Raw genomic sequence first — 136,334 nt, 5'->3', positions numbered from 1 at the left:
GAGGAAACCACTACCTCACCCACTGGTCAACATCCAGGGGGAGGATATAAAGACTGTGGACAGTTTCAAATACCTGGGTGTTCACCTCAACAGCAAACTGAACTGGACTCACAACACTGACGCCCTGTACAAAAAGGGACAGAGTCGCCTCCACCTCCTGAGGAGACTGAGATCCTTTGGAGTGAGCAGGCCTCTGCTTAAGACCTTCTATGACTCTGTTGTAGCCTCTGCTCTCCTTTATGCTGTCTTCTGTTGGGCCCCGGGCAGCACAGAGCGGGAGAGAAAGAGACTGAATAAAATGGTCAGGAAATCCAGCTCTGTCCTGGGCTGTCCTCTGGAGTCTCTGGAGGAGGTGGCTGAGAGGAGGGTGTTAGCCAAGTTCAAATCCATCATGAACAACTCTTCTCCCCCTCTGCACCGGACTGTAGTGGAGCTGAACAGCTCGTTCAGTGACAGGCTGAGGCACCCTCAGTGCAAGAAGGAATGATACCCCAGGTCATTCCTCCCTGCTGCTGTCAGACTGTACAATAACACTGTGAAATAACCACACGCAATAATATGTCCACAAATCATGTGCAATAACAACTTGTTTACAAATCCCAGCACTAATGTCACCTTACCACACCTAAACTCCATTTCACATAATGTAAATAAGATGCTCCTATCTCTTTTTCAATCCCAATCATGTTTACATATATGCATATGTACTTATATATGTACGTACATATATATATATATATATATATATATATATATATATGTTTGTGTATGTGTATACGTATGTGTGTACGGGTGTGCATATGTGTATGTGTGCATGTATGTGTATGTGTGTGTGTGTGTGTATATATATATATATATATATTGTACTGTTACAAGTAGTATTATTATTGCTTATCTTTGCACACGCTGTTGATGAACATTTTCCTCTACTTGCACCCATCTAGTATGTTTTTTAAGAGCTGGCGTAACATGTGAATTTCTAATCTATGAGATCAATAAAGTTTTTATCTTAACCAAATGCGGTGCACCAGGGTTCAATTGTACGCATGTGACAGAAAACAGTGATTTGTCGTGGTGCACTGTGAAATGTGACACCGCGTTACAATTTGTGTCAAAACTTGACAGTTTCTGTGTCAATTCATAACGGTACATGACAGTTTGGGCTCCAAGAATCATCACAGTAAGCACTACGAATGCTGTCACGCTTTATTAAGGATCACCACTAATCAAGACGTATTAACACGCTCAGTTGCGAACTCCATGACATTCGCCCTATTAACGTATCCCATAATCCCTTGCGTGCCAGAGAGTCGCTGCAGCCAAACAACATAGAGAATCCACATGATGACAATTGTAAATGAATATTATACTACAAAAATGTATTTTTTTATGCTTTTCATCCCATTAATAAGAGGCTGCATGCATGATACCCTGAAAACTTGCTAAAACAATTATAACGAATAATCTGTGTCTGCAACGCTTAATCTGCGTGGAATTTAATAAACGCAAACCGAATTTCAGACATATTATATATATTAGTCTGGAACAAAGAGGACAAACAGTGTTGTAAAGAACAATAATCAAAACGTTAAAGAGCAAACTTCACTTTCTTCCAGAACGACGTGATTAGGAAGCGAGCGTAGCTCACAGCAGCTCCCATTGAAAATAACGGATAGACAGTCTGTGATTCTCGCATGTTTACATAAAACACACGCAATAATGTCTATAAACCCAGAGAATATATTAATGAACGTTTTAGGCACAATATAAAAATAGTTTTAGGATGCGATGTTAATGGTGTTGTCCGTGTGGAGCGGTTAAAGTGCAGCGTGATCAGAGCGTCTCAATGCAGTTCTCAGTGTTACTGAGATCTCGCAGAGCGGCGACCTCTCCGAGGTTTTGCGGAATTTGAAACGTCAGTAGGGCGAATGAGGCGAAACAAGGGTGGTGCGTGACATTCATGGAAGATTTTTTTTTTTTTTTTTGACAGCCAAAAACATGCTTCACAAAAATCACAAATATCACGCACCAACACGCATTATTAAGAAAACTAATCAGATGCATTCAGTCACGTTAAGAATGTCAGGAATGTGCCATGAATGACAGAAAAATGACATTCGTAACGCATCCTGATTATGTGTAAATGCAGCATTAATTCTGCAGACAGCAGTAGATGTAGTAGACTTAAAATACTATGTAGCTATAACTTAAACCTGTTAAGTTTCTCTTTCTGAAAAAGCTTGGATACAATGAATAAAGAATCAACTTAAAAAGTTGTTTCAGTAGGTAACACCTGAATGAATTAAGTTGTTTGAACTTGTTTGTAAGTTAGAGTTGATCTAACTTAGTAATTTAAGTTACTAATTTACTAATTATCTTACTAATTTATTGGCTCCTCCCTTTTTGCTCAGGGTCACCACAGCAGATCTGATATTGATCTGCATCAGTGGTGGGCACAGTTCACTAATTGCTAATTAGCAAAGCTATCATTTAGCTTAGTGGAAAACCATCAGCAGACCAATTAGCTTCTGCAAAATGTAGTTCTGCTAATTTTCAGTCCACTAACATTTTTTTTTGCTGTTAAAGTGAGTAAATTTAATGGTCAAAAACATTTGTAAACCCTAAAATCATACATATTAGTTCATGCTTATGAACGCAGAGAGCTAGCTAACACTTCCGGTTCACAGGTCAAAGCACACAAGCGCTGTTAAGAAGGCAAGAATTTACACTGTGGACAAAAATGATATGTAAGCACCTCAAAAGTCAGTATTTTTATTTATTTATTTTTCATGCCTTTGTTTTGTGTTTGTGAATGCAATACAGCTGAGCTGTAGCTCCGTTAACAGTTTAGAAATATATAATATAGAAATAAACTGTGACTTCTATAATAGTGTGATTTACTGCGTTTGATAAAGATAGCCGCTGGTCTGCTCTGTGTCAGCCTGATCCCGTCAGATCTCAGAAGCTAAGCAGTGCAGTATCTGGCTAGTACTTGGATGGGAGACCTCTTCGGAACACTAACGGCTGTGTGTGTTTCTCCGGGTTAAACTGGAGTTGCGTCAGGAAGGACATCTGGTGTAAAACGTGTGCCACTTACCAATGTGGGTCTGAGTGTATCTGCTGTGGCGACCCCATCCCGAGATGGGAGCAGCCGAAATGACAACACACACTGCTTTTGATAAAAATTGTGACAGTGTTTGGGTTTTTATTTATTTATTTATTTATTTTTTGTGTGTTCGTTTTGTGTTTTGTGATCACCTTTGAATTTACCCAGCAGCCACTACAGCGCTTAAACTTGAAATTAGCTTATCAGTAGCCAACAGTGTACCGAGTCAATACTAAAAGTTAGTAGGTAGCGGTAACTTACTTTAAATTTTTTAGCAATTTATCAGTTTAACGTTATAAAAGTTAACTTTTCAGTTAGTGCTTTAATGGTTATCAAAGCTAACTAACCGAAAAGTTAGCTTCGATAACCATCTATTCATTTTGGGTCAAAATGCATAGAAAACCATTATCTAATGGATGGGAGTGTAAATAGCATCCAACTGTCATACGGTCGCCATTCAGTGTGCTCCTGTATCACACACTTAAATAGAATTTTCAGTTTTGCAAATGCCTTTTTTACAAATGAAAAAAAAATTACATATTTACAAATACAGATTTATTTGTAAAAAAAACAACAACAAAAAACAACACACGTTACAGTAACTTGTGTGTTTTTGCAACCAGTGATGAGGAGGCTCAATTTCCCATAATGCCTTTGGGCATCTGTGAGTTTTAATGCTCAAACATTCAGAATTAGTGCATTATTTTAAAACTAAAAGATATTTGTGATATTTTCACTTTGTAAAAATAACAGTTAACATTAGTATCAATAAACCATCCGGAATTACTTTGGTTTTTAAATAAAACCATAAGTCAAACCTGCTTTTCTGTTTATGCCTCTTGCCCAGCATTGTATGCTGTGAATGTAAATGACTTTTTTCTTTCTCTTTGTAGCAGCCAGCCAGTCAGGTTCCTTCAGGTCCATAGGGTTGAGTTCAGCTTCTCACAGCTCCCTGATTGCTGCAAAACACAACAGAGAGGAACTAACGGGTTTACAAACATTTTTTACTCTTTGGCTTTACTTACTATGCCAGCAAAAAAAAAAAAACGTTAGCGGACTAAAAGCTAGTGAAACTAAATTTAGTGGAAGCTAATTGGTCCGCTGATGGTTTTTGAAGTTATTTAAAAAGATAATCTGCTAACAAAAAAGTTAGCTTTGCTAATTAGAGGTTAGCGGAACTGTGCACACCACTGCCATTGATCTGCATGTGGATGTGGCAGAAGTTTAACACCACATGCCCTTCCTGCTGTACTGGGGGAACAGGTGGGCTTAAACCAGAAAACTTCTGTTTTGGAAGCAAGCGCATCAGCTGCATCGTAGTACAGCCAAGATTATACCCGGGGTTATAGACCCGGGGTGTAGGTGGTGGAGGGGATGAATGATGTTGAAAAAGCTCTTGACCTCCTGGTCACACCACACAGTGTTCACTTCAGTCTTCATCTTCTACTGAGTAACTCTTTTACTCCAGAGTAAACTGTTTGCATGTCAAGATTGTAAATGTTTAAGAGAGAAATAAATCATGTGCCCGAAAGCCGTCGGATACTTTTATCTTTTCAAAGGCACTTTGACACTCGGGTTGAGGAAAGTTAAAGTTTAAAAACAGATGTCCCGCTGACCTCTGCAGGACAAACCTGCACTGAATGTCCCTGTGGACGATTCATGCGTGGTTGTTGTGAGACTAATGATCACTGTAGCGTGTTGTCCGTGTTCACAATTTCCTCCATGTTGCAATTTCTCAAAGAACATACTGAGTTCTGATCACCTATTTGTTAACTACAAACTATGCATGAGTTTGATGACACGTTTAATTATGAGCATGAAAAAATATATGGAATATATGTTGGTATTGGGTATATTTTACCCCACAAAGCAGATAATAATAACAATAATAACAATAAATAATAATAATAATAATAATAATAATAATAATAATAATAATAATAATAATAATAATAATAATAATAATGTTCAGTGGGCAAAAATATATAAATAGAAAAAAATCAAATGCAAAGTACAAATTCAGTTTAAAACCTATAAATTATAAAAGTAAAAAGTAAAAACACGCTGCAAAATGTAAGAAGAAATGTGTCATTTAATCATTAAAAACTGATTTATCTCCATGAGCTCTGGCTCTCTCTCGGTGAGAAACAGTTTGAAGTGCTGCAGCGACATCTAGTGGTCCTAATGGAATTACAGCGCTGCACCTCATTCTGTTAATTCTTTCTTTCCATGCTGAATGGGAAAATTGGGCAAGATGGTTTTTTTGTTTTGTTTTGTTTTTACAGTTTTTCCTTTGCTTTTTCAGTTTTCTAGATATAAAATTACTTTTTTTCAGGAAACAAAGGACTTTTGGTGTAACAAAAATCATGCTGTAATTAGAAGTAATTAAAAGACTAAAAATTTATCTTACTTTTTGTTTATGTCATTTTACACCTTGTGTCAGCTGGCACATACATGCAAGAAATGGTGTCTAAAAATATATGTGTGATTGGTACATAAAAACATAACTTGAAAAGTGACCAAAAACTATACGGCGAGTCACATGGAAATGCCCAAAAGATGAAAGCACTTTTGAAAATAACTAAAAGGTGCTTAATATTGAGTAGTGTTCTTTAATTTACTTTCAAAATACATATGTATTTTTTTTTTCAATTTTTTAAAATTACTATTACGGAAATAAAGCATTTATTTGTGATGTAAATACTTTTCATCAGTGTTTCCAAAGCTTTGTTTTCTTTGTTTGCTTCATCCAGGCCAAAAGCTACAAAGTGAAAAAACAAACAAATGAAGCCTTTTTGGATGGCGGATTATAACAAATTCACGGAGGATAAAAAACATTTGCTTTAGGGTTCATGTCTAATTTCTTTCATGCAACACAAAACCCAGAATATGAGGCCTGTGATTCTGTGGTCCTGCAGTGCCGAGGTGGTTTTAGGAGCCTACAGCAAATCCAGATCTGGCACGGCTGTGCTGTGAGGAAAAGATTGTCCCGGCATGCAGACAGGATGTAAACTGGATCAGATTGTGGCGGATTCACTGAGGTATGAGAGAGTTCACAGAATAATCAGTTCCTCCTCTGGATGTTCTTTGAGTGGTTGACCTGCAGAATTTAGAGTCAGCACCAACCTACAAACAAGCGTCATGACTCTTATGGGGTCATTTGACAGTAATTGACTATTTTGGGTCCTGCATGATAGAATCCCCAAAGGTTATTTTTTTCTTCAGGTCTTTAATCTGTGTCAATGTGACATAGAAGGCATATACTTAAAAATGAACCCAAATAAAAACACCTCATATGATAAATTGAAATAGATGTTGACTGAAAAATGGCGACATGACATCCCTGACCCTCGGCTGAAAATTAAGTTGAGTTGTATTTAGGGATTTTTTACATTTTGTAAACAAAACTACCATTTTTAAGTTGAATAATAATGTTAATTCAAACTCCACTGCATTAAGTATGGAATTCCCCCATAAAGTAGTATTTTAAAAAAAAATTTCCCCATTGTTACCAAAGTCCTCTGAGGTGTCGTGTCAGTGCTGTTACCAAGCGATAGGTTTGCCATTGCTTAAAAAAGAACACCTTCCTCAGTTCCTCACTTGAAAATGCACTGAAAAAAGTGAAACACAGTGCACTTCATTCACAGTACGTATTTACATTGGTCTAATGGAAAATTGTGGTTTCCAGTTTAAATCTGCTAGAATCACTTTACAAAATCATAAATATACACTGTGAGAAACTAAAAAAAATTAGCTGTAACAAATTAAATCAATTTTTTAAGTTGATCCAAAGTAGCATTTTTTTTTCAGTGTGGCAGGCAGGAGGGTCTGTCTGATCTGCTGAAATTGGTCACTTTCAGATACTTTGAACAGTATGTTCAAAATGAATCCGTGATGTTACTGTGCTATTAGCTTTACTGACATAGGTATTGAAAAAAATTGCATGTCGGTGCATGGAGGCACAGAAATATGCACACGATAAGCACATGACTCATGCATGGCATGTGTTTTTCCAGGTTTTTGTCAGTGCTGTTACCATGAGTGTTGTTACGGTCCTCAAGGTAAAGCTATCTGCTAAAAGTACAAATTCATATTAAGTGCACCATTTAGTTATAGTTATTAGATAGATTAGATTAGTTATTAGATCTATCTTCATTCCGTTAATATAAATTGATGTATATATATATACTCAACAAAAATATAAACGCAACACTTTTGGTTTTGCTCCCATTTTGTATGAGATGAACTCAAAGATCTAAAAGTTTTTCCACATACACAATATCACCATTTCCCTCAAATATTGTTCAGAAACCAGTCGAAATCTGTGATAGTGAGCACTTCTCCTTTGCTGAGATAATCCATCCCACCTCACAGGTGTGCCATATCAAGATGCTGATTAGACACCATGATTAGTGCACAGGTGTGCCTTAGACTGCCCACAATAAAAGGCCACTCTGAAAGGTGCAGTTTTGTTTTATTGGGGGGGATACCAGTCAGTATCTGGTGTGACCACCATTTGCCTCATGCAGTGCAACACATCTCCTTTGCATCATCCATGAAGAGAACACCTCTCCAACGTGCCAAACACTAGCGAATGTGAGCATTTGCCCACTCAAGTCGGTTACGACGACGAACTGGAGTCAGGTCGAGACCCCGATGAGGACGATGAGCATGCAGATGAGCTTCCCTGAGACGGTTTCTGACAGTTTGTGCAGAAATTCTTTGGTTATGCAAACCGATTGTTCCAGCAGCTGTCCGAGTGGCTGGTCTCAGACGATCTTGGAGGTGAACATGCTGGATGTGGAGGTCCTGGGCTGGTGTGGTTACATGTGGTCTGCGGTTGTGAGGCTGGTTGGATGTACTGCCAAATTCTCTGAAACGCCTTTGGAGATGGCTTATGGTAGAGAAATGAACATTCAATACACGAGCAACAGCTCTGGTTGACATTCCTGCTGTCAGCATGCCAATTGCACGCTCCCTCAAATCTTGCAACATCTGTGGCATTGTGCTGTGTGATAAAACTGCACCTTTCAGAGTGGCCTTTTATTGTGGGCAGTCTAAGGCACACCTGTGCACTAATCATGGTGTCTAATCAGCATCTTGATATGGCACACCTGTGAGGTGGGATGGATTATATCAGCTCACTATCACAGATTTAGACTGGTTTGTGAACAATATTTGAGGGAAATGGTGATATTGTGTATGTGGAAAAAGTTTTAGATCTTTGAGTTCATCTCATACAAAATGGGAGCAAAACAAAAAGTGTTGCGTTTATATTTTTGTTGAGTATATATATATATATATATATATATATATATATATATATATATATATATATATATATATATATATATATATATATATATATATATATAAACTGAATTTTTATTTCTTCACCAGTTTAAGAGCCAACATAAAATTTCATTTGTAATTAATTTTCATAAAATGAAATAAATGTATCAGAGAATGTTCTGTTTTATTAAAGAAAGAAAGTAACCAAATTTCAGATGAATAAAAATTTGTTTTCTTGTACGTTTGCAACCTGTCAGATGATAATAAACAGAAGATATGGATAGTTCACTTACCAGATAATATTTAGTTTGGTGTGTCTCACATTCCTTATGCTCAATTAAGCTTTTCATTCATTTTGCCGCATTTTAAAAAATCAGGCCTAAGATTTTTTGCACAGTATTTTTTTAAATATTCAAGTGCATTTCATTTTTATTATATTCTTTTTTGTTATTTATTTAATTAATGTTGTTTGTAATTGAGTCTCATTTTGACTTCTAAGTCATAACACTGTAAGAGATGTGATGAATAACAAAACACTTTCTGTTTTGTTATTTTGCTCTTAAGTGTAGGAGGCCGTGATTGGCCGATCATGTTTACTGTTAAACAGACTCCTGATGAGATGCCACCTCCATCGCCAACAACAATACAGATTTATCACACTTGGTTTTAAGCCAACACACAACAGCAGACATGGTGTTCAGCTGAAGACCAAATAAAATGTGCAAAATATTGACAGAGAATGAAAAAAAAAATAGTCATGCAGCTTATTTTTTTCCCACAGTAAAATAAAATTTGCAATATGCAGAATTGTACTTTTTTTTTCTTTTTTTCCTAAAAGGCATTTCCAGATTTTTGGCTCCATCCACTGAGGAGAGGTGGAGCTTATACAGTCAGTGAGTCAGTCTTTAAGAATGTCCTTTATGACATAGTACCCTTCTGGTTTAAATTACTATCATGTGTGAATTGTGGGATTATGGACAGTACACCTGTAAACCCAGTGGAAACACAAATTAAAAATTCAACAGTGGCAGTTTCTACAAATATAGTTAAGTAAATCACATTTGTTCATGTGCCCACTTAATTGGAGTGTTATTTTATTTTTTTATTGTTGGTGATTTTTTTATGAAGATGGAAGACATTGTTCACATTGGAAAAGTGATTTTTATTCATGTTGATTAAATAGGTAAATCACTTGCTGTTATATTTATTAGAATTTTATTGTTAAACTACACTGAACCAAGTTGTTTGGAAGAACTGTCCCTTTTAAAATATATATTTTTACCTCCGCCACGGAGGTTATGTTTTCGGTTGCGTTTGTTTGTTTGTCTGTCTGTTTGTCTGTCTGTCTGTTTGTCAGCAGGATAACTCAAAAAGCTTTGAACGTATTTTAATGAAATTTTGTGGAGTGGTTGGAAATGACAAGAGGAACAAGTGATTAAATTTTAGTGGTGATCCGGATCATGATCCGGATCCAGGAATTTTTTAAAGGATTCTTCACCATTGCGAGATAGGGGGAATTTTGACATTCTAGTTTCTAACTCCACAAAACAAGGCAGAAAGGCTTGAAAAAATTAGGGTGTAACATAGTCAAATGTTCTATCAAACAACAAAGTTTGGTGATGATCGGATCCGGATTCCGGATCTGGTGATCCAGAATATGCAAAAATATAGGGAAAATAGTGTGAGTGTGAGGTGACAAATGAAGCTAGAGATGCACAACTAACACCAAATTGTAGCTGAATCTGTACTGATTCAGTAAGGTGTCATCAGATTTGATGTAGCTTCAAATGTTATGGAGCTAGATCCAGAAGAAAACCGCCATTACCGAAAAATCGTTTTTATACAATAACTTTTGAACTAATAAAGACATAAAAGTGATTCCAAGTTCTAGTGGTATGTTTTCATGGTCAAGGATGTCAAATATACAGAACAGAAAAGTGTATGTATCATAGTTTTGGTTGTAACACTGAATTGTTGACTAGATCACTGTGCCAACCCTTACCAAAAAATAGTACTGATAAGTATATAACAAGTAAACTAGAAGTATACTTGAAATATACTTGCATATACTACTTTTTGGTAAGGGAAGGAGGGAATCTCTTTAGTGTCAGTGACCCTATGGCCTTGGCGAAGGTTTGCACCCTCTGAGTGATTCTAGTCTGAAATTATATCATTTGTTGACTTGAACTGAATTTGTTGATTGAGCTGAATTTATTCCTAAATGACTGTAGTGTTTGAATAATGTTAGTTTCTGCTGATTTCACAGAATAAATACCAAGAATAATGTAATGGCTACGAATTTAAATCTTAACAACCACAATAATAACAGCAATAAATGATATGGAAAGACATTTTCAGACTCTTTATTAATCCACCACACACAATAAATGAAACAGATGCTGGAGATTGTCACACTGTAACAAATCCTGTGTTTAGCTCTTTGAATGTGGGCTGCAGTTTTCTCTTGGTTCTTGATATCTACCCCAGATTTCAAACATCTGTAGACGCCTGTCAGACACAGTGGAGCAGATAAGTATGAGTTTTTCTCCAGAAATGTCCACTTGGTGATACAAGCATCAGATTTGGCATGAATGTTCATCATAAATCAATGTTTGAGAAAAAAGGTATAGTTTGGACTATCTATGACTGATTGTTCTGGAGTGATGGGGTAAAAACAGCATAAATGGTGTCAAAGATCAAAGGTCAAAGGCCATAGGTATTAAAGGCACTGCGCTGCGGTGGTTTGAATCATATTTGTCTAATAGATTACAATTTGTTCATGTAAATGGGGAATCTTCTTCACAGACTAAATTTAATTATGGAGTTCCACAAGGTTCTGTGCTAGGACCAATTTTATTCACTTTATACATGCTTCCCTTAGGCAGTATTATTAGACGGTATTGCTTAAATTTTAATTGTTACGCAGATGATACCCAGCTTTATCTATCCATGAAGCCAGAGGACACACACCAATTAGCTAAACTGCAGGATTGTCTTACAGACATAAAGACATGGATGACCTCTAATTTCCTGCTTTTAAACTCAGATAAAACTGAAGTTATTGTACTTGGCCCCACAAATCTTAGAAACATGGTGTCTAACCAGATCCTTACTCTGGATGGCATTACCCTGACCTCTAGTAATACTGTGAGAAATCTTGGAGTCATTTTTGATCAGGATATGTCATTCAAAGCGCATATTAAACAAATATGTAGGACTGCTTTTTTGCATTTACGCAATATCTCTAAAATCAGAAAGGTCTTGTCTCAGAGTGATGCTGAAAAACTAATTCATGCATTTATTTCCTCTAGGCTGGACTATTGTAATTCATTATTATCAGGTTGTCCTAAAAGTTCCCTAAAAAGTCTTCAGTTAATTCAAAATGTTGCAGCTAGAGTACTAACGGGGACTAGAAGGAGAGAGCATATCTCACCCATATTGGCCTCTCTTCATTGGCTTCCTGTTAATTCTAGAATAGAATTTAAAATTCTTCTTCTTACTTATAAGGTTTTGAATAATCAGGTCCCATCTTATCTTAGGGACCTCGTAGTACCATATCACCCCAATAGAGCGCTTCGCTCTCAGACTGCAGGCTTACTTGTAGTTCCTAGGGTTTGTAAGAGTAGAATGGGAGGCAGAGCCTTCAGCTTTCAGGCTCCTCTCCTGTGGAACCAGCTCCCAATTCAGATCAGGGAGACAGACACCCTCTCTACTTTTAAGATTAGGCTTAAAACTTTCCTTTTTGCTAAAGCTTATAGTTAGGGCTGGATCAGGTGACCCTGAACCATCCCTTAGTTATGCTGCTATAGACGTAGACTGCTGGGGGGTTCCCATGATGCACTGTTTCTTTCTCTTTTTGCTCTGTATGCACCACTCTGCATTTAATCATTAGTGATCGATCTCTGCTCCCCTCCACAGCATGTCTTTTTCCTGGTTCTCTCCCTCAGCCCCAACCAGTCCCAGCAGAAGACTGCCCCTCCCTGAGCCTGGTTCTGCTGGAGGTTTCTTCCTGTTAAAAGGGAGTTTTTCCTTCCCACTGTAGCCAAGTGCTTGCTCACAGGGGGTCGTTTTGACCGTTGGGGTTTTACATAATTATTGTATGGCCTTGCCTTACAATATAAAGCGCCTTGGGGCAACTGTTTGTTGTGATTTGGCGCTATATAAAAAATTGATTGATTGATTGATTGAAAGGTCAGTTTGCGTTTGTACATTGGTCAAAAGTTAAAGATGCTCCAATTTTTCTAAAATGTGATGCAAATTATTGGTTAATAGGGTTTTAACAACGAATAGTTTGGACCTTCTGTCATGCTTAGTTGTCACGTTACAGGGTAACATATGTCACTTGTCATAGAATCCAATGTATGTTGACTATATTTGACATTTACTTTGCAGACCAAGCATTCAGTCTGTTCCATTTTTTAATCCTATTAATCCTACTGAACCAATAATTTGCACCACTTTTTACCAAAATTGGAGCCACTTTAACGTTTGACTCCTGCACAAACTGAAATTGACCTTTGTCACCACTTTTAATGTTTTTACCTCGTAATTCCATAACATTCAGTCATAGATAGTCCAAACTATACCTTTTTAGAATATTTATGATCAGACAAATGTATTATACTTTTCAATATGATTGGAGCATTTTTAAATTTTGACCCCTGTGTAATTCATTGACCCCTACCTGACCGCCATATTGGATTTTCAAGTGGCCAGCACTTTTTTCTCAAACACTGATTTATGAAGAACATTCATGCCAAATCTGATGCTTGTATCATCATGTGAAGGATTGTTTTAGTTATCTGCTGCACTAACAGTCAGGGTGCTTTGCTCAAAATTTTAATTTTTATTTTTCCTGGAAATAAACAAGTCTGTGAAAATGATCAAATCAGTGTTGCTCAGAGAGTTTGCGCCGCTTCTGTTCTGAAGCCAGTTTGCTACACCCATGTGAATTGCAGATTCTCCTTTAATTGATCTGTAGCTGCACATCTGAACAGAACTGTGTCTATGTTCACATTACCAACTGAAGAGAACAATTTGATTTAGGATTTTCTGCAGATGAGATTCATGTTTGTGACCTATACCTCATCTGACCTCTAGGATGTTGTCTGATTTCGTCTAATTGACAGCCACCTATAAATGGATAAAGGGGTGGAGCGAAGGCAGAACCAGGATCACCTGGGCAGGAAAAAAAGCAGTCTGAACTCACCCACTTATCTCAAAGTTGGGTGTGGCTTTTAAAAACCATGTCCGGCATTTAGCCTTGATCACCGTGGCACTAACATTGCTTAGCTATCAATACCTACGTTTTCCTTACATTGCAAAACATACACATTAAAGAATGTTAAATTTCTCCTAATCAAACACACTGGAGCACAGACTTAGATGGCACAATTAACCGCACAGTGTGCCGTATTATCTCAGATATTTGTATTAAAATCCCAGAAAGGAGGTAGCAGCCTGCCAGCAGCTGTCTGCCTGGACAACAAACACACTCACCTAGCTGTCACTAAAACTGAGCACACCCATAATTATGCATAAATTTATAGCTTGATCAATTTTAAACAGAAGAGTTATATAAAAATGCCATGTTTGTTTCTCCTGTAGAGTTGGATATTTTAACACTGGGGATTGACTCGTGGTCATTCACGGAACTGCAGGTTGATGCTTCATTTTTTTTTTTTTTTTTTTTGCACTGAAGGCTGTTTTAACAAGATATTGAATCAGATTTAATGTGCTCATACCGCTCAGAATAGATCACGTCCAGCACAAGCAGGTAAACAGAGCGGATTGTGTTCATTTCAAACAGTAATGTGAACGCAGCCATTACTCACTTCATTTCAACACACTCTGCCTTTAGTGTAGCTTCATACTTTTATGTAACAATTTCAAAACCAAATATAATGCATGGATTACGATAAGATCTCGAAACTTTACAGGGCCATCTGTTCCAAACAAAGACTATTATTATTATTATTATTATTATTATTATTATTAAATAGGGTGTACAATAGGACCCATTTAATGCTGAAAGTATTAAGAATGAAAACTGCTGCAGCCACATAAAGTTTGACTCTCATGGAAGCAGCTCATTTAATATCCTTCATTTTGGTTGTTTTACAATATTGTAGAAAACCTTCAGAGTTCAAAAGGCTAAAAGAGGCACCTGATCTGTTCCTTGAACACAGTATTCACAGTTTGACTAGTTGTCTGTGGATTGTTGGATCATGTTTCATCTGCCTTCGTCATAATATCATATAAAAAAAAAGATGACATCATCTTTACATCCTGCACACAGTTCAGGTTGCAGCTCGTGCTTTTGGATCTCCAGTAATGTGATGCAGCTCAACTCGCTCCTTTCAAGTCCTGAAGAGTCTTTGTGATGACGAGCAACAGCACCTTGAATGTTTGTCTCTTACACGGACAGCATCAGCCTGTGACTTCAGAAAAAACATGATGCTGAGTCTCCAGGTAAAAACTCACAATGTCCTCGCAAACAGTCACGTCCGCCCAACGGGACAAACAAAGAGGCCTTTGTCTGCCGCTCACGTGGTGAAACGCCGTCATGGTCTTCACCAAGATGATGCCACCTGCGTGCCTTCTGAAACAAACCTCCTCTCATAGCGGTCCAAGGGAGTCCTGGGACTCCTGTTCATTGGCCAGTATTGTGCGTCCATTGTCGCTGTAGCTCCTATTAGGCAAAAAAGACAATCTAAGAGAAGGAGAGAGAGACTATTACATACTGATATTAATAAGAGTGTTTTTTTTTTTTTTGGCCTTCCTTGGAAAGACGTGTGAACTAGAGCACTGAGCGCAAACACCAGTTTCCAATTCCACAAATTATTACCAATTGGAAAAAAAAATTTCAAGGTCAAAGCCCTGTTAGAAGTGGTTTTTCATAAGCTAAAATATAATGTAAAATATAGATCAAAAGGGCTTTTCAATATTAAACTCAAATATCCATTAAGTCCGCAGTACGGATCAGATGCAGATCAAAGTTAGTCTATTCATTGAGAGTGCCAGTTTGCATCTCATTGTCACAGATGAGAGTGATTGAGGCACTTCTGATTGAGATATAATGCAAATTCTAATCCTATTACATTTTTTCCACAAATCTGATTGTTAATCATGTGAGATTTCAGATCGTACGAGGTCTGTTAGAAAAGTATCCGACCTTATTATTTTTTTCAAAAACTATATGGATTTGAATCACGTGCGATTACATCAGACAAGCTTGAACCCTTGTGGGCATGCGAGAGTTTTTTCACACCTGTCGGTTGGATCATTCGCCTGTGGGCAGGCTTTGAGTGAGGAGTGGTTCACCCCTCCCATCTATTTTTCATTGTTTAGGAATGGCTCAGAGACTGCTGCTTTGTTTGATAAAAAATTTTTCAGAAACTGTGAGGCACATCCGAGTGGACACCATTCAAGAAATTCAGCTGCTTTTTGGTGAAAATTTTAAGGGCTGATGAGAGATTATGGAGTGTTACTGTCGCTTTAAGGACAACCCACGGAGCCGGAGGGCACGCCGCGCTCCGAGCCGCCGTCGTCAGCCTGTTTCGAGCTGAAAACTTCCAAATTTAAGCCTCTGTTGACCCAGGATGTCGTGAGAGAACAGAGAAGTTTCAGAAGAGGTCGGGATCAGCAGTTTATCCGGACATTCCACTGTTAAAGGAGATTTTTGTAATGAAAGACGTGCGGACAGATTGGCGCGTCGGCAGTCAGCCGCTCATGGCCCGGCGCCACAGAGAAACACCTCCATTGGAAGCGTTACGGGACAAGTTTGAACATGCCCAGCTGTTAAACAGTTTCTTGGATACTCACTCGACTGAAAACCATCGAAAGCCGCCTGAATTTTATGAATGGTTATCAACACGGAGGTTGATGGAAATGGAAATGATGGAAATAATAAACACCCACCCAACCCCTCCCCCAACACACACACACACACACACACACACACACACACACACACACACACACACACACACACACACACACACACACACACACACACACACACACACACTATTTTTTGGTTTCACCTTTGACACTGTGGTTGTGAGCACACGTTTACAAGAGTCGATGACTATAATGGACAGATGGAGAATGTCCACTTTCAAAATGATTATTTTCCTTCCTTCTCCAAACACCTATAAACTGCCATGACACGTGAATTTAGAAACTTTGTGAGTTAACTATAAAATAACTAGTTCACAGAAGCTTAGAGTTATTTACAGAGAAACGCTTACACCTGTCACCAATGACAACGAGTCATGTTTATATAAAAATAAACAAATAGTGTATCCACCTGGTTCCACAGGACTGGTACAGCCTCACGAGGATAAAACATGTTGTCACAAGACGGCTTTAGGAAATGGCGAGATATGAATTTAGCTCAGAGATAATCCCACTCAGTTATTGTACTCTGACACATGACCTGGAGATACATAACTGATACTGGAGGAGCTTTTCCATCATTTGGGAGTCATGGAAGCCACTGGACCTGAAGACCGTGTGAGATTTATTTTACGAGGTCTGTCCATAAAGTAACGGTCCTTTTTATTTTTTTTTTAAAACTATATGGATTTCATTCATATGTTTTTACGTCAGACATGCTTGAACCCTCGTGCGCATGCGTGAGTTTTTCCACGCCTGTCGGTGATGTCATTCGCCTGTGAGCACACCTTGGGAAGGAGTGGTCCCGCCCCCTCGTCGGATTTTCATAGTCTGGAAATGGTGGAATGAAAAGGACTTTTTTCCATCAGAATTTTTTCAGAAGCTGTTAGAGACTGGCACCTGGAAACCATTCGAAAAATTTATCTGGCTTTCGGTGAAAATTTTGCGGGCTTCACAGAGAATAAGGACTGTAACTACAGCTTAAGGACCCCTTTAAGGACGGTCGGTGCGCCGCGCTCCGAGCTGCGATGACGAGGCACAAACCACTGGATCATTTCTAAGCTGATGGCTCTGTGGATACGAGACCGTCGTGTGCTCTTTCTCTGGTTATCACAAGAGCTGCACATCAGCCATTTTCCGGCAGATTTCACTTTTAACAAGAGATTTTGTCATGGAAAGCCGTGCGGAGGCTTCGCGCGTCACGACCGATTCGCTTTGTAAGCAAGACAAAGGAACACCTTCATTTCGGAGTGTTAGAGGACAAGTTGGGACATGCCTATCTCGGCTTTCAGTGCTTACCAGTCGAGTGAGTATAAGAGAACTTGTGGAGAGCTGGACATGTCCCAACTTGTGATGATGATGATCCAGTGGTTTGTGCCTCGTCATCGCAGCGCGGCGCACCGACCGTCCTTAAAGCTGTCCTTAAACCTGTAGTAACAGACCTTATTCTCTGTGAAGCCTGTAAAATTTTCACCGAAAGCCAGATAAATTTTTCGAATGGTTTCCAGGTGCCAGTCTCTAACAGCTTCTGAAAAAATTCTGATGGAAAAAAAGTCCTTTTCATTCCGCCATTTCCAGACAATGAAAATCCGACGAGGGGGCGGGACCACTCCTTCCCAAGGCGTGCTCACAGGCGAATGACGTCACCGACAGGCGTGGAAAAACTCATGCATGCGCACAAGGTTTCAAGCATGTCTGACGTAAAAACATATGAATGAAATCCATATAGTTTAAAAAAAAAATAAAAAGGACCGTTACTTTATGGACAGACCTCGTATTTTACTGATTTATTTTTAAATAATAAGCCCCAAAGTTCCACTTGTTTTCAGAGTATTATTATTGTAGCAGCAGATAACTGAGAATATCAAGAGAATGGTTTTGAAGCAGAACCGTCACTCGAGATGTGCACCAGTGTTGGCAACCGAACGGTCCCCCCCTAAAAATCGGTCCGCCCTGCCTTCAATGCGCATGCATCATTTTGGAGTGTCAGCAGCGATTCACCCATTATCGCCTTGTTTCTGCTTAAAACTGCACTCCAGTCATCATCCATCTCAGCGACAGATATCTGAAGCTTTTGTACAACAATCATTTCCACATAAATTCAGCGTTATTTCATCATAAAAGACGGAGGAAGTGATAAGAGCGCCACAGCAGCACGCCTGAGTCTGACTCTCTGAGTCTGACTCTCTACACCTAAAGTGATCAAAGGGATTAATGTGATTATTAACCATCAGATGACAAAGTACAACCTATTATTCTAAAGTTAGCTTTAAGCAGAAACAAGGCCGTTTTAAGTAGCAACGAGGCAATAATCGGTGAATCGCTGCTGACACTCCGAAATGAGGCATGCACACTGAAGGCAGGGTGGGCCGATATTTGGGGGGGCATTCGGTCGGTTGTTACGGAGACTTTACATTCCTACTGACGACATCTTTATGAAAACATGAATCATTGCTGTTATCATTCAACAGAATGGGACTCCAGAATCAAAAGACAAGAGCATTTAAAAAAAGAAAATCTTGAAAAATGGGCATCATTTTACACGATGCATGGCTCATGTTTGAAAACAAGTGGCATTTTATATATATATATATATATATATACTATCTGACACACACGGAGTCCCACGTAAAGGGACGTCCATGGAGCAGAGGTGATGGGGGAAAGACAAACATGAATGTTCTCTAAGTTCTACTCGTCTGTTTTGTATGTTTTGTGTGCAGGGAGTCTGTTTACTGTCCAAACACTGCTCGATCCGTCTAAATCTGTCTCACAGTTGTAGATGAAATTCCCATCAGCCACCAGGGGATGGAACAGCGTCGGACAATACAATACAAGCCTAAAATATTGAGGAGGAAACTCAGGGAAATGGGCATCCGATGTAAAACTTGTGCCAAATCAACATATCCTGGAAGAAAAATGGGAGAAGCCAGAAAAAAGAAGAACTGCATTATTGTGTTACATGTATTTTTAATGTTTGACTTTTTTCTAACCCTGTCCCTGTGCATCAACAAAGTGGTGAGCAGAGCTTTGTTTTTACTGGCATGTGTGACTGTGGACAAGATAACTCAAAAACAGCTGGATGGATTTCCTTCAAACTTGTTGGCAATATTGCTCAGATTGCTGTCTAGAGGTGATCAGATTAGTTTGGTCAAAGGTCAAGGAAAACATGGTCTAAAAAATACTTTTTTCTGTATATCTCAACAATCAAAAAGCCTAGATGGATGAAGTTGATGAAATTTTTTTGTTTTTTGCACAGGTATTCATCTGGGTTCTACAACCCCTGGCAAAAATGATGGAATCACCGGCCTCGGAGGATATTCATTCAGTTGTTTAATTTTATAGAAAAAAGCAGATCACAGACATGACACAAAACTAAAGTCATTTCAAATGGCAACTTTCTGGCTTTAAGAAACACTATAAGAAATCAGGAAAAAAATTGTGGCAGTCAGTAACGGTTACTTTTTTAGACCAAGCAGAGGGAAAAAAATATGGACTCACTCAATTCTGAGGAAAAAATTATGGAATCATGAAAAACAAAAGAACGCTCCAACACATCACTAGTATTTTGTTGCACCACCTCTGGCTTTTATAACAGCTTGCAGTCTCTGAGGCATGGACTTAATGAGTGACAAACAGTACTCTTCATCAATCTGGCTCCAACTTTCTCTGATTGCTGTTGCCAGATCAGCTTTGCAGGTTGGAGCCTTGTCATGGACCATTTTCTTCAACTTCCACCAAAGATTCTCAATTGGATTAAGATCCGGACTATTTGCAGGCCATGACATTGACCCTATGTGTCTTTTTGCAAGGAATGTTTTCACAGTTTTTGCTCTATGGCAAGATGCATTATCATCTTGAAAAATGATTTCATCATCCCCAAACATCCTTTCAATTGATGGGATAAGAAAAGTGTCCAAAATATCAACGTAAACTTGTGCATTTATTGATGATGTAATGACAGCCATCTCCCCAGTGCCTTTACCTGACATGCAGCCCCATATCATCAATGACTGTGGAAATTTACATGTTCTCTTCAGGCAGTCATCTTTATAAATCTCATTGGAAAGGCACCAAACAAAAGTTCCAGCATCATCACCTTGCCCAATGCAGATTCGAGATTCATCACTGAATATGACTTTCATCCAGTCATCCACAGTCCACGATTGCTTTTCCTTAGCCCATTGTAACCTTGTTTTTTTTCTGTTTAGGTGTTAATGATGGCTTTCGTTTAGCTTTTCTGTATGTAAATCCCATTTCCTTTAGGCGGTTTCTTACAGTTCGGTCACAGACGTTGGCTCCAGTTTCCTCCCATTCGTTCCTCATTTGTTTTGTTGTGCATTTTCGATTTTTGAGACATATTGCTTTAAGTTTTCTGTCTTGACGCTTAGATGTCTTCCTTGGTTTACCAGTATGTTTGCCTTTAACAACCTTCCCATGTTGTTTGTATTTGGTCCAGAGTTTAGACACAGCTGAATGTAAACAACCAACATCTTTTGCAACATTGCGTGATGATTTACCCTCTTTTAAGAGTTTGATAATCCTCTCCTTTGTTTCGTGTTGGAGCCATGATTCATGTCAGTCCACTTGGTGCAACAGCTCTCCAAGGTGTGATCACTCCTTTTTATATGCAGACTAAGGAGCAGATCTGATTTGATGCAGGTGTTAGTTTTGGGGATGAAAATTTACAGGGTGATTCCATAATTTATTCCTCAGAATTGAGTGAGTCCATATTTTTTTTTCCCTCTGCTTGGTCTAAAAAAGTAACCGTTATTGACTGCCACAATTTTTTTCCTGATTTCTTATAGTGTTTCTTAAAGCCAGAAAGTTACCATTTGAAATGACTTTAGTTTTGTGTCATGTCTGTGATCTGCTTTTTTCTACAAAATTAAACAACTGAATGAACAACCTCTTAGGCCGGTGATTCCATAATTATTGCCAGGGGTTGTATGTGAATTGTGCCAGCCTGGATTTTACCAGCGTCCCATATGTTCTGCCTACAGTTCTCTTTTGTGAAAAGGGTTTGGGAGCCGTGCAGCGGAGTTCAAATTAGTTCTGATTTGATGGTTCAGAATGAAAACCTGAACTTGCTTGGCCATATATAGGATCATTTTAAGACCCCTGCATATTATCAGCACAAGCTTCATCTTCAGTTGGAGTAAATTAAGAGTTTGTGTGGGAAAAACTTGTGACTTTCGTGGCTTTTGTTTCAAACAAATCCCAAGACACTTAAACACCCGCCTGCAACAGCACTGTAATGATAATAATTACAGGTTTAGATTCTTTATTCATGCACTGCCTCTCGCAAATATTTCAGTCTTTGTATGGGTAAAGATCAACACCAGATGATACGTTCGTCAGGGCTTCGTCCTGCTTCCGAAACATCTGGAAGCACATTGCACTGAGTTCCATCCTGCAGGTGGAGACTGATGCACCTTTAAAATCAACAGGTACAGATCAAAATACCTCATTTGTGCATCTCATCGCTGCACATTGAGCCACCTTCAGGATCATCGTGCAGGATGTCCAAATCAGGTAAACACAAACGGCGCTATCTCTAAATCTGAGCACTGAGGCAGAGCAGATGATGTGTGATACTTAAAACACAGAGACTGTAAAAATATCAGCCTAATCAACTGAACGCAGCCTCGCCACTGCCTTTCACACCAACAGGTACAAAACCTTATCGCTAATATGTAAAGCTACAGTGTGTAAAATATAGTGTCATCTGCTGGTGAGCTTGCAAACTGCATTATGCGTCACCAGTCGCAACATTGTTTCCCTTCATGTTTTCACTTCTTTGGGGACGGGGATTCATGCTGCCTTGCCTTCTATTCTGACAAGTCATACGTGTGATCATCCATTTTATCAAGATAGAACGCAATGCCAAAATATTCTCTCCCACATGAACGTTGTTTTCTTTATAATTTGCAGTTGTTTAAGTAAGGATGAAACAACAAGAAGCCGTGCATTATATGGTTTGAATGCACAATGCGGAGTCTAAAACACACGACGCGAAGCGGAGTGGTGTTACTCCACGAAGTGCATTCAAACCGTATAATGCATGGCTTTGAGTTGTTTAATCCGCTTATACCATGGTCCCACACAGTGAGTTAACACACAAATATTTATTTAAGTTAACAGAACTTGATAAAAATGTGTGAGTATTTGGGACTATTTTATGCCAGTCTCAAGATACTTTGTCTCCGATGCGCGTACCGAGTCTGCGGGCTCACGCCGCAGCGGGCCACTCTCACCGCCTCCCTCTCTGCTGTGTGGAGCTGTGGCAAACTCTGGAAACAGGTCCAGAAACTACGCTCACTGTTTTGATATGGAGCGCTCCCAGCCCGCAAGGATAGAACCGTTCTCTTCTTTCCTGTCTTCAGTCTTGTCCAGTTTGTCCGATATTAAATCTTTACACTGTTGCTTTTGCTGTTCTTCTCGTTTGTTCTCATCCGCTTTCCATTCCTCAAATGTTTTATTTTGGCCAAAAATATTAAAATTCACTTGGAAATCCATGTTTTATCGTGTTTCTGTCATTCACCTGTCAAAACACAGCTGATCTGCGCCAACTGATTTGCGTGTTGCTATGGTGACGACCAGAGTGGAGTGATTATAACAGTGACTTAACTCTCCGAACTACGCGTGCGTATACACGAAAATAATGCATGCTAGTTAGACGTGGAATTGTCACTGACCATGGTATAATTATAATTAATTATTATTAATATCCTATTGTCTTATGTACAATTTGTGCATGTTCAATAAAGCCCCTCTATCAATCCATCACTCAAAAACAATATTTACGTTTTAACGGCGTCCGCATGAGGCCTTGCGTGTGCGTACACATGAGCTTTTGACAAGAGTGGAAGTTGTGCAAATCAAGGAATATTTGTAGATCACCCTCTGTGCATTTGCTGGTATTAATGAGACAATTTTAACTCCGAAAGAAGTTAGCTTTGAATTAGCAGAAGTTAGTGTGCACGCTAACACCGCAAACTGTCTTGCAAATTACTCTAGAGGTGTTATCAGGTAACAAAAACAGTGTTTTCAGTTTTAGAAGTGTTTATTTCTTGCTAGCTTTTACATAATATATGACAAATAGGATATAGTTACACACAAATGACAGTTTGGTAGCTAGCTACCAGCCTGTGATGTCACCATGCTAACAGAAGCAAAATGTCTTGTAAATAAGTTCAGAGGTGTTATTAGGTTCCAAAAACTTTTATAAAGCTTTTATCCAAAAGCTTTTATAGAATATATGAGAGACATGTTGTGACAAGCAGTTTTGGAGAGACCAGCCACTGACGTCATGGTGCAGCTACTCCAAACGGCTGTCACCTCCACCATTCAAAAACAAAACGGAACAGATTGAAACAGAATGTGACTTTTTAACCTCTTAATACATCTTAAAATAGGTCAAGGTTAGCCATCTTTGAACTTGTCCAAGGTCTGTGTCCCAAGAATGTTCCCTGTGAATTTGAAGACTGTGGCAGTAATAGAACTGGACTTATGCTGAGCACAGACAGATGGACAGACAGACAGATGGACGGACGGGCAGACGCAAAGCCTTCGCAATACCCAATGGCAATATTTGATGGCCATCGGGAAAAAAATGAGGGTTCTTAAATGTGTTACTCTGCACTCGCAACTGCTGATTCTGCTTTTCTTTTTTCTTCTAGTTGTCTGCAAAATGCAAAAGGCTGAGTAAGAATTTTCCTTTTGGGCTACGGTCTCAACATAGCGTTGCAACATGGTGACCCCCCATGAGGGGGCGCACTCCCATGTAACTAAGAGCCTTTAATGACATTGTGCATAGTTGTCACCATTTTTGCTGTTTCTACTCCATAACTCCAGAAAATTCCATCATAGATAGTCCAAACTATACCTTTTTGGAATCATTATGATCAGACAAGCAATGTGATATAGTTTTCAACATGATTGGAGTATTTTTAAAGTTTGACCTCTGTGTAATTCTTCTTTGACCCCTACCTGGCTACAGCTACCACCCTGGGATGGCTATCATATATTTTTGTGTAAGCCATGATGCACTGAGGTTGGGTTCTAATTGTCATTTCTTCCTCTTAAGTGGTACCGAAAACCTGCTTGGCCCATGGACTATTTGGGCTTCAACTTCAAAATGATTTGGGTTTTAGGTCTCATTTTGCAGTCCTCCTGCTCCCAGCTGATCTGTCCAACTTATCTGTAGTATTGCTGGAAACACTGACGCTTTACACTGGCCCACATTCCTGTGCATCAGAATTCATTTACATTCTCAATTAGCCAATAAAATCCTCCCTGGGATTGGAACTGTTCAAGAAATGCTTCAGTCTGTGTTTATTGTTCTGGTTTTTCATTTTTGTTTTTGTTTTTTTGGCGACCAGAGGAGCAGAGCAGGTCAGGGATGCAAAAAGTCTGATTATTTTACAGGATAAAAACTGAAAATATTATTTAAATAATTTAAACCCACAGGATATAAGATTGTGAGTGTTTGTGTGGGTGTCTGTGACCTCATTTGTCCAGATCAAAATCCTCAAAGGAGAGAAGGCCTCTCTGTGTGTATTCACAAAACAGTCATATTAAGAAAAAGTCACTTCTGAAAGTAGAAAAAACAGAAATTTAAAACCAGCAGTGACATGTTTCCAGCAGGATTCGGAATGTCAAACTATGACCTGTTGGTAAGGATGCAGTGTGTTCATCCATCGAGCTTCTTCCACTTATCCTGTTGAGCCACAAGGACCAAATCCTGCAGGACCCTGCGTGAGAGGTGAGCTACACCCGAATCAGGGTAACACAGACCGTTCTTGGGCATGTGTTTTACAGACTGACAACCCTTCACTTCCATGATTCATTTACAGTCACGGATATCTCGCATTGGCATGTTTAGGACTACAAGAGAAAAAAGGAAAACCTGGACAGTATCCACGCAAACACAAGAAGAACACACAAAGTCCACAAAAGAAGAAGCCTTGTGGAGGGAGGCGTGGCTGGAGATGGAGATGGCTGGAGCAGATAAGAGACGAGCAGTGAAATCATGTGCACAGTATCAGGATGTGGTTCAATCCCCGACCAGACAGGAAGATGGTGAAGGAACCAGATTTGTCTCACTCATTACTGTCACTGAGGTGTCTTTGGGCAAGGGAATTAATTCCCAGTTTTCTCCTGGGGTGCAGCAGCTGAGGCTTTGCATGGCAGCAGTGTAATACCGATGTGAAGCAGCGAGCGAGAGAAACAACGTTCACTTATCTCGAGTGAAACTGGAAAATAATCCAACCTGAAAAAGAAGCTGTGGTCACATTAACTAAAAGCAACAGCGACAAAGTGACAACTTGTCGTTCATTTTCAACAAGAGTTTGCATTTTACAGCATCAAGAAACAACGGTCATGCTTGCTAGGCGGGGCCAAAATTGACCAGGGTTCGCATTCATGAAGAATCTCTGAGAGAGCTCCCAACTTAGCCTAAAGATTCCTAGCAAGGAATCTGAGAGCAAGTCTGAGCACGGAGGAGACAGAAACTTTTATCATTGTGAGGAGGCGGGGTTAACCCTGTTGCTAGGTATGATACAGTCTTCAGAAGCTGTGACTGGTTGTCACAAGAAAGGAAAGAGGGGAAAAAACAAATGTGCTCTACGCTCCAAGTATGAATAGATAGTAAAATCAACCGATCATATAACCTGGACTACACTAAGAAATGTGTGATCATGAAAATAATTCAATGCCATGATGATGAAACTCAGTAAAATTAAATGAAGTGTTCCACAGCTTCAAAATGTTTGAATGGACCTCATTCTTCTGCCAATTACACTGGTCAACAATTTTTTTTTCTTGCACTGAAAAAAGTACCAACTTGTTGTTTCAATTGGTAACATCTAAATAAATTAAGTTGTTTGAACTTAAGTTAGTAAGTTAAATCAGCTCTAACTTACAAACTTAAGTTCAGACAACCTAATTCATTTAGATGTTACCAACTGAAACAGTTCACTTAAGTTGGTTCACTATTCTCTTTTTTCAGTGTGCACAGACTTTGAGAACTGTTGTAGGGTCATTTTGAGGTGCTGAATCCAAATCTGTGCTCAGATTTCCTCTATCACATCACATTCTTTTTGCAATCTACATGTTCCGTATTGATGGATTACGCAAAATTTGCTCATTCAATCATGTGTTTGATACCATTAATCATGCACAATAGCAGCTTCAAAAACAGTTTTTAAACCAGGTTTGCAAAATGTGCACAAGAGCCATAATATCGTTTATGGCGGCAAAGAGGTGTGGAAGACAGCAACTTTTGCTTCAATGTTTAGCTTATTGTTATGTTTACTCTTCCTGCTGCTAATTTGACTATTTAATGTATTTGATATAAATGGTGGATGCAGACTCAGATTCCTGTGATTGCAGGTGTCCTTATAAAAAGTGGTTTGTTTTGGCAGAATGACCAAAACAAGGAACAAAATTGATTTAAAAAAAGAAAAGAAAAAGAACTAGAAAGCCCAACTGGATAGAAGAGCAGTGCCTCCTGTTGGCACAGCTCGTGGAGGAGAATAAAAGAGTTTTAAGAGGGAAATTGGGTCCTGGATTAATGGCACAAGGGAATAGGCAGTCTTGGGAGGGCATTGCCCAACAAATCAATGCATCGTACCCTCTCCTTGTGCGCCCGAGCGACAAGTGCGAGACGTGCTGGTACATGCTGAAACCCAAAGCGAGAGCAGAGACTGCAGCACACAAGTTAAGTTCTTCTCAAACATGTGAGTGTTGTAGGCTACCATTTAGTCTACGGCTACTGACATCGAATGTTATAGTGGATCACCAGAGTGGTGGATCACAAGCTAAACAGCTGTCTCAGACCGCTCTCAGATAGTATTCTTGAATTGTGCGTTGAGCCTGGCCGTTTTGCCACGACGTCCAAAATCATATAGTCTGCACTGAAAAAAATCTGAGTGTTGATGCTATGATATCACTTTCTGCTGACATAAATGGCCTCGTCTTGTGATGGTGCAGTTCTGCAGATGCGAATCCCATCAATAACACCAACAACTCCAGGGAAACCCGCTACACCCATGAATGCCCTTTAATGGGCCTGCAACAAGTGAGCATCCAGTGGAAAACAAACAAATCACGCAACAATATGAGGCTGTGAAAGTGCCATAATGTTCTGTTGTGACAGACTCAAGTCATCTCTGCTACACTGTTGTATTTTTCCTGTAGCCAGGTATCATAATGTAGTGATGACCTTCATCTCAGGCGTTATTACGCTACTATGCTTGGTGGGAAAAGTAAACTCATTCCTGATGAGGTCGATAGCGTGTTATTGAATCACTGCCATTCAACATACAGAGAATATCTCTCCTTCCTCTCTGTCTTTCCGCTGTCTTTTCTGTTTAAGGTTTTTTTAAAGTCCTCCTTCCTCCTCTTCTTACCAAGAAAAATCTTAGAATTCCTCAAATTCTATGATTTTCCTTAGAATGACACTACTAAGAGCTACTTTTAGCCTTAGCATTCTTTGTGAATACGGGCCCAGAAGTCTATTTTATAAGAATACTGAGCAATGCAACACGCCAACTGCCAATGAGAGTGAAGAGGCAGCGGGACATCAGCTGGCAAACAAAATCACCCAATATGGCAGAAAACAAATCAAAACTACTTATTTCTGTATAAATCTGTTTCTCATAGACTTTGTAGAAGTCAGCAAGAAATAAACACTTATAAATCTAAAAACATTGTTTTTTTAAGTCAATTATCTTATGGAGATGTTCACATGCACGCCCCACAAATGCCCATAGATTGACTGACAAAGCTAACTGTGTGTCACCTTCATCTGTAGCTAATGTGACTGTAGCTTTAGCCTCCAAATTATGCAAACTTAAGTATCAACATTCTAAAAACACATGGCACAGCATGTGGGGATGAAGTAAGAGATGGACAGTTAAATGTTCTAAGAAATTAGGTTTTGGCAATGTTGGATTAAAACAGCAACAACAGCAAAATGCTAATATTTAGCAGGTAGTAGCCATGCTTCACCATGATTATTGGAATGGCAGTTCTCCTGAGATGCCAAAATCCAGTAGTGGTTTTCAATCATTCAATGGAAACACTGTCATTTTACATTTGTTTCTGACGATATTCTGAAATGAAAGTTTTGCATAAGGGTAAACCTGAGCTATGGTGAGAACACATTACTGAAACTGAGAAAGTGAACTTGTACCCCTAACAGAAAGAGCGGGAGCTCTCAGCTCAACAGGGATCTAATTTAATTTTCATGTGAACAAACAGCAGCATGCCTTTAGTTAACAGTGCCGCCATGTAGGTCTGCACCCTGGGAGTGAAACTTTTACGGCCCCCGACTTAGGTTCAAAATCGCCTTGCTGTGACTGGAGCGTCACACAGCAGTGTTGTACAAACTCAAGTTAATACGGTACAAGGAGAAGAAAATAAAGGAAGGAAGCAAAGTAAATGAACTTATGTAGAAGGAAATTAGAGTCTATACACCTCAGCTAAATCCATACAATGGGCCTCATGGATCAGCGTTGCGTACAGCGATATTTGAGCGTATATGGGGTGTACGCCAAAACGGCTGCGCTACTTGGCATTTATCAATGTGGTCGTTGGCGTACGCTGCGCTGAAAATATACACCAGGTCGAGAGGTGGCGTAAATTATACACCAAAATGAACCAGCGCTGGAATCCACATAAAAATGAACATGATAAACAGTGCCATCATACAAATCAATGCATATGTTAAATAAATAACACTTTCCTGATTATACTACATAATAATCAATACAAATCCCGCTGTTGTGGGATTGTTATGGAGCATGATCCATGGCCACAGCGCTGACAGGAAGGAAAGCGCTGCTCGCCTTTTTCTCCAGACTTCGAGCCTGGAGCCAGAGTAGCGCTGAGCTTAACTTCATGTGGTGTGATCGTTTTAGACTATGAAATTGATAATAACAACTGTAGTTTCGTCATTCCCTTAATTCGCCCGTGCTGCAACCAGGTTTTGTCGTCTCCATTCGGTTGTCACAATAAAATAAATACAGAAATACATTTAAAAAATAAAGAAATCTGACAGATTAGGCGTGTCTTATTAATTGAGCGAGCAAATATCCACATGTCAAGAATTACTGACGTGAAAAGAGAATACAGTGGCCCCTCGCTATAACGCCGTTCACCTTTCGTGGCCTCAGAGTCTCGTGGAGTATTTAGTCCAATTTAGCCTGCCTTTTTTTTTTACAGGGTTCTGCGTATCTGTTTATAAGAATCTTGTTACCCAGAAGGGAAAAGAGCCCCAACAACTACTCATAACTGTGTTTGTCACATGGAAACACACACCTGCTGCAGTGAGATGTGAGTGGGAAAAGGCGCAGCGTCAGGACGCAGAGGCCCGATCTGTGAAATACTGGTCAGTCACTATTAATAATTTCTTATGTGTCCGACCTCATTCGTTGATTGTTAAAATTAATTCGTTAGTTCTAAATGCCATCATAATTATTTATAGGAAAACGTTCTATTTTTATTTCTCAAACAAATGTTTGGGCCTGAAAGCAGTTTGGTATTATTTTCCTACTAAGGTTTGAACTTTGAGAGTGTTTACACACGAGAGAAAAGTGAGAAAATGTTCATGCCTGATTGAGAAAGTGTATAAACTGTGTAGTGAGGGGTTTTACAGCTTTGAAACGTCTATAATAATTGTAAAAAATAACGCTGACTACGTCACGGTTTCGCGTATTACGGGCTATTTTTTAGAACATAACTCCAGCGATTAATGAGGGACCACTGTAACACTTTATTGATTATATACTACAAAACAACTGATACGACGGCCGCTTTTGACGCTCTATTGGCACGCGTCGTGATTGGTGGAGTTCTTTTTCATTTCCGTCTTTCTGGCTTCTATGTCATAAAATGAGGGTGTGTCTGAAGCGGAGTCTGAATATTTATGGGCGTGTTTATTATAATTACGATCGTTTCCACCCGCCGCATTTATCAAGATCACGTCAGGCGTACGCTGGAAATGGGCAGGTGCGCACTGCTTGATACATGTCACGGCGACTTTGGTGTATTTCAGGTTTACACCGTAAATTTACGCCACAAGTGCACAACATTGATACATGAGGCCCACTGTGTGTACATATGTGTGTGTGTGTGTGAACACACACACAGATACCGGACAAAACCGTTGATTTGCTATAGAGACCTGGAACAACTGCTATGAGGCCCATATGTGGACGTCGCCCAACCTGCTCTCACGGCAAGTCGTGATTCAGCAGCACGAAATATACATTAAGCTATTGGTTCATGATAGGGCCTCATTTTCGTCACGGCAGCATGAATTCATTCTGTAATGGCTGCACGAAATTAAAAGTGATGCGGGGGGTGGGGGTTGGGGTGGTTATGGTTAGGGTTGGGGGAAGGAGCAGGATTAGGTTATTGTTAAGGTTAGGGTTGGGGGGTATGTCACAATGAGCCCATTAATAGATCAAGAGATGAAGCATGGGTGGCTCTGTTGTATGATAAAAAAGCCTGAACGCACCCCTCTCTTTAAGTCTGAACCAGCTAAGCTAACAGGCTGGCTCTGTTAGGGTGTTTATTAAGTCATATTTTTGGGGACTGTGCGATGGTTCTCATACTGATTTGCTGTGTTGTAGACATTAAAAGCTATAAGCCGTTTATTTTCTCAGTAATCATCCATTAAATGGACCTAATGAATCAAGCTACCAATAGCTACTAAATGTGCTAACATCATTAGCATACACCACTGAATAAGATGAGAGTCTCACTCAGTGTGAATATTCCAGCAGATCACTGGGATCAATCGCTGTCACTCAAAGCGACCATAATACATACATACATAAAGTTATGGCTTAAAACATCTTAAACTACGACATTTGAAAAAAATTCACCCCCCGTCCAGTCGACACGGACGAAGAAACTACCTACAGAGACCAGAACTGTTTTTTGTACCAGGATGTAAACATGTTTATTTCTGTTCTAAAGGTGAACATTTTAAGACAGACCTGAATGGGAATTTGCTCATTTTTGGAGTCAGCCTCATGAGGCCAGTCAAGGAACTGCAAGTTTTTCTCCTTCCGAGTGGAGCTTCATCGGATCCCATTGAAGTTTACTGCTCGACTAAAACCTACTTTTAAAAATTTCCACGACACCAACATGTCTTCAAATTGTTATAGCCCGAAACATGCACAGTGTAACCAAAGTGGGGTTTTTTTGGTGCCTCAAACCACATTACCTGTGACAGCACAACGTTGTCTATTTCAGTTGAAGCTACCACACAGCCCCAGTGTTCCTGTGGGAAAACATGCTTTATCTGCCTTGCTCATCAGCACTCTCATCACCACTTTCGTTCCAAAGAGATAAGAGTTAATCTGATTATTTAATGTCCTAGAAAGATGTTAGCGTGAAATTAAAGGAACACAAACCGCTCTGTCTCTCAGTGTCTCAAGGTCACATTACACAGCAGATGATAAATAGAAGAGCTGAGGGGTTTATTTTTAACTTTAAGTAAAAAAAAAATAATTCAGATTAGTGGACACATTTCTTTTGATTTCTGGCAGCACTACAGATACAGGAAGAAACTGTAGAGAATTTACATTTCATTTATTTATAAAGCACCAAAACACAACAAGGTTGTCTCAAGGCGCTTCACACAAGTAAGGTAAGGAAAAACTCCCTCTCAGGAAGAAACCTCAAGCAGACCAGACTCAAAGGGATGACCCTCTGCTTGGGCCATACTACAGACACAAATTACAAAACATTTCACAAAACAAATATACAGGAAACGTTGTTGGTGCACAGGACAGTTTTTTGGAACAGATACCACACCCATCTCTGGATGGAGCCGCACCTCAAACACAGAGAGAGAGAGAAAAAAAAAGAAGCAGAATCAAGTATCAGAAAGACAACAAATACAGTGTAATTTGTCAGCATTAAGCAACAAGAAAAACAGAAGAAATAGAAATAGAAAAAAGACATGTCTAATTTAGACAAGCTGACGGTGGAAATTAAAGAACTCCAAAAGTTGGTTAAAGAGAAGGACAAGATCATTAAGAAACTTGAACAACGTGTAGATGAACTTGAACAATTCACTAGAAAAGATGATGTTATAATATCTGGACTAGAAACTAAACATCGGACATATGCAAGGGTAGTGGATTCTGGTGGAGCCAATGGGGAGGATGCACCACCTGAAGAACGACAATCATTGGAACAACAAGTAACAAACTTTTTATATCAAAAAGGTGTTGTCATCCATCAAGACACGATATCAGACTGTTATACTATTCCATCTAAAGATAGAAAAAATAAACTATCTAACATTGTTGTACGATTTACAAGTAGAAAATATAAAAATGAATTATTAAGACAGGCAAACAATTTGAAAGGAACGAGTGTCTATATAAATGAGCATCTAACGAAAAAAAAAATGCAGATATTGCTAGGGAAGCAAGACTACTAAAAAAACAGAAGCACATTGTTGGTACATGGGTCTGGAATTGTAGGGTGTGGATTAGAGTAAAAGAAGGAACAAATGGTATACAAATCAAAACATGGAGGACCTTACGAAATACAGACCTGAATAGACAATCAAATATGACATCTGTTGGTAACTGGACCAACAAAAAATTAGATTAAACATGGAAATAGATGATAAAATATATGACATAGACACTAATATTGATGAAAGTATATTTGACTTAAAAACGATTGGTTGCGAGTATTATACGGAAGAACAGCTAAATAGTGAAAAAATTGCAGAAGATACCCTGTCACTCTTACATATAAACAGTCGAAGCTTGTATTGTAAAATGTCACAAATAAAAGATTATTTAAATCAGTTTAAAAATAAATTTAGTATTGTTGCAATCACTAAATCTTGGCTTAAAGATGATCTCATGGCTGATGTTCAAATGGAGGGATATGAGCTGTATTTTGTAAACAGAAGAGATAAAAAAGGTGGAGGTATTGCTCTGTACATAAAAACAGATTTGATATGTACAATTGTAGAAGAAACGACAATTATGGATGATGTCATAGAAATTGTAACAGTGGAACTTATACATGAAACATCTAAGAATATTCTAATTAGTTGTGTATACAGAGCACCTGACTCATGTGTTGTGAAATTTATAGATAAAATAATAGAGTTATTCCATCAAATTAAAAACAAAACGCTTTATATGTGTGGAGACTTTAACATTAACATAGAAAGCTCCAGTTGCCAAAGAATAAGTGATTTTGTGAATTCAATGTATAGTTTGGGGTTATTCCCCTTGATAACAAAACCAACCAGAATTACATCGCAAAGTGCAACGGTAATCGACAATATATTTACAAATAGAACAGATGAAATTATCAAGAATGGGATCTTGATGACAGATGTTAGCGATCTTTTACCAGTTTTTTCAATATTTAAATATAAAAATAGGTACAAGAAAAAAACTGTTATAAACTTTAAAAGAGATAAGTCAGTAAAAGCCTTAGAGGCATTAAAATATGACATATCCATATATATGACATATACAGGTGCTTTTTACAAAAGGCAAAAAAAGGAAACAGAACACAGATACAAAAAATATAAAAATAAACTATTGACAATAATTAGGAAACAAAAAAAAAGATTATTATAGTGAACAATTAAATAAGAGTAAAGATAATATGAGGGCAACATGGGGAATTATAAAAAGTGTGATTGAAAGTGATGGAGCGAAAGCAACTTTTCCAAATTACTTTGTCAAGGAAAATAAAGAAATATATGACATAAAAGAAGTTGCAAATGGGTTTAATGATTATTTTTCAAATGTAGGATCAAGTCTGGTGGGAAATAAACCAATAGCAGAAGATAAATTACATACACTTGTAAATACGGTCAATACTATTTTCCTGGACAGTGTGGAAAAAGATGAAATAAGAAATATTGTAAAAAACTGTGTAAGCAAAAGATCAACTGTGTTGTATGGCTGGGGGGCCTGGCTGCCTTTTTGTTTCTGTCTTTTGTTTTTCCTTCCAGGTGGCTTGCATTTGGGACTGAGTGGCTGTGTTGCTGAGGTTATCAGGACCTCACCCTGATCACCTGCGGCTCGTCAGGTGCATCTATATGGATTGGAACATGGTGGCATTTAAGACTGGAGTATACAGTGTGTATTTGCCAGAGACTCGACCTTGTGACCAGACGGGTGAGATCGTCGTCTCGGGAGCCATCTCATCATCAGTGGATGCAGAGAACGTCCAGGGTTTGATGCACGGTCTGTGAAAGAAGAGGGGGTGAGGTCTCACGCTCGTCAGCACACTTCCTGAGGTACGTTAGATTTTGTGACTAACATTTATACAGTCAGTAAATGTGGTGTCCCTCACACCTTTATTATATTGAGCTGTATGTTAGTCATGTATCGGCTTCCACTGCAGTGGAGTTTTGTGAACTGGATGTTCCATGCCTGCAGGTTGGGAAGCTGATTAGTAATCAAGCCAGGAAGTGTTTGCTGTTTGTACACCTTTAAGTGTTCTCTCTGTGTGTAGAGTGTGGACTCACATAATGGTTCCTTCTTTCACAGACTCGGTTTGTTGCGGCCACCTGGGGGGTGTCGCGGGGTCCTTGGGTCCGAACAGCTTCTGGCTCCGGACCGTTAGCGCTGCTGGGAGCGCACCACGCCAGACCGCACTTTCTGTTATTTTTGTATCACTGTTATGTATTAAATTCAGTTAGCCTTTGTACCGTGCTCTGCTTATTTCATACTGGGTCCTTCAAACGCTGGTCGGTTCTCTGAGCTGCGTCCGACACATAACAAACTGACCATGAAGATTTAGACATGGTGACTGTAAAAAGTATAATAGAAACTGTTATTGAACCATTTACTTACATTTGTAATCTGTCTCTGTCAACAGGGATTTTTCCAGATGAAATGAAAATTGCCAAGGTAGTCCTATTATATAAAAATGGAGACAAACATAATTTTTCTCATTACAGGCCAGTATCATTGCTTCCACAGTTTTCTAAAATTATGGAAAAAGTTTTTGTGACAAGGTTAGATAAATTCATTGAGAAACATCATGTTGTGTGGGTCGCTGAAGAGGAGGTACTGCTGGCCCACCACCACCAGTCGGCGCCCTGCTTGGAGTGCGGGCTTCAAGCATGAGAGGGCGCCGAGACAGAGAGTGACAGCTGTCACTCATTTACACCAGCTGTCACCAATCACCACCACCTCTACAAAAGCCGGATCATTACTCCACCTCCTCGCCGAGAAATCAACTACCGTCGAAGGTAATTCTTCTCTGCTGTTGTTATTCAGTGTATCTAAACTGTGATCTGTGTGCAGCCGCGTACCTGTGAAGTCTGTGGAAGACTGGATTAGCGGATAGTGAGAGGACGACGGTCTTCGTCTCTCACTCCATCCAGAAGGAAGACAAACAGGAGCTGCACGAGTGATAACGTATCTGGAGGTGGAGGTTCTCCCTCCCGAAGGAACTAGTTCCAAGGATTACTGGGTGTGTGGATACACACTCACCATAACTGTTTTGTCATCTTCTGCCAGCAGTACCAGGGTCTGCAACCGAAGACGGTGACCACCTGGGGACTCAGGACTTGGCGGCTCCGGTGTTCTTCAGGCTGTTGGTGGTGGAAGCTGTGTGGGTCCCGGCTCTCTGATCACCAGAGGTCTCCTATCTTCGAGCCTGCCCGCACGTCACCTTGTGTACAATTGGCATTATCTGTATCTGTATTTAGTTGTGCGATTCACAACATTAAATTGTTACTCTTTGTCTTATCCATTGTCCGTTCATTTGCGCCCCCTGTTGCGGGTCCGTGTTACGACCCTTTCTCAACAGGATTTCTCGGCCATTCGTCATGGATCCCGAGGGGCGTCAACCACAGCTTGAACAGCCAATGGGAGAACAAGGAGCGCAGGCGTCAGCAGGAGGCGTGGTAAGTGATCTGCAGCAAATCCTTACCGCTTTCACCGCTCAGTTAAATCTGGTAACCGAGCAGAATGCAGTCCTCAATCGGAGGGTGGAGGCTCTCACCGCCAGAGTGGAAGCGCGCGACTCGAGCGCTGCTGCAGTGACGCCTCCTGCTGGCTCTGGGCCACAGACAGACATTCCACTGGCCGTTCAACAAACCCCCCCACCATCCCCTGAAGCTTACATAAGCCCTCCAGAACCGTACGGAGGTTGTGTCGAAACGTGCGCAGACTTCTTAATGCAGTGTTCGCTCGTTTTTGCACAGCGTCCAGTTATGTACGCATCAGATGCCAGCCGGGTGTCTTATGTGATTAATTTGCTTCGAGGTGAGGCACGCGCTTGGGCTACGGCGCTTTGGGAACAGAATTCGTGGCTCCTGACGTCATACGCTGGGTTTGTACGGGAATTCAAACAGGTGTTTGATCATCCCAACAGAGGCGAGACCGCCTCGAGCGTGCTGCTGTCAATGAGACAGGGGCGCCGAAGCGCAGCTGATTATGCAGTCGACTTCCGCATCGCGGCTGCGAGGTCCGGCTGGAATAATGTTGCGCTCTGCGCCGCCTTCATAAGCGGACTGTCTCCAGTACTGAAGGAGTATTTACTGGCTAAGGACAAACCGTAAGACTTCGATGGGCTTGTCAGTTTGGTTATACGTTTAGACAACCGGTTGAATGAACACCGTCGGGAGCAGGCCGGGGGGCGTGGTCGGGCACAAGCCGTCCCTCTCTCCTCCGGGTCCGAAAGGGTGTCGTCTTCCCTACGTTCCACTGCCAGAGGGCTCCGTGTGGCAACAGCTCCCCCTGCTGACGAAGCTATGGACACAAGCAGGGCCAAATTAAAATCAAATATCAGACAAAGGAGGCTGGCCCGCGGGGAGTGTTTTTTCTGTGGCTCTTGTGAGCACATGTTAAAAGACTGCCCCAAACGATCAAACTCCAACGCCCATCCTTAGGAACTGGGTTAAGGGTGGGCCATAATATTTACACAGGGAAAACCCATAAATCAGCACGAATCCCAGTAACAATCCTGAGTGGGGATTTAACCCTTCACGCCCCAGCACTGGTAGACACGGGGTCAGAAGGGAATCTGCTGGACAGCAGATGGGCCAGGGCAGTAGGGCTTCCTCTGGTGGCCCTGCCTTCACCATTGAAGGTACGAGCACTAGATGGCACTCTACTCCCGTTAATTACACATCAGACACAGCCAGTAACCCTGGTTGTGTCTGGGAATCACAGGGAGGAGATTGTGTTTTATGTAACACCTTCTACCTCCCGAGTGATTCTGGGATTTCCATGGATGGCGAAGCACAATCCCCGGATTGATTGGCCGTCTGGGGTGGTGATGCAGTGGAGCGAAACCTGCCACCGGGAGTGTCTTGGATCCTCAGTTCCACCCGGAATTACAGCTAAAGAGGAGGTCAAAGTCCCCCCCCAATCTGACGGCGGTGCCCGAGGTGTACCACGATCTTGCTAACGTCTTCAGCAAAGATCTGGCACTCACTCTTCCCCCGCACCGACCGTACAATTGTGCCATCGATTTGATTCCGGGCGCTGAGTACCCGTCCATTAGATTGTACAACCTCTCACGTCCGGAACGCGAATCGATGGAGACCTACATCCGGGACTCCTTAGCCGCCGGGTTGATTCGGAACTCCACCTCCCCGATGGGTGCGGGTTTCTTTTTTGTGGGTAAAAAAGACGGCGGACTCCGTCCATGCATTGACTACAGAGGGCTGAACGAGATTACGGTTCGCAATCGATACCCGTTGCCCCTGTTGGATTCGGTGTTCACGCCCCTGCATGGAGCCAAAATGTTCACCAAACTTGATCTTAGGAATGCATACCACCTGGTTCGGATCCGGAAGGGAGACGAATGGAAGACGGCATTTAACACCCCGTTAGGTCATTTTGAGTACCTGGTCATGCCGTTCGGCCTCACTAATGCCCCCGCGACGTTCCAAGCATTGGTTAATGACGTCTTGCGGGACTTCCTGCACCGGTTTGTCTTCGTATATCTGGATGACATACTCATCTTTTCTCCAGACCCTGAGTCTCATGTCCAGCATGTACGTCAGGTCCTGCAGCGGTTACTAGAAAACCGGTTGTTTGTGAAGGGCGAGAAGTGTGAGTTCCACCGCACTTCTTTGTCCTTCCTGGGGTTCATCATCTCCTCCAACTCCGTCGCTCCGGATCCGGCCAAGGTTGCGGCGGTGAGAGATTGGCCCCAACCAACAAGCCGTAGGAAGCTGCAACAGTTCCTCGGCTTTGCAAATTTCTATCGGAGGTTCATTAAAGGTTACAGTCAGGTTGTTAGCCCCCTGACTGCCCTGACGTCCCCTTCACTTGGTCGGATCGGTGCGAAGCCACGTTTAGGGAGTTGAAACGCCGGTTTTCGTCTGCACCAGTTCTGGTGCAGCCTGATCCTACTCGCCAGTTCATAGTGGAGGTGGACGCCTCTGACTCAGGGATAGGAGCCGTTCTGTCCCAGAGTGGGGAGTCCAACAAGGTTCTCCATCCATGTGCCTACTTTTCCCGCAGGTTGACCCCCGCAGAACGCAACTATGACGTGGGCAATCGGGAACTCCTCGCGGTTAAGGAGGCTCTTGAAGAGTGGAGACACCTGTTGGAGGGAGCTACGGTGCCTTTCACAGTTTTCACGGACCATCGGAACCTGGAGTACATCCGGACCGCCAAGCGGCTGAACCCCAGGCAAGCCCGCTGGTCCCTGTTCTTTGGACGCTTTGACTTCCGGATCACCTACCGTCCAGGGACTAGAAACCAACGATCCGACGCACTGTCCCGGGTGCACGAAGAGGAAGCCAAGGCCGAGTTGTCAGACCCCATGGAGACCATCGTTCCCGAGTCCACTGTCGTGGCCACCCTCACATGGGACGTGGAGAAGACCGTCCGGGAGGCCCTGACCAGGAACCCGGACCCGGGGAACGGTCCTAAGAACAGACTTTACGTCCCACCAGAAGCCAGGGCTGCCGTCTTGGACTTCTGCCACGGATCCAAGCTCTCCTGTCATCCCGGAGTGCGTAGGACCGTGGCAGTAGTCCAGCAGCGCTTCTGGTGGGCGTCACTGGAAGCCGACGTCCAGGACTATGTCCAGGCCTGCACCACCTGTGCTAGGGGCAAGGCGGATCATCACAAGATCAGGGGCCTCCTCCAGCCCCTGCCTGTGCCTCATCGCCCCTGGTCTCACATCGGCCTGGACTTCGTCACGGGCCTCCCGCCGTCCCAGGGTAACACCGTCATCCTCACGATAGTGGACCGGTTCTCCAAGGCGGCCCACTTCGTGGCCCTCCCGAAGCTCCCGACGGCCCAGGAGACAGCAGACCTCCTGGTCCACCACGTCGTGCGTCTGCATGGGATACCATCGGACATCGTTTTGGATCGTGGTCCCCAGTTCTCCTCGCAGGTATGGAGGAGTTTTTGTGAGGAACTGGGGGCCACCGTGAGTCTCTCGTCCGGGTATCACCCACAGACGAATGGCCAGGCAGAGCGGGCGAACCAGGAATTGGAACAGGCTCTCCGCTGCGTAACCTCCGCGCATCCGGCTGCTTGGAGTGACCATCTGGCCTGGATCGAGTACGCCCACAATAGCCAGGTCTCATCTGCTACCGGCCTCTCCCCTTTCGAGGCGTGTTTGGGGTATCAGCCCCCATTGTTTCCACTTGTGGAGGGAGAGGTCGGGGTCCCCTCGGTCCAGGCCCACCTGCGAAGGTGCCGCCGGGTGTGGCGGACCGCCCGTTCTGCCCTGTTGCAGGCCCGGACGAGGGCTAAGGCCCATGCAGATCGCCTGCGTTCCCCGGCCCCTGCATACCAGCCTGGGCAGGAGATGTGGTTATCAACCAAGGACATCCCACTGCAGGTTGAATCACAAAAGCTCAAAGACCGGTTCATCGGACCATTCTCAATACTCAAGATCCTCAGTCCAGCCGCAGTGAAGCTGAAACTCCCAGCTTCACTGCGGATTCACCCAGTGTTTCATGTCTCAAGGATAAAACCATACCACGCCTCACCACTCTGCACTCCTGGACCCGTACCACCTCCTGCCCGTATCATCGACGGGGAGCCGGCATGGACTGTTCGTCGGCTCCTGGACGTCCGTCGGAAGGGCCAGGGTTTTCAATATCTGGTGGACTGGGAGGGGTACGGACCCGAAGAACGCTCCTGGGTGAAGAGGAGCTTCATCCTGGACCCGGCCCTCCTGGCCGATTTCTACCGCCGACACCCGGACAAGCCTGGTCGGGCGCCAGGAGGCGCCCGTTGAGGGGGGGGTCCTGTTGTGTGGGCCGCTGAAGAGGAGGTACTGCTGGCCCACCACCACCAGTCGGCGCCCTGCTTGGAGTGCGGGCTTCAAGCGTGAGAGGGCGCCGAGACAGAGAGTGACAGCTGTCACTCGTTTACACCAGCTGTCACCAATCACCACCACCTCTACAAAAGCCGGATCATTACTCCACCTCCTCGCCGAGAAATCAACTACCGTCGAAGGTAATTCTTCTCTGCTGTTGTTATTCAGTGTATCTAAAAAGTGATCTGTGTGCAGCCGTGTACCTGTGAAGTCTGTGGAAGACTGGATTAGCGGATAGTGAGAGGACAACGGTCTTCGTCTCTCACTCCATCCAGAAGGAAGACAAACAGGAGCTGCACGAGTGATAACGTATCTGGAGGTGGAGGTTCTCCCTCCCGAAGGAACTAGTTCCAAGGATTACTGGGTGTGTGGATACACACTCACCATAACTGTTTTGTCATCTTCTGCCAGCAGTACCAGGGTCTGCAACCGAAGACGGTGACCACCTGGGGACTCAGGACTTGGCGGCTCCGGTGTTCTTCAGGCCGTTGGTGGTGGAAGCTGTGTGGGTCCCGGCTCTCTGATCGCCAGAGGTCTCCTATCTTCGAGCCTGCCCGCACGTCACCTTGTGTACAATTGGCATTATCTGTATCTGTATTTAGTTGTGCGATTCACAACATTAAATTGTTACTCTTTGTCTTATCCATTGTCCGTTCATTTGCGCCCCCTGTTGCGGGTCCGTGTTACGACCCTTTCTCAACACATCATATTTTAAATAATGCTCAGTATGGATTCAGAACAAAACATTTGACAGCTATGGCAGTTATGGAATTAATAGAGAAAATATCAACAACAATAGAAAATAAGGATTATCTTGTAAGTATTTTTATCGACCTGAAAAAGGCTTTTGATGTTATCAACCACTCAAGATTGCTTTACAAGTTACAACAATATGGAATAAGAGGTATTGCACATCAGTGGGTAAAAAGCTACTTAGAAAATAGAAAACAGTTTGTTCAGATAAATAATACCAAATCAGAATTGTGTAACATTATTTATGGAGTACCACAAGGATTGGTACTTGGATCCAAACTGTTTATTTTGTATATTAATGATTTTGTGAATGTATCTAATGTGCTTGGCAGCATTTTATTTGCTGATGATACAACGCTGTTTTACTCTGGATCAGATATACAGGAAGTAGCACAAGTGATAAATACACAGTTGAAAAAAGTTAAATATTGGTTTGATATAAACAGATTGTCACTAAATATTAATAAGACAAATTTCATATTGTTTAATGACAGAGTGAAAAAAATAATGTGTCATTACAAATAGATGGAATGGATATACAAAGGGTAAAAGAAACGGAATTTTTAGGAGTCATGATTGATGAAGATCTTACATGGAAGTCACACATAAATTACATAAAAGGGAAAATAGCGAAAGCCATTGCTGTTTTGCATAAAGTAAAATATTCATTAAATAGTTATGGTTTATTAACATTGTACAATTCATTGAATGTTCCATATTTAACTTATTGTGCAGAAATCTGGGGATCAACATATACAACTTATACACAACCTTTATTTATTCTGCAGAAAAGAGCTTTAAAAGTGATTAGCAACAGTGGTTTTAGAGATTCATCTAATCCATTGTTCATTAAGTATAGGGTACTTAAATTTTATGATTTAGTCGATTTGAAAATATTACAAACAATGCACCAAGCTAATAAAAATACTTTACCAACAAACATTCAAAATATGTTTGAAAAAAGAGTAAGTAGTTATAAATTGAAAGGAATAGAAGTCTTTAAAAAACCAAGATACAGAACCAAAGTAAATGAACGGAGTATTGCAGTTAATGGTGTAAAATTATGGAATAATCTCAACAAAGAAATCAAAGAATTAAGGTTGCTTAAGTTATTTAAAAATCGTATTAAGCTAGATGTATTAAGTAAGTATGAAACTATGAAATAAGTCAGTGGGCTGTGAGAAAGCCAAAAAATGTAATCTGTTAATAATGTTTAAAATGTTTTAAGTTTAAAATGTAACCTGTCAGAGATGTAATCTACTAAATAATGGTCATAATTTTCATTCAGGTGATTGTGATGCTTTATTTCTGCTTTTCTGTTTTTTTTTTTTCTTTTAAATAAATGAAATAAATATTAAAGAAAGAAAGAAAGAAAGAAATACTAAGGTGATCACCGGCCACTAGCCCTAAGCTTCACTATAAAGTTGAGGCTGTGGCACGCTCCGTTTACTAATAAAATGAATTTATAAGAGTAAAAAGCATAGTAACATACTATGCCAGTATGCTAGACATACAAAAGGGAAAATAAGTGCACCTTAAGTCTGGACTTGAAAGTCTCTACAGAATCTGACTGTTTTATTGATGCAGGGAGATCATTCCACAGAACAGGGGCACGATAAGAGAAAGCTCTGTGACCCGCAGACTTTTTATTCACCCTAGGACACTAAGTAGTCCTGCACCTTGAGAACGCAAAGTCCGGGCTGGGACGTAGGGTTTAATTAGGTCAGCTAGGTAGGGAGGTGCCAGTCCATGAAGAATTTTATAGGCTAGTAGCAGAACCTTAAAATCTGATCTCACAGGGACAGGAAAGCAGTGAAGACATGCCAAAATGGGTGTAATGTGGTCAAACTTTCTGCTTCGTGTCGAAACTCTGGCAGCAGCATTTTGAACCAATTGGAGAGCCCTAATGCTGGACTGCGGTTAAACCAGAAAATAGAACATTGCAGTAGTCCAATCTAGAAGAGACAAACGCATGAATCAGGGTCTCAGCATCAGCCATATTTTGCAGGTGGAAGAAAGCAGTCCTCCGTAAGAGAATCCAACTTCATGAATCCCTGGATTGCTTGAGATTTTCTTTGACTGCAAATGCAACCGCGGTCTAAACAGAAGTTTAGAACAGACGTAAGCACAAAAGACCAACAAGACAAAAATGCATTAATAATACCATACTGACCCAAATATAAGATAGCTCCAATTATAAGATTAATTTTTTTGGGGGGGGGGAGCTCGTACTATATTCGAGCTGAATGTACTGAACATAACATGGGGCTGTTTTTGATCATATAAAATTACTGTACATATGTAGATTTGGTATCATAAAGAATCACCAATATACATTTTAATTTTCCCAGCAGTACCTTAACTGCAGTTACCAAGTGCTAAGAAGAAAATAAATTTTGTTTATTTCCCAAAATACTGGCTATATTGTCAAAGATGGAATTTAATCAGTCCGAGTTTTTAGGACTTAATCTGCCTTCTTTCAGAAAGTTAAAGCTGAAGTTAAATCTGAGATGGAATACCTGATCAGATGACTTTGAGTTGAGGATTACTTGATAGCGGGTTCCAGTTTCTATTTTAGTCTCATATTTCTTATTACATGTGCACAATTTTGGAGCATGGAAAATGAGAAAATGATCAGATAATCTCACATTCATATTTTTAATCCATTCCAAAACTCCATTCTGAAGTCAGTGTGTTTAATGTGTTTAATCCCAATTGCAAAGAACACGCTGTAGTTAGATATTTGTCTTAGACTTATTTGTTTGAGTTCTGGAACTGAGTTACAGCTGGGTGGGACTGGGACCATGTCAATGAAGCGTCTCATTCAATGTAAAGCACAGACCTGGAATATAATCCCAGTCTATATGAGGGTAGTCCTGCTCCTGTTTACACACATACACACACACACACACACACACACACACACACACACACACACACACACACACACACACACACACACACACACACACACACACACACACACACACACACACACACGATTGATTCTATCACTGCAGTGCTATGTACCTGAGAATACTGGTTTTGGTTTAATATAATTCAACTGAACTAAAAGTGAATGACATCCAAGAACAGAAAAAAGCTTGAGCGTTTTATCCTGCTTGTATAAAAGTTGATGAAGTTTTGGTAAATAAACAAAACAAAACAAACAAAAAACACACATGGATGTCCAAATATCTGTCTACCATACCAAAACACAGCCTTGTCAGTAACTGTAAGTATAACATAATAATAATAATAATAATAATAATAATAATAATAATACGAGCGAACTGTCGCACAGCGGCACGAAGCTCGCTCATGGTACAGGGAGTCCTAAACAGAAAGTGGCAAATTTTGAATCCATAGTAAAACAGGAAATGTTCAAATGTCAAACACTTCCTGGATTGACAGACGAGATCCCATGAAATCTCGTGGGAACTCAGTGGCAAGCTCATATTCAAACAGGAAGTGCCAATTTATCAGTCACAGTGAAACAGGAAATGTTGAACACTTCCTGGCATGGGTGGAGCTAAAGCGGAGGCTGGAGTTTCACTGGACTCCCCTGAAATCTGATTGGACACAGATGATTGACATGTCACAGCACCACACATCTGGTTGAAAGACCTGCATTGTCAAATCAGTGAGTCACATTGACTGCTAGGTTCCTCCTGTCCAGTAGTTTGTGCTGTGTACCACAAAAAGTTCTAATCCACCTTAGTAGAAGAAGAAAAATGTTTGATTCAGATTTGAAATGAACACGTCGTTTGAACCACGGACTTCTAATCACACCAAACTTATATTGGTGATTAAACGACCGTGTTTTATGCCGGAAATGAGGTCCAGGCTGATAAAAGCAGCATTTCTCCTTTAATTCGGGTTGCAGCTGGTTCATGCTCTGTTGGCTTAATGGTGCAGCAGATAACTGAATCAATTCTTCAAATGGTGATACAAGCATCACGTTCAGCACAAATACAGCTGGAGCAAAATTAATGGAGCAACTTTAACTTTTGACCCCTGTACAAACTGAAACTGACCTTTGTTACCATTCTTGCTGCTTTTACCTCACAACTCCATAACATTCAGTCACAAACTGTCCAAACTATACCTTTTTGGAATCTTTATGATCAGGCAAATAATATGGTGTAGTTTTCTATATGATTGGAGCATCTTTTAATTTTGACCCCTGTCTAATTCTTCAATTGACCCCTACCTGGCTGCCTATTCAAAATTCAAGTGGCCAATCAGTTTTTTTTAAAGAGTTTATGTCTATGGATTATTTGTGCCGAATTTGATGTTTGTATCACCATTTGCAGGATTCTACTCTAACAATTCTCTTATCTGCTGCACTATATATGAGATGTAAGATGCTGCTCCTCAGTGTTTCTCATTTGCCCTCAAAAGTATTGGAACACTTGGTATTTCACACATTTTAATTTGTGTATTTCATTTCAAATACATTTTTTTTTCTAATATTATGTTCCTTAACTCAAACTGAAAGCAAATCTCTACAACTTGATATAATTAACAATTAATTAAAATGTATAAAATCCAGCTTCCTGATGAAGTGGTGTAGAGGAGGATTTTCTTAAAAAGAAGACCTGAAAGTTCAGCTACAATTTGACAGAAAGTACATTTGAGATGAAAGCCTAGATTTGATGTTTTGGTGAAAGAAACTTTTGTATTTCTTCATAACTGATGTAAATAAAGTCCAAGACATATCCAGTGACTTGGAAATGTTCATGTTTCCATCCCCTGACTTATCTAAAGACAACTGGCAATAAAACTGATTATTATTTACGGGTATTATCAAGTTTTAGAGATTTGCTTTCAGTTTGAGTTTGAGGAAGATAATTTTAGAAATTTTTAGTCTTTATTTTTTTGTATTTCTTGTATTTAAAATGGCATAAACAAATTAAAATGTGTGACATTCTAATTGTTCCATACTTTTGGAGGGCCCAGTATCCTAACGTTATGATGAGTGCAAAATGAGTGTGGTATTATTACTGTTTTGTTTAAGAATGTTTAATTTTCACTGTTGCTGCACTTTGTGTCAAATCATAGTCATATCGCATATCATACTGATATGACAATATTGAGATATGATAATTTGGCCATATTGTACAGCCCTACTGTCAACTAGCTGAAAACTTTGAATATTAATTTACATCTACGTTTAAAAAAAATGCTTAAAGAGGCAGGGGGTTAAGAGGCCTGTAATTAGGGGGGGTCAGCTGAAAAGCAAAAAAGAAAAATGCTTAAAAAGGTGGGGAGTAATGGGGGGGCAGAGCCCCCCCCGCCAGGAGCTGAAAGGTTTTGCCATGCTAATGCTCCCCTGAAGCCTTTACTCAAAATAAAGTCTGAAGGACCTAAATGACATGGTGACATGCTGATAAGCTTCACTCGTTCATGTCCGCGACATATGCATAATAATAATAGTAATAATAATAAAAGAAGCAGAATGGAGAATATCAGCATTGATGGAATATGGCAGACTGGACAGCAAAGAGAAAAACACTTTTCTTCAAGCTGTCAGTCATTCTCCATTTTTCTGTTATAATGATGCTTTGACTACATCCATGTAAATTACATAAAGACTGACTCATGAGATTCAGATATTATGTTCTCTGTGTTGATTGATTACTATCGGTGCAAATTAGTCACAGATTAACTCATAATATTTGAGGATAATCCCCATGTATCTTTACCAGCAATGTAAAGTAAACACAGAATAATGTTATAATGTTAATAATGTGTGTCTCTAATTATGAACTGATTACAAATTGAGTGAGTGCCTTGATTGATGGATGGTCACGCCCCTTTAAGCATTATGAAACCTGACTTCTATTAGTATTTAGGCTATAACATCCAGGTCGGACTCTGATGAAGATGTGAGTTTCACATCAAAACGTTAGTCTCTTTTAGTATGTTTTCAGCACTTTATTAAACTTTGCAGCACCTACTTCTGTGTTGCACTGGCTGCTTTTCTCTTTTACAGAATAATATTATTCAAGTATAAGGACCTCTGTCTGTTGTTTACAAACTACGCAAACAAATAACCTATTAATCAAGAGATATTCAGGTATAATGTCACAGGTCTACAGCCAAAATGCTTATGAACTAAATATAGTCAAACCTCACTAATTTTGGGCCACTGAGAATGAAAATGATGTTTGAAATTGTTGATTGGCTCTAGTTTTTAAGATATGTTACTACTATTCTACTAAGGGTTAATACATAACCTTTTCTGCTAATAAGAGAACAGGTGAAATATTATTATATGAACAATCAGAAAAGCATGAAAAGACCTATGATTATAAATGATCATGAAATCTCTACTAACAACACAATATAATTATGTAGATGTAAAATGTAACAACTTAAATATCTTGGAAACAGTCGCCAATCAGCCATTTTTATTGACATATTAAAATTCAGCATGCACAAAATCCACAATAAATAGCACATTTTATTTCTGAAGCAGGCAACTTTTTAAAATTTGTTGACCAGTGTTACCTGCTTACCAGTTATGTAAACAACTGATCAACTAACTCGTGATATTCAAATATAATTATGTCTTATTGTTTAACAGCTATGTAAATTAATAACATATTTGGGTGATTCTTAGACTACGGGCACTTATTATGTCCTTTGATCATATTGTATGAAAAACAGAAAAAAGGGGAAATTTCACACTTTTCTAGTTATCTTTACAATGAAAGTGTGTTAAGAAATTTGTTCTCGTAGTCTATGATGACTTTTTCCACCTTTTTTCAGCATCATTATATGCAAATATTGCCGTTTTGTGCTTGTCCCACACCCAGACTTTTGATCTTCAATGATAAAAATGAATGGTAAAGAAACGTTTTTTCTAATGTTTTAAAATATCTCTGAATAAAATATCAGTAAAATAATCAAAACATAATTGGGGTATTCAATGTCATACAAATGTTGTGATTTTTTTAAACAAAATGTAGTTGTCCCACACTATTGCCATAATTTCCACCACAACACTGTAATGTCCCTTTAAACAGTTTGTATGAAAGATTGTTTGAGTAGTTTCTATGGAGCTAAACAGTGACATTAGAGCACATGTATATAGCGGCAAATCACAACAAACAGTTGCCCCAAGGTGCTTTATATTGTAAGGCAATGGTGTGGTGGAAATTACATTTACAAGGCCAATAGTGCCCGTAGTTAAAGAATCACCCATTTACTTGTGTGATATTCAGCTATAATTGTTTCTGTCTGTTCACCAGCTATATAAATTAATTACATTTATTCATGTGATATTTCATTATACAGATGTCTGTTTTACATTTTTGTAAAATAATTACATACAATTAGCTGATGTATTTAGCTCATGTTAACAATATCCTAGGTAAAAGGTTATAACAAGATAACTTCCCACAGATGGAGTTTTAGTCTCTCTCAGAACTACTTTATCCCTTTGCATTTATGTGAAATGTACATTTTACGATCCATAAAGCGTTTACAGCAACAAGCTACCAGACATCTACACGCACACACACTGTGTTTTTTTAGTGCTACTTGCTGCTAGATGAACAATAAAGTCATATTTAATGTTTGGCATGCACGGAGAGTGGACTGAGGCTCTAAGTAACCCCACAGTGTACAAACACAGCTGCCCACAAAACAATGTAACAGACATAAAATGAACTAAACTAAACTAAATTGCAACTTTAAGTGTCCCTCTGCTGGGACATTTCTCTGGATTTTATAGTAAAATCAGAACAAAAGAAACAAATGAAGAAACAAATCCTCAGAATACCTGAACCGGTTCCAAACACTGCAGTCACCCCCCCCCAAATTTAATATCATCCCTGCACAGTGCACATGCTCACTGACTCTGTCCATGTCAGATTCAGTCTGAGCTTTTATGTGGACTGCATGAGACATAAATCCATTTTTTCTCTCCCTTTTAAACAGACAGAAATGTCAAGTATGTGATTCACCCGAAGCAAAGTCAAAGTCAGTGGTTTAATATTAACTAAATTGTACTGTTGTGAAGTTGAATGTGTGCTGTACAATGATGTATTGTCCAGCAGAAGACTAAACTATTGCCTTGTGCACACACTTACATGCAAAACTGAACTAATCTTGAGGGAGCAATTTGAGCAACTTTTACCAAATTGTCTGTATAAGAAGCCAGATACGGCCAATAAGCTATTATGTGACCTTATATATCACTCACCTAATTTCCTTCTGCATGTAAAATTAGAAAAGGTGTGCACACTAACACATAATATTATCGTAATCCATCATTCTTACTGTCAAATTAAGATTTTTTTGTTTAAAATACAGAACGACTAAAAATTCTTGTGCATCAATCTTGAGTAGATTTTACAAAATGTTAAAATACAAAAGTGTTTTCATGCTAGTTTATTCCCAATTGTAGTATTAGTAATTACATGTAATATAACAAAACTTTAAATTATTCAAATTTTAAAGAAGATTTTGGCGTCTATTTGTGTAGAATGTTTTGTATCAAAATATACCATAAATTTTGGCAGAAAATCTGCAACAAATTGTTATAATTAATCATATGTTTCCCCACACAGGTGTAATTTGAATTGTGTTTGAAATGAGTGATAAATAGTGATACGGAACATGATTTTCTTAACCAAGTGAATCTGAATCAGGCGCAAACATCTTGAGTGAGGAATGTGAAGCATATTTGTTCAGGTTTGTTGTATTTGAGCAATCTATAAATCATCTTAATAATTTGGAGATAAAAAGAAAAATGTTGTGGGTTGTAGAATATTAACATCTGAAATGTGAGATTGAATGATTTGTTGCCATGGCAACAACTGGTGGGACAACAGCCCACATGTCCCTGCTGTTCTGTTCGCCCTGGTTACACCTGTTGTTAATCAGTTCAGTTTGTTCTTAAACCTCACATTGTAATTTTTCAGTGCCAGTCGTTTATTCCTGATCTTGCTTTCCATATGTTGGCTTATCACGCACTGTATCCTGCTCATCCTTCTTGTTCCACACTCCGTTTGTCTGCACTAAGTGCTCACCTGTTTGTAAGTGTTCCTCACGCTGTCAGTTTTTTGACAGTTGTCTTTTGGTTACACAACATTTTTTAGTCACTCAGTCTTTTGTAGTGTCTTTATCACTTTTTGGATTTTGGCATCACCTGCATTATAGCCTTTGAAGTATTTTGGATTTTATCACATTGGATTCTGGGTTCACTTGTATTATTACTGCCACGTTGGGGATCATTAAACACCTTCACTCTTGCACCTGTCTCTTTGTTGTCCGGCTGCCTGCGTTCTGGGGTCCAACCCCCGTGTTTAGTGGTTCCTACCATAACACACTGAGTACCTATGCACACAAAGTTACTCCCGCATTAGTCACGAAGTCAAAATGTATCCATCTCAAAACTGTCTTCTGTTGAAGAGTGTGACTTGCTTTTCATGGGTTTCATATTGTAGAGAATCAGAATCAGGCTTCTGCTCAGAGAACAGCAGGTCTTGATTACGGCAAAATGTACCCAGATGACCAATGTCACCTACTCTTGCAAAATATTACATCCAACTGTTCACTCTTTTATACTCAACTCAACTGGACCTTTATTTCTAAAGCACACTTTTAGTGACAGCGGTGACCAAACTCATTGTATTGTATGATGATGTATCTCAACAGCACACATTTTTGCAACGGGTTCAAAAATTTCCCATTTGCTCACATTATTCTACAGTTATTTTTACTAACTTACACACATCTGTTTCTGTCTGTTCACCAGCTATATATGGGTATCTGTTTAATTTTTGCTGCAGACATTCAAGCATCACAAATCGCCACCACCCTAAGACATCCCCATAGTAAATGAAGGTTTAGACAGCACTCTCCACCAACATCAAAACCACTTGGACAAAACAATCTAACAGTCCAACTAATCTGAATCCAGGTAAGGAAGACTTTTGCTTTTCTGGCCCAATAACTTCCTCAGGCAGTACATATAGTTTCTGTCCTAAGTGTAAGTAATTCTATACATGCATAATTTCTCTGACAACATTAAAGTTGTCACTAGCATGTAAACATCAATATACAGTGGTCCCTCGTTTATCGCGGGAGTTACGTTCTAAAAATAACTCGCAATAAGCGAAATCCACAAAGTAGTCAGCGCTATTTTTTGCAATTACGTAGCTTGTGTTAGAACTAGGTAAATTTTGTCCCAGGATCCTGGGTGACCAACTCCCCAACTAAGAACCAATGCAATGTCCATAACAAGTCTACCCTGGCTGACCGACCACTTTATTAAGTACACCTTGGTTGTACTGGGTTGGCTTCACCTTGAGGATTGCCTTAACTGACTGAATTCCTCATAGAATGCCTTCAGTAAAGTGGTGGAAACATTTCCACAGAAGCTTTGGTCCGCATTGACAGGACATCACACAGTTTCCACACCTTCACAGTGTTGATACACGACACAATGGCTCCATGCTTTCATGTCATTTATGTCAAATTCTGATGCTCACATCTGAATGTCACAGCAGCAAGACTCAGACCAGATATCAGACAGCTGTCACTCATCACCCCTGCCAGCTGTCACTCCCGGTTGGTTCTGCAATGCGGCAGCGCCCTCTCGTGCCCGAAGCCCGCACTTGGGGCAGGTCACACTCTGGTGGTGGGCCAGCAGTACCTCCTCTTCAGCGGCCCACACAACAGGACCCCCCCCTTGGGGGGGTGCCTCCTGGCGCCCGACCAGTCTTGTCGGGGGTGTCGGGTGTAGAAATCGGCCAGGAGGGCCGGGTCCAGGATGAAGCTCCTCTTCACCCAGGAGCGTTCTTCGGGTCCATACCCCTCCCAGTCCACCAAGTACTGGAACCCCCGGCCCTTCCGACAGACGTCCAGGAGCCGGCGCACCGTCTAAGCCAGCCCCCCATCGATGATCCGGGCAGGAGGCAGCGCCAGTCTGGACACATGGAAAACAGGGTGCATCCGCAGTGAAGCTGGGAGTTGGAGCTTCACTGTGGCCGGGTTGATGATCTTGAGGATCTTGAAGGGACCAATGAAGCGTTCCTTCAGTTTCGGGGAGTCCACTTGCAGGGGTATGTCCTTCGTTGATAGCCACACTTCCTGCCCGGGCTGGTATGCAGGGGCCAGGGAATGCTGGCGGTCTGCATGGGCCTTAGCCCTCATTTGGGCCTTCAACAGGGAAGAACGGGTGGTGCGCCACACCCGACGGCATCTCCGCAGGTGGGCCTGGACCAAAGTCACACCGACCTCTCCCTCCACCACGGGAAACGATGGGGGCTGGAACCCCAGACACACCTCAAACGGGGAGAGGCCGGTGGCAGAGGACACCTGGCTGTTATGCGCGTACTCGATCCAGGCCAGATGTTCACTCCAGGCTGTCGGGTGCACGGATGTCCCTGTTCCATTTCTTGGTTGACCCGTTCTGCCTGTCCGTTAGTCTGTGGGTGATACCCGGACGAGAGGCTCACAGTGGCCCCCAGTTCTCTGCAGAAACTCCTCCAGACTTGAGAGGAGAACTGGGTACCACGATCGGAGACGATGTCTGTAGGTATCCCATGCAGACGCACGACGTGGTGGACCAGAAGGTCTGCTGTCTCCTGGGCCGTAGGGAGCTTCAGGAGGGCCACGAAGTGGGCCGCCTTGGAGAAACGGTCCACTATCGTGAAGATGGCGGTCATGCCTTGGGATGGCGGGAGGCCCATGACAAAGTCCAGGCCGATGTGGGACCAGGGGCGATGAGGCACAGGTAACGGCTGGAGGAGTCCCTGTGCCCGTTGATGGTCAGCTTTGCCCCTGGCACAGGTGGTACAAGCCTGGACATAGTCCCGGACGTTGGCTTCCATGGACGCCTACCAGAAGCGCTGCCGGACCTCTGCCACAGTCCTTTGCACCCCTGGATGACAGGAGAGCTTGGAACCATGGCAGAAGTCCAGGACTGCAGCTCTGGCCTCTGGTGGGATGTAAAGGCGGTTCTTCAGTCCATTTCCTGGGTCCGGGTTCCATGCCAGGGCCTCCCGGACGGTCTTCTCCACATCCCAGGTGAGGGTGGCCACGATAGTTGACTCAGGAATGATGGATTCCGGCGGATCCGACAGCTCTGTTTTGACTTCGTCTTCGAGGACCCGGGACAGGGCATCCGATCTTTGGTTCTTGGTCCCGGGGAGATAGGTGATCCGGAAGTCAAAACGCCTGAAGAACAGTGACCAGCGGGCTTGCCTGGGGTTCAGCCGCTTGGCGGTCCTGATGTACTCCAGGTTCCGGTGGTCCGTGAAAACCGTAAATGGCACCGCAGCTCCCTCCAACAAATGTCTCCACTCCTCAAGGGCCTCTTTCACCGCAAGGAGTTCCTGATTGCCCACGTCATAGTTCCACTCCGCCGGGGTCAACCTGTGTGAAAAATAGGCACATGGGTGGAGAACCTTGTCGGACTCTCCGCTCTGGGACAACACGGCTCCTATCCCTGAGTCAGAGGCATCCACTTCAACCACGAACTGGTGGTTAGGATCGGGCTGCACCAGAACCGATGCAGTAGAGAACCGGCATTTCAACTCCCTGAATGCGGCCTCGCACCGATCCGACCAGGTGAAGGGGACTTTGGAGGAGGTCAGGGCTGTCAAGGGGCTAACCACCTGACTGTACCCCTTGATGAACCTCCGATAGAAGTTCGCAAAGCCGAGGAACTGTTGTAACTTCCTACAGCTTGTTGGTTGGGGCCAATCTCTCACCGCCGCAACCTTGGCCGGATCAGGGGCGACGGAGTTGGAGGAGATTATGAACCCCAGGAAGGACAAACAAGTGCGGTGAAACGCGCACTTCTTGCCCTTCACAAACAGCCAGTTCTCCAACAACCGCTGCAGGACCTGACGTACATGATGGACATGAGTCTCAGGATCCGGGGAAAAGATGAGTATATCGTCTAGATATACGAAGACGAATCGGTGCAGGAAGTCCCGCAAGACGTCATTTACCAAAGCTTGGAACGTCGCGGGGGCGTTAGTGAGGCCGAACGGCATGACCAGGTACTCAAAACCTAATGGGGTGTTAAATGCCGTCTTCTATTCGTCTCCCTTCTGGATCCGAACCAGGTGGTACGCATTCCTAAGATCCAACTTTGAGAAGATTTTGGCTCCATGCAGGGGCATGAACACTGAATCTAACAGGGGCAATGGGTATCGATTGCGAACCGTAATCTCGTTCAGCCCTCTGTAATCAATGCATGGACGGAGTCCGCCGTCTTTCTTACCCACAAAAAAGAAACAAGCACCCATCGGGGAGGTGGAATTTCGGATCAGCCCGGCAGCTAATGAGTCCCGGATGTAGGTCTCCATTGATTCGCGCTCTGGGCATGAGAGATTGTACAGCCTGCTGGACGGGTACTCAACGCCCGGGATCAAATCAATGGCGCAATCATACGGACGGTGCGGGGGAAGAGGAGTGCCAGATCTTTGCTGAAGACGTCAGCAAGATCGTGGTACTCCTCGGGCACCACCGTCAGATTGGGGGGGACTTTAACCTCCTCATTAGCCGTCACACCAGGGGGAACCGAGGATCCTAAACACTCCCGGGGGCAGGTTTCGCTCCACTGAGCCACAACCCCAGATGGCCAATCAATCCGGGGATTGTGTTTTATCATCCACGGGAAGCCCAAAATCACGCAGGAGGTAGAAGGAGTCACATAAAACTCAATCTCCTCCTGATGATTCCCAGACACTACCAGAGTTACTGGCAGTGTCTTGTGTGTGATTAAAGGGAGAAGGGTGCCATCTAGTGCCCGCTCCTTCAATGGTGAAGGGAGCGCCACTAGAGGGAGCCCTACTTCCCTTGCCCATCTGCTGTCCAGCAGATACCCTTCTGACCCCGTGTCCACCAGTGCTGGGGCCTGAAGGGTTAGATCCCCACACAGGATCGTAACTGGGAGACGTGCAGATAGGCGTGTACGTCCCACGTGAATGTTATGACCCACCCTTAGCCCAGTCTCTAAAGGCGAGTGTTGTCGTTTTGGCCGTTTGGGGCAGTTTTTCCGTATATGCTCCTTTGAGCTGCAGAGAAAACACTCCCCGCGGGCCAGCCTCCTCATTCTATCATCTGATCTCCCTTTGGCCCTACTCATCTCCCTAGCAACGTCAGCAGGGGAAGCTGTTGCCACACGGAGCGCTGAGGCTGTGGAGTGTGGGGAGGGCGGAACCTTTTTGGACCCGGAAGGGAGAGGGACGGCGCGTGCCCGGCCACGTCCTTCGTCTCGCTCCCGACGGCGTTGTTCTAACCGATTGTCTAATCGTATAACTAGATCAATAAGCCCGTCCAAATCCCGCGGCTCGTCCTTAGCCACCAGATGCTCCTTTAGGACCAGAGACAGTCCGTTTACAAAGGCGGCGCGGAGTGCAACAGTATTCCAGCCGGACCTCGCAGCCGCGATGCGGAAGTCGACTGCATACTCGGCTGCACTCCGACGCCCCTCTCTCATAGACATCAGCACCGTTGAAGCGGTCTCGCCTCTATGTGGGTGATCGAACACCAGTCTGAACTCCCTCACAAACTCAGTATACACTGTTAGGAGCTGTGAATTCTGCTCCCAAAGGGCCGTAGCCCAGGCGCGTGCCTCACCTCGAAGCAAATTAATCACATAAGCCACCCGGCTCGAGTCCGACGTGTACATGACGGGACGCTGTGCAAAGATGAGCGAACACTGCATTAAGAAGTCTGCGCACGTCTCTACACAACCTCCGTACGGTTCCAGGGGACTTATGTATGCTTCAGGGGACAGTGGGGGGGTTCGCTGAACGACCAGTGGAAGGTCTGTATGCGGCACCAGGACAGCAGGAGGAGGAGCTGCAGCCGCGCCCTGTGCACGCGCCTCCACCTCCACGGTGAGAGCCTCCATCTTGCGATTGAGTATATTGCTCTGCTCGGTCACTAAGTCCATCCGAGCAGTGAAGGCGGTTAAGATGCGCTGCAACTCACCTAACACACCTCCTGCTGGCGCCTGTGCACCCTGCTCTTCCATCGGTTGTTCAACGGATGGTTGACGCCCCTCGTAATCCATCACGGTGGCCGAGATATCCTGTTGGGAAAGTGTAGGGACACGGACCCACAACAGGGGGCGTAAATGAACCGGACAATGGATGAGCCAAAGAATAACAATTTACTGTTGTAAATGTGCACAACGGAATACAGACGGAAACAGAATTTAAATTACAGTCAATTACACAAAGGGGGCGTGTGGGCAGGCTCGAGGATAGGAGAGCACCATCCAGAGAAGAGCCGGGCCCCACATGATTTCCACTGCCACCGGATCTGGAAACACACAGGAGACACCAAGTCCTGATCTCCCCAGGTGGCCACCGTCTCCAGCTGTCGGATCGGTACTGCTGGCAGGAAGCAAAAACAGTTTATGGTGGGTGTGTGCACACCCAGCAAAACAGTCAGCAAACAGTTATTTTCCACTTGGAGGGAACACCTCCACCTCCAACTCTTAATCACAGTCACGCAGGAACAATAACATGCAGCGCCTGTATGACTACTTATCCGAGGAGCGAAGAGCGTCGTCTCCTCCCAGCTTCCAGCTGCGGACCAGTCAACAGGAACGCCTGCAAAATGTTCAGAACGATTGTACGGCACAAAACTACGGCTGAGTGTTTACCTTCCAGGTAGACTGATATCTCGGCAGTGAGGTGGAGATGCTGCCCGGCTTTTGTGGTGATGGCTGATGAGTGACAGCTGGCAGGGGTGATGAGTGACAGCTGTCACTCCCGGTTGGTTCTGCAATGCGGCAGCGCCCTCTCGTGCCCGAAGCCCGCACTTCGGGCAGGGTGCCCTCTGGTGGTGGTGGGCCAACAGTACCTCCTCTTCAGCAGCCCACACAACACAGACAACATTTTTCCCAATCTCGAATCATCCAATTTTGGTGTATCTGAGCCCACTGTAGTCTTAGTTTCCTGTTATTAGATAACGGGAGTGACACTTGGTGGATTACACATCCAGTGTTTTCAGAGATTCTCTTCTCCGTGCCTTGGTTCTTCTATTGGTGCCTTTCTATTAGCATGAATCAGTCTGGCCATTTTTATGACGCCCACCATCAACAAGGTATTTTCACCCAGACAACCGCCACTAATTGAAAGTTTCTTCATTGTTGGACCATTTCTCTGCTCACCATTAAATACATATTTCATAAAACACCAGGGAATCTCCAATATTTGTTACTTCATGGCACAGGGGGAAAAAAGGACAAAATATGCAGTTTATATAAAATCGGCTACAGATGCCTGGATTACATTAGGCCTCATCTAGCTGTGTCTCACCTGTTCCCAGAAAAAGTGTGTAATTACAATGTTTAATTACTATGTCTTTGTCCTGTGTGCCCGTGCTAATACTAACATCCACAACTAATGCTGGTACTTACTTACATATGGGTACCCTGCTAACTGTCTGCAGATTCTCTGAACTTCAGTGTCTTGTCCAAGAACACAAACAGATAGCATGAACAGGATTTGAACCCATGTCTACAGACTGGCAGGCCAGCTCCTCATCAACAAAGCTACCTGCTCCATAAAGTCTAGGAACAAAACATTAAACTAATGACTCCAGATTATGGTGTCTTGAAGTTGCTGGAGACACATTTTTGGCAATTCCGAAGTCTTAGCAGGAGAACAAAGGTCCAGGTCTTTGTCAACCTGATGGTTCCTGTCTTACTGCATGGTTGTGAGGCTCTGATGCTAACCAGTGACCTCAGGTCACGACTAGATGCCTGTGGTACTAGGTCTCTGGAGGATTCTTGGATACAGCTGGGATGACTTTGTGTCAAACCAGCAGGTATTTAGGGAGACTCGGGTGAGGAGGGTCGTTCATATTGTGAGTGAGACTCAGCTTCAACACTTTGAATATGTGGCGTGTTTCTTTGTGCCTGATCCAACATCCAGTTCCCTCAGCGTCAAGGACCCCAAAGCTGGGGAACAACCTGCAGGTTTCACCTGGGTGCAGCAGATAGATGGTTACTTTTGAGAGGTGGGGATGCATCAGCTGCCTGACGTGGGTGGTTGACATCCGAGACTCTAGAGTATTCCGTAATGTGGTGGAAACAGCGGCACACAGCAGCAACGCGTGCCCCCAGACTCGACTTTAATCCGGTGTCAAGCATACAGGAGTCGCTTTGGGGTGTTTCACTCACTGCTCTCTGTCAAGCAGGAAACAACTGTTTTGTTTTGGAAATTACTTCACATTATGAGGCCTGAAAAGTTGGAGAGTTCTGTTAAAGAACATCGAGCATAACCATTTACTATAAATGGTCAGTCAGTTGACGCGTGTCTGACTGAATTTCAGCAAATTTCCATCCTGCTGTAATCCGCATGACCGAATCTGTTTTGTGTCTAGGATGGATTTTAAGAGAGGACATCAGATTGGAGTTAACACTGTTTGCTTCTGTGTTTCCTACACACAGAAATCATCATCTCAGCGAGTGCTGGACGTTCTCTCGACAAAAACATGTGAACCCGAAGAGCAGACAGCAGCAGAGAACAATGAGGACATCACAAACTGCTGAGTGGAAATCAGGACGGAGCAACGGACAGTAACAGGAGAAAACAACCTCGCACCAGCGTGCAAGAAGTGCGTTTATGTCTGCACACTTCCAAGTCTCCCTTACATGCCTTTGTGCGTGCAGTTTTTGTCAGCTGTGTGTGTGTGTGTGTGTGTGTGTGTGTGTGTGTGTGTGTGTGTGTGTGTGTGTGTGCATTTGTCTTTGTTTCTGTCCAGTGGTGAAAACGCTTGTGCTAAAGTTAAACAGTGCAAACGCAACCAGCTCACCTCCTCCATCACAGTCTGCACAAACACAGCTGTCAGTTAAATCACTGCCATTAGCGTCACCAGAATCTCAGCACTGCCGAACTGTTCTTGTGAAATTACGTTATCCTTCAAACTCAAAATGAAGACACATTAGTAAAAATCCAATCCATCCTGATGTCCTACACTTTCATATGAAGCCTCTTCCCTCCCGTGTGGGTCAGAACCAAGCGTGGTCATCGATCACCGCCTGCGGAAATGTTTGCAAGTCAAGTATGATCATCATTATTCAACCCAGTAATCCCAGTGAATACCAGTAGATTTAGTTATCAGTGTGTGTTTTGTGGGAAAGCCTGGTGTTCCCAAGTGATCTCCCAGACAAATACTCATCAAGACCTACTCTGCTTCACTGATCTGACAGGATCAGGTGTGCACAGAGCGCATGGCCGCACCCCTGCTAGCTGCATTATGACATCACAAAGGTTTGATGCAGATAAAAGTCATAATTCTGTCTGCTGTCTGTCTGTTGAAGGAGATGACAGTTCTCCAGTTGCTAACAGCATGAAAAGCATCCAGTAAGTAACTTGTGACCACATTGTGTATACAATCAGACACATTAGGACTGGCGTGCCCAACTGGTTGACAGAGGTGTCAAATCCAGCTTCAGAAAGTAAAAACCCTCCCATGTGCTGGTTCTACTTGTGCACCTAAAACATAATAAAAATAATTAGCTCATCCACCTGCCTGAAGAGCTGAACTAATTACAATCAGCTGGTTTATTGGGAAGATGGAACAAATATGTGGCTGGACTATTACTTTCTGAAGCTGGATTTGACACCTCTGCTGGTTGATCACGGGTTGAGTTCCAGTCGATCGCATAATACTGGTGCTGTAACGGACAGTACTGCAGAAGGTGACAGCAATGCACCCATAAGGATGCCGGCTGCCATTAAACCCCATAGAAGAAGAAGGACTCTTCTTTTTCTATGGTGGAGGATGTGGAGGAGAAAAAAACGAAAACTTATTTTCATTCAGAGTGTGAGGAGAATTATACACCCCTGGCAAAAATTATGGAATCACCGGCCTCGGAGGATGTTCATTCAGTTGTTTAATTTTGTAGAAAAAAAGCAGATCACAGACATGACACAAAACTAAAGTCATTTCAAATGGAAACTTTCTGGCTTTAAGAAACACTATAAGAAATCAGAAAAAACAATTGTGGCAGTCAGTAACAGTTACTTTTTTAGACCAAGCAGAGGGAAAAAAAAATATGGAATCACTCAATTCTGAGGAATAAATTATGGAATCATGAAAAACAAAAGAACGCTCCAACACATCACTAGTATTTTGTTGCACCACCTCTGGCTTTTATAACAGCTTGCAGTCTCTGCGGCATGGACTTAATGAGTGACAAACAGTACTCTTCATCAATCTGGCTCCAACTTTCTCTGATTGCTGTTGCCAGATCAGCTTTGCAGGTTGGAGCCTTGTCATGGACCATTTTCTTCAACTTCCACCAAAGATTTTCAATTGGATTAAGATCCGGACTATTTGCAGGCCATGACATTGACCCTATGTGTCTTTTTGCAAGGAATGTTTTCACAGTTTTTGCTCTATGGCAAGATGCATTATCATCTTGAAAAATGATTTCATCATCCCCAAACATCCTTTCAATTGATGTGATAAGAAAAGTGTCCAAAATATCAACGTAAACTTGTGCATTTATTGATGATGTAATGACAGCCATCTCCCCAGTGCCTTTACCTGACATGCAGCCCCATATCATCAATGACTGTGGAAATTTACATGTTCTCTTCAGGCAGTCATCTTTATAAATCTCATTGGAACGGCACCAAACAAAAGTTCCAGCATCATCACCTTGCCCAATGCAGATTTGAGATTCATCACTGAATATGACTTTCATCCAGTCATCCACAGTCCACGATTGCTTTTCCTTAGCCCATTGTAACCTTGTTTTTTTTCTGTTTAGGTGTTAATGATGGCTTTCGTTTAGCTTTTCTCTATGTAAATCCCATTTCCTTTAGGCGGTTTCTTACAGTTCGGTCACAGATGTTGACTCCAGTTTCCTCCCATTCGTTCATTTGTTTTGTTGTGCATTTTCGATTTTTGAGACATACTGCTTTACGTTTTCTGTCTTGATGCTTTGATGTCTACCTTGGTCTACCAGTATGTTTGCCTTTAACAACCTTCCCATGTTGTTTGTATTTGGTCCAGAGTTTAGACACAGCTGACTGTGAACAACCAACATCTTTTGCAACATTGCGTGATGATTTACCCTCTTTTAAGAGTTTGATAATCCTCTCCTTGGTTTCAATTGACATCTCTCGTGTTGGAGTCATGATTCATGTCAGTCCACTTGGTGCAACAGCTCTCCAAGGTGTGATTACTCCTTTTTAGATGCAGACTAACGAGCAGATCTGATTTGATGCAGGTGTTAGTTTTGGGGATGAAAATTTACAGGGTGATTCCATAATTTTTTCCTCAGAATTGAGTGAGTCCATATTTTTTTCCCTCTGCTTGGTCTAAAAAAGTAACCGTTACTGACTGCCACAATTTTTTTTCTTGATTTCTTATAGTGTTTCTTAAAGCCAGAAAGTTGCCATTTGAAATTACTTTAGTTTTGTGTCATGTCTGTGATCTGCTTTTTTTCTACAAAATTAAACAATTGAATGAACATCCTCCGAGGCCGGTGATTCCATAATTATTGCCAGGGGTTGTATTTTCATTTATTCGAATGACAAATCCATCTGTCTATCTGCAATTTAAATGTGGCTTTACCAAAGAAAGGGAATTTGGAGTGGTATTTCAAGATGATTCACAAGAACTACGATGCAAACTTCCCGGCTAAATCACCTCTGCACACCCGAAAAGTCCAGGAATTGAAAAGTCGGCTAGTGGCACCACAGTTCATAAGTATGAAAGATATGATGGATGTGGCTAATAAGATTGCATGTTCTGTTCAGGCCAAGACAGAGGCAGTTATTCCATGTGCAGCTGGAGGAGACAGGTGCAGAACACACAGGTCTGCTGCACTCAGACGTTGGGTGACTCAGCAGAGCTAAATTTCTGGAATGGTTTTCTGAATTGTTGTCCGAAATTAAAGAATTTCTGAAACGTTCAAACGATGCTGAATATGCACAGCTTTTGGATTTAGCCTTTCTTAACAAGCTGACTGACAAACATCATCAACACGATTACCAACTTTAATCAGTGGTGGGCACAGTTAACCAAAAAGTTAACTTCAATAACCACTAATCCACCAACTGAAAAGTTAACTTTTATAACGCTAAACCGATAAAAAATTTGCGGACATTACAGCTAACCACTAAGTTTTAGTATTGACTTGGTACACTGTCAGCTACTGATAAGCTAGTTTGGAGTTTAAGCACTGCAAGTGTTGCTGGGTAAATTCAAGGGTAATCACAAACCAAAAACAAACAAAGAGGATGATTTACTTTCAACATGCATCGACTCAGGCCATAGGTAGGAGACATGAATCGCAAATCAAATCAAATCAAAATCAAATCAATTTTATTTATATAGCGCCAAATCACAACAAACAGTTGCCCCAAGGCACTTTATATTGTAAGGCAAAGCCATACAATAATTACGGAAAAACCCCAACGGTCAAAACGACCCCCTGTGAGCAAGCACTTGGCAACAGTGGGAAGGATAAACTCCCTTTTAACAGGAAGAAACCCCCAGCAGAACCAGGCTCAGGGAGGGGCAGTCTTCTGCTGGGACTGGTTGGGGCTGAGGGAGAGAACTGGGAAAAAGACATGCTGTGGAGGGGAGCAGAGATCAATCACTAATGATTAAATGCAGAGTGGTGCATACAGAGCAAACAGAGAAAGAAACACTCAGTGCATCATGCATCTATAGCAGCATAACTAAGGGATGGTTCAGGGTCACCCGATCCAGCCCTAACTATAAGCTTTAACAAAAAGGAAAGTTTTAAGCCTAATCTTAAAAGTAGAGAGGGTGTCTGTCTCCCTGATCCGAATTGGGAGCTGGTTCCACAGGAGAGGAGCCTGAAAGCTGAAGGCTCTGCCTCCCATTCTACTCTTACAAACCCTAGGAACTACAAGTAAGCCTGCAGTCTGAGAGCGAAGCGCTCTATTGGGGTGATATGGTACTATGAGGTCCCTAAGATAAGAAGGGACCTGACTATTCAAAACCTTATAAGTAAGAAGAAGAATTTTAAATTCTATTCTAGAATTAACAGGAAGCCAATGAAGAGAGGCCAATATGGGTGAGATATGCTCTCTCCTTCTAGTCCCCGTCAGTACTCTAGCTGCAGCATTTTGAATTAACTGAAGGCTTTTCAGGGAACTTTTAGGACAACCTGATAATAATGAATTACAATAGTCCAGCCTAGAGGAAATAAATGCATGAATTAGTTTTTCAGCATCACTCTGAGACAATACCTTTCTAATTTTAGAGATATTGCGTAAATGCAAAAAAGTAGTCTTACATATTTGTTTAATATGCGCTTTGAATGACATATCCTGATCAAAAATGACTCCAAGATTTCTCACAGTATTACTAGAGGTCAGGGTAATGCCATCCAGAGTAAGGATCTGGTTAGACACCATGTTTCTAAGATTTGTGGGGCCAAGTACAATAACTTCAGTTTTATCCGAGTTTAAAAGCAGGAAATTAGAGGTCATCCATGTCCTTATGTCTGTAAGACAATCCTGCAGTTTAGCTAATTGGTGTGTGTCCTCTGGCTTCATGGATAGATAAAGCTGGGTATCATCTGCGTAACAATGAAAATTTAAGCAATGCCGTCTAATAATACTGCCCAAGGGAAGCATGTATAAAGTGAATAAAATTGGTCCTAGCACAGAACCTTGTGGAACTCCATAATTAACCTTAGTCTGTGAAGAAGATTCCCCATTTACATGAACAAATTGTAATCTATTAGATAAATATGATTCAAACCACCACAGTGCAGTGCCTTTAATACCTATGGCATGCTCTAATCTCTGTAATAAAATTTTATGCTCAACAGTATCAAAAGCAGCACTGAGGTCTAACAGAACAAGCACAGAGATGAGTCCACTGTCTGAGGCCATAAGAAGATCTTTTGTAACCTTCACTAATGCTGTTTCTGTACTATGATGAATTCTAAAACCAAATCATTTTTCACTCATGGTTTCATTTAAAAACAACTAATTCCGAACAGTTCATTGACATTAATGGCAACTATCATTTTACAAAGGAAAAATATTTGCACATATCTTTTAAAGTAATGCCCTAATTCTGAAGGTTTGAGCATTAACAGACACACGTTAAAATGCATTACGGGAAACTAAAATGAATCTCCTCTCATCCCTTCCTCCCCCCTGTCAAAATGCTTAGAACACTGCCATCTACTGGATGGGAGTGTGAATAGACCAACTGTAATTTGTGTGTGGTATTCGCCCTATTGAGGTTTCAAATACTGCACAATCTCGCTAAATTTTGGAGAGTTCGCATTGAGACGGTCTGATAAGGCTGCAATTTAACTGATACACACAGACAACAGCATTAACATCGCAACATAAAACTCTTGTTATACGAGGTCTGTCAATAAAGTATCGTACCTTCTTATTTTTTCAAAAACTATATGGATTTCATTCACATGTTTTTACGTCAGACATACTTGAACCCTTGTGCGCATGCGTGAGTTTTTCCATGCCTGTCGGTGACGTCATTCGCCTGTGAGCACGCATTGGGAAGGAGTGGTCCCGCCCCCTCGTCGGATTTTCATTGTCTGGAAATGGCGGAATGAAAAGGACTTTTTTTCCATCAGAATTTTTTCAGAAGCTGTTAGAGACTGGCACCTGGAAACCATTCGAAAAATTTATCTGGCTTTCGGTGAAAATTTTACGGGCTTCACAGAGAATAAGGACTTTTACTACAGGTTTAAGGACCCCTTTAAGGACGGTCGGTGCACCGCGCTCCGAGCTGCGATGATGAGGCACAAACCACTAGATCATTTCTAAATGGATGGCTCTTTGGATACGAGACCGTCGTGACCATTTCCAGACAATGAAAATCCGACAAGGGGGCGGGACCACTCCTTCCCAAGGCATGCTCACAGGCGAATGACGTCACCGACAGGCGTGGAAAAACTCACGCATGCGCACGAGGGTTCAAGCATGTCTGACGTAAAAACATATGAATGAAATCCATATAGTTTTTGAAAAAAATAAAAAGGTACGATACTTTATTGACAGACCTCGTACTGTGCCTAAAACTCTTGTGAATATATAATCTGGGTTTATAGACATTGTTATTGTGTTTGTTTTATGTAAACCTGAGACACGCTCAGGTTGTTTTCTGTTATTTTCAATGGGACTCGCCTTGAGCCGTGATCACTTCCTGTTCATGTCATTCTGGTTGGAAAGAGAAGTTTGCTCGGCTTATTGTCCTTTACAACACTGTTTGTCCTATTTGTTCCAGAGTAATACGAGGTCTGTCAATAAAAGTATAGGTCCTTTTTATTTTTTTCAAAAACTATATGGATTTCATTCATATGTTTTACGTCAGACATGCTTGAACCCTTGTGCGCATGGGTGAGTTTTTCCACGCCTGTCGGTGACGTCATCCGCCTGTGAGCACTTCTTGTGAGAGGAGTCGTCCAGCCCCTCGTCGGAATTTCTTTGTCTGAGAAGTTGCTGAGAGACTGGCGCTTTGTTTGATCAAACTTTTTTCTAAACCTGTGAGGCACATCGAAGTGGACACGGTTCGAAAAATTAAGGTGGTTTTCGGTGAAAATTTTAACGGCTGATGAGAGATTTTGAGGTGATACTGTCGCTTTAAGGACTTCCCACGCAGTGGGACGTCGCGCAGCGCTCTCAGGCGCCGTCGTCAGCCTGTTTCAAGCTGAAAACCTCCACATTTCAGGCTCTATTGATCCAGAACGTCGTGAGAGAACAGAGAAGTTTCAGAAGAAGTCGGTTTCAGCATTTTATCCGGATATTCCACTGTTAAAGGAGATTTTTTTAATGAAAGACGTGCGGACGGATTGCAGCGTCGGCTCGCAGCCGCCGTGACGCTCCGCCACATGAAAAACACCTCTGTTGGAAGCCTTAAGGACAAGTTGGAACATGCCCAACTGTTAAACAATTTCTCAGATACTCACTCCACTGAAAGCCATCAAACGCCGCCTGGATTTTACAAATGGTTATCAACACCGAGGTGTTTTTCCTGTGCCGCCGCACCGCGCCGGCTGCGTCCGACGCTGCAATCCGTCCGCACGTCTTTCATTAAAAAATCTCCTTTAACAGTGGAATATCCAGATAAAATGCTGAAACTGACTTCTTCTGAAACTTCTCTGTTCTCTCACGATGTCCTGGATCAATAGAGCCTGAAATGTGGAGGTTTTCAGCTTGAAACAGGCTGACGACGGCGCCTGAGAGCGCTGCGTGACGTCCCACTGCGTAGGAAGTCCTTAAAGCGACAGTATCACCTCAAAATCTCTCATCAGCCGTTAAAATTTTCACCGAAAACCAGCTTAATTTTTCGAACCGTGTCCACTTCGATGTGCCTCACAGGTTTAGAAAAAATTTTGATCAAACAAAGCGCCAGTCTCTCAGCAACTTCTCAGACAAAGGAATTCCGACGAGGCACTGGACGACTCCTCCCACAAGGAGTGCTCACAGGCGAATGACGTCACCGACAGGCGTGGAAAAACTCACGCATGTGCACGAGGGTTCAAGCATGTCTGACGTAAAAACATATGAATGAAATCCATATAGTTTTTGACAAAAATAAAAAGGACCTATACTTTATTGACAGCCCTCGTATATAGATAAAATATCTGAAATTCGGTTTGCATTTATGAAGTTCCACACAGGTTAAATGTAGCAGACATGGAATATTTGGAATATTTGTTTTAGCAAGTTTTCAGGGTCTCATGCATGCAGCCTCTTATAAATGTTATGAAAGGCATAAAAAAAAATACAATTTGGTCATATAATGTTCATTTTAAATTGTCATCATGTGGTTTCTCAGTGTTATTTTGACTGCAGCAACTCTCTGGTGCGCTAGAGATTATTGGAGGTGAATTGTGTTACTTTAAAATGATATACTGTGGTGAAACTGAAATAAACAAAAAACATGCTAAGTTTTCACAAAAGTTGCTGTTGAATTAACAAAATTCTCATCATATCAACAAAACACATTTCTTTTGAGTGATTGAGATACTCACAACGTGAAATGGAATGGGAACACATCATTCACTAATATTTTCCTATGCATAAGACAGTGTCTGACACTCCGTGTAAAGTTACTGTAACTTGTGTGTTCGTTTTTACAATACAAGTGTAAAACTGCATTTGAGATTCACAAATATGTTTGTCTATTCACATTCCCATCCAGTAGATGGCAGTGTCTGAGTTGATGCATGTTGAAAGTAAATGAGATTTTTTCTTCTTCTTCTTCTTTGCAATAGCAGCCGGCAGCCAGTCCGCACCCCCTCTGTCGGGGGAGGACTGAGCTTCTCACAGCGGTCTGATTGTTGCAAAACACGTGACAGGAACTAACTTGTAAGATTTTAGGTTTTACAGATGTTTTTGACCGTTAAGCTTTACTCACCATGTCAGCCAAAAAAAACCCCTGAAAGTTAGCGGAACTAGCGGAAGCTAATTGGTCCGCTGATGGTTTTCAAAATTAGCTGAAAAGTTTATCCGCTAATGAAAAAGTTAGCTTCACTAATTAGCAGTTAGCAGAACTGAGCCCACCACTGACTTTAATTAGGCGTTGTATAATATCAGTTGTTTGTGGTTGTTGGGAAGGTGTCGTAGCACGGACCCACAACAGGGGGCGCAAATGAACGGACAATGAGTAAGCCAAAAGGTAACAATTTAATGTTGTGATATTACACAACGAAACGTGTCTTAATATTCACAGTCAATAAACACCAGGTGACGTGTGGGCAGGCTCGAAGATAGAAGACGCCCGACGAGAGAGAAGCCGCGTCCCACACGGCCTCCACCACCAACGGCCTGAAGAACACCGGAGCCGCCAAGTCCCAAGTCCCCAGGTGGCCTCTGTCTTCGGCTGTCGACCCTGGTACTGCTGGCAGAAAACAGAAAGATGATGTGTGAGTGTGAGTCCGCACACTCAGTAATTAACAGTCCAAACACAGTTGGGAGGAAGCACCTCCACCTCCAACCTAGGAACACACTAGCAGCTCCTGGAACCACTTATCTGGATGGAGTGAGAGGCGAAGACGTCGCTTCTCTCACTGACCGCCAACCCAGTTGAAAGGGCACCACAGGACAACGGCTGCAAACAGATCAGACGTAAGTCACAGTTTAAATTCAGCAGAGAAATTACCTTAGTACTGGTAGTCGATTTCTCGGCGGGGAGGTGGAGTTGCAGTCCGGCTTATATGGTGGTGTAGATGAGTGACAGCTGGAGTAATGAGTGACAGCTGTCACTTCCTCTGGGTCTGGCGCCCTCTCGTGCTTGGAGCCCGCACTCCAAGCAGGGCGCCCTCTGGTGGTAGTGGGCCAGCAGTACCTCCTCTTCAGCGGCCCACACAACAGTGGTGTTGTTACAGGCCAGTCCTCGGCCTACGTGTGCTTATTCTTTGCACCATGCACATTTACTTCTGCAATGCATTATTATTATTAATAGGGAGGGGTGTTATTTCAAAAAAATCTATAAATGTTTGCATGGAATATGGAAATATACATGGAATAAACCATAGTAGGATAAATTCTGGGTCATTTGGTTTCAAAAACCCATATGGATGGAGCCAGTGAAGATATCGTTTTCAAAAATCGCCAAAAATATCGACGAAAATGTCATATCTTGAGAACCGCTGCACCTAGAGACTTGAAATTTGGCTCCAAATGTTGCATGATCCCAAGTTTATATTCAACTTCTATAGTAACAACAAGCCAATCTGGTGTTTTTTAAGAGTAACTGACAAAAAAAAAACCTAATTTCAGTTACGATCAATTGTAACAAACAAAATCTATGTAGTTTTTATTTCAGGAACATCAGTTGAGTATAATCATCACATGTAAAGAATGACATGGCCACAATGAACTAATTATAAGCAACAGAGTGGTTTTCTACATCAGTGTTTTTCAACCTTTTTGAGCCACGGCACCCTTTTTATATTTACAAAATCCTGCGGCACACCACCAACCAAAATAATATTATAATGCTATTGCCTCTGGTTTTGCGCAAAACCCAATTATCGCAATAGAAAATCGATACAGAAAACTTCGCATTTCGAAAATCCTCAAGCATTTTGCACTCTGATCTCAAGTAGGGCTGTCACGATTAGGAATTTCTGGAGACGATTAATTGTCAGACAAATAATTGCGATTGACGAATATATTGTCTATTTTTTTTCTTTTTTCCCTTCTTTATATTCTACTATTGTAGTATAATTACACAACTCTGGAAGAACGTTTGGCTTCTGTGAGTGGAGAAACTGGGAATGGTGCAACATTTTTATTTTTATCTTCATTTTACATACAGTCCCAACTTTTTCTGATTTCTGGTTGTTTCTGTTGCATTTCTGAAATTGTTTCTCCTCATCAGTCACGTTTTGTGCTTAAACACTGCATTAAGCTCAAGACTGAACAAATAAATACCTTTGGAAAATAACAGCTGTTAAAGTTCAGAGTTCTCACCTGTTTTTTGTGATCTGTGCTTCTGAACATTGTTTTTTTTTGTGGCTCTCAGTTCATTCATATATTCTCATTTTTTAAATATGTTTTTAAATATATTTGACCGTTTATTTCATCTCATGATCTCATAAATTCAGCATACGACGCGCACATGGTGTGAACAGGACGGTAACGGCAGAATCACACCTTTAGAGAAAGTTCAGAGAGAAGTAAAGGCAGCTTCACGTTTCCGTTTTGTTAACGTTCACTTGGGTTAAAATCCTCTCTCTGCTCCGCGCTCGCTGCGCACTGAACGTGTCGCGCCTGCATTCAGGAATCTCTCTCACCCACCCCCTCCCTCCCTCACCCACCCCCTCCCTCGCAGTCTGCAGCCTGTTAACTCCGCGCGCGCGCACACACAGGCACAGACACACACACCGACAGCTCCGCGTTTTAGACGGCTTTTGAAGGAGACAGCACTGTTTTAATCGGCCGTCAGCCTCCTTGTTATTGTCCCGCCTTAAGACGAGAGCGAGGCTGCAGCACGTTTGACATCAGATTCTGAGTCGTTTTATGCTTTGTGGATAAAATAAATAATTCACGGTAATCGCGAATATGAAAAATAATCGCAAATATGAAAAATACTCACGGCACCCCTGACGATCGATCACGGCACCCCGGTTGAGAATCACTGTTCTACATCAACAGCACATATATGACACACACGTTACTTGAAATTTTCAGACACTCCATCCATATGGGTTTTTGGAACCAACTGACCCAAAAATTATACTGTTATGGTTTATTCCATGTATATTTCCATATTCCATGCAAAAATTTATAGACTTCAAAAATTTTTGAAATAACACCCTCCCTATTATTAAAAGTTTATCTTTGTGCAAGAAAACTGTGTTATTATATTGGTGCACAATAAATCACAGCTATGCTATGGCTTTCGATATGGACTGGTAGATCTCGATACACTGTCAACTTTAAAAGTAGATCTTGGTTCAAAAAAGGTTGGGCACCCCTACGTTAGGAAAAGCCGGGCCTCCACAGCACATATTCACGTGCAAGAAAATCTCGGAATAGAGAGCAAAATTAAAGATCTGTACTTATGTTTGTTTTTAAAATGTTTAAATTGTAACGTGATCGTCATTGTAACTGACACCAGAAGTCTGAACAGTTAACTGCAGTACTGTTATAACCTCGCAGTCACGCTGCAAACAACAACTCATTTCATACGTGCTGACTGACATGTTTACCTGTTATATAAGGAAGGCTTTTATTTTGAAATCATAACAGATTTTCACAAGCAGGATTCAAAGCCACCGCAGACTACTGTATGCCCCCAAATTCAGTTATGCTCATTAAATTCATTTTTACACAAATCTCAATCCAGGACATGTTTCTTTTACTGGCGAAATGTTCCATCTGGAGAACGTCACAGACAATGACACATTTATTTCTAGAAAAGGCACAAAATGTTCAACATCTCTTATTTAACCATTATGGTCCTGCATGTTTGTTTCAGTGGAAAAATGACTGCAGAATCCAAATAATGCAAACCATAGCTCAGTGGGTCAAGCAGGTTGTCCTCCAACTGAAAGTTCACAGGATCAAAACCCAGTTATTCTTCTCTGTGTTTTAAGTGTCCTTTAGCAAGGCACTGAACCACAAACTGAGTATGCGATTAAAGTCTGCATCTGGACCTGCAAATGACCCCGAGTCTGTAGAACACTTTCAACGAGGTTGGTGACGTGAATGAAAGTGATCACCTGGCTTGAAGCCACATGAAGGTGAGATCATGTGGTTCTAAACAAAAAAAACCCTCAGAGAATTATTTTCTGAGCTCATGAGTAAACTTTTAGCGCTTGTTTTATTTGTTTTGTCTACAAAATGACAGATAAATGGAGTTGCTGATCAGCCTTTGGGGCAGTCAACGGTAATGAGGGCACTACTTTGGCCTGTATTGTCAACAGGGGTGCCACCAGGGATTTTGGGCTCCATGAAAAGAAATCTTACTAGCCCCCCCCATATTATTTTGTCAGTATTATAATTGTATTAGGGGCCTCTCTGGGCCCCTGTCAGTCATGGATCCCTAGAATCCTTCTCCTTATTCTCCCCTTTTCAGCACCCCTGAGTGTCGAAGAGGGAGCGGAGTCAGAACGCAAAGCTTAGAAGAAGTCGATCTTCATTCCAACCACCATCTATGGTCATGAACTTCGGGCAGAGACTAATAGGCATGAGACACAAATGGCCACAATGAGTTTCCCTGGCAGCGTGGTGGGAGTCACCCTGAGATATACGGCAAGGAGTTCTTACATCCCCAGACAGGCAATGGAAAATTGATGTAGTTGGATTAACGACAGAAGTATCTGCTCTGTCACATGAGACTAGCTTCTTGAAAGACAAACCACATATGGAGAATGTGGTTCGAGATGTCCAACAGATAAAATAATCAACATCCTGATCTCTGACCATGATTACCCCCGTAGCAGAGTTCATCATAACCCAATGTACTCAGCGGACACGTTCTCACAGTTTGTAGGATGTGTTTTGCACAGAGACACAGTAACCAGTTGTCTGCCTGAAACCCTGATGACCAATTTCTTCTTTGATGGACATTTAATTGTGACAGCAGCTGGACAACAGTGACTAATGCATGCATGTTTAAGCGCATTACTCTCACCCACACACACCTCCTGGTTCTTCATTGCAAAATTAACGCAAGTCACACTCTGCACTCAAATATGCAATGATACAGCTGAGCCGTCAAGAAGTAAAATGGGTCCAAAATAGTTAATCAAGACACCCTGTGCAGAGTAGACAATGCTACAGTTTGTAGTCTGGTAGTGTAATATTTTACAAAAAATATGGTGATGTCACACAGCTATTTTGATTTTTCCATTTTTGTATGTATCAAAGCTTTATGTTTTGTTTTTTGTTGTTTTTTTTGTTTTTTTTTTACCAGAGACTTAAATAAAAATATACAGTATGCCACACCTCCCTCCTGTCTGACTGTCCAGACCCACTCTAAAAACTGTTGTTGTGTTCTACACAATTTTTTTTGATGAAACATTTTTACACTTAAAAATATTGAGGACATTAAAAAGCTGTGAAATCATTTAAATTATACTTGATGATCTCTGTAAATGTAAGTAAAAATATTAAGTATATCAGCCCTTTCCAAATATTCTGAATGAATTTAATATTCTGATACAAAATAAGTATATTTCAAAAATATAATTTGTTAACCAAATGCCAATGAAATAAACTCAAATAATAAATGTAAAGTTAAGATAACATTAACTGTTAAATTTCTAGGCATTTCATTTGGTATAGTCAACTCAATCAATAGAATGCTTTTCACAGATTTTATTAAGACAGTAAAGCGGTTTCTTACTGTGATATATACAAAGCCACTGAATTACGTTTTAGAGTGTGTGATGTCAAAATGATGACATATAAACTAAAAAGATGTCTGAAATTGATGTCAAATATACAAAAAGATGATATCCCAGAAATAATTTACCAAATGTGTTATTGTGTTTTCATTATTATCATTATTATTTTGGCTTTTTATTTATTCTCATGACTCATTAACTTTAATAGGGGAGAACTTTAACCTCTATACCATCACTTCCCCCAGCAGTCTTTTGTTTGAGTTGGCAATCCAGTGACGTCACAGATGAGAGTTGAACATATATTAAATTTGACCTGCTAGTCTGCTGGAGCAGCTGAACATAGTCCTCAGATCAGGTGGAAATGTTTTATTGAATTCTTCACTTCCCAGGGCTACATTTAAAATAAACAAAAGTGGGAGCAAAGGCAGCTGCAACCGGGTTGTGTTTTTACCTTGGTGCAATAGACGTGCCGTTGAACGACGCCACTGTACACTCCCTGTGGGTGTAGCCATATGTACAGCTCCCATGCCGAGCGTAGCGTTCATCCTCACAGCAGAGGATCATCAGAAATGCCCTCCGAAACGCTCGGTTCAGGAAGGCATACAGGACGGGGTTTAGCCCCGAGTTAATGTACCCGAGCCAGAGCCAGGCTGTCCACAGCTGCCAGGGCACGGAATAGTGGATAAAGGGATCCACCACGTTGGTGATGAAGAATGGTGCCCAGCACAGGCAGAAACACCCCATTATAACCGCCAGTGTTTTTGCCGCTTTCGTCTCAATGCGCATGCGACTCGTCACTATCGGAGCATGCTCAGAGTTGGACGAACCCGTCGTCGACCTGAGATGGAAATGTTCTGGATCTGAGGTAGTGGAGGATCTAATGGTGTTGACTACAGCTGACCCGGTGACAGGAGCACACCCAGCGCGCTGCAGCGTCTCGATCTGCCGTACGTGTGCCATAGCGGTGACGTAGATACGTTGATAGGCCAGAACCATGAGAGCCAATGGGATGTAGAAGGCCACTGCTGAGCAGATAAGCGCATACGGCCGATTCACTAGAAACACACAGCTCGTGTCGTTGGAGCCTCCTGCCATTGCGCGTCTCTCTTCAATCTGTTAAAGACAGACACAGAAAATAATGACACCATCATTAGTAAGAATTTCAATAACTCCAGTAGCCACTTTCTATAAATAAATTAATTTACGCATGTGACTGTAGGACCTTTGTGGCTGGGACGGCGGTGGGATCAAAACCCGGACTGCTCGCACTAAAGACCAGAACTCTACCAGGTCAGCCAAAGGGGAATTCCCCGTTAGCCAAGCTAGCGGGAACGTCTTTTCAATCCGGACTTCATCTTGCTACACACAGCAATGGCAGATACTTGACATTTCAATATGGGATTTTATTACAAAGGATTTGTCCATTAGTGTGATCTCTCATGTTACCATAAGCACTGGCACCAACGGTCCTCAGGGCCTACAGAGGACTTAGGCACCTTGACACTTGCACGAATGTCATCCCTGCACTGCCTCGCAATTCATCGTGCCAATGCACACCGTTTTGTGCCGCTGGATGCCGTGTTATATAAAATAATTATTACGTAGCAGATGAAGCATTTGCTCTCAGAAACTGGCTGATGAAATCATCTTTCATCACTTCTGGAATCACAGAGGAATTATCTACAGCTGCAGCTTTTCTTGTGTGTTTCATGATGTGGAGAACGCATTTGGAATCATTTCAAAGGTAATTATTTAATATATTTATTTTGTAATGGCTTGGTAAAACAGTTGCATTTTCATTCCTTCTTATGAGTTTGGTAATGTATCTGCAAAATTCTGTTTATTATAGATGTAACATCTTGTCATAATCATTCAGATGTGTTGTGCTGAGCTGTGCCATCGACTCGCAGTGACATACAGTGTTTTCAAATATACTGCGCAATGTTCAGACAGACGTCTAGTTCACAAAAATTAATGCGTGCCAGACATTTTAAACATTTCAAATTTTCTTTGCACACTTGCACGCAGCCAACGAGTTTACTGTCTGGCACACCAGATTGCGTGCCAATGTGGGGATCAAATTCGTGCAAGTGTCAAGGTACCTTTACTTCTTCAATACACTGATCGTCCAGCTCCTCTGCTAGTAAAGACTTTAATAGCTTTGAGCATTTTTGTTAAATAAGAGAGTAAAACAAGTGACTTGTACAGACAGCAATTCATGAAATTCAATATTGTATCATGTTTTGCCAAAACAACATACTTGTTCCAAATATTCTGCTATAAAAGGTAATGCCACTCAGTTAATCTGCTACAGTATCCCAGAGTTGAAAACACTCTACTCCCCCGCAGCTTAAGATGTGCAGAAAGAAATGCATGCGTACGCATATTTGTTCAGGAGTTTTGGGAGGAGAACAGACACACAGCAACAACCAAACCAAAGAGGATCATTCAATCATTTTCCATACTGAGGTCACAGTGGCAGCAGACTGAGCAGCTCATTCCACACTTTCCCATCCTTGGCTAAGTCCTCTCACTCTTCCTGTAGGATCCGGAGTTGTTCCCAAACCAGGTAGGAGATATAATTCATCCAGCATGAACTAAGTCTTCTCTAGTCATCTTCTCAGTTGGATGTGCCTGGAAGACATCCTGAGGAAGAAGACCAGGGGAAACCTCAGCTGGCTCCTTTCGTTGCGAAGGAGCAGGAGATACTCTGAGTCTCTTCAGGGATGTGAGCTTCTCATCCTGTCCCTGAGTGTGAACCCAGAAACCAGTAGTATCCATGACCTTATTCTTTCGGTCATGACCCATGACCACAGGTGAGGACAGGAACGTAAATCAAGTGGAGAACCTCGCCCAACACCAGCAGTGCCCCTGAAGCACAAATCACTGCACGACTGACCTGCAGTAAACCGAAGTACTGCATGCATCCGTATTCTGAAGTGGCAAATCTGCAGGGACTCACTTCACGCAACAACACTCAAAATGCAGATCCCAACAAGTATGAAGTGTTTCTGTTGACAGTGTTAGTGCAGAGATGAAAATAGAGCAGAAAGAAGTCAAGCTTCACATTTTGTCTGAGTCTTTAGATCTCTTTTCATTTCTAGCCCCCTTCAACCTCCGTTTCTCATCCAAATGAGGACTCACAATATCCTCAATGCCAATTTCGTTCCAGCTTTGCATGATGGGTAGGAAGGAGATGAAAGTGGGGATAATCCAGCAGCCACCGAGCATCCCAGCAACTCTGACTGGGGTCATCTTGTGTCTGTAGACCAGCGGCTGGCAGCAGATAGCATAATACCTGAAACAATACAAATACACAAACCTATTGTCCCGCAACAACCAATGGACATCTGTGAACAAATAACCATCAAAACTGACAGCTAGAACATTAGATAATGTATCTTACCCTCATGAGTGACTGCACTGATTTACAGAAAGTGTGTCTACCACATTTAAAGGTTCCAAGTTGAACATACAAACCTGTCCAGCGCGATACAGCAGAGGTGCAGGATGGATGCCGTAGTTAGCAGGACGTCCAGAGATGTTCGCACCAGGCAGAAAATCTCACCGTACCTCCACTGGCCAGTCGTCAGTTCGATCGCCGCAAATGGCATCACCACCACCGCAACAAGCAAGTCGGCAAACGCCAGTGACACAATGAAGTAGTTGGTCTTCTTCTTCCTAAGAGAAGGACAAGAAAGGGAAGGATTTAAAGAAACGTCTACTCCGAGGTCATAACTGCCACCAGCTCTGGATCAAGCCCATTTGATTTTACCGAAGATTTCTGTCCCTGCAGAGCGCCACCATGACCAGCAGGTTCCCAAACACCGTCATGATGATGATGATGGACAGAAAGATGGTGAGAAGAACCTTCTCCAGTGAGCTCAGGAACTCCTGCTGCTGCCCTTGTTGATTTCCAGTGTTTAGTCTGTCATCCAAAACACTGAACCAAAGACACAGAGTATGTTTGCATTGACAAGTTGATTGATTGATTGATTGAGTTTTATTTTTATAAAATCAATATAAACACAGAAAGATGAATATATCAATGATACATGGATGACACAATATGGTATAAGCGCTTATTTCCATTGTGGTCCTTGTGAGGCTAACACTTGACAACAAGTGGCCTCTGTGTGCGTCTGTGCATGCATGTGTGCGTCTGTATGTTTTCAATCACAGCAAAACCAGGGAGAGCTGACATTTGCTGTTTGGTATGCTTCTGTATTTTGGGTCAAGGATGAACGCTGCAAAAACAGAAAGTTGATAAGACTAATATTTTTTGAGAAATTAGCCATTTTAGCTAACCAGTAAACAAACTCCCATGCTGCAATGCACCATGGGAGTCTAGGTTTTGAGGTTTTAAATGTTATTGTGGTTCATGTTAGTTTAACAGTGTTGTTAATGTTATTGATTTATTGTGTTTTTTTTGCAGTTCAACTGCTTTAGTCAGTTTAGTTAAGTGTTATGCTACTGTTACCATGAGTGAGATAAGTGTCATGCTCCTGGTACCATAAGTGAAAAATGTAGTGCTTTTAATGTCTTCTGCCACAGGATGCATAAAAGACAAAAAGCTCTACATGTGTGCTTGAGTTCTTCTAAAAGCTGTTGAGGTCTAAAGTTCTGAAAACATTCTGGACTCACACACCATTCCAACTCATTATAGAAACGTTGCATAATTTATGACCAACCTTGAAAAATGTCAGCTACCTATTTTATAAACACTACCCAATCTAGAGTCCAAGGATCCCCATGGGCAACACACTAGTTTTATGTTTATTTATTTTTATTTGGGGGGGTCCACAAAAGCACCTACTGTATAGTTATTGAAGAGTTAAACACCGTGACCAAATCCTGTTCTCAGCACCATCCTATAGTTTTTTGTTCTAGAAATATTGAACAAGGAACTGTGATGTTTCCAGGAGTTTTGGACATTTTCCATCTAAATATCACACCCAAAATTAAAGACTTACTCCTCTTTAACATCTACTAAAGGAGTCATTTATACCAGCTAATAGAAAAAGTTTTTACATTCTTCAAGAAAATGTCTTCCTGTCAAGTTTAGACATTCTTAATAATTCTGATTTGTGTATGTAAACATGTTAATTCAGGTTATAGATTTTCCATAACAGTTATTTAAGCCAGCTCGTTTGCTTGTTGGGATGTAAACTCAAACTAGAGGAAGACATGGAATTATCAAAAACGTCATGCTGTTTGGCAACATTGATGTCTCCGTTATGACATAAAATAGACACTCTGTGGCAAAACCCATCTTTCCACAAAACAAAAAGAAAACCATTAAAAACAAGTGCAAACTGAAACTATTCTCGACACATTAAAGAGCCTGTTTGTGTTCCAGACAGGTTTGTATCCACCCCAATGGCTACCATTATTTTATACATATTAAATTTTCGATTTGGAATGCTGGAACTGTTGTCATAGCTAAACAAAAGTTAAGAGGGCCACAGACCTATCAATGAAATCCTCTCCTAGTTTGTCAAATGACAGAGAAAGACTTTAAAATTCAAATGTCTCTCAGAAACAACATCACTGAGAAGCAAAACATTATAGAGCCTTTCTTGTGTTTTTATTAGATTTATCTCGAGATCACTTGGTCACAGTACGCCATGCTTGGACTACATTTGCTCCCGAGAAGGAAAATGCAGACATTCAGATTTGAGAAATTACTATCATAAAACATAAAGAATATTAGTTCAGCAGCCAGAACACAGACTGAAAATGAGGTTACCTTTGTTCCTTTAATAGTAAAATGAGTTCCACTATAGATCTATGGGCCAATATCATCTTAACATTAAGAAGTAAGTAAAACTCTTAAATAATATCAGTATTGATTGAGCCATTGAGTAGATTCTGCACTCGTTCCAGCAGCAAAATGATCTTATAAATTAAAAGGTGTTATACTGCTTGACAGTTAATACAAGTTACTGGGTGTTTACACAGATTTCATAAAGTCTAAAAAGCCTCTTCTTAAATTCAGTGTCACAGAAGTGTTGGATAATTAGATTTTCTATCATGAAACACCCGTCCCACTTAACAATAGACACAACATTGCTAATTGCTGGATACACACAGCACAAGTTAAAGAAACGTTTATTCACTTTTTTTTAAATAATTAGTACTATTATTTAGCTCTAATTAATATTTTTAAAATGACAAGTCACTTACATAGTTACACACTTACACTGCATTTAGCGTCAGTTTATCTACAAACAGAGCTAATGTCAAGGGTAACTTTTTCCAAGCTAAAAATTTTAACAAAATTAATTTTAGCTGTAAATGAGAATGAACTGTGAGATTTTTTTTTTTTTTTTTTTTTTTTTTTTGGTGTTGTAGAAGATTAATTTACTGTAGAGGTGGTGCTGTGGCCATCACTGGTCATCTGCATGGAGATCAGCAGAGGAGAGTCTTCATCACCCCATGCTCCAGCCCTGGAAACACCAATAATAATCAATATGTTTCCACCAGACGTCATACGTGCATGACAGTCAACCACAGAATTGCTCTTCAAGGGCTTCTTTTGGCAAAGATCAAGGTCTTTGGAGTCAAATGTCAAAATATGATTTTTCACTCCAATGTCCACCATGCTTGGCACACATATGGAGGTGGATTCTGGAATTGCATCACAATTCTGGAATTGCATCACAATTCTGGAACTCCATCACAATTTATGAAAGGTACTGGAAATGCAGGACTGTCTCGCAAAAAGTGGGACATCTAGTCACTCTAAATGGATTCTAGAATTATTTTGGAAAGGTCAACCCGAGGCATGTCCAAGTTCACTTCTCTATCTAGAGGGCACATAAAGTGGACACACAAGGGTTGGACTTATCCTCTTGATTAGTCAAGGTCATGTTCTGGTTATAGCATAAATTCAGCCAAAACATCCGAATCCTGCTGACTTCATAATGTTAGGAACACAGAGTAAACTTACATCCAGAGACCACAGGGTGCCAGACGGTACATAAGGCTGAATAAATCCCGTAAGAAAACCCAACTTTCAAAATGATAAAGTCGGACGGCAAACCTTCTACAACTACATTGGATGTCAAATATTATTTATATAAATGTAATAAAGAGAACAATTACTGATTTTTAGTGAGTCTACAAAATCGTGTGCAAATCCACAAAACCTTTGACGTTATTCATTTTCATCATTCCCAGACTCCCTCAAGTTCAAAGAAACCAAACATTTGGACTGATGATTGCACAAAGACCACATTAGACGATTGCACATCATTTTAACGTGCACTGGTTCTATCAGGTTATTGTTTGCAGTCATTTTCAGACTAAAAACTTTCCCTTTACACTAGTCTATGAACAGCATGTTTGCACTGTGTTGGTTCTGATTCCATTAGTGATATTTGTATGTTCTCCAGACGTTCTCTCAGATGAACGACCTGCTCTGTTATTTCATTCATTTATTATTTTATTTTATTTACTTTTTTTTTAACTAATATGATTTTCTGAGGATAGAGTGTCCCACATGCTGTATGTCAAGCCCACTGGGGAATTTTTGTGACTTTTTTGGGGGGGCAATGCAGATAATCTTCACTTCACTTGTGTCCCATAATGGGAATCCTCCTTTATCCTTCTATTCTCCTGCCAAGGGCAATTAACAACAATCAGCAGAGGAACACCTCAGGGGCTGCTCAAGGTTCAGCATCCAAATGAAGGGCAATAAAGCAGAAAGAAATCAAATTCAAAACTATTCTGCATACTTGATTTCTGCTTTCACCTTTAAAAAATACATTAATGTTTCAATTTCCAGTATACATATAAAATCATATAATACACACAGATGACATAATATTTTCCGAGGCATGAATTACACATAGAAGTCTATTTAAAAATATAATTCTCAAAAAATTCTCAAAAATTCTTTCAAAACAATAAACACCATCATCTTGTAACGATCTTTTGCTGGAGTTAGCCACAGCAAATCTAAACTCTTGCTCAGCCACACTTTGACTGACATTGATGAACTTAGACGTACAAATGCGCCACTTTGTTTTGCTTGTGTGACCTGCTGATTTGATAATTTTCCTTATTTTCCTTACTTTTTTCTTTTAACTTTCTCACATGTTGCCTTTCCAAAGCTTGAAAGGTGTCCTAATTCGTCTTTTAGACAACGTTTTATTGATTACAGATTATCAACTAAAGTCTAGTAATGCATGCTGGCACGGCATGGTGCAGCATCCATGACACTGCTGAACCACCTTGGGACCTGGATGGCAATCACACAGGCAGACAACTGGTCCATTTCCATCTGCCTGCCCCAGCCAGGTGAAACGTGTGTTCCCTCTGTCTTCTGAGGCACCCATTTGCTGGATCATGCATAGAGAATCTCGCCACATGTCCAAAATATCATAGCTGAGGGTCCCTCACAATACAAGTTATACTCCTCCTCTGAGGATCCCTAAGTAACCACTCATGTGGTGCAAAGCCATTCCAGCAGTACCCAAGGATTCTAAGAAGAGACCTGGGACATGTTAAAATTGAACTCAAAACACAGACCTTAAACTATCCTGAGCATACAAAAGGAAAAGGACACAATATGAGCACAACTAAGAAGCACCATGGGAGGAACACACTAAGTGATGGAGGGAAAATTACCAGAAATACCTCAGAATAACTAAGAATGTGGACACAGCGCTTACTGTGGTCATATAGAGACGCAATCATGTTGCAAAAGTTCTTGTACCCTACACTTCCTCAGCACCCTGACAGAAAACCTCTAGGGACCTGGTTATACACCTTTTCCACAAAACACATACAGACTGGTTGGTCATACTCCCATAACCCATCTAATATCCTTGTGAGGGTAAAGAGCTGATCACCTTAACACAACCAGGATGGAACCCACATTGCTCCTCCTGAGTAAGCCTCCTCTCTTGTACCCTGGCATAGAGTTTCCCAGGGAGTATGAGAAGTGTGATTCCTCTATAACTGGAACACACTATCCAGTGCCCTTTTTGTAAGATGGGGACCCTTTGTTTTTAAAGATGGGGACCACCCCCGCATTGTCGGCATTACATCACACCTGTTCCCGGTGGGTGCTGGACTCCACCAGGGCTGCCCCTTGTCACCAATCTTGTTTGTGATGTTCATGGACAGGATTTCAAGGTGCAGTCAGGGACTGGAGGGTGTCCAGTTTAGTGACCTCAGAGTTGCAGCTCTGCTTTTTGCAGATGACGTGGTTCTGTTGGCTTCATCAGACAATGCCCTCCAATCCATACTGAACAAGTCTGAGGCTGAGGGTGAAGTGACTGGGATGAGAATCTGCACCTCCAAATCTGAGACCATGGTCCTCTGTCAGGAAAGGGTGGATTGTCCCCTCTGGGACAGTTATTGTTCCAAGTTGAGGAGTTTAAATATCTCAGGATCTTGTTCACGAGTGGGAGTAAATTTAAGTATGAGATTGATAGATGGTTTGTAGCGGCGCCTGATGTTTGACAGATTCTGTACCAAACAGTTGTAGTGAAGTAGTAGCTGAGCCAGAAGGTGAGACTCTCAATTTACCAACTGATTTACACTCTTGTCCTGACCTATGGTCATGAACTTTGGGTAATGAATGAAATAATACCGTCGTGGATACAGGAGGCAGAAATTAGATTTCTCCACTGGGCTTACACTCCTGGACAGGGTAAGAAGCTTGACTATCCGGGAGGAACTCAGAGTAGAGCCACTGCTTCTTTGCATTGAAAGGAGCCAGTTGTGGGTCGGGCATCTGGTGAGGATGCTCCCTGGTGGTCTCCTGGAGATGTGTTCCAGGCATGGCCAACTGGGAGGAGGCCTCAGGGAAAACCAAGGACACGCTGGAGGAATTATATTTCCCAGTTGTTTTGGGAACTCCTAGGAAACCCCCCAGAAAGAGCTACAGGACTTCACCAAGGATAGGGAAGTGTGGGATGAGCTGCTTGGTCTACTGCCACTGTGACCCAGATAAGCATCAGAAAATGAATGAATGAATGAGCGAATGAATGACTGACCTAACTTAGAATGACATAGTACACGAAGTACATAATGAAAACAAAATATCAGATGAAAGTAATGGAAGTTAAAAAGAAACAAACAAACAAACTTAAGACGTGCTACAGCTCCACTACTGAAGGCGTGATGGTGGACCAGAGATGACATGTGACAGAACGAGTAAAGGGTGAGCAGTTTTACCTCGAGCGGTTTACAGCAAAGTAACCTGAACTTGAGCAGGCGGAAACCTTTCACTGGTGCACCTGTAGACGCCTTATCAGGCTAAAGCACCGATTACAACATCACACCATTTTTTATGACAGCTGTCTGTTCTTATTGCACTCAAGGGTCAACATCAAGAGCCGATAGACTGTCAGCCGGCGAACAATACCCCCTTTCTGAATACAGATCACCATTAACAGTTTGTGACTTCATCCCAGTTCTGACGTACGCAAACTTAAGTGTGTTTTTTTAATACCGATCTCTCACCGTCATCCTCACATTCACAGCGCCGGGTTATGAAAATAAGACCTTTTATTCACTTGACCTCACTTTACCCCCTGATTTTCCATCCCAAGTGCTGAAAACTGAGAAGAATTTGAAATGAAAACATCTCACAAGAAATGCTGAGCGAGCTTAGTCGTCTATCAACGGCTTGACTTGCTTGTGTTAAATTTGGCAGAAAGATAACACCAGCCACTGTGTTATTTAACTCAACACAAACAGATTCCGCACACAGTAAATACAATCAAATGTCAAAATAACGAAGGAATTCACCAACAGACTGGTCGCCGTCTTTGTATTTTCACTGCAGCGCTCAACTTTCAGTAACACTCTGGAAACGCTTCTTCTAATCATCATTATTTTTATTCGCTGTCATTTCTCACCTTCGCACACAGAAATCATCCGTGGGTAATCACACCGACACTGCCCACTCTCCCACTCCATCCCCACTCACATGTTGGAGTCCGAGGAATAAGACAAGTGTTTGTGCAATCAGAATTTAAATGACAAAGAAGAAAGGCAACAGCAGAGAGGACAGGAAAGAGAGAAGACACATTTCAGACAGATTTTCTTGGAAAAGCTTGTGGTCCATTTTATGTCTGCTGCAGAAGTTATTGTGAAAGAAGGAGAAGGTTTGAGGGGGCAACATATTGGTTCCATTTGTTTGTGCTTGAAGCAGGAAGGAACATATTCTGATTGGTCCATTTGTGGGTAGCTCAATGGTATCAGAATAGAGAAACCATGTGGACTTGGGTTTGATTCTCAGTCACGATACTTGTGTCTTTAGACAAGACACTTCATCTGCTCTGTTCCAGCCCACTCAGCTGTAAATGGGTACCGGCCTTGACTTGGAAAATAACCACAGATGTATTGGCATTCCATACAGAGGAGAGTTGGAAACTTTCTGGACCAGATGAGCACGGACACCAATGGGCCTCGGAACCTACACTCACCGGCCACTTTATTAGGTACCGTACACTTTACTAGTACCAGGTTGGACCCCTCTCTGATTTCAGAACTGCCTTAATTTCTCATGGCATAGATTCAACAAGGTCTTGGAGACATTCCTCAGAGATGTTGGTCCATAATGACATGATGGCATCACGCAGGGAACTATTCAACCAGTCTGTCCATTCTCCTCCGACATCAACAAGGTATCTTCATCCACACAGCTCCTGCTCACTGGATATCTTCTCATTGTCGGATCATTTTCTGTAAAACCTAGAGACGGTTGTGATTGAAAATCCCAGTAGATCAGCAGTTTGTGAAATACTCAGACCAGCCTGTCTGGCACCAACAACCACGCTATATTCAAAGTCATTTAAATCCCCTTTCTTCCCCCTTCTGAAACTCGATTTGAACTTCACCAAGACGGCTTCACCACATCTATGAGTTGCTGCCATGTGACTGCCTGAATAGCTGTTGGTTTTAACAAGCCTTTGAACAGGTGTACCTAATACAGTGGCCGGTGAGTGTATCTAGAGCTTACTTGTGTGTGAGTTAAGTCAAGTGTGGGAGCATAAGCTGGTGCCACACAAAGCTGCCTTCACCACATCACAGAACCGCCCAGGTCCTACATGGCAACCATCAAGGCAGAGAACCAATCCTTCCCCACCTCTTGAAAGTAGCCATCTGTTTGCAGCAGTCAGACAAACCATGTCCACCCCCTTGGCCTTCTTCTACCACTGGGATCCCCAACACTGAGGCGTTTGATCACACACAGAGAAAGATGTTACATGGCCAAAATGTTGTAGCGGATGCTCCCTCACGATGCAATCAATACGGCTCACTTGACAAGGCCATTCCTGTGGTTCCCAGTGACCCACCAAAGAGACCTATTACCAAGTCACTGCTTAACATCAAAGCTTGGTGTTACATGCCCATTATCATTGCGCTACGTAGCGTCCACGTTGTCATTTCACAGTAGGCATGCTATATATTATTTGACTAGGTGTCAGTTGTGAGCTGTTAAATGAGGCTTGAGGTAAGGAAGGTTTCACTTAAGTAAATGCTAAGAAGCTCATTTAAGAGTCAAAGTCTTGATGGCTAAATGAGAGTTCGTCCTGCCATCATATTATTTTCCTCAACATAAATTTTTTCCATCTTCCATGAGATGCTGCAAGAGCAGACTCCAGATACTACGCACAGGAACTTCCCACTAGTCCTAGTATTAAGGAGAGCATGTTGAAGTTTTTTGATATATATGGTAGGCTATATGTTGCACTAAAGTAGGTTAAGTAATGTTACAAAAGTGTGAGAATTTAAAAAAACATTTAATTATGGTGAATTACCATTATTTGTTGATTTTCAATTCAACAGGTATAAACAACAGTACAATTATAGGTGATTAATAGTGTATGTCAACAGAATCATATGGTTTTTTTTTTTTTTGTAAATTGAAGAAAACTCAATCTGGTTTGTTAGCTATTTGAACATACTACATTTATTTGCTAACTTTGGGGGTTGTAATATACACCATCAAATAATATAAAGTGGTTAGGACCAGTGGACCATAGGACCAATGGACCATAGGACCAGTGGACCCCTCCCGTTACGCACATACACCATTGTATGTATTTTTCGGCTTTTCAGCTAACAGGTCATGACACCCGTAATCTCTGGTTTGCATCATTAAAAGTTGTTTTTGCATTAAAATAAATGGTAAATGGTAAATGGACTGCATTTATATAGCGCTTTTCCATCTGACGCTCAAGGCGCTTTACAATAATGCCTCACATTCACCCCGATAAGGTTAAGATTCTTCTTCTCATCACGGCTGGAATCATTCTGTGGAAAGATGGATATTTTTACCATTATTTTCTTCCAATTTCTGACAGTATAAAACAGAAAAAGCAGACCGCCTGCTAGTTTAACTCCGTAATGATCAGTCAAAAGCAAAATAACACCAGCCGGACTCTCTTTAAAGTCACACACTCGGTGGAATCTGAGGTGTTTTCATTCCTCAATTCAGTGTTCGCTGACAGCAGCAGCAGGAAACAAAGACATTTGAGAAGCTGTGAACTTGCAATGTTTACTCCAGAGCCAAATCCTTCTAGGCACCAATCAGAACTTTCAGAAATCAGACCCTTCTTCTATCTGGTCACAAAATTAAAATGTGATTTACATCTTCGGGACCTATAATTTAAAACTCTAAATACCTACTATTTATTATTCCAAACAATCTGGCAAGATAAACTACATCACTTTATAGGTTTCAGCTCCCAGGATGGGAAAAACCCTGTGGGATGGTGACATCATATGTCATAAAAACAGACATGCTGCTGATAAAGAAGGCTCGTGAACGTCTTGCAGCACCTGAGGGAAATCATTTCTGGAAAATCCTCTGTGTGCAACAGGACACACAGCAGCGAGCAACTCCGTTTAAAACGGAGTCTGCTTATAATGAACTTATGTCAAACCAGAGTCAAATGTTCCAGAAAGAAGTGACTGCAAATGAAATAAATGACAGCTTCTGCTCTACTTGTGGTCCAGCTCTGTTGATGTAATGATGCGTGAACGCGATAGAGAGTCTGATGGGTTTTAATTACCTAAAATATAACACAATGCTAAAATGCCCTCAGCCGTACGAGCCTTGTGTTCTTTATAATTTGCAGTTGTTTAATTATTAAGATCCTGTTGTCTTACATACAATTTGTTCATATAATGCCATAGGTATTAAAGGCACTGCGCTGCAGTGGTTTGAATCATATTTATCTAATAGATTACAATTTGTTCATGTAAATGGGGAATCTTCTTCACGGACTAAGGTTAATTATGGAGTTCCACAAAGTTCTGTGCTAGGACCGATTTTATTCACTTTATACATGCTTCCCTTAGGCAGTATTATTAGAAAGCATTGCTTAAATTTTCATTGTTATGCAGATGATACCCAGGTTTATCTATCCATGAAGTCAGAGGACACACACCAGTTAGTTAAACTGCAGGAATGTCTTTCAGAAATAAAGACATGGATGACCTCTAATTTCCTGCTTTTAAATTCAGATAAAACTGAAGTTATTGTACTTGGCCCCACAAATCTTAGAAACATGGTGAGAAATCTTGGAGTCATTTTTGATCAGGATATGTCCTTCAATGCGCATATTAAGCAAATATGTAGGACTGCTTTTTTGCATTTGCACAATATCTCTAAATTAGAAAGGAAAGCTAATTCATGCATTTATTTCTTCTAGGCTGGACTATTGTAATTCATTATTATCAGGTTGTCCTATAAGTTCCCTGAAAAGCTTTAAGTTAATTCAAAATGCTGCAGCTAGAGTACTGACGGGGACTAGAAGGGGAGAGCATATTTCACCCATATTGGCCTCTCTTCATTGGCTCCCTGTTAATTCCAGAATAGAATTTAAAATTATTCTTCTTACTTATAAGGATTTGATTAATCAGGTCCCATCTTATCTTAGGGACTTCATAGTACCATATCACCCCAATAGAGGGCTTCGCTCTCAGACTGCAGGCTTACTTGTAGTTCCTAGGGTTTGTAAGAGTAGAATGGGAGGCAGAGCCTTCAGCTTTCAGGCTCCTCTCCTGTGGAACCAGCTCCCAATTCAGATCAGGGAGACAGACACCCTCTCTACTTTTAAGATTAAGCTTAAAACTTTCCTTTTTGCTAAAGCTTATAGTTAGGGCTGGATCAGGTGACCCTGAACCATCCCTTAGTTATGCTGCTATAGACCTAGACTGCTGGGGGGTTTCCCATGATGCACCCAGTGTTTCTTTTTATTCACCTATTTTTGCTCTGTATGCACCACTCTGCATTTAATCATTAGTGATTGATCTCTGCTCTCAACCACAGCATGTCTTTTTCCTGATTCTCACCCCTCAGCCCCAACCAGTCCCAGCAGAAGACTGCCCCTCCCTGAGCCTGGTTCTGCTGGAGGTTTCTTCCTGTTAAAAGGGAGTTTTTCCTTCCCACTGTTGCCAAGTGCTTGCTCATAGGGGGTCGTTTTGACCGTTGGGGTTTTTCTGTAATTATTGTATGGCTTTTGCCTTACAATATAAAGGGCCTTGGGGGAACTGTTTGTTGTGATTTGGCGCTATATAAATAAAACTGATTTGATTTGATTTGATGTTCAATAAAGCCCCTCTGTTACTCAGTCAATCAAAAACATTATCATATACCTATAAATGATACGCCAATATGATTGCATAAAACACTAAAGAATAAAAAGCAATACACCCTTTTTGTGGATGGGTAATATTTTTCATACCACCCGAGTAATCAGCCAATCCGGACAGCAGAGCGCACCACAACGAAGAGGCGTGGTCAGAGGAAGTGTGAAATACTGGTGAGTCACTATTAATAATTTCTTACATGTCCAACCTCGTAGGTTTATCGTTAAAATTAAATTCGTTGTTCTAAAAGCCATCATAATTATTTATACGAAAACATTCTTTTTTTTCTACTAAGGTTTGAACTTTGAGTGTTTACACAGGAGAGAAAAGTGAGAAAATGTTAATACCTGTTTGAGAAAAGTGTATAAAGTGTGTAGTGAGGGGTTTTACAGCCTTAAAACATCTATAATAATTGTAAAAAATAAATGCTCACTACTTCGCGGATTTCGCCTATCGTGGGTTAATTTTTAAAACGTAACTCCCGCGATAAACGAGGGACCATTGTATATGATAAAATCGTTATCAAGTTGTTCACCAATGAATATGACTTTATAGACCCTTCAGAAAACCATACAACATTTATCATTTATAGGCCTCAGGGTATATGGTTTTCTTCAGGGTCTATAAAGCCATATTCATTGGTGAACAACTTGATAACTGATAATATTTACATTTTAACAGCGTCTGCAGGAGGCTTTGTGTGCGTGTGTGTACATGAAATTTTGACAAAAGCGGAAATTATGCAAATCAAGGAATATTTATAGATCACCCTCTGTGCATTTGCTGGTATTAATGAGACAAACTCTGTAGGAAGTATGCTTTGAGTTAGAGGAAGTTACTAACACTGCAAAATGTGTTATCAGGTTACAAAAAGAGCGTTTTCAGTTTTAGAAGTGTTTATTTCTCGCTAGAGGATATACGAGGTCTGTCAATAAAGTATAGGTCCTTTTTATTTTTTTCAAAAACTATATGGATTTCATTCATATGTTTTTACGTCAGACATGCTTGAACCCTCGTGCGCATGCGTGAGTTTTTCCACGCCTGTCGGTGACGTCATTTGCCTGTGAGCACTCCTTGTGGGAGGAGTCGTCCAGCCCCTCGTCGGAATTCCTTTGTCTGAGAAGTTGCTGAGAGACTGGCGCTTTGTTTGATCAAAATTTTTTCTAAACCTGTGAGACACATCGAAGTGGACACTGTTCGAAAAATTAAGCTGGTTTTCGGTGAAAATTTTAACGGCTGATGAGAGATTTTGAGGTGATACTGTCGCTTTAAGGACTTCCCACGGAGCAAGACGTCGTGCAGCGCTCCCAGGCGCCGTCGTCAGCCTGTTTCAAGCTGAAAACCTTCACATTTCAGGCTCTATTGATCCAGGACGTCGTGAGAGAACAGAGAAGTTTCAGAAGAAGTCGGTTTCAGCATTTTATCTGGATATTCCACTGTTAAAGGAGATTTTTTAATGAAAGACGTGGGGGCGGATTGCAGCGTCGGCTCGCAGCCGCTGCGACGCTCTGCCACAGGAAAAACACCTCTGTTGGAAGCCTTAAGGACAAGTTGGAACATGTCCAGCTGTTAAACAATTTCTCATATACTCACTCCACTGAAAGCCATCAAAAGCCGCCTGGATTTTACAAATGGTTATCAACACGGAGGTGTTTTTCCTGTGCCGCCGCGCCGCGTCGGCTGCATCCCGACGCGCGGACCCGTCCGCACGTCTTTCATTCAAAAAATCTCCTTTAACAGTGGAATATCCGGATAAAATGCTGAAACCGACTTCTTCTGAAACTTCTCTGTTCTCTCACGACGTCCTGGATCAATAAAGCCTGAAATGTGGAGGTTTTCAGCTTGAAACAGGCTGGACGACTCCTCCCACAAGGTGTGCTCACAGGCGAATGACGTCACCGACAGGTGTGGAAAAACTCACGCATGCGCACGAGGGTTCAAGCATGTCTGACGTAAAAAACATATGAATGAAATCCATATAGTTTTTGAAAAAAATCACAAGGACCTATACTTTATTGACAGACCTCGTATTTACACACAAACGAAACAGAGTTTTGCAGCTAGCTACCAGCCTTGCTAACGTCCACGAAATAAGTTCAGAGGTGTTATTAGGTTCCAAAAAACGGCATTTTCAGTTTTAGAAATTGTTGTTTCTCGCTAGCCTTTACATAATACATGAGAGACATGCATATAAAACAACAGATTCAAACAGAATGTGACTTTTTAACCTCTTAAAATACCTCTTAAATAGGTCAAGGTTAGCCATCTTTGAACTTGTCCAAGGTCTGTGTCCCAAGAATGTTCCCTGTTAATTTTGAAGACTGTATCTGTAATAGAACTGGACTTATGCTGATCTCGGACGGACGGACGGATGGACGGACGCCAGGTCTTCGCAATACCCGATAACCATATGTTGGCCTTGGGTAACAAACAGAGGTGAACAGAGGTGTGTTTTATATTCTAACTAACTGACAGCTAAAATATAGAAACAGTGAGTCTGATTCCAGAAGATATTTTGATTTCTGTCACTTCAGTTATGTCCTTCTGGTTTACCTCCGTCGATTGCAGTCAGTATTTTTAGTTTGATCTAATTAGATCAAACTTCGCGGCACTGATGTACTGTTGAACGCAGCTCGAAATAAGCCTGGGTTACAAACTAAGGCTGGATTGAAATGCGGTTTTCTGATGGCTCCAAAAAGATTTGTAAACTCTACTTTAATTGAAGTTCGTGGGTATAGGAGACCTTAACTGGAGTAACGATTTTGCTGTTGTCATGTATGATGTGTATGATTCATGGTTCAAATTAGTACAAATACTTGTAATTTTAATAATCATTTTAACTTTAAATTGTACAGAACTTTTTAATAATCGTCTTGAAAGTGCTTCATAAATAAAATCATCATCATCACCATCATAATAACAGCTCTATAGAATACAGTTCACCAAATCGAATTTTTTGATCTGAAGGTGGGTCACTCAAAGTATCTCAAAATTCACAATACCATTTCTAATTGCTGATTATTCAAAACATCAGATCTTTTTTTCATGTGTTCAACAGGCGACATTTCCGTCTTCTCAAAAGGAACCATTAAATCACACGCTTGGTTGCTGCACAGTTGACTGGCAAAAGATGCAGATGTGATAGGAGAAGCATCTTTTCCAGCTGAAGTGGCGTGGGTGAAGGTAATGGGTTGTGAGTGGGTAATTGAGCGTGTTGCGCTCGTCACAATAAGAGCATCAGCTCACTGGGTGGAGAATGCTTCTGTTTCCTGTTGTCTCTGCAGTGTAACCCTCATCCTATGCATGTATGACATGTAGAAGTACAGCTGTTTGTCCTGCTATAGTTCAGGCATGTCTCATTGTACATTATAAACAATCTTTGATGTTTTTGTCCAAAGCATTCTCATACAAAAACCCAAGTACCACTCTTTCTATTGGAGATGCTGTCAATCTCTTGCTCAGATCAAGCTTTTATTCAAAACAGCCATTACGCAACAACGCACGGTAAATTATCGGAGCATACAAAGTAATTTTTAGGCTGAAAATGTTTCCAGTCACTTGGCAGTGAGACCCAAAACAGAGAGTTCTTGGAGTTGAGCCAGTACACATTGAGTTTGCTAACAACCCAGGCCTGTATCCGCGAAGCAACTCAGAGCCCTCTCAAAGAGCTCCTAACTTAGCCTTAAAATTCCTGTCAAGGAATCCTAGCCGAGGAGAGATCCAAGAGGTGTCTAAGAGCAACTCTGAACAAGGAGGGGACAGAAACGCCTATCTTTGTGAGGAAGCGGGGTTGACCCCATTGTTAGGTATGACGGAGTCCTCTAAGAGCTGTGATTGGTTGTTACAGAAAGGGGAGGAGAAATAAAAAACAAATGCGCTCCATCCTCCTGGTCATGAATGGACAGTGAAATCATCCGATCATATAAACTGAACTGCATTAAGACGTGTAATCGTGAGGATATGAATGAATGAATGAATGAATGAATGAATTTATTCAGCACACACAGTCCAAAACAACAACAACAAAAACTTACAACGTAGAAAGAAAATGAATTAACAGTGTGCTTGAAAGGGTATACGCAGAAGCAAAGCTTATTAACGCCTATCCCTTTAACCAAAAATAAAATTATCTACTCCAAAAGGAGTGAGGGAAGTAAAAAACCCATCTATTCCCACTCCCACTTTCAACCACTTCATCTTAAAGGACACAATCCGAATGATACCGAACAAATTTACATTTACAAAGTAACATTTACAAATTTACATTTACAATTGGCAACACACAAAACTTATCCTTCTTCAGCTTTATAACTTCATAACTTTGTTATGATGATGAAACTCAGCAAAATTAAATTAATTGTTATATAGCTTGAAAATGTTTGAACCTACCTCATTCACATGCAGAATATCTATACATTAAAAGCGTGCGTGCGTGTGTGTGTGTTTATTTAGTACGTTCATTGTGAGCACATAATATAATTGTAAATATGTTAAAAATGTATGCATGACACAAGAAAGTGAAAACATTATTTTCCATTGTGGTCCATTTAAAAATCAAATGACAAAATAGATGCAATAATAAAAGAAAATAACAATATTAATAATACAGATAAAAATAACACTAATAATACTAAAGATAATGATAATATTAAGTGTGTATATGATATCAAGAACCTAAACAATTTATGAATATATTAAGACAGTAAATTAACATAAAATAATTACATAGATCAAGCGGGTAGTGTGTTACTGAGTCACTGTCATCCTACATACAGAGAATACCTCTGCTTCCTGTCTGTCTTTTCTGCCATCTCCTCTCTCAGGCGGCGTCATCAGCCTGTTTCAAGCTGAAAACCTCCACATTTCAGGCTCTATTGATCCAGGACGTCGTGAGAGAACAGAGACGTTTCAGAAGAAGTCGGTTTCAGCATTTTATCCGGATATTCCACTGTTCAATCAATCAATCAATTTTTTTATATAGCGCCAAATCACAACAAACAGTTGCCCCAAGGCGCTTTATATTGTAAGGCAAGGCCATACAATAATTATGTAAAACCCCAACGGTCAAAACGACCAAAACGATCAAAACGACTGTTAAAGGAGATTTTTTTAATGAAAGACGTGCGGACGGGTCCGCGCGTCGGGACGCAGCCGGCGCGGAGTGGCGGCACAGGAAAAATACCTCTGTGTTGATAACCATTTGTAAAATCCAGGCGGCTTTTGATGGCTTTCAGTGGAGTGAGTATATGAGAAATTGTTTAACAGCTGGACATGTTCCAACTTGTCCTTAAGGCTTCCAGCAGAGGTGTTTTTCCTGTGGCGGAGCGTCGCGGCGGCTGCGTCCCGACACGCGGACCCGTCCGCACGTCTTTCATTAAAAAAATCTCCTTTAACAGTGGAATATCCGGATAAAATGCTGAAACCAACTTCTTCTGAAACTTCTCTTTTCTCTCACAACGTCCTGGATCAATACAGCCTGAAATGTGGAGGTTTTCAGCTTGAAACAGGCTGATGACGCCGCCTGAGAGCGCTGTGCGACGTCTCGCACTGTGGGAAGTCCTTAAAGCGACAGTATCACCTCAAAATCTCTCATCAGCCGTTAAAATTTTCACTGAAAACCAGCTTAATTTTTCGAACCATGTCCACTTCGATGTGTCTCACAGGTTTAGAAAAAAGTTTGATCAAACAAAGCGCCAGTCTCTCAGCAACTTCTCAGACAAAGGAATTCCGACGAGGGGCTGGACGACTCCTCCCACAAGGAGTGCTCACAGGCGAATTACGTCACCGACAGGCGTGGAAAAACTCACGCATGCGCACGAGGGTTCAAGCATGTCTGATGTAAAAACATATGAATGAAATCCATATAGTTTTTGAAAAAAATAAAAAGGACCTATACTTTATGGACAGACCTCGTATATATATATATATACAGTGAGGCAATTTTCCCTCCTACAAAGAATGGAGAGGTCTGTAATTTATATTGTAGGTACACTTCAACTGTGAGAGACAGAATCTAAAAAAACAAACACAGAAAATCATATTGTATGATTTTTAAATAACTAATTTGCATTTTATTGCATGAAATAAGTATTTGATACAATAGAAAAACAGACCTTAATATTTGGTACAGAAACCTTTGTTTGCAGTTACAGAGGTCAGATGTTTCCTATAGTTCTTGACCAAGTTTCCAGACTGCAGCAGGGATTTTGGTCCACTCCTCCATACAAATCTTCTCTAGGTCTTTCAGAATTCGAGATTCAGCTCCTCCAAAGATTTTCTATTGGGTTCATATCTGGAGACTGGCTCGGCCACTCCAGGACCTTGAAATACTTCTTATGGAGCCCCTCCTTAGTTGTGTGTTTGGGGTCACTGTCATGCTGGACGACCCAGCCACGACCCATCTTCAATGCTCTTACTGAGGGAAGGACGTTGTTTGCCAAAATCTCATGATACATGACCCCATCCATCCTCCCTTCAATATGGTGCAGTTGTCCTGTCCCCTTTGCAGAAAAGCATCCCCAAAAATGATGTTTACAAATCCATGCTTCATGATTGGGACGGTGTTCTTGGGGTTGTTCTCATCCTCCAAACACGGCGTGCGGAGGTGATACCAAAAAGCTCTATTTTGGTCTCATCTGACCACATGACCTTCTCCCGTGCCTCCTCTGGATCATCCAGATGGTCACTGGTGAACTTTAAACGGGCCTGGACATGTGCTGGCTTGAGCAGGGGGACCTTGCTGCCCTGCAGGATTTTAAACCATGCCGTTGTGTTTAATGTAATCTTTGTGACTGTGGTCCCAGCTCTCTTCAGGTTATTGACCAGGTCCTCCTGTGTTGTTCTGGGCTTTCTCGGAATCATCCTTACCCCATGAGGCGAGATCTTGCATGGAGCCCCAGACCAAGAAAGATTGACAGTCATCTTGTGTTTCTTCCAGTTTCTAATAATTACACCAACAGTTGTTGTCTTCTCACCAAGCTGCTTGCCTGTTGTTCTGTAGTCCATCCCAGCCTTGTGCAGGTCTACAGTTTTGTCCCTGGTGTCCTTAGACAGCTCTTTGGTCTTGGCCATGTGGATAGGTTGGAGAGTGATTGACTGAGTGTGTGGACAGGTGTCTTTTATACAGGTAACAAGTTCAAACAGGTGCAATTAATACAGGCAAAGAGTGCAGAATAGGAAGACATCTTAAAGAAGAACTAACAGGTCTGTGAGAGCCAGACTTCTTGCTGGTTGGTAGGTGATCAAATACTTATTTCAAGCAATAAAATGCAAATTAAAGATTTAAAAATCATACAATGTGATTTACTGATTTATTTATTTTTAGATTCTGTCTCTGACAGTTGAAGTGTACCTACAATAAAAATTACAGACCTCTACATTCTTTGTAGGAGGGAAAACTTGCAAAATCAACAGTAAATCAAATACTTATTAGCCTCACTGTACATACAACAAAATTTGTCCTCTTTATTTAACCATCCTAATTACAGATAGACACAATCCAACCACTAGGAGCAGCCACAGTCTGACACCCGGGGACCAACTCCAGATGTAAAGACGCTGCCTTGGTCAGGGGCAGAGAAAGGAATAAACCCTAAATAAGCATTTTGTTTTATTGTGGGAGGAAACTGGAGTGCTGGTGTTCACATAAAATGGGTTACAGGTATAGAGTTACATATATGAAAGCTAAGGTTAGCATTAGGGTTCGTGCAGACTCCCTATACCACTAATGTAACACTGCCGTGTCTACATAGGGGCATGGTCACAACTTACAAAGATGGAAATAAGGATACAAAGTACCCAGATGTGCAATACAGAAGAAAGATGGTCCAAGTCTTGGTACTTCCTGTCTTTGTGTAAGGTTGTGAGATTTGGATGCTCAGCACTGATCTGAAGTCACCGTTGTAGGTCTTTGACTCAGTCTTTCCAGGGGTAGCCAGCGATGCTCCAGAGAGATCTACTACCAAACAGAAGGCTTATGTAGAAATACTACTTACACTGTATCTATGCAGCTATAGCATTATGGTTATGTGGCACTCTAGGGTTGATCCAGTGCGAATGTGCTTCAGTGCTGGAGACTTCAGCAACTGCAAAAGGTCAAGGAGATATGCCTGTGGTTACATGGACCAGCTGTCTATTTGACAGGTTACCGACCAGGACCCTGAGCGGTTCCATAGTATGGTAGATGCTGCAACAGCCGCCACTAATGCATGCTGGCCTTTGAATCTATGGGTTTTTGGCTGAAATACACTGACATTTGATAATCTGAGTTGGAGTTATCAATATCCTGATAAAGTAAGTCTCTTTGGCTGCTATCTTGTTTTTCTACACAAGTTTTACACCGGATGCCCTTCTTGATGCAACTCCACATTACATGGAGAAAAGTGGCAGGGGTGGGGTTTGAACCAGGAACCTTTCACACTGAAACCAAGCACATTAACCACTTGTCACCACCCCTGACAATATTCTGATAATAGTCAAATATTCAAACCAAGCTAATGACAAATTGTTACAGCAGGTGTGAAACAGAACATATCAACAATTACATCAGGAGAGCGCAGGGTTGCCCAAATCTGCTCCAGGAGGGCAACCACCCTGCATGTTTCTTCACTCTCCCTGCTCCATCCACATATGGTTAACTCTTGACAGGTGTGCTCAGCCAATGAGGAGTTGGGAAATACCGGAGTTAAATAATCGGGTAGTGAAAACATGTAGGACAGGTTCCCTCCAGGAACAGATTTGAACGTACTGATCTGGTTCTGGTATCATGGTTTAGAGTATAGCATACCCCACGGCTGGTATTTCATTTGTATGTGATGTTCCTGATAGTCTCAGTGATGATACTCGACTAATACCACCAAAACATAATATCCAACAAAGGCCCACAGCGTGTTTATGAAGGTTATCCCTGTGTTTGCTTGTACCGAAGGCAGCATATGTGCACATACTGACCAGCTTGAAACAACCTCACACACACACACACAAAGTGTAACTTTATATTTGGCTAAGATTAAGTTTGCATTTATGCCACAAAAATTCAGTTTTTGCGATATAAATAAAGATAAAATCTAAAAGAAAAAAAATTGTACTAGGAGATAAAAGTGTGAATATTCCAAGAAAATAACTGGGCTGTTATCAAAGTAAAGCCAAAACTTGAGAAGAAAAATATTGCAACTAACAAGCAACTTAAAGAAATTCATTTTTTCTCACACCATTTAACAATAATAATCTTTCTACAGTTTTGTGAATAGTTACTGTTGTGATTGTGACTACTGTTGTCTCAACGCTCTGAGGTCTAGGGGTATTTTCCCAATTTTTTTCATGCCTTCTGTAACTCTAAGGTAATTGTTTTTAGTATAATGCTCATGTGTTGCATATCAAAATGTTCAGAAGAATATCAGATTTCAGAGTATGTAGTACATATGGCAAATGGACTGCATTTATATAGCGCATTACCATCTGCATCAAAAGCTCAAAGCTGTTTACAATGATGCCTCACATTCACCCATTCACACAGAAACAAACACACACACACACACACACACACACACACACACACACACACACACACACACACACACACACACACACACACACACACACACACACAGATGTCAAGGTGCTGCCATGCAATGTGCTCACTATACAGCGGGAGCAACTAGGGGATTAAGGACCTTGCCCAAGGGCCCTTAATGATTTTCCTGTCTGGCTGGGTTTTGAGCTGAGGATGCTCTGGTCTGAAGCCCAACACTTAGCCACAACACCATCACCTTCCCATGTTCTAATCTAGACATATATGTCTAGAAGACTGCATGTCGAAATATTTTGGCTTACAAAAGTAGTGTAATACGAGGTCTGTCCATAAAATATCGTACCTTTTTATTTTTTTCAAAAACTATATGGATTTCATTCATATGTTTTTATGTCAGACACGCTTGAACCCTCGTGCGCATGCGTGAGTTTTTCCACGCCTGTCGGTGACGTCATTCGCCTGTGAGCACGCCTTGGGAAGGGGTGGTCCCGCCCCCTCATCGGATTTTCATTGTCTGGAAATGGCGGAATGAAAAGGACTTTTTTTCCATCAGAATTTTTTCAGAAGCTGTTAGAGACTGGCACCTGGAAACCATTCGAAAAATTTATCTGGCTTTCGGTGAAAATTTTATGGGCTTCACAGAGAATAAGGACTTTAACTACAGTTGGGACATGCCTATCTCGGCTTTCAATGCTTACCAGTCGAGTGAGTATAAGAGAAATTGTGGAGAGCTGGACATGTCCAAACTTGTCCTCTAACACTCTGAAACGGAGGTGTTCCTTTGTCTCGCTTCATCAGTGAATCGGTCGTGACGCGCAAAGCCTCCGCGCGGCTTTCCATGACAAAATCTCTTGTTAAAAGTGAAATCTGCCAGAAAATGGCTGATGTCCAGCTCTTGTGATAACCAGAGAAAGAGGACACAACGGTCTCATATCCACAGAGCAAATCCATTTAGAAATGATCCAGTGGTTTGTGCCTCGTTGTTGCAGCTCGGAGCGTGGCGCACCGACCGTCCTTAAAGGGGTCCTTAAAGCTGTAGTTAAAGTCCTTATTCTTTGTGAAGCCCGTAAAATTTTCACCGAAAGCCAGATACATTTTTCGAATGGTTTCCAGGTGCCAGTCTCTAACAGCTTCTGAAAAAATTCAGATGGAAAAAAGTCCTTTTCATTCCGCCATTTCCAGACAACGAAAATCCGATGAGAAGGCGGGACCACTCCTTCCACAAGGCGTGCTCACAGGCAAATGACGTCATCGACAGGCGTGGAAAAACTCACGCATGCACATGAGGGTTCAAGCATGTCTGACGTAAAAACATATGAATGAAATCCATATAGTTTTTGAAAAAAATAAAAAGGACCGTTACTTTATGGACAGACCTCGTATATGAAGGAAATTGCATATCAATGTAACTATACTCAGCAAAAATATAAACGCAACACTTTTGGTTTTTCTCCCATTTTGTATGAGATGAACTCAAAGATCTAAAACTTTTTCCACATACACAATATCATCATTTCCCTCAAATATTGTTCACAAACCAGTCGAAATCTGTGATAGTGAGCACTTCTCCTTTGCTGAGATAATCCATCCCACCTCACAGGTGTGCCATATCAAGATGCTGATTAGACACCATGATTAGTGCACAGGTGTGCCTTAGATTGCCCACAATAAAAGGCCACTCTGAAAGGTGCAGTTTTATCACACAGCACAATGCCACAGATGTCGCAAGATTTGAGGGCGCGTGCAATTGGCATGCTGACAGCAGGAATGTCAACCAGAGCTGTTGCTCGTGTATTGAATGTTCATTTCTCTACCATAAGCCGTCTCAAAAGGTGTTTCAGAGAATTTGACAGTACATCCAACCAGCCTCACAACCGCAGACCACGTGTAACCACACCAGCCCAGGACCTCCACATCCAGCATGTTCACCTCCAAGATTGTCTGAGACCAGCCACTCGGACAGCTGCTGAAACAATCGGTTTGCATAACCAAAGAATTTCTGCACAAACTGTCAGAAACCGTCTCAGGGAAGCTCATCTGCATGCTTGTTGTCCTCATCGGGGTCTCGACCTGACTCCAGTTCATAGTCGTAACCGACTTGAGTGGGCAAATGCTCACATTCGCTGGCGTTTGGCACGTTGGAGAGGTGTTCTCTTCACGGATGAATCCCGGTTCACACTGTCCAGGGCAGATGGCAGACAGCGTGTGTAGCATTGTGTGGGTGAGCGGTTTTCTGATGTCAATGTTGTGGATCGAGTGTCCCATGGTGGCGGTGGGGTTATGGTATGGGCAGGCGTCTGACATGGACGAAGCACACAGGTGCATTTTATTGATGGCATTCTGAATGCACAGAGATACCGTGACGAGATCCTGAGGCCCATTGTTGTGCCATACATCCAAGAACATCACCTCATGTTGCAGCAGGATAATGCACGGCCCCATGTTGCAAGGATCTGTACACAATTCTTGGAAGCTGAAAATGTCCCAGTTCTTGCATGGCCGGCATACTCACCGGACATGTCACCCATTGAGCATGTTTGGGATGCTCTGGACTGGCGTATACGACAGTGTGTACCAGTTACTGCCAATATCCAGCAACTTCGCATAGCCATTGAAGAGGAGTGGACCAACATTCCACAGGCCACAATTGACAACCTGATCAACTCTATGTGAAGGAGATGTGTTGCACTGCATGAGGCAAATGGTGGTCACACCAGACACTGACTGGTATCCCCCCCAATAAAACAAAACTGCACCTTTCAGAGTGGCCTTTTATTGTGGACAGTCTAAGGCACACCTGTGCACTAATCATGGTGTCTAATCAGCATCTTGATATGGCACACCTGTGAGGTGGGATGGATTATCTCAGCAAAGGAGAAGTGCTCACTATCACAGATTTCGACTGGTTTGTGAACAATATTTGAGGGAAATGGTGATATTGTGTATGTGGAAAAAGTTTTAGATCTTTGAGTTCATCTCATACAAAATGGGAGCAAAACCAAAAGTGTTGCGTTTATATTTTTGTTGAGTGTACGTAACCTGATTTTTAAAGCTAGAAACCCAAACACAACCAGTAATGCTCGGCCTTATACTTTACATTAAAGATTAAGATATTACTTCACATCCCACTTTAGTTAGGCAGAAAAGTTAAATTAACTAAACTTATTTTTATATCACTCAATTAAACTTAGTCCAGAACTATAGTAAAATTTAGGCCCAGAGCAATACCGATTTAAACACTCACACACACACACACACACACACACACACACACACACACACACACACACACACACACACACACACACACACACACACACACACACACACACACACACACACACACACACTCATCTTCAACCGCTTAGTCCAATTAAGGGTCACCGGGGGCTGGAGCCTACCCCAGCAGTCATAGGGCGTGAGTCGGGGTACACCCAGGACAGGACGCCAGTCTGTCACAGGGCCACAAACAGGCAAACAAACACATTCACACCCACTCGCACACCTACGGACAATTTAAAGATTCTAATCCACCTAACCCACATGTCTTTGGATGTGGGAGGAAACCGGAGCACCCGGAGGAAACCCACGCAAACACGGAGAGAACATGCAAACTCCATACAGAAAGGCCACAGGCGGGAAATAAACCCATGACCTTCTCGCTGTGAGGCAACAGTGCTAACCACTAAGCCACCGTGCTGCTCCAATTTACACATTTTAGTTAAAATGTATTATTATAAGTAGTAGCATGAACAGTGTCTTCAAAAGTGGACCTTTAATCAAGGGGTGTTGTGGAGGACACCCCCCCAACAACATCTTTCTGTCTGGATGTACCCCTGGTTTGCAGTCTAAGTAGGAACAATCAAGAATTTGTGTATTTGTGTGGAAAGCGTGACCTGACTGAGAGGTAAGAAGGTTTTATAAGCATATCTTACGTCATGCCATCCTCAGAAAGATTTCAGGCGTATTCTGGAAAAAGAAAAGTGTTTGTTGTTAACACGTCGAGGGTCTGCAGCTGTGTTTTTAGTTTAACCTCAATGAGGACACTGACAGAGACACTCCAAGCAGACATGGAAAGAAAAAAAAAAAAAAACTACATTTGTAAAACTCTGCTCTTTGCTCACAGTGCACTGAGAGACACTCAAACACTCCATCCCCCTCCCCATCTGTTGTGTGGGCCGCCAGAAGAGGAGGTACTGCTGGCCCACCACCAGAGGGCGCCCTGCCTGAAGTGCGGGCTTCAGGCACGAGAGGGTGCTGCCGCCACGGACACAACCGGGAGTGACAACTGTCACACATCAACTCATGACAGCTGTCACCCATCTTCATTTCATCAGGGGCGTCAACCATCTGTTGGACAGCCAATGGAAGAGCAGGGTGCACAGGCGTCGGCTGGAGGCATGATTGGTGAGTTGCAGCAATCCTCACCGCCTTTACCGCTCGGATGGACCTGATGACCGAGCAAAACATCATCCTTAATCGCAGGATGGAGGCTCTCACCGCGCAGGTGGAAGCGCGCGCTCAGGGCGCTGCTGCAGCTCCTCCTCCTGCCGACCCAGTGCCGAATACAGACGTTCCACTGGTCATTCAACGACCCCCCCCCACCATCCCCTGAAGCATACATAAGCCCCCCAGAGCCGTACAGAGGTTGTGTGGAGACGTGCGCGGACTTTCTTATGCAGTGTTCGCTCGTCTTTGCACAGCGTCCCGTGATGTACGCGTCTGATGCCAGTAAGGTGGCTTACGTGATTAATTTGCTTCAAGGTGAGGCACGCGCTTGGGCTACAGCGCTTTGGGAACAAGGTTCATGGCTCCTTGCCTCTTATACTGGGTTTGTGAGGGAGCTCAGAACTGTTTTTGATCACCCCAACAGAGGCGAAACCGCGTCTACCGTGCTGCTGTCAATGAGACAGGGGCGTCGGAGCGCAGCCGAATATGCAGTCGACTTCCGCATCACGGCTGCGAGATCTGGCTGGAATATGACTGCGCTCCGCGCCGCCTTCATAAACGGACTGTCTTCGGTCGCCAGTGAAGGTGCGAGCACTAGATGGCACTCTTCTCCCTTTTATCACACACAAGACACTACCTGTAACCCTGGTAGTGTCTGGGAATCACCGGGAGGAGATTGAGTTTTTTGTAACTACTTCTACCTCCCGCGTGATTTTGGGCTTCCCATGGATGATTAAACACAATCCCCGGATTGATTTGCCATCTGGGGTTGTGGCTCAGTGGAGCGAAACCTGCCACCAGAATTGTTTAGGATCCTCGGTTCCTCCCGGTGTAAACACTAATGAGGAGGTTAAAGTCCCTCCCAATCTGACGGCGGTGCCAGTTGAGTACCACGATCTTGCTGATGTCTTCAGCAAGGATCTGGCACTCACCCTTCCCCCGCACCGTCCGTACGACTGTGCCATTGATTTGGTCCCGGGCGTTGAGTTCCCGTCCAGCAGGCTGTACAATCTCTCACGTCCCGAGTGCGAATCAATGGAGACCTACATCCGGGACTCATTAGCTGCCGGGTTGATCCGGAATTCCACCTCCCCGATGGGTGCAGGTTTCTTTTTTGTGGGCAAGAAAGATGGCGGACTCCATCCATGCATTGATTACAGGGGGCTGAATGACATAACGGTTCGTAATCGATACCCTTTACCCCTGTTGGATTCAGTGTTCACGCCCCTGCATGGAGCCCAAATTTTCACCAAACTGGACCTCAGGAATGCGTACCACCTGGTTCGGATCCGGAAGGGAGACGAATGGAAGAAGGCATTCAACACCCCATTAGGTCATTTTGAGTACCTGGTCATGCCGTTCGGCCTCACTAAGGCCCCCGCGACGTTCCAAGCTTTGGTTAATGACGTCTTGCGGGACTTCCTGCACCGATTCGTCTTCGTATATCTGGATGACATACTCTTTTCCCCGGACCCTGAGACTCATGTCCAGCATGTACGTCAGGTCCTGCAGTGGTTGTTGGAGAACCGGCTGTTTGTGAAGGGTGAGAAGTGTGAGTTTCACCGCACCTCTTTATCCTTCCTGGGGTTCATCATCTCCTCCAACTCTGTCGCCCCTGATCCGGCCAAGGTTGCGGCGGTGAGAGATTGGCCACAAGCCGTAGGATGCTGCAACAGTTCCTCGGCTTTGCAAATTTCTACAGGAGGTTCATTAAGGGCTACAGTCAGGTAGTTAGCCCCCTGACAGCCCTGACCTCTCCAAAAGTCCCCTTCACCTGGTCTGATCGGAGCGAAGCCGGGTTCAAGGAGTTGAAACGCCGGTTCTCGTCTGCACCAGTTCTGGTGCAGCCCGACCCTAGCCGCCAGTTCGTGGTTGAAGTGGACGCCTCTGACTCAGGGATAGGAGCCGTGCTATCCCAGAGCGGAGAGACCGATAAGGTTCTTCACCCGTGTGCCTACTTTTCTCGCAGGTTGACCCCAGCTGAACGGAACTATGACGTCGGCAATCGAGAACTCCTTGCGGTGAAAGAGGCTCTTGAGGAGTGGAGACACCTGTTGGAGGGAGCGTCTGTGCAGTTCACGGTTTTCACTGACCATCGGAACCTGGAGTATATCAGGACCGCCAAGCGGCTGAACCCCAGGCAAGCCCGCTGGTCACTGTTCATGTGCGTTTGACTTCCGAATCACCTACCGCCCCGGGACCAAGAACCAGAGATCGGATGCCTTGTCCTGGGTGCATGAAGATGAGGTCAAGACTGAGCTGTCGGATCCACCGGAGCCCATCATTCCGGAGTCCACTATCGTGGCCACCCTCACCTGGGACGTGGAGAAGACCGTCCGGGAGGCCCTGGCACGGAGCCCGGACCCCGGAACTGGACCAAAGAACCGTTTATACATCCCACCAGAGGCCAGAGCTGCAGTCTTGGACTTCTGTCATGGGTCCAAGCTCTCCTGTCATCCAGGGGTGCGTAGGACCGTGGCAGTTGTCCGGCAGCGCTTCTGGTGGGCGTCCATGGAGGCCGACGTCCGGGAGTATGTCCAGGCCTGCACCACCTGTGCCAGGGGCAAGGCAGACCACTCCAAGACACAAGGGCTTCTGCAACCGCTTCCGGTGCCTCGTCGCCCCTGGTCTCACATTGGCCTGGACTTCGTCACGGGCCTCCCGCCGTCCCAGGGCATGACGACCATCTTCACGATAGTGAACCGTTTCTCCAAGGCGGCCCACTTCGTGACCCTCCCAAAGCTCCCTACGGCCCAGGAGACAGCAGACCTCCTGGTCCACCACGTCGTACGTCTGCATGGGATACCAACTGACATTGACTCGGACCGTGGTCCTCAGTTCTCCTCACAGGTTTGGAGGAGTTTCTGCAGAGAACTGGGGGCCAACGTGAGCCTCTCGTCCGGGTATCACCCTCAGACGAATGGACAGGCAGAGCGGGCCAACCAAGAACTTGAACAGGCCCTCCGCTGTGTTACATCCGCGCACCCGTCGGCCTGGAGTCACCATCTGGCCTGGATCGAGTATGCCCATAACAGCTAGGTGTCCTCTGCCACCGGCCTCTCCCCATTTGAGGTGTGTCTGGGGTACCAGCCCCCATTGTTCCCCGTGGTGGAGGGAGAGGTCGGTGTGCCCTCGGTCCAGGCCCACCTGCGAAGATGCCGTCAGGTGTGGCGCACCGCCCGTTCTGCCTTGTTGAAGGCCCGGACGAGGGCTAAGGCCCATGCAGACCGCCGGCGTTTCCCGGCCCCTGCTTACCAGCCCGGGCAGGAGGTGTGGCTTTCAACGAAGGACATCCCCCTCCAAGTGGACTCACCCAAACTCAAGGACAGGTATATCGGTCCATTCAAGATCCTCAAAGTCCTCAGTCCGGGTGGACCCGCAGTGAAGCTCCAGCTCCCAGCTTCACTGCGGGTCCACCCGGTTTTTCATGTTTCCCGGATCAAGCCACACCACACCTCACCCCTCTGTGCTCCCGGACCGGCGCCGCCTCCTGCCCTGATCATCGATGGGGAGCCTGCATGGACGGTTCGCAGGCTCCTGGACATCCGTCGGAAGGGCCGGGGGTTTCAGTATCTGGTGGACTGGGAGGGGTATGGACCTGAAGAACGCTCCTGGGTGAAGAGGAGCTTCATCCTGGACCCGGACCTCCTGGCCGACTTCTCCCGACGTCACCCGGACAAGCCTGGTCGGGCGCCAGGAGGCGCCCGTTGAGGGGGGGGTCCTGTTGTGTGGGCCGCCAGAAGAGGAGGTACTACTGGCCCACCACCAGAGGGTGCCCTGCCTGAAGTGCGGGCTTCAGGCACGAGAGGGCGCTGCCGCCACGGACACAACCGGGAGTGACAGCTGTCACACATCAACTCATGACAGCTGTCACCCATCTTCATTTCATCACTCCATAAAAGCCGGATGTCATCTCCACCTCGCTGCCGAGATATCATCTACCTGTGAAGGTAATTCTCTACTAAACTGAAAACACTGACTAATAGTCTGAACTTCTTTGCAGCCGTTTTCCTGTACGTGTTTCCTTATCTGTGCGATTGGCGTTTGGTGTGATCAGTGACGGCTTCGCTTCACACCCCAACCAGATAAGTGGTTAGACAGGAGCTGCACGTGTGTGTGATTAGAGGTGACTTGGCGGCTCCAGTATTCTCCAGGTTCTGTGGCGGTGGAAATAGTGTGGTTCCGGCTTTTCTCAGGACAGACGTCTTCTATCCTCGAGCCTGCCCACACGTTACCTTGGTGTATTGACTGCTGTCAGATTCTGTGATTGTCTGTATCATCGTTGTGCAATTTCACAACATTAAATTGTTACCTTTTGGCTCATCTATTGACCGTTCATTTGCGCCCCCTGTTGTGGGTCTGTGTCACTACACTTTCCCCAACACCGTCCTCCTACAGACAGGACACGATTTGCTGGCAGGACAAAAAACAATATTGAAAAAATCAGTTTTTGAACATTTTGAATGGGGTAAATTTCATATCTTGCATCCAGCCTTGATTCTGCATCAGGGCGGTGTCAGCACGAACGCGGCATTTTGGCAGCCTAATTGACAAAATATAGCAATGGAGAACTTTAATCCCTGTGACTCAGTTGTGTTAAATTAAAGTGAGGGAATATGTATAAATGCATCTCACTCACTCACTCACTCACTCACTCACTCACTCACTCACTCACTCACTCACTCACTCACTCACTCACTCCCTCACTCACTCACTCACTCACTCACTCACTCACTCACTCACTCACTCACACACTCATCTTCAACTGCTTACACCAATTAAGGGTCACAGGAGGCTGGAGTCTATCCTAGCAGTCATAGGGTGTGAGGCGGGGTACACCCTGGACAGGATGGCAGTCTGTCGAAGGACCATAGACAAACAAACACATTCACATCTGCACACACACCTACGGACAATTTAAAGTTTCCAGTCCATTTAACCTACGTGTCTTTGGTTGTGGGAAGAAGCCAGAATGCTCGGAGGGAACCCACGCAGACACGGGGAGAACATGCAAACTCCACACAGAAAGTCCACAGGTGGGAATCGATCCCATGATGTTCTTGCTTTGAGGCAACAGTGCTAACCACTAAGCCACTGTGCTCCCCTATACATGCATTTCATGTTTTATATTTTTAACCATGCTATAAAGATTTTTTTCATGTTGAGATTAAAACATTTCAAAATAAATCGAAAAAATTTTCTTTAATTATTTTTTCCCCATCTGTGAGCTAACTTTGGCAACAGTTGCACATGTGGAGATTTTTGTCAGCCTGTAATACTATTTTCAAAGTGAATGCACACAAACACAAAGCAGAAGCAGTCGTCTCCGGTCGCTACCTCAACGTCGCTAACTCTCCCACATTCTTCCTCTTTACCCACCAACATGCAGAGCACCCACAGTAGCACATTTATTGAGTTTGTGTAAATGTAGGTGCAGTTTGTGTATCTCTGCAGGCACGGCCGCTACATAAAACTGTAGAAGCCGTTTATCATCCTGAACACAAATGAACAGCAGCTAATGGCTTCCCTTGCTGGAAGAAAAACGAGCCATGACATCTCATACTACGCTGAGAGTGTGCAGACAAAGCTGCAGCGACACACAATCCACAAGATTCCACATGAGAGCTCAAAAAAGCCAAATTTCCCCGTGAATTATCTCTGAGGAATAAAGTATTTCCTAGCAGTATCCTGCATGAACAGGACGGAGTTAAAGTGCTGATATCCGTGTACCGCTAACTGTGATAGCTTATCTCCATTGGCAATTAAGGCATAGAAAGTATCAGCAGATATGTCGGTGTGACATTGATAATGAATAAGCTCTGGTCAGCTCCAGGAATCAGGCTAATGAGTTGGTGTTTGTAGAAAGAGGCTAAAATTAGCCTGAAGCTGAGGCTGTCTAGCGTCTAGCGGGAGCGGCTAATAAGGACAGCACAGGAGGTGATACAGACAAAAACTGTTGACTGAGGGAGAAGCCATAAAAACCTCTTTTCAGTGACTTTTATGTTCATGTGTATTTGTTTTCTGGGTATGTGTTGCACTGTAAAGAAGGAACAAAAAGTTTAGAAAAGTTTTAAAAAGTGTGTGCTAATAAGCTACATGGACTGAGTTTATTCCACGTCTGGTTTTGTCAGTTAGTTCTACAAGTTTAACTAAAGTGATATTCTTAAGACTCGACATGTACCCTGCCAAACGCAGTGAGTGAATGAATAAGCGGATAAACTAATGAGGCCATTCAATGGCCATAAAATGAGGATTACCGGATTAAAATGTGGTTAAAGTTGCACAAGAGAGACCGAAAGCAAGTTTGTCTTATTTATGTAATATCTCAAGAAGAGCTTGTGCTACTGTTAATTACTCATCAAATCAAACTTGATTCACGTTTGATCCATTTACAATATTTTTTGTTCTCAAAACTGTGTGTTGATAAAAAATAAGAAAATAAACTTTGACATACAGGAGGAGTCTGGGATTGATCTACCCCACATTTTAATCCAAACAGTGAATTAAAAAAAAAAAACTTGTGCAAATAACATTTTAACAACCCTCAAAAATGAGCTATTAAAAACTATGCTAATCCTGTCAAATTTTTTTCTTCAGACATTTTCTTCTGCACATTCTTTTAGAAAATGAACCTTGATTCCCCGACTTAAAGAGCAATGTAAATCTATCGGAAATTCATAATGGTATTGAAAGTGATTAACAAAATTGAATTTAGTTATTCACATTAAAAAAAAATCATATGATCGGATAAGATATATGAAATATAAATAAAATTATATAAATATGTAAAATGCATGGAGAAAATATATGCAAATATAAAAATAGCTGCATCCCTCATATCTTAACATATACTGTGTGCAGAAAATGTATGCAAGTGATATAAAATATATGCAGATCAGTTACATTTAAATTTTATTTTATTTTTTAATAGATTTTTATTCAAATCATAAACATAAATGAAACATTCATTTATATTTACTACATGCCAAAAAAAACAAAGTTCAATTTGTCAACTTGCAGGTATAAACCACTGAAACTTAATCTTAATTGGATTGCGCAATCAGATGGTGCCCCCCCCGCCAACACCCCCAATGCCAGCCCCGACTTACTTCGTTTGAATTCAGTTGCACTTCACATCCTTGAGTTCGCTGTGTGATTACCAGGAAGATCAGCCTCACACTTTGAGAACCACTGAGGTTGCAAGGGCCTGGAATATATCACAGCATACAAATAAATTAAAAACTAGGATGTGATGATTTAACTCAATAACAGGGAAACAAACAAAGCCACAGGAAATGATTAGTGTAATGAATCGACACTGCATGGCAACTGTGGCTCAGGTGGTGCAGCGAGTTGTCTATAATCGAAAAGTTTGGTGGATGAACCCCTAAGTACACTTGTGCCAAAGTGTCTCTGATGAAGACAATAAATCCTCTCAGCTCAGTAGCAATCAGAGTGAACAGCACTATAAAAAATGAAACGCTATATTTACTTCATCTAGATGGAAATCATAATATACAATTAATTGTAAGAGTTTGTTACAGTTTGCTTCTGCTTTTTTTAAACAACTAAATTTTGTCAATCCAGCTGACATAACTAGATTAAGTAAATACAGCATTTCATTTTCTTAAAGTGAAAGAATAGACAGAATCTGAAACAATTTAAGCTAAACAAATTTATTTTAAGTGTAATGGAATTGAGTTAAGAATTTTAAGTTGGTTAGACCTAATCACTTTGATTAACCTGCCAAACTAAGCTGACCCAACAAACTTGCCCTGAAGTTGTCTAAAATCCAGTCAGTGGCCAGCTGGACATTTGACATGTTTTTTAGCAGTGTAAATGGGTGCATTTTCTGTCTTTCAACACCAGTTTGTTTCAAAGCCCGGTTGATTAAAAGTAACTGATACATGGGAACTCATCGGTGCTCTCAATTGCTTTTTTGGCCATGATCGCCCCGTTGTTGGACAAGTGCCTTTATCAGTTTTTGCTTGAGCCAGAAGTGCATATTTCCTTTGAAAGTAATCAAATTTAACATCTAATGCAGTAAATTGTCCAATGATGGTAAATCACGATGCAGTGCATGTTCCTGTTTTCATTTTGTTTTCTTCCCTGGTACCGCCAGAGGTTTGCACAACTGGGACCATGTAGTCCTGGGAAAAAATATCAGACAGGCAAGAAGGTTCTGTTGGTTCTGATTCTCAATACTGAATGTGTGTGTTGGAGAAACTCTGAAGACTAATGTAGTGAGGACTCTAAAATATGGTTCCTATTGGTGGGTATGCCTACGATTTTAATGAGCTAACACTGGTTTGGATGAGATTTGCTGTGAACAGTGTTCCAGTTTAAGAGAAAGCAAAGAAAGTGATTTCCCAGATTTGGGAAAAGGGGTTGGGCTATATGTAGACCTGGGTTTGATTCTTTGTGATTGGACAAAAACATCTCAACTGCATTGTCCCACATTTTGTTTATGCCACAAGTGTTTTAAAGAGTAGAGACACACAGACAGAAAGCAGAAGAGATTATTTTTAAGGTCCTGTTTGAAGACATTCTGTTGTCTCACGTTGATTTTGTTGGACTACACAGTCGTCTTAATATTATAATATTGGCAACTCATAATCTGCTTTTCTCTAGTGATGATTATTTTATGATTTGTGCTGCTGTGATGATGCATCTGTGTTTCTCACAGGACTGTGAGAGATGGGTGGGTGGACCTCAGACCCTCTTTAAATAAATTATAGAAATAAGATCATGGCGACACGGTGGCTTTGTGGTTAACACCGTCACCTCACAACTAGAAGCTTCTGGAATCATTTCCCACCTGGTCCTTTCCTTCTGTGTGGAGTTTGGATGTTGTGTTTGCGTGGGTTCCCTCCGGGTGCTCCGGCTTCCTCCCACATCCAAACACATGCACGTCAGGTGGAGTGGAAAGTTTAAAATTGGCCGTAGCTGTGAATGTATTTGTCTGTCTTTTTGTGGCCCTGCAGTGGACTGGTGTCCTGTCCAAGGTGTACCCCACCTCTTGCCCAATGAATGCTGGGATTGCAGCCCCCACAGTGACCCAATAAGTGGGTACAGCTCATCTATGTGCACTTCCACACTTGACTGAAAAATTCTAACCATGCATTCAACATTTTAATAAACAATATGGAGCAGCTTGTTTTAGGTAATATAGTCCATTAAAAGGTTTTAGGGTGGGGTATTTTCATAGTATGAAAGATGATGGTTTCTTATTTCTTCATGTCTTTATAGCTGGGCAGGCAGATGGTTACAATTAAAAAAAGAAAAAAAAATTGTCTTAACTGAGTTTATGGAGTCATGAGGTCCCTGGACAGAGGTGTTTGGAGATGCTGATATCTTTGCAGGTGCATGAAGGCCCAAGTCTTTTGGGTCCTGATGCTGCCTGTCTTGCTGTATGGCTATGAGATTTGGATGCTAACTAGTGACCTAAGACAGCGACTGGATGTCTTTGGTACTAGGTCTCTTTGGAGGATCATGTGGTCCCGCTGGAATGACGTTATATCAAAGGAGGGATTACTGAGGAAGACTAAGATGAGAAGGATCACTTGCATTGTGAGGGAGTGTCAACTTTGACATTTTGGCCATGTGAACCGTTTCTCTGCTCAACATCCATCAAGCAGGTGTCTGAGTGTTGAGGAGACCAGTAGCTGGAGAAGGTCAAGGGGATGCCAACTGGTTGTCTGCCTAGGGAGTTGCCATCCAGGAACCAATGCAGTTGGTGTTGTGGATGTGGCAAAGCGCAGCATCAGCGCATGACCAGCGCATGACTTGACTTAATTGGAGACTGTTGTGGAAATAGGGGAGGCCAACAAGGCAATCAATCTCAGCAGTTGCCTAGGGGCCCAAGCTGGAAGGGGGGCCTATTAGAATGCTTTCTTTTGGCTTCTCCCAAGAGAACCCTGTAGAACAAGAATGGGCAAGGTGGTCTTGAACCAGGAACCTGTACAAGGAGAATGGGCATGGGTGGCCTTGAACCGGGAAATTTCTCATTTCAAATAAGACACTACTGTTTAGTCTACTGACCAGTAAATTATGAATTGCAGAGGGTTTGTTAAATGGCCATAGCAGGCCAAAACAGAGGTAGTGTGCACCAGATATAGCCCATGGGCCACACATTGGGGACTGCCGTATCATTGGTTGGTCAAACACCATTTTGCAAATGGATTGTAAATGATGAAACAAAGTGGGTCATGTTTTCTTGTGGTGCAGATGCCACTGTGTAACAAACCTTGCTCGGAATTTGTATTTGTTCCTTGCTGTAGGTCTTAAAGTGTTTCTTGTTGGCTAAAGGCTCTCTTTCCATCATCTTGGCTCAAGATGAGCCAAAGACGCCACAGGTTGGGCAAGAGTGAGAGATGCAGGAAAGGGTCGTGCTTGATTTATAAACAAGACAAAACAGGGAAGATTGATTTCAAAATTGTTGCGATCCGAACTCAGAACTGAAAATAAGTGATTAATTGGCCACAACGATGTTACGTCAATGAAATGTCTTTGTGTCTTAGTCGGTGGTTCTAGCTCACACTCCTGCTGTGTGGAAGTGAAGGGAGCTGATTGACTAACTGGAAGTGAGATGATTTCCTGAAGCAGAGAAGTGTGTCAAAGTATTTTTAGCTCATTATGAAACTGTGGCCGGACTAAATAGACTGTGATGACCTGCCACAGTCTAGGTAGTAAAGACGCATCTGCCTGTTTGTCCGATGGTCTCACCTCAGCGTGACTAATGGATGCATTATACGAGGATGTAAGATAAAAATATGCAACAGCATCAAAATATTGTAAATATTTATTATAATATATAATGCTAGTATTAACATTTTCAGTGACATATTGCTTGACTCTTTATCTGACTGGAGTTATCACTTTCAACTTGCATTCACAGAATTTAAATTTCTGTGTCTACATCTTGATTTCCAGACAAATAATTATTTTTACCCTGTACTTGTTTATAGGTCTGTAACTCAGCCACAGGGGGTGTGCGGCCAATGCATCTGAGTGCCGGTCCCAAACCCGGATAAATGAGGAGTGTTGCGTCAGGAAGGGCATCCAATGTAAAAAGCACCAAAACTGAAGAAAAAGAGAGAGAGAAAAAGGCTGAATGACGTGAAGAGAGTAAATCAGGAAGTACAAGAGAGACGGCAGCTATTAAAAGGATGAAGAGTGGACAGGCAGTTGGTCCAGATGACATTCCGGTGGAGGCAGGTGAAATGGCTTGAGGGGTGGCAGTGGAGTTTCTAGCCAGATTGCTTAATAAATCTTGGAAGGTGAGAGGATGCCTGAGGAGTGGAGATGAAGTGTGCTGGTTTGATTTTAACACAAGGGTGATGTGCAGAGCTGCAGTAACTACAGAGGCATAAAAGTTGATCAGCCACAGCTGAAGTTATGGTAAAGAGTAGTAGAAGCTAGGCTTACAAAACAGGTGAAGACCTGTGAGTAGCAATATGGTTTCATGCCGAAAAAGAGCACAACAGATGCGATGTTTGCTCTGAGAATACTGTTGGAGAGTATAGAGGGCAGAAGGATTTTACATTGTGTTTTTGTGGTTTTACTGAATGATTATGACAGTGTGCCAAGAGAAGAGATGTGCATTGCATGAGGAAGCCTGGAGTGGCAGAGAAGTATGTGATTGCCATGCAGGACATGTACGAGGACAGTGTGACAGCGATGAGATGCGAAGTAGGAATGACAGACTTATTCAAGGTAGAGGGTAGAGGGGTGTGTATGATATTTGCAGATGACATTTTGATCTGCAGTGAGAGTAGAGAACCAGGTTGAGTCTAGCCTGGAGAGGTGGAGATATGCTCTGGAAAGAAGGGGAATGAAGGTCAGTAGGAGCAAGACTGAGAAACATGTGTGTGAATGAGAGGGAGCCCAGTGAATAGTCCGGTTACAAGGAGTAGAAGTGGTGAAAGTAGATGAGTTTAATTACTTGGGGTCACTGTCCAAAGTAATGGAGAGTGTGGTAGAGAGGTGAAGAAGAGCTTGCAGGCAGGGTTGCAATGGGTGGAGAAAGGTGGCAGGAGTGATTTGTGACTAAAGAATATCAGCAAGAGTGAAGAAGAGTGTCCATGAGACAGTAGTGAGACCAGCTATGTTGTACGACTTAAAGATTGGTGGCACTAACAAAAAGACAGGAAGCAGAGCTGGAGGTGGCAGAGCTGAAGGTGTTTGCAATTCTCTTTGGGGAGTGATGAGAATGGACAGGATTAGGAATGAACATATCAGAGGGACAGCTCAGGTGGGATGGCTTGGAGACAAAGTCAGAGAGTCGAGATTGAGATGGTTTGGACATGTGCAGAGGAGGGACCCAGGGTATATAGGGAGAAGGATGCTTGAGGATGGAGCCACCAGGCAGGTGGAGAAGAAGGAGGACAAAGAGGAGTTTATGGATGTGGTGAGGGAGGAATGCAGGTGGTTGGTGTGACAGAGGAAGATACAGAGGACAGGGTGAGATGGAACGATTGATCTGCTGTGGTGACCCCTGAAAGTAGAAGACTTGTTTATAGGTGTGTCTGGATGTACATTTTAATCCAGCTAGAACAGAGTTAAGGTTTCCATTTCCACAAAATCAATGAGAGGCCTTGGAAAGAAGCAAGTTCTACATTGGCCCTGATGCCCATTGTGCAGTTGCTTATCCCTGAAAATGGTAGCATGAAGCCACAGAGACTACAACTCCCTAGACAGGATTCCAGCCCGTCGTATATTTTCCTCAGCCAAGACTGGTAACCATTTACAAACTGGGTGGACATAGACCATACAGATAAAGTGTCTTGTCCAAGACAACAATGATCAGGAATATAACCCATCTATTGGTAGCCAATTCCTTATCCCACTGAGCTACCTCCTCTTTGTTGTAAACATATTAATTAAACAAGATCGTTATTTGCTTCTGGTTCAAAATCTAGTCAACACTTCCTTGATCCAAGACCTACCTATCCACCAATTTCACTGACATGCACTCATGTTTTTTGGGATGTTCTGCTAAAAACCCAAACAGTTTTACCTCCTTGGTGGAGGTTAAATTAAAAAAAAGGCTGTCAATTCAGCAATGAGATTTGAGATGAACCAAGTGTAAATCAAGATAACAATACATTTGTCTGCATTAGAAACTCAAGAGAAAATAAAGCCAGGACATCAAGTTAACAATTTGCCTACGGCTTGTTGATCATGAAGTTGAAATTTACCATAACACATTGTGAATAAGCAATATACCCAAGCAACCAAGCTGCATCTCTGCTGGAGAACCAGTCCCGCTAACTACAGGATGCCACCTCAGAACGGGGCCACCTCCTTCAGTGACAGACTGATTCACCTGAAGTCGATGAGGGACAAGGTATTGCAGGTCTTCTCTTCCTGCTGCTACTGGACTGCACAATCTGCACTGCTCCCATGCAGTAAGTGTATATATATTACTTATGTAATCCCAAATCAATTAACTGTGGAAATCTTTTGTGAAACCTATTTTACTGTACACACACTGGACTTATCCTACCGATTATACGTATTTATACAAGTATATCTTGCTTTCAGTGTGTGTGTATATACTATTTCTCTATTTTCATTCTGTTGATTTTCCATGTCTAAGTATTTACTTTGTCTTCTATTTGCACATTACTCCTGTTACTCTGCTGTTGCGCAATTGCTTTTTACCCAATTGCTGTCACACTGCAAATTTTCCATGTAGGACTAACAAAGGAACATTGACATACAGTTCAGTCTACAAATATTTAGAAAGACAGAAAACTTGTTTTTTAATTTTTAAATAAAATGTGGTCTTAATTTTTGGTAAATTCACCATCAATAGCCATTTACGACATCCTCACCTCGAAGTCTGCTCGGCTGAACTGCGTGTTTGTACGTGAGGCTCTGTGTGGATACAGTATGAAAGGTGCGTGACTGTGATCACAAGCCTGATCTGAAATTTGTGTTACCTATAAAAAAAAAAAAAAAAACAGCCAGGAAGAAATAATTGCCAGCTGTCTGTGATTCAGTGTCAGAAATCAGACCCATTGTGTTTGGCTTAACTGAACATCTCAACAGACCTTTTCATGTGCTCTGACAGCCACAGAGCCATTTTTGGAGATGCTGGTGTTAAACAATTATCATATCTGTAATATGAACATCTCAGCGAGCCAAAACAGGCGCTGGAAGAATGTGGCTTGAAGCCGGTAACCCTGGACAATCCCCTGTGTCTCACCATTTACACAAATCTAAAGTCTGTCTAACTGTCCATACTGTCAAAATTGACACAACCGCTAATGAGAAGAATCCTTCAAATAGCTGGACTTTCAGGTTCTGCTACTGAATGTCTAAAATACTAAATTTTGTAGAGATTCCCAAAGTACGCCAAGTTAGCCATTGTGCCAAAAATAAAATTGCTATATTACAACTTGCCAGCCAAAAGCTTAAACTCTCTGGGGTCTTGGGTAATAATTGGCCGTTTTTGGCTACTTTTGGATTTACCTTCATAATTTACCTTAAAAGACTGTTTACTTTGCCTTGTTTGCTGTCATTTTTTTCAGCACAAACCTCACCTGTGTGACTTTACAGTTTCTTTTCTTTCTGACATACTGTATTAACACAATGAACCTAAATTCCCACAAAACATAAAATCCAATTAGAAAAAAAAAAGTTTTTAACTGTGAAAATCACAAATGTGTTTAGCAAACCATTTTTATAACTTAGAATGCAAATATAATTTTTAAATTTCAAAATATATGTACAAATGTAGTAAACAACATGGTTATATACAACTATTTACATTAAAATGCAGGAAATGCTTCATCTGTTTTTGGTACAAGTAATACAAAACAATAAGATGCCAGACAAATTATTTGCGCCACTCAAAAACAAATTCCTGTCCAACATAAGACAGAGTGCACACAGTCCTGACCCACAAGAGGAATGTCACTCCTCTTGAGTTGGTGCTGGTTGGATGTGTATCTCCTGTATGATCCTGTGAAGCAGAAAGGTCTTTCTCTGTCCTCCGATGTGTGAAAACGCACCATGTCTGAGGAGAAGTTGGCAGGATTGACCATGATGGCGATACACTACACAAAGGCAAAGGAACTTAACACTGAGGGGTGATGTCAAATGCTTCATTCAGGCTCACCCCAGGTGCCTCGTCTGCACCTCTGTGTTATTTGAGTACCAGGAGGATAAATCATGTTGAAGAATGAAAACTCATTAATATCTCCAAATAATGACGTGGCAACTTTCTACTTGCCTGCCTGGTTGTTAGTGTGGAACCTGACAATTATGCTGGGTATACAACAATACTGTCACATTTGATGTCAGAAACTGAATTATTTTTCTATGTATCATCATCTCAACTTGTTAATAAAATTATACCAATTACTTGTTGCAAATGTCTAAAATACATGCTTGATTTGCCTAAGACTGCAGGAAAATGCACCTTTAATTTCTAAATTTTCCGGCAGGGGCATGCCACCACACCCCTAGTCAATCCCAAACCCCCCTTTAAGAAACCTAGATCCGCCACTGTTAATGATTGAAAAAAGAGAATTTCTTTGGACCATTTGAAAGTCCTGCCACACATAAAACAAGACCACACTGCAAAGATGTAAAACCCTGGTTCATCAACCTGCTAAGGTTTTCCACAATATGGATAAGGTTGGACAAAAAGCGGACACCAAGGAACCCTTAACTCTCCCTTTGTGTCAAGGGAGAGTTACTGCCCCAAGTGGAAGAGTTTAAGTATTTCAGGGTTTGTTCACGTGTTAGGGTAAGTTGGAGCTCGAGATCGACAGACGGACTGGGGCTGCGTCTGATGTTTTACAGGCACTGTGCCGGACCATCATGGTGAAGAAGGAGCTGAGAATAAGAGGCTCTCGAGTTACACTCCTATCCTCATGGTCATGAATTTGGGTAATGACCAAAAGAATAGGATACAAGTAGTGGAAATGAGAATTCCTCTGTCAGGTATCTGGACTTACACTCTGAACAGGCTGAGAAGCTCGATTATCAGAGAGGGACTCACTGCTTCTTCATATCGAAAGGAGCCAGCTGAGGTGGTTCGGGCACCTGGTGAGGATGCCCTCTGGTCGTGTCTCTAGGAAGGTCTTCCAGACTGGAAGGAGGCCCCGGAAAGTCCCAGAACACACTGGAGGCATTATATTTCCTCTGGAAGGGTTACAGCGACTTGGCCAAGGATAAGGGAAGTGTGGAATGAGCTGCTTGGTGTGGGGCCACCGCAACCCGACCAGATACGCATCAAAAAATGAATGATGAAGGAAAGACAGATTTCAAACCATGACCCTTCTGGGAAGCAAAACTGGGCATAATCGTTTTAGTATCAGCACGGAAAGACACGTAATTAAAGCAGACTTGACAGCGACTGGACAGCGACGGATCCTTTTTCGCTGCCATCTTGACTGACTGAACAGAAAAGGCTTCCATGTCGCCCACTATAGTTCCAACATCACCACTAGGGGGCGGTGCTGCTGGTGTGTTTTAGGAGATGGTTAAGCACACAAAGGGACTGAAATCAAAGGTGTTTGCAGAAGAAGTAGGTTTTTTGTGTTTGTATAGGCAATGAAGGAGCTGCTGCATCCTGGCAGAAGCATGTACTCATTCATGTCAGTGCCCCTGTAATTAATTAACTACTGTCCTCAGATTTTTTAAATCTATGTGAGTACAAAATCACAAATCATAAGTAATAAAGGGATGTCAGAGTTACACAGTAGCTCCATATCATTTGTAAAGTTGGAGTTTAGAAGTGATTTCACAGTTTTTGCACAGTAAATGCACCTTTAGGGTAAAAGTACATTATTTATTTATTTTTAACTAATCAAATGTCCTGTAGGTCACAACCACATCTCACGTTTTGTTTCAGCAGCACTTTAAGTCAAATAAATGGTGTTTAAGTAAATCTATGAAAAACCCCAACATAGCAACTTAACAAACCTAAAAAAAACAATTTAAAAAATCGCAAATAAAATTTGTGATAAACTCCAAGACAAGTCTTTTTTTCATATGAATTAATTTCATTATTGACTTTAATGAAAGTATCTAGATTCTGTTTAAAATGATCCAAATCAAGCCAGAAAATATATTCTATAAAATACTTGCAACCTTAAACAAAAACAACTTTATTTTGGACTGGCTCACCTGCTTCGGGCTCTCCGCCTACCGCTCCTTCGATCCGGTTGCGCCTCTGGGTGCAAGAGGCGCGCATGACATAATCCTGTTGAAGGAAGGAGGCGCCGCGTGCCGAACCTCCGGTCTGCAGCTGGAGGGATGACATGTGGACTACAGTCCGCTCCGAGAGAGTGAGAGAGAGAGAGAGAGAGAGAGAGAGAGAGAAGAGAGAGAGAGAGAGAGAGAGAGAGAGAGAGAGAGCTTTCCAGCCTCCATAGAATTGATGCTGCCATCGTGTGGTTTTAGGAGGTATACATTACCCCTGCTGTACTTCAAAAATATGCCAAAAAAAAAAAAAAAAACGAAATCGACATGCCTGCACAACATAATTATGGAAATACATGAGCGGCTTTATGGAAGAGTGGTAAATTCCATAGCAAGAAAACAGATCAAATCTAGGCTCAAGTCTCCCATGTGCCTTCTGGCAAAATGTGCGACTGGCGATACAACAGACAAAAGTTGCACGATACACTCTCCCCATCACAGCCAAAGTTGTCGTGAAAGTCTTGGTAGCTTGCCACATTTATCTCCTTGCACGGCGACAAAGTTTCTATTTCTTAATGATTGATGTAAATGAAGTCCAAGACGTATTCAGTGATTTGGAAATAGTCACATGTCCATCATCTGGCTTGTGTAAGGAAAAGTGGCTGTAGAAGTGATCATTTAGATGTGTAAAATTAAAGGGAACACATATTTATGCATTGCAGTATTATTGTTCTTACATGCTTGTACAGTATTTAATTCATATCATGGTGAGATTTTTTTCACATGACTTTAAAGGCATATGTAGTAACTTGAATGTAGAAATGCTCAAATTTGTTTTTAAACTCTTTTGCAAGCCACTGCACATTGACCTTTTTATTTTATTTAATGCACATTATATGATTTACTATCAATTCTGTCACCAACTTTCATGTTATTGTGCCAACACACACCACCAAGAAAAAAAAAATCTGCAGCCACCACTGGTAGACTATAACAATATTGTACAATAAAGTTTTTAATTTTGTGTTTTGTTGATACTGGAAGCTCAGTTTCTTGTGTATGAAATAATTTTGATTTTTCCTCCCTGTGATAGAAACAGTTTAGGCCATGTGCAGCAAAAAAATGTAGATGAGTGGTGAGTGAGTGAGTGGGTTAGTTTGTGAAAGCAGTAACTCAAAAACAATATTATAATCTTATAACTAACCAAAATAAGAGTTCACAATGAGAAATTGTGATTCACAGTGCTTCAGTTTGATGCACCAGATCAGTGAAAAAATAGCTTTGTTTGGCCTGTGTAATATACCATAGACATGTTTTGATACATGCTGGATGCGGTGCGCATGATGCATCCAAATACTGGATGAAATATACAAAAGAATGACAAAGTAAAACCATAACTGTTGGATAAATGTGTGAATAGAGATAATACAAAAAAAAAATCTTTCATTTCTGCAAATTACTCAGTGCAAACTCAAAGCAGCTCCAAAATATTTCAAAACCTTGAATCATGCGTGTTTTGAAACGTTGTTGCAGAGTTTGTACAGCTGAGCCAAGCCAGCTGGGGAGCAATGATCCACCAGGAGTAGAAGTCTTTGAAAAACATGCAGGCAATCAACACAGAGGAGAAAGCAGAAGATCCTGACCAGCAGAAGCTTTCTGCAGCAACCCCAGCGTCTTACAGAAACACAGCATGACAAGACTGGGCCTGTTCAGTCATCTCCTGGTCCACCATCCCATCTGGGAATGGATCAGGGATTGCCACGACGACGACATAGACATCCCAAACCACATTGGCGCGGCTGTTTTGTCAAGTTGGGAGGATGGTCCAAACACCCAAATTTGCGTAGTCTTGAAAGGTTTTTGCGGTAGCAGGATTAGCATGTGAAACAATAGCAGTACCATCAAGAATAACTGCATCCATTCCAGGAGTACTTTGTAGCTCAGATGCCACTGGAGGTTCAGGGCATTGCAGTAGAGCCCAACCGATATATATCAGCCCGGTCAATATTATTGGCCGATATTATCAGCCGATATAAAGTCGTTTTCAAAGTACTCAGCATCGGCCGAAATTTTGCCGATAGAACGCTGATAATTTCTCAGAAACAGAACAGTTACTGAAATAATGTTTGTGTCGGCAATGTAAAATGTCCTTGCACTGCTTGCCCAGTAGATGGAGCTCTGACTCCATTCAACTGAGAGCTGCTTACACCCCATAAGGATGTTGTATGTAATAACTTTGCGATTACATTCACCCCACATTTCTCCCGTTTCAGTTCAACTCAGTTTGAATTAACCAGTTATGTAGTAATGTGTCAAATATGCTTCATTGCGTCGGTCACGAGCTTTTTATTAGCCCACGTTGTGTAGACCTTATTTCTAGCATGAAAAAACTTCGTTTACTGCTAAGAGGTTGAAACATTGATTCGCTGGTCACCCAATCCTCTGGGGCCGCCGGCCGTCGTATACGACGGCCGGGACCAAGTTTTACTAAATTGTAAATAACTTTTTAATGATATGAGATAGAAACTTACTCTTTTTTTGCTTCACGGACTTTCGATCCACCATTGGCCATCTTGGTACTCCTCATAGAAGATGTGTGATGACGTGCAATGTGAGTGTCCAATCGGAATTGGTTCTCCGTCACATGGTTTTCCAAAATCCAATTGTAGGGCAGATTTACCTCATGTGATATGGCAAAGATCATTTTCAGGAGCGATAGCTTACTAGTTGGCCCATTTGAATAACCCCCTAACTGCTCCAACTGCATTTTTGCATTTTTTGAACTGAAAAATTCTTCTCTGTTATAAAGTTAATCAATATGAGGACAAAGCTTCAGCTTTTAGCTCATACCTTTTTTGTTAAGGGTCCAAAAAGAACATTTTATTCATTAAAAAAAAACAAAATCGGCTGATTTATCGGCTATCGGCAAATCAGCTGATTTATCGATTATCAGCATTTTTTCATCCAAATATCGCTATTCAAAGATTCAAAGAAATTTTATTTTCATATGCACAGTACAGAAGAACATCCTCCCTGCACAATGAAATGTGGCTACTGCATTTAACCCATCCTATTTGCCAGTAGGAGCAGAAGTCGCCATTAGGCGCCCGGGGACCAGCTCCAGATGTACATCCCTGCCTTGGTCAACAACAGGGCTGAGCAAACCAACACCGACCCATAACAAACAACACACACACAACACACAACACATAGGCCGGCCCGGTACATAAAACATATATATGAAAGCAAAACACGAGGGAAAAGGAGAAGAAAAAAAAACCCTGTTCGGCGCCGTCAACGGCCTTGTCCGACAGTCCTGGAGGGGGGAGGGAACAGCCCTGCGCAGTCTGAGAAGTCCTGGACAGTTCTAACACAGTTCACATCAGAGCTGGAGAAGCTGAGGGGAGGGGGGAAGACCAGGGAGCAAGGCTTAAGTGTTGATCTTCTGAGGAGGTTTTTATCACAGCGACCTTGAAGTGCAGCTGTATTTGGGGAAGCCAAATGAATAGCCAGAATAACAACGCCTGAAAGATTCCACAGTTCTGAGAACAGAGTGGCTCTCAATGCATCTGAATGTAGAATGTGGTCTTCACAGACGGTCATAGCGGGTTTCCAGGGCTGCGATCTTGCTCGAGATGTTTTCCAACGCGCGTTAACCCCCGGCGACTGCGCAGCCACTGCCTTCCCAATCGAATCAATCATATAGGCAGCCTGGAAGGACCAATCAAAGCTGCTTCCACTTTCTTGATTGTCCGGTAAACCAGCAGAGTGCCCGCACCACACATCAGAAAGCCGGTCACCACCAAGCCGAATATGTACATATCTTCGATGTCCTCCACAGAAAGCATGTAAAGGGCACATGACCTGCCATCTCTCCACGAGTCCATCACGTAACCCATCACATGCGTCCCAGCAGGACAGGTCGGGTCCTCTGCTCCCGAATGTCTTGTAGAAAAAATAGTGTCAATTGCGTTCAGAGATCACTTTAACAGATCCATTTTTGTCGTTTCCAGAAGAGCAAAGCTGCAGCCTCACAGACAACACGCCACAGAAGCAGGAAAGATAGGGAGGGAGGGAGAGAAGAAAAGTGCGTCCGTCTCGGTCGAGTGCAAGCTGGCAAAAAAAAAAATCGGCATCGGCCTCAAAAATCCATATCGGTCGGGCTCTACATTGTAGTAAATCAGTCTTGGTTTCCAGTTATCGTGAGCTGGTGAGGCTCGGCCTCCTTCTCAAGAGAGAAAAAGTGGTTGAGATCTCCACCCCTTGTTTGGCAGTAAACAGAACCTGGAGAAAAGGTTGCGGTCGATCTTTAGTGCTGCAAACGGTAACTTTTCTTTTGAAGAAGACTTCACAGCAGGGTGGCTGTGAAGTCAGAGGTCAGCTGTTTTTTTTTATTTTTTATTTGGCAGCGTTTCTGTGACTGGCTTCACTGACTGCTGTCAGCTGCTTGGGTCAACCAAAACATGTTTCTTCATCACCACAGGACTTTACACTCTCTTGCCGCCAGTTAAGGTGTGACCAGCAGGGTACCTGGAAGACACCAAAAGCTGAGTTGTCTGGGGCTTTACAGTAGGACCAGGAAACCTGAAACTGCACGTGCAGTGATAAAATGAGACATCCAGTTGTGACACATTCCAAACATGAATTGCTATTCGGCCCAAGACAGATGCCAGTGTGTAAAATTCTTCTTCTTCCTTTCTGTGAATTAAAACAACTTTAATTCAAAGGCAAGATCCAGTTTTCAGGGACAACTAACTGAAAGCAGCAAGCATACAGCAAGAATAACAGTGATTCCAAAGGTCACTGACCCCTGTAGGTCATTAGAGGTCAGCTCATGGATGCCTCCACGTCTGAAAATAAACTTTAGCTCATTTAGGTGTGCCAAATTTAATGCTTTCATTACAAAAAACATAATTATTTTGCCTGTCCTGCTACAAGTTGTTAAAGGTGCTTAATTAATATATACTTATTTTCCAATTCTTTTCTTGTGATGTTACTTAAAGACACCCTGAATAAAACAAATTTTGTAATAAAGATTTTTATTGTTTATTGTTCCATAAAAATAAAGAAAAACCAGATGCACCTGTGACTACTTGTGAAAGGGGGCGGAGTTTAGTCAATACAACAGAAAGAAAAAACTTGTGCTGCCTTCAGGTGCGCTCTGTCAATTTATTCTTCATTATATATAATTAAAAATCAGCAGGGGTGGTGTGAAGTGGTTATCTGCTTGGTTTCAGTGCGAAAAGTTCCTGCTACGAACCCCACCCCTGCCACATTTTAATCAGAGCGTAAAACTTGTACCAGTTCAACATGTAGATGTACTTCAGATCTGCTGTGGCGACCCCGAGTGAAAACAAGGGAGCAGCCGGAGGGACTTACGATGAACATTTTAAAAAATAATAAATACATTTTGACCAGGCTTACATACTGTAGAGAACACTCACACAATTAAAATGGTCAAAGAATAGATTGCAGCCCACCACAAGATAGATGAATAAATAAATAAATTGAACTTATTGCTGCAGCCATTAGAACAGTAATAACACACAAAGGATCAACTGTGTTATAAACACGAGTTGTGACGTATTAGTAACAGGTAGCAAAACACCAACAACACCTGAACGCATCAGCGCGAGCAGGAAAAAAACAAAACAAAACAAAACAAACCCCGCGTTAACAGGATCAAGCGAAGTGACCCAGCACATTAACCTGTGACATGAATGAGGTCGGAATGAATTAAGTCTCCGCGTCGTTTAATTAGAATGGCTAAACTTCCAGGGAACGCCGGCGTGTCGGTGCTAGGCGACAAGTCGGTGGAGTTTTACCGGAACCCGGTGAGTTTCTGCCGGCAGGAGATGGACAAAACCCGGAGCCGAGTGTTCCTGAGCCGCTTGCTGAACAGACCCACCGCCTATATCGGCTCCGTACAGGCATCCCGGGAGCTGCTGGGCGGTAAGTACGCGTTTATTTCAAGAACTAAAGAAAACTTCAAATAAAACCATTCAAATAAATAAAGAAATCAATAAATAGGGGAGAGCGGGAACCAGTGTAACACCTGTTATACAGTACTGTGCATCTACGTTTAAAGAAAAAAAAGCTTCAATATCTAATATTTGTGGTCAAATATGACGTTCTCACTTTTTCTTTTTTTTTTTCTTTTTATAAAATTTGTAGGGGTTTGAAATATGCAGGTGCACTCCAAGTTTGGGGTATCACAGTTTGTGAAAAATAATATTTTAAATTTAAAATATTTTGCACTATTGGGAATTAACTCATTTCATACCTTGAATTATAAATCAAGTCACGAGGGTACTTTTTAAATGTGCTCAGGTGTTTTTTTTTGGGGGGGGGGGGGGTGAGTAAAGTGTATTTCTGCTTAAAACATTCTATTTTGATCAGAAACACCACTCTGCACACGTTCACATATTTTCTGTAATATGCTAAATTTAAAAATTTAAATTAAGCATATTTGAAGTACCCCACAGGTTTTACTACCTCCCCAAAAACACCTGAATAGCACTACATAAAAAGTATCATGGTGACTTGATTTGGAGTCATTCTCATTGTGTCTGAGAATTGTGTCAACCAACACTACCCCGACCTTGGTGACATGAAATATGGGGTTCCACAGGGATCCGTCTTCGGTCCCAAGTACACCTGGGGGGGTGTACTTGCAGTGCTGAAATGTTTTATCTTTTTGGATTAACTATGGTTTAGATTCATATTAAGCATTCTCAAATTCACACAATGCTTTGTATACAAAAGGAGAAACTAACCTGCTCTCAAAATTTAAGCCTGAATAATATATATTATAATAAGTGACCCCCCGTGCGTGTGTATGGCTTTGATCACGCAAAAACCGGGAAGAGTTGACATTTGCCGTTTGGCATTCTTATGTATTTTGGGTCAAGGATGAACACTGCAAAAATGGAAAGTTGATAGAACAAATATTCTTGGAGAACTTAGCAATTTTAGTTAACCAATAATCAGTGGATGTTTGTGCTGTGCTGCAATGCACTATGGGAGTTCGGGGTTTTGAGATTTTAAATGTTGTTATTGTGGTTTATGTTAGTTTAACAGTGTTGTTCCTGTTATTGATTTATTGTGTTTTTGTAGCTCAATTGTTTTAGTCAGTTTAGATAAGTCTCATATTGCTATTACCATGAGTGACTTAAATTTCATGTTGGTACCATGTGTGTAATGTTTAGTGGTGTAATGTCTTCAGCCACTGTATTGTTTGTCAAATTAAAACCACCTGTTTACAGCAGCTGTGGGTGTGTATTGCTAACTACTTTCAGGACTCATGCCATTCCAGAAGGGGGCGGTAAGTCATTATTATATTAAAAGTGTGAATGATTTTAAGGTCAATGTAAGTACATAATGTAATTGTAAATGTGTTAATAATACATGGATGACACAAGAAAGTGAAAACACTTATTTCCATTGTGGTGCATTTAAAAGTCAAATGACAAAATAGAAGTAGAAATAAAATAATCGTGATATGATAACAAAACCTAAATAATTTCTAAATACATTAAGACAGCAAATTAACATTAAAATGACATAATTAATAGGAAATTAAAGGGTTGAGTTCTTCTGAAAATTGTTGAGGTCTTAGGTTCTAAAAACATTCTGGACTCACACACCAACTCAATATACAAGCTTTGCTTAATTTGTTACCACTCTTACCACAAAAATGTCTTACGTCACAGAAGTGCACATTTGGACTCCCACTTTCTCTTTCAGACACCCCACAAAGTCTGAGGGAGAGCAAGAGACAGCTGTCTTCAAAGGAAGACTTTGACCTTCTGGAGTCTTGGCTATTTTGGGCGTTTTGACTACTTTTGATTTTACCTTCGTAATTTACCTTAAAAAAATCTGTTTACCTTGCCCTGTTTGGTGTCATTTTTTCCAGCACAGCCTCACCTGTGTGACTATACAGTTTTTCTTTCATTCTGACATACTGCATTAAATCAGTGACCCAATATTCACCCCAAAACCTAAAATATTTTGTGAAAACCAGAAATATTTTTAACAAACCATTTTCATAACTTAAAATGCAAATATAAATTGTAAACTTCAAAAATATATTTAAAAATGTAGCATAAACAAAGTTATATCCAGCAATTCACATTAAAATGGAGGAAATGCTTCAAGCCTTTTTTGTGGCTATTTACATGCAATAAGATGCCACACAAATTGTATATGTGCAACTCAGAAAAACAATTCCTGTTCAATGCACATCAGAAGCTCCAAGAATTTGTACAGATATTCCACCTCAATATCCATGTTTATTTGTCCCTAATTCCTTGTTTTTGTAGCATTTTTATTGGTATTGGTACAGACTGTTTTGGCTGTGTTAGTGGCCAAAAAAAAAAAAAAAAAAAACAACAGAAGAGGGTGTTTTGGACTTGGGAGGAAGTCTCTGCCTGAACTCCTGTGTTCTCTGCCACTGGAGCCTGTTCTATACTCCAGGAGTCGGGGCTGTAGCAGAAACGCAGAGTCCTGGAGAACATGGAATGAGAAGCAAGCGGTCTGGTCCACTGCACAAATCTGTGCGCACAGATCAGTGAATCCACCTGCTTTCGTTCGTCCAGACTAGAACAATAAAGTCCACTTCATCATCAGGTTGATCACGCTCTGGTTCAGAGTCTGATGGGGCACTCCACGGTTTGATCGCTTTCATTCAGTTAAAAAAAAAAAAGAGACGCGCTGTTCCAGACACCTGATTATTTTGACACACTAATAAATAAATAAAAAACTACACTACACACGCTAAAACACTCCACCACACACACTAAAACACACTCCAAGCACGGCAAATAACACACAACTTTCAAAACTGATTGCTTTCTCCTTTTTGCTCCGCATGAAACCACAATTTCCCTTCGCTCAGCAAGCAAATTATGTGGATTGGGGATCATTGTTTATTTGGTAATATATTTTACACCAGTGAAAAATTTGTGTATTTTTTTACCTGTTTGCTGTCACAGAGAGAGGCACGGAAAAAGTCCCATTCGCAAAACGCACACACACACAGACCCACCCACGTGGTGGGTCTGTGCAGTCTCATCAAACCCACGTGAAGTTGGCAAACGTGATTTATTAGTTACTGAGTTTTCCACCAATGGTAACACTCCTTTCTCCTGCTGCAGTTGAGGGAGTCCTGTTTCTTCCCCCTTCTCGCTCTTTCAGCTGAAAGGAGGAAATGAGTCATTTTGATGCAGCTGTGTGCAAAATGCGCAGCGAATAATGAGAATATCATCCCCAAAAAAACGTGCATAAATTATTAATCATAATTCAAGTTATACTTGGCCTATTGACAAAATTTAAAAAACGGTTTGGAGGTTGAAGTCTCCACATTCAACATGCAAACAGACACTCAGAGTGGAGCCGATTGTGTGCTATGTCAGTTTAATTAGATCGTGTGACTTTTGACGTGAGGGTGCGTCATTTGACTCCAGAGGGTTCATCTGTGCTTTGAGACACCTGGTGTTCTTTGTTATCCTGATGAAAACACACAGAGCCCTGTGAGTAGACACCTCCAAAAATAGGGAGTTTGAGCATTAGTGTGTTTGTGTTTCAGAGAAGTCCAATGTGTTTCTTAAGGATCCAACGGATTTGATGACCAACGTGTATGGTAACACACTCGTGACCACCAACGGTAAATGCAACACGGACACTTTTATGCTGCTGTCTGCAAGCTGATGTTACAATCTGTCATTTTTCCCCAAACGTATGAGCTTGGTTTCATCAGGAACACAACATTAAACCTGATAAGTTAAATGGAAAAAGACAGAAAACACGAGTAACATCCCTGTCACACCTTGATGATTTAGCCAGCGTATGCCGCCGTATTAAAAATGCTGGGATATATCTAATAAGTTAGGGGAGGTGATGGTCTAGTGGTTAAGGGTTGCGCTTGAGACCAGATCATCCTTGGTTCAAACCCCAGCCTGATCGGAAAATCACTAAGGGCCCTTGGACAAGGTCCTTAATTAATTTCCAAGTTGCTCCGGGAGTGTAGTGACGCCTGGCATGGCAGCACCCTGACATTGGTGTGAGAGTGTGTCTGTGTGAATGTGAGGCATAATTGTAAAATGCTTTGAGTGACTGATGCAGATGGAAAAGCGCTATATAAATGCAGTCCATTTACCATTTATGGGTAAGTTTTGTATAAGTTAAGAGCACGTTGAAGCACACTGATAATGTCGTCATACAGCGAGTACCTCGAAAAAGTTTGGGCATGCACAATATTTTCAACGTATACGGCTCATACGTCCCGCATATGTGGGACATTAGCTGTAGGTAAGTTATGCACACACCCACACACATTACTTGTAAGTGATTCATAAGTTGAAATACAGTGAGATAATTTTAGTGTACCCAAAACTTATTTATAGCCTATGAGTAACATGCTGTGAATCTATATGTAACTTATTTGACGTGTTCCTGACGACCACAGAACTTACTGAACCTGTCAGCTACATATAATGGCGTATTGACAGCAGCTGGTAGTAAAATAGGGTTTGGAAGGAGGTACCCGTCAATACTCGCCAGACTACATGGTGAACAGACATGTAGGATCCAGCAAAGCAACAAGAACACGTTCGAACTTTCCTCCAACATCAGCATGATCTCATGGCTTTGACACTGCACCAGCTGCCTGCCAACAGAGCCATGAGAAGAAGAGATGAACGAAGGAGAAGGATTTGGGTGAGAACATGGATCGGGAGGCAACGGAAGTTTGGCACGTATGGCTAGCACATGTTGGAACTCTGTAACCACAACCATGCATCCTACACCAACTTCCTGGGTGATGCTTGACAAGCTGCTAGCCAGAGTGGGTCCAAGGATAGCCAAGCAGTACACCTTCTTCATGGATTCCCTTGAGCCCGGCATGAAGCTTGCCCTGACTTTGCATCACCTTGCCTCTGGGACATTATGCTTTGATGAAGTTTAGCTGCAGGGTCCCTCACAACACTCGGCCCATAAAAGAAGTCTGTCAAGCCATTATTGATGAATATGTGAATGAGGTCATGCTTTGCACAAGTAATCCTGATGGTTGGTCCACCATAGCTGAAAAGTTCTTACAAAGATGGAACTTTCCAGACAGTTGTGTGGTACTTGATGGGAAGTACGTGGCTTGCCGCTGTCCTCCAGAGAGTGGGTCCCAATTCATCATGTACAAAGGATTCTACTCTCTCTCTGCTCTACTGGCCCTTGTGGATGGCGACTACAAATTTATTTGGGCAGATGTCGGTGGTCCTGGATGAGCAACGATGCGCAGATGTACTGTATAATCACAGTGAGCTTAAGTAATGCATTGAAAATGGTACCCTTGGTTTCCCTGACCCCTGAGCGTCTTCCCAACGCCAACCAGGATGTGCCCTACTTTTCATCGGATGATGCCTTCGCCCTACGAGCAACCATGATGAAGCCATACAGCCTTCGGGAGTCTTCATCTGCAGGCTTTCCTGAGCAAGGAGGGTAGTAGAAAATGCAATTGGCATCCTGGCTAACAGATTTCAGGTTATATTAACGATCATGCAGCATCACCCCTTTGTCAGCTCATCGTGAAAGCCTGCTTGAGCCTGCACAACCTAATGAGGATCAGGTAATTCATGTACATAGCATATTTTTAATAATGCATGAAAAAATGTGTAACATTTTATGAATAATGGCGTTATTTTTATTGTAACTGGGCCTTAATGTTTTTATTGCAGTTACCCAGGACTACACAACGACAACTATGAATTTGTTCCAGGAGCATGGTGAGAGGGACATCTCTTGGAGGACACACACACAGCTACTGGCCCCAACACTGCCTCCAAGGATGGAAAGAAACAGAAATCTCCTCATGCACTGTGTGAACCACCGTCAGCTGGTGCAGTTCCGTGGCAAGATAAAATGATCTAGTTGATATTTGTGTTACTGCATTGGTCAGGCAATAAAGGACCTCAGACATAATAAGTTTGCGCTTGAAGCTATTTTTCATATACGGACCATAGTCGAGCCACAGTCTTGATATTTGGCTGTATTTCACCTGCACTGTGTGTTTGTACTCATGTAAAAGCTCCTTTGCAATAATGCTGTGAGAGTGTTATATTGTAACACTCTATTTCAGGGGTGGCCAAGTTTGGTCCTCGACAGCCACCTTCCTGACACTCTTAGTTGTCTCCCTGCTCCACTTCCTGACACTCTTAGTTGTCTCCCTGCTCCAAGGTTGGAGCAGGGAGACAACTAAGAGTGTCAGGAAGGTGGCTGTCGAGGACCGAACTTGGCCACCCCTGCTCTATTTATAGCCCTCTTCAAAAATGCACCAAAAAAATATCCTAAGAACAAAATGGCACAAAAACATTGTTTTGAAATCTAGAGAAAACAAATTTTGCACAGAATGGAACAGAAGTTGCTCTATACAATTGTGATAACCCGTAAATACAAAAACTGTTGGGGAAAGTGTAGTGACACGGACCCACAACAGGGGGCACAAATGAACGGTCAATAGATGAGCCAAAAGGTAACAATTTAATGTTGTGAATGTGCACAACGAATATACAGACAATCACAGAATCTAATAGCAGTCAATCCACAAAAGTGACGTGTGGGCAGGCTCGAGGATAGAAGACGTCTGTCCTGAGAAGAGCCGGAACCACACGATTTCCACCGCCACAGAACCCGGTGAATACTGGAGTCGCCAAGTCCCGAATTCCCAGGTGATCACCGTCCCCGACTGTCGGATCTGGTACTGCTGGCGAGGAGCACAAACAATGAGACGTGGGTGTGTGCACACCCAGTAACAAAAACAGTCAGAAGGTGGAAAATCACCTCCACCTCTAACACACACTCGTGCAGCTCCTGACAAACACTTATCTGGTTGGGGTGTGAAGTGAAGCCGTCGCGGATTACGCCAACCTCACTGATAAGGCACTCCACAGGAAAGCAGCTGCAAAATGAATTCAGACTAGGACAGTTAGTTTCTGGCTGAGGATATTACCTTCACAGGTAGATGATATCTCGGCAACGAGGTGGAGATGATGTCCGGTCTTTATGGAGTGAGATGATGTAGAGTAGATGGGTGACAGCTGTCAAGAGATAATGAGTGACAGCTGTCACCCCCGGCTGTGTCCGTGGAGGTGGCGCCCTCTCGTGCCTGAAGCCCGCACTTCAGGCAGGGCGCCCTCTGGTGGTGGGCCAGCAGTACCTCCTCTTCAGGCAGCCCACACAACAAAAACACTGGTTTAGCCTGAGGAAAAAAATTAAAAGTTAATTACAGTAGCACAAAAACACTGTTTCGAAATCCTGAGAAAATGGGACAACACTAGGTTGACATCCTGAGAGCTATGACACAGAAGTAGCTAAAAACTGTAATAAAATTGCAAGAAACTGTACATTAAATAAAGCATATATAGACTGTTTTAAAATCCTGTGAAAAAATAAAATGTATTTGCAGAGTAGCACAAAGAACACTGTTTTGAAATCCTGAAAAAATGGGCCAAAAACTAGATTGACATCCTGAGAATAAAAGATTATGTACAAAATAGTACAGAAGTAGCTAAACAAAAAAAAAAAAAATCCATAAAAATGCAGGAAACTGTACACACAAAAAGGCATAAAAACACCGTTTTAAAACACAGAAACAAAAACAAACAAGAGCAGTCAGAGATTACTGATGTCCATCAATCTGGGTCCGGATCCATGCCCTAATATCTATTTGTGGTGCAAATTTTGAGAGAATCCGTGGAGTAGTTTTGAGGTAATCCTTCAAAGCCTGTATAAAGTGAAACTTGATCCTGAATCCAGATTTGTATCCAGGTCACCTCCAAAATTTTATGGTGTCTTCCATGGCCTAATATGTATCAGTTGTGAAAATTTGGTAGTAGTTTTGACTTAATCCTTCAAAGCCTATATAAAGTGAAACTTGATCCAGAATCCATATTCTGATCCAGATCACCTCCAAGCATTAATGGTGTCTTCCATGGCCTAATATGTATCTGTATTGAAACTTTTGTCAAAATCCATGCAGTAGTTTTGACATAATCCTGCTAACAGTAATCCTTCAAAGTCTATATAAATTGAAACTTGATCCAGAATCCGGAACTGGATCACCTCCAAAATGTATTGGGTTCTTCCACGGCCTAATATCTATCTGTTGTGAAAATTTTGTCAAAATCCATGCAGTAGTTTTGACGTAATCCTGCTAAAAGGCAGACAAAAAATGCCAATGGTTTTATTACATCCTTGGTGGATGTAATTGGGCAGCGCAGCCTCGTGTGAGGACAGTCGCTAAAGGGGTAAAATATGACGCATATGGCGTAATTTCTCTACTTCCGGGGGCTTTCCATGACAAAATCTCTTGTTAAAAGTGAAATCTGCCAGAAAATGGCTGATGTCCAGCTCTTGTGATAACCAGAGAAAGAGGACACAACGGTCTCATATCCACAGAGCAAATCCATTTAGAAATGATCCAGTGGTTTGTGCCTCGTTGTTGCAGCTCGGAGCGTGGCGCACCGACCGTCCTTAAAGGGGTCCTTAAAGCTGTAGTTAAAGTCCTTATTCTTTGTGAAGCCCGTAAAATTTTCACCGAAAGCCAGATACATTTTTCGAATGGTTTCCAGGTGCCAGTCTCTAACAGCTTCTGAAAAAATTCAGATGGAAAAAAGTCCTTTTCATTCCATTTCCAGACAACGAAAATCCGATGAGAAGGCGGGACCACTCCTTCCACAAGGCGTGCTCACAGGCAAATGACGTCATCGACAGGCGTGGAAAAACTCACGCATGCACATGAGGGTTCAAGCATGTCTGACGTAAAAACATATGAATGAAATCCATATAGTTTTTGAAAAAAATAAAAAGGACCGTTACTTTATGGACAGACCTCGTATATGAAGGAAATTGCATATCAATGTAACTATACTCAGCAAAAATATAAACGCAACACTTTTGGTTTTTCTCCCATTTTGTATGAGATGAACTCAAAGATCTAAAACTTTTTCCACATACACAATATCATCATTTCCCTCAAATATTGTTCACAAACCAGTCGAAATCTGTGATAGTGAGCACTTCTCCTTTGCTGAGATAATCCATCCCACCTCACAGGTGTGCCATATCAAGATGCTGATTAGACACCATGATTAGTGCACAGGTGTGCCTTAGATTGCCCACAATAAAAGGCCACTCTGAAAGGTGCAGTTTTATCACACAGCACAATGCCACAGATGTCGCAAGATTTGAGGGCGCGTGCAATTGGCATGCTGACAGCAGGAATGTCAACCAGAGCTGTTGCTCGTGTATTGAATGTTCATTTCTCTACCATAAGCCGTCTCAAAAGGTGTTTCAGAGAATTTGACAGTACATCCAACCAGCCTCACAACCGCAGACCACGTGTAACCACACCAGCCCAGGACCTCCACATCCAGCATGTTCACCTCCAAGATTGTCTGAGACCAGCCACTCGGACAGCTGCTGAAACAATCGGTTTGCATAACCAAAGAATTTCTGCACAAACTGTCAGAAACCGTCTCAGGGAAGCTCATCTGCATGCTTGTTGTCCTCATCGGGGTCTCGACCTGACTCCAGTTCATAGTCGTAACCGACTAGAGTGGGCAAATGCTCACATTCGCTGGCGTTTGGCACGTTGGAGAGTTTCTTCACGGATGAATCCCGGTTCACACTGTCCAGGGCAGATGGCAGACAGCGTGTGTAGCATTGTGTGGGTGAGCGGTTTTCTGATGTCAATGTTGTGGATCGAGTGTCCCATGGTGGCGGTGGGGTTATGGTATGGGCAGGCGTCTGACATGGACGACACACAGGTGCATTTTATTGATGGCATTCTGAATGCACAGAGATACCGTGACGAGATCCTGAGGCCCATTGTTGTGCCATACATCCAAGAACATCACCTCATGTTGCAGCAGGATAATGCACGGCCCCATGTTGCAAGGATCTGTACACAATTCTTGGAAGCTGAAAATGTCCCAGTTCTTGCATGGCCGGCATACTCACCGGACATGTCACCCATTGAGCATGTTTGGGATGCTCTGGACTGGCGTATACGACAGTGTGTACCAGTTACTGCCAATATCCAGCAACTTCGCATAGCCATTGAAGAGGAGTGGACCAACATTCCACAGGCCACAATTGACAACCTGATCAACTCTATGTGAAGGAGATGTGTTGCACTGCATGAGGCAAATGGTGGTCACACCAGACACTGACTGGTATCCCCCCCAATAAAACAAAACTGCACCTTTCAGAGTGGCCTTTTATTGTGGACAGTCTAAGGCACACCTGTGCACTAATCATGGTGTCTAATCAGCATCTTGATATGGCACACCTGTGAGGTGGGATGGATTATCTCAGCAAAG

General features: G+C 42.1%; 1 protein-coding gene across 2 annotated transcripts; it reads right to left on the bottom strand.

The window, feature by feature from the left end:
- Window positions 1-14,940: 14,940 nt before the first annotated feature.
- Window positions 14,941-110,015, bottom strand: LOC117529884 (5-hydroxytryptamine receptor 4-like). Of its 2 annotated transcripts, XM_034192773.1 has the most exons (7): window positions 109,914-110,015; window positions 79,570-79,651; window positions 76,978-77,145; window positions 76,683-76,883; window positions 76,347-76,500; window positions 73,654-74,315; window positions 14,941-15,110 (listed from the first exon to the last, which is right to left on the bottom strand). In XM_034192773.1, exons 2-7 carry the CDS (start codon window positions 79,590-79,592, stop codon window positions 15,017-15,019), a joined length of 1,302 nt encoding a protein of 433 aa, XP_034048664.1. In that variant the 5' UTR covers window positions 79,593-79,651; window positions 109,914-110,015; the 3' UTR covers window positions 14,941-15,016. The 2 variants fall into 2 exon arrangements, with proteins under 2 accessions (XP_034048664.1, XP_034048665.1); XM_034192774.1 differs by lacking the exon at window positions 76,978-77,145.
- Window positions 110,016-136,334: the final 26,319 nt, after the last annotated feature.

The sequence above is a fragment of the Thalassophryne amazonica genome, chromosome 17 (assembly GCF_902500255.1).
Source record: "Thalassophryne amazonica chromosome 17, fThaAma1.1, whole genome shotgun sequence".
In the NCBI taxonomy this organism is placed as follows: Eukaryota; Metazoa; Chordata; class Actinopteri; order Batrachoidiformes; family Batrachoididae; genus Thalassophryne; species Thalassophryne amazonica.
Note: the sequence above shows the minus strand (reverse complement) of the source record. Positions and strands in the feature narration are given on the sequence as shown.

Coding starts and splice junctions, on each gene's coding strand:
- LOC117529884 (XM_034192773.1), bottom strand. CDS start 79,592: ATGGCCACAGCACCACCTCTACA. Junction 76,501..76,682: donor TGCTGTATCGCGCTGGACAG/GTTTGTATGTTC, acceptor GTATTGTTTCAG/GTATTATGCTATCTGCTGCC. Junction 74,316..76,346: donor AAATTGGCATTGAGGATATT/GTGAGTCCTCAT, acceptor TGTCTTTAACAG/ATTGAAGAGAGACGCGCAAT.